The sequence below is a fragment of the Dipteris shenzhenensis genome, chromosome 15 (genome assembly GCF_047967505.1).
Source record: "Dipteris shenzhenensis isolate YYH24624 ecotype China chromosome 15, Dip_SZ_1.0, whole genome shotgun sequence".
Lineage (NCBI taxonomy): Eukaryota > Viridiplantae > Streptophyta > Polypodiopsida > Gleicheniales > Dipteridaceae > Dipteris > Dipteris shenzhenensis.
This window is the reverse complement of record NC_141610.1, coordinates 50893470-51037648: the sequence shown is the minus strand read 5'-3', so window position 1 is coordinate 51037648 and position 144179 is coordinate 50893470. Positions and strand designations below refer to the sequence as shown.

Genomic DNA, 144179 nt, shown 5'->3' with positions numbered 1-144179 from the left:
GGCCTCTTTATGGCTGTGTTGTATGGGTTCCCCCTAGATGTCAACAAAGGCCTTAGTATTTTCATAGCAGAGTACTCTCGACTTGTTGGAGGGGCCGTAATCTGAGTCCTGGCAATGTGCATGGCTGTCCATCGTATCCTCCTTTGGCTCCCTAAAAATTTTTAATGCAACAAGATAGACTGGTAGAAAACTGAGTCGTACAAATTTCCTCTTGCTCAAACGAGGCTCTCAATAATGGCTAGATGTAATCTTTTGGGCTCTCAACGATCTTTTGGCTCAGTGGATGTAATGTTTTGGTCTCTAAGGCATTTATGTAATCACTTTTTGTTCAATTTAAGGCTCTCAGTATGCACTATTGTTAACTTTTATATTTGAATGGTTATGGCCACTACCTGTAATCTTTTGGCCTTTAAGGCTCTCAGCAAATGCTAATTTTTTATAAATGTAAGATCCTCTGTTCAATTTTTGCTCAGTATAAGTTGATAATTTCTATATAACCTGTTATTGGACATAGATGTACATTGTGAACTCTTTTGCTTAATTTTTACTCAATAAATTGTACTTTTTCCCTCATTTATATTTACTGCAACAAGGACTAAAATACCAAGAAAGAAGGACTATAATTTTTTTGGCTATGGCCAAAATAGTGCTAAAATAACTCTAATGACCCCACCATTGTGGTTGCATGGAGATACATCTAAAAAAATACAACTTTTAAAAAATGCAATTGATGATATGGCCCTTGAGGGGTTCCCTCTAGGGGCAAGGACCATATCGACATGCATTATACAATATCTAGGATGCCACTAGATAGAAATGGCATGCCAATATGGTGCTACCCTTAAAGGGGACCCCTGAAGGGCCATATCATCAATTGCATTTTGCTTGGTTGCACAACGAAATACATTTTCCTTGGTACACAAATATATAACTCAAAGAACCAGTGCGATGGCTTTCATAGATCTCCTTCTGTTTGCCAGTGTGCTGGTCATCATATACCTCCTCCTATAATACGTAAAAATATGTAACGGAGCTATAACTCTAAGAACATGCAGTGGTCTCTCCAAGGCAACCTTGAATTCTCAGTGATGACAGGTCATGAGGCCAAAGATTGCACTGAGGCAATGCTCAGAATGATAGATCGTGTCTCATTATTACATCAAAAACCAGTGCAGTGGTCTCTCCAAGCCAACCTATGATTTACATGGGTTGTGGGCAAAGATGCGGCAAAAGTCTGCACGATGACAAGTGCTCAGGCGAGAGACTACACTACAGCGGTGTTCAGAATGATAGATTACGTCTAATTATTACGCGAAGACTAGCGCAGCGGTCTCTCCAAGCCAACCTTCAATTTTAATGATCTGCATGGGTGCAGTGCCCAATGACAGGTAGCAAAGTTGTGGCAAAAGACTACGCGATGATAAGTGATCAGGTGACATAGGCAAGAGACTGCGCTGCACGAAGCAATGCAAAGATGCCATGTGTCGGGCTATGTGGTGTTGAGAACAAATAGATTGCGTCTCATTATTACGCCAGTGTGCCTTCATGATGTCAAGAAAATTTTTGGCAAGAGCACGGGTCTGTGCAAAATTCAACTATTCACCTAGGAGCGCATCACGTCGTGGCCCCAAAATGGCCCCGAAAATAGTTCGACGATTGGCTACACCCAAGCAAACGTTGACCCTTTTGCAGGGAGCTCCGCTGATTATGCGAGCATTGTTTTTTTTGTCTGTTCGAGGAATCCGACAGTAACTTCAAGCTACGGTAAGGTGGCTCATTAACAGAGCAGCCAGAATTGCTATTTGCACCGATTTCCAACTTCCAAGGCAGCTTTCGATCGATTAGTATCCAAAATTTGAGACTAATTCTTATTTCCTTATCGATAAGCATCATCTAAAAGAGAGAATTGATTTGTAGCTACATAGTTTGCGATGGATGAAAGCGATGCTACTTTCATTTGAGAGGAAGGCTTTGTGATTACAGAGCAACTAGGATTGTTGTTTGCACACTTCCAAGGCAACTTTCGGTCGAATAGCAGCATAAATTCAAGACTAATTTCTTATTTCCTAATGGAGAGGCCAATCACAAGGCCAAGGGGATGGAAATTTGAGTTGGAAGCAATAGATGGATGATGGACGATGATGTTTCACTACAAAGCATAGGCCATTTTCCGATGAAAATATTGATGCTTTTTACATTAAATTTTTTTTTTTCATGGGCGCAAACGTTGCTATAAAAGTCGCTAAAAGCATCGGAAAAGAACTATTGCTATATAGCGACGATCATAAACGTCACTATATAGCAACACTATTAATCATCGCTATATAGCGACACTGCTAAATGTCGCTATATAGCGACGATTAACAAAACTTAAAAAAAAAGGATTAGTGGGACTAAACAAGGCTTGCTATGGCCTTGTTTAGCCCCACTAATCCTTTTTCTTTTTGGTAATTACAAAACAAAGTTTTTTTATAATAAAATTTCCCTTGCAAAAAGGGTGATACAAAATCACTCAAATGAAATGATCAAGCAACAAAAGCATATACCTGTCGAACATATACAACATTGTTTGTTACAAAATTACCCTTTTGAAAGAGCGATACAAAATTGCTCAAACGAGCGAATATACAAAATGACATACAGGGCGAAGAAAATGCAAACTGCTACTACCACCACTACTACTACTACTACTACTACTCATCCGAATCCGAATCATCCTCGTCTTGTTGGCCTGTTCCTTGGTCCTCGTGAGCTGCGCCTTCTCCTTGATCCTCGTCACATGTGTCTGATCCCTGGCCCCTAAGAGTGAACCATATAAATCAAAAATTAGATTGAAACTTAAAGAATAAAACAATTTAAAAAGTGAGATTACAAGTAGGAGTAGACTTATACCGTGCGAGCAACCACCTTAGCCCAATCGACCATCGCTCCCATTGCCTCTTGCTCAATAAACCACGGCTTTGTTCTTATTCGAAATGCGCGTCGTGTCTCTGCATCTGTAGGAAGGCGACCCATCGCAGCTTGCTGTGGATCCAATTTACAAGAGTTAGAGCTAGCTAAAGTGCATGTAATATGTAGTAAAACAAATAGAACAATACATTAAATGAGAAGAAGTAGACTTACCACGGTTGCCTTGAGCACTAACCGTCCGCCTGCACCAAAGTGCGAAGTACCTACGATGTCTAGCCGTCTCTTCGCAGCCCTCCTCTAACCCTCGAACAATTCGGGATTGTCCCTATTCTGCTTCTTGAAAAACTTCCAATCAGCTTTGTCTGCCCAGCTAGGGTTTAGCCAACCCCTTTGTGATGGAAGTATGCAAGGTTGATCTACAATGCTTCAAGACCAAACCCATGCACTCTCGCATATAATCCTCATTAAACTCCCAATTTGGCGGGTTAGGGTATTTTTGTTTTAATTCATCGATGACCGCCTACTTCTTTTGGTCATCTTGATACCGCTAATCAGTAGCAATGCCGCTCTTGAAGTGATGGCTCATCAATTGCCTCATGGTGGCCATCACTGCTTTGCCCTTTCTATCTTCTATTATCTCTCCGGTAGCTGTGATTTGATAGGAGAGATCCCTTGATGAGTAAGGATGACTGATGGTAGTAGAGTCAGAAGGAGTAGAACATGTGCGAGCGCTTCCGGAGCGAGGAGTAGTAGTGGGAGTAGGAGAGGGCAAGGGACGTGACTGATACTATGTCTCCGAACCAAGTGGAGACCTGTAGGAACGTGAGTGTGCTAACTCGTCTACATCTCCCGAGTCAGCACAACATAAGGTGCCCTTCCTACTCTTCCTTCCCTTACGAGAGGCATGCATAGGTGATGACCCCTTGGTTGAAGGGGCACGAGGGGACGGCTGGGTAGTTCGTCCAGCCGTCGGTGTAGGGGAGGGAATTGCTGAGGTCCTCTGAGATAGTAGAGAGAAGAATCTCGCTGCCTCCTCATCGCTCATCTACGCTACAAACTCATCGGGACTCTCGACAAAGCCATGCATGGCTAGTAAAGGAGTTCCTCGAGGGGTAGTCGCAGTGCTATGTGGAAGAGGAGTCAGACCAGGGGTAGTCGTAGTGCTAGGTCCGAGAGGAGTCGAACTAGGGATAGTCCTCGGGATAGTCACCTGAGAGGAATCAAAGTCCTCTAGAGCATATAGATCATGAGCTCTCCTCCTGCGAGGCTATCTGTACTCGTCGGATGAGCGACATGATCCCATGTCTAACATAGACACAAACACGAAAATAAAAAATAAAAAAACAAACATAAGCATAGGCATAGGCATAGGCATAGGCAAAGAGGGAGAGAAGAGGAAGAAGAGGAAGAGGAATCTGAAGAAGAGGGAGAGAAGAGGAAAAAGAGAAAGTGGAGGAGAAGAGGAAGAAGAGGGAAAGGAAAGAGGGAAAGAAGAGGGAAAAGAGAAAGTGGAGGAGAAGAGGAAGAAGAGGGAAAGGAAAGAGGGAAAGAAGAGGAAGAAGAGGGAAAAGAGGAAGTGGACGAGAAGAGGAAGAAGAGGGAAAGAAGAGGAAGAAGAGGGAGAGAAGAGGAAGAAGAGAGAAAGAAGAGAGAATAAGAGAAGGGGGAAAGAGAGAATCAAAGAAGGGGGAAAGAGAAGGGAAAGGAAAGAGGGAAAGGAAGAGGAAGAAGAGGGAGAGGAGGAAGAAGAGGAAGAGGAATCTGAAGAAGAGGGAGAGAAGAGGGAAAAGAGAAAGTGGAGAAGAAGAGGAAGAAGAAGGAAAGGAAAGAGGGAAAGAAGAGGAAGAAGAGGGAAAAGAGGAAGTGGACGAGAAGAGGAAGAAGAGGGAAAGGAAAGAGGGAAAGGAAAGAGGAAGAAGAGGGAGAGAAGAGGAAGAAGAGGGAGAGAAGAGGAAGAAGAGAGAAAGAAGAGAGAAAGAAGAGGGAAAGGAGAGGCGAAAAGAGAAGAAGAGAGAAGAAGAGGAAGAAGAGGGAGAGAAGAGAAAGAAGAGAGAAAGAAGAGAGAATAAGAGAAGGGGGAAAGAGAAGGGAAAGGAAAGAGGGAAAGGAAGAGGAAGAAGAGGGAGAGAAGGAGGAAGAAGAGGAAGAGGAATTTGAAGAAGAGGGAGAGAAGAGGGAAAAGAGAAAGTGGAGGAGAAGAGGAAGAAGAGGGAAAGGAAAGAGGGAAAGAAGAGGAAGAAGAGGGAAAGGAAAGAGGGAAAGGAAAGAGGAAGAAGAGGGAGAGAAGAGGAAGAAGAGAGAAAGAAGAGAGAAAGAAGAGGGAAAGGAGAGGGGAAAAGAGAAGAGAGAAGAAGAGGAAGAAGAGGGAGAGAAGAGAAAGAAGAGAGAAAGAAGAGGGAAAGGAGAGGGGAAAAGAGGAGAAGAGAGAAGAAGAGAAAGAAGAGGGAGAGAAGAGGAAGAAGAGAGAAAGAAGAGAGAATAAGAGAAGGGGGAAAGAGAGAATAAGAGAGAAGAAGAGGGAAAGAGAAAAGAGGAAAAAAGAGACATATGCTCATGCTTATGCATGAGCATATGTCTACTTCTCTTATGCTCATGCATAAGCATAAGCATGAGCATATGTCTCCTTCTCTTATGCTCATGGTTATGTTTATGCATGAGCATAAGAGAAGGGGGAAAGAGAGAAGAGGAAGTGCACAATCCACCTCAAAATGTTCTTTTCAAAGTTTGACTCCATTCAAGAATACCAGAGACACAACTGCACTCCCCATGCTTATGCTTAAGCATAAGCATTTCCAATCTCTCTTCTCCTCTTTTCCACCTCTAGAGGGAAAGGAAAGAGGAAAGAGGTGGAAAAGAGGAGAAGAGAGATTGGAAAAGAGGAAAGAGGGAGAGAAAGAGAGAAGAAGAGGGAAAGAGAAAAGAGGAAAAAAGAGACATATGCTCATGCTTATGCATGAGCATATGTCTACTTCTCTTATGCTCATGCATAAGCATAAGCATGAGCATATGTCTCCTTCTCTTATGCTCATGCTTATGTTTATGCATGAGCATAAGAGAAGGGGGAAAGAGAGAAGAAGAGGGAAAGGAAAGAGGGAAAAAGAGGGAAAGAAAGAGAGAAGAAGAGGAAAAGGAAAGAGGGAAAAAGAGGAGGAAAGAGATTGAAGGAGAGAAGAAGGAAAGAGATTGAGGGGAAGAGAGGGTTTCTACGCCCATCACTGCAGCTAGCTGCAGGCCAATGCAAATGACAAAAATAATAAATGGAAAAAAGAGGAAGCACTTACCTGAAATAGTACATCCCGCTCGGTGTTGTGGACTGGCCCTACAAAAGAGAGGAAACATACCATTTTTCAAATAAGATGTTAGAGGAAGGAGGAGATTACAAAAGTAACTTCTTGAAAGGAGGAGATTGAGGAGACAAGGAGAAAGAGAAGGAAGAGAAATACAAAAAAGAGGTGAGTCTTCTTTCTTTCTTGAAATCTCGTTTTTTGTTTCAATTCTTTGAAAACAAGCATGAAAACTAGTTTACAGGTTTAGCAATACAAGGAGAAGCACTCACAAAACTAAAGCTAACAAACAAATAACCTACATTGTTGAAACAAACTCACCTCTTGAAGAACTTCCTTTCAAAAAACCAAAGAGGGAAAAGGGTAGAGAGGGAGTATAAGAGCTAGGAGAAGGGTGAGGAGTGGAGAATAGAGTGGGAGGTTGTCAGAAATAGGTGGGAGGTCGTCGAAAATAGGTTGGAGGAGAGATTGCCTTGGTTACTTGAGAGATAAGAGAGATTGCTAAAGAAAGCGCCGCACGACGTGAGTCTCGGGTTTTAACCCACAGCGTCGCTATATAGCAACGCTTTTTTGTCGCTATATAGCGATGTTTTTAATTAAAAACATCGCTATATAGCGACGGAGTAGAGCAAAAAGTCGCTATATAGCGACGCTTTAAGTCACTTTTTGTTCTAACATGAAGGGAAGCTCATAGATGCTATTTTATAACTGTTAATATATTTTCTTGCAACTTATGTTGTGATTTTATAAGTGTAGATGGAAGGGACGAGTGGAAGCTCGTCCGATGATGTGCCAACGCTCAGGATCATGAAGTGGCTTATGTAGAGGTTATATTGTCATTGCACTCATTGCAAGCAAGAAGTACAACATCAACGTTGTATTATCATGCGCCACTTGCGGATGTATGGGGAGGAGCCCGAACCAGTACCCACTGTTGGTGTTGCACGTGTTGATGTTCGCAGTCTTATTGGATACCAGGAAATACAAGATCTTATATTTACACGAAATCTTAAAACAGGATGAGGAGGGTGACGAGGGTACACATATATCTTCTCACTTTCAGCAAGACTATAGTCTCCCGGATGATGACGAGGGTATGGTCGACATGATGGATTCCATTTTTAGGGGCACTACATCCCATGTACATGTGATGTCAGAGTCTGAGGTCAAAATGCGAGAGTTGCAATCAACACAATTGTGCGAGGGTGCTAGGATGTCTAAACTATGTGCTTGTCTCTCAATCTTGAATTTGCAAGTAAAGTATGGGTGGTCGGATACAAGTGTCTCAGCCTTAATGAGGTTAGCTCTTGCATTAATTTGACTCATTATTTGGATATTGTTTGTTTTGAGAATCATCATGTTTGTTTTGAGAATCATAATTTGGATAGTGTATACCGAATCATCATTGTTCGAAGCCTATGTATGTTTGAATTGTCATAGGTTGCTCCAGAAGATGTTGCCTGCACCAAATACCATGCTTGCATCAAGAGATGAAGCGAAAAAGATGCTAACAACGGTGGGTATGGATTATGATACCATCCGTGCTTGCCATAATGATTGTATTCTCTTTCGTCGTGAGCATGGAGATTTGGCTAGTTGTCCAAAGTGTGGGGAACAACGATATAGAGATGACTTGCAGGGTGAGCAGATACCGGTAAAGGTCTTGAGACACTTTCCCATCATTGCAAGAATACAACACATGTTCCGATGCAAATCCATAGCGGAGTTGATGACATGGCATGCATCTCGTCGGTCCACTGATGACGCATTGAGGATTCTCGCAGATTATGCAGCTTGAAAGCACATAGATAATCAGTGGCCGGACTTTGCGAGGGAGCCACGCAACTTACATCTTGGGCTCGCCATGGATGGCATGAATCCTTTCGGGTTACGCTCGACATCTTGGTCGACATGGCCCATAGTCGTGGTGAATTACAATATCTCACCATGGCTTACAATAAAAAACGGACACCTTATGCTTGCACTACTTGTGCCAGGAAAGTACAAGGCAAAAAATATGGACGTGTACATGGCACCTTCGATAGAGGAGGTACAGATATTATGGAGAGGAGTGCAGGTCTTTGATATTTCCAGAGCTCCTAGATATACCAATGATATTTTGGTCAGGGGTATCTTGATGTGAACCATGCATGACTACCCAGGATATGGAGAGTGCGCAGGTACGTGGTTGTGTCTTTACATGTATAATGAGGGATTATGCTTTTATGACTCTCTTTTGCATGCATGTCTTGTACTAACACATTTATGCATGCGTGCAGGACTTGTTACAAGTGGGTACCATGCTTGTCCTATTTGTGGACCGGCTTTGAAATCGCTTGCATGCTACTCCAAACATATGAGGAAAAATGTTTATTAAGATCATGCTCGATACCTTCCGCTCGACCATCTCGCACGTGGAGGTCAGCTTGATCCACCACCATCATATTTGAAGGCAAGTGACTGGATTCAAGCTCAGAGGGTGAATGGAGAGGAACCTCCTCCTGGTATGAAGAGGCTATCGATCTTTCACGAGCTTCCTTATTGGGGTCAGTTACAAATCAATCATCTCTTGGATCCCATGCATATCTTCAAGAATGTGGGGGCTACTATTTGGGCGCACTTGGTTGGTTCCAAAGACTCGAGAGGAGTGTGAGAAGACTTGCGTGCTATGAATAGGATGTCTCGTTTGTGGCCCCAAGTGCATGTTTCGGGAAAAGTTGTCCTCCGAAAAGCAACGTGGATCCTTTCTACGAGGGAGGAGGCAGCGGTCAAGGTGGACATTGCCTCTTTTCAAACACCGACAAGGTACATGCATTGCTTGAAAGGAGCATTTTCAAAGGACAATAAGCTTAGTAGGCTCAAGTCCCATGATTGGCACAAGGTCTTACAGGTATTCTAAGTAGAATTAGTGTACCGATAATCGTGATACGTTAGTGTAATTATGATTATGTTATATTGTTGACATGACTTCTTTGTTGCTTTGATAGTTCATTCTCCCAATTACAATAAAAGGGTGCTTACAAGAAGATGTTAGAAATTAGAAATGCTATATTCAAGATCTGTGGTATTGTGAGGTATGCTTACTATCAAATCACATTGATTGTATTTTCTTCAATTTAAGCGAATTAATCTATAGACTGATTATGAAAATATCTGACATGGACATGTGAAATAGGTGGATATCTCAAAAAGAGATCTCCATATCGAGCATCGAGAAGGCTAGGGTGGAATCCATCGAAGCCGTATGCTTGCTTGAGAAGCACTTTCCCTCAAGCATTATGACAACTCAAGTGCACTTGCTTGTACACATAGTTGATGAGGTGGCTATAGCAGGTACCGTTCATAGTCGATGGATGTTTTTTCTCGAGCAGTTTATGAAAACTTTAAGGGGATTTGTAAGACAAAGAGCAAGACCAAAGGGATGGCTTGTGCAAGAGTCATTAGTATATATCACAGAGTTTCTTGCATCCATGGATCCTGATATGCCACAAGCTTGGCATAACAAGGATGATGATCGCATCGTTGGCGAGGTTCCCCAAGGAAAAGGGATTGAAAGAAAGATGAGCGAAGAGCAAATGGAGAAATTCAATAAGTTTTGTATCCTCAATAGCCCTGAGATGCAGAAGTGGATTGAGAGATATGAAGTGGCCAAAGCAGAAAGAATAAATGTAAGGACGAGATTCAGAGTAATGTACAGGCGATCACAACCATATCCATGGGATCTGGCTCTTCTCCCTACTCACATGTCAGTTGATTGGCTACAACTGGCTCTATGTAAAGCCGAACGTGATGGAGAGACAATAAACGAGCACGAGCGAGAGTTATCATCTGGATGTATGGTGCATGTAAGTTTCTTACCTCTTGACGTAATTAACTAATTATTTGTGGCAATATACGCTATAAAATAGATGCATCTTCATTGTTTTAATGATGCTCTTTTACAGTACAAAAAGTACAGTGCATTATTGTCATATGGATGACATTTTCGCATGGAACGCATTGATTCAAAGAGAGTCACGTATGATTGTGGATCATGGCTAACTTCACACAAGATAGCCAAGCAAGTGCTTCGGATACCAATCTTCTCTCCTCACAGTTGGATTATTATGGAACCATATGCGACATCTATGAAGTTGATTTCAGACGATTTAGTATTTTCATTCTTGATGTAAAATGGTTTAGAACTATTTACAACGGTCCCCATGCGACAATGAGAAAAGATAGTAGTGGTTTCTTTGCAATAGACTCCACCAAACATTGGAACGATGAAAGTGATACTTTTGTTCTTGCCGAGTACTGTGAGCAGGTGCATTCTAATGATTTAATTAATCAAAGCTTTCGTTTTTAAAGATCCATTGATACATGTACTTGAGCATAATTTCATATATATAATTGACGACATTTGGCACCCATATTCAATATAGGTGGTTTTTCATTCGGATCGTTCTGATCCAAGATGGTGGTATGTGATCCAAGTTGCACCACGAAGTAAGCAAATTTTTGAAGATAGAGATGTGGATATGGAGATGCCACTACCAATGCCGGATCCAATTGATGGATCTAGCGAAGAAGATGTAGATCACCATATGAGCCAAGAGGAAGATGCGCATAATGACATCACACAGGAGGAAGATGGAGATCATGATATTGAGGAAGAAGACAACGATCATCAAGAACCACCACACTTTATTGAAGAAGATGATCAAATACTTTTAGGTGAACGTACGATACTAGAGTACATTGATGATATAGGAGATCAACTCGGTATAGAGTTGGAGATAGACTTGTTTGGCACGATGCTAGAGTACATTGATGATATAGGAGATCAACTCGGTATAGAGTTGGAGATAGACTTGTTTGGCACCTTAGACTTGGCTCAAGATGAAACAGTTGATGTAAATGCTCTTAATTGATTTTTTTCATCTCAAACTTGGACATGAATATATGAGCTTCAAAGGCTTGATGTACATGCTCTCATATTTTTATTCTCTATGAGATCAAACATGTATGAAAATTTAAAAAAAATTGTCACTGGAAAAAACTAACTTTTAAGGCCTATATGGAAAAAAAAACCTCTCTCGAAAACGTTGCTATAAAATAGTATATCAGTGTCGCTATATAGCGACACTTAAAAGTCGCTATATAGCGACCTTTATAAAAGTTGCTATATAGTGACGCTTTACGAAACCCGCTTTTCATACCAACGATTAATGCCACGTGGGTGCTAAACGTCGGTACATAAACATCACAATAGGATCTGTGTGTAGTAGTGTTTAGGCACAATAATGGAGGAAGATTGTGAGCTTTGAAGACATGATCTTGGAGGCTTATACTATAAATGTTGATAGAAAGAAGATATAGGCAGGAATGAAGGCAACCGCCAAGGTTTCCAACTGATCATTTTTGGGCCTGCTTATTTAATTCAACCAACAGAAACAAGAAACAATGTTAAATAATGAAAACAACCATTGACAGGCACATAGATTCCACACTTGATGGTCTCCCATCGCGATAATGCAGACTATAGATTTTGCTTTTAGCTCGCTAAATGTTATTGTTGCCGTTGCTACTTTTGTGGGCAAAAGAGAAATATGCTTTAGATCTAATGCCATTTTACATCCCTCCTCATTTGCCTATTTTTCTCTTGAATGAGAAAAACATTATAGCCCCTGGCAAGCCACGGGTTTTAAAAGGGATATGTAAAGTACGATCCCACATACGGTCTTTTATGTCACCACCAAGGGCTACCCTTTGGTTGCATGAGAAAATGCCATTTTCCCATTGTAAGCTTCCCTTTTGCATGTTGGAGAGTGGGTGCAGTACAACCATGTGTCTTTTGCATTTATACCTGTATTGACCACAACTATACAAGCACTTGAGTTTCTTCAAATCACTTGCCAAATGCCATTTGACTTGAAATGTTCCATGCCCATCCATTGGTAATGTCTACCCTTCCTCTTGTCTTTGAAGGATTGATGGGATGCCGATTCTATCTAGCACCCACTTCAACGTGTCATGGCATATTTTAAAGTCCCAAATGTAGCAATCCACTATGTCTCCTTTTCAAACTAGATTGAGAAATCCCATATAACTTCCTCATCTCCTTGAACAAAGCACGAGGCCTCGTTCATAGTGCAAATGCATACCCTGTCCAACTTTTGCCATTTGAGCAATCGCGCTTCATCCATCTTGATAATAGAGATGAGCTCACCATTGCACTCTAATGCATGAATAATAAACTTTTTAGGATACATTAAATCAAACTAAGAAAAGTACAATACAAAGATCTAGGAGTTTTCTTTACCCTCTTCTCTCATGCTTTAGAATATCATGACCATGGCACTTTGGACATTTTGAACATCTAGGTGAACATTATTGAATTCATTCATCTCAAATGACTCAATATCACACTGCTTTCTACTACACCAATTCATTGTGCCAATGTAATGGTATCCTCCTAGCATTTCTTTAGCAAGATTGTTTGTTTCATGTCAAGCACACTTAACTCTCAAAGGTGTTGGTAGTGGCTCTAGACTTCAAACCATTTCCTACTGCACTAGTGAACTTGAGAATCTTAAATATAGTAGTGTAAACTTCATAGCTTACACTAGCAGCCTCACAAGCTCCAAGCATGTCCTTTGAATCCACAATGCCGTTGAAGCTTACACTAGCAGCCTCACAAGCTCCAAGCATGTCCTTTGAATCCACAATGCCGTTGAAGTCCTTCATCACCTCTTCAACAACTCACATGCGCTCAACTTTGTAGCTAGGGTCCTTTGTGATTGCAACGATGTGAGAAGGCTTCAATATATGTTTCAAAGGGTATGATGTGTCGATGTCGCTGAAGTTCATTGCTCCCATCACGAGCCCATCACCTCCTTCATAAAGATCCTAAAAAAGAGAAAAAACAAGTTGTGACAAGAATTAAAGTAAGATCGCAGACAAGGCATAGGAGAAGCATAGTTAAGTGTTTTATGGGAAGACTAACTTGATAGCCTAAATTCTCCTCTTTTGAACCCCACTACATTTTGATAATGCGTCCTTAGGCTAGAGATGTCTTTTCCTATCCTTGAACTTGAGAGGCATTTCCATGAGCTTCTATAATTGGTTTGCTATCTTCTCCCACTCTTTCTCCAAGGATGCTTAAACATGGGAATGTACAGATCTTTCCAAACCATGTTTGCATGACTCTAAGTTTGAGATTGGCTCTTAAAATCCATCTCATTCCAACGCTAGCTAGTTGTTTTGTTATGGATATCCTTGTTTTTCCAAACAAAGGTGTCCTATGGACTATTGCATTGCGATAATTATACTATCCCCTAATATTTTGAGTTGTTCTGGTCGAGCTATTTGCAATTCACTTGATTGCATAGCTATTCTCTAAACATGGACCGATCAATTGCAATTATAACTAAGCATTCCCATCCCTAAAAAAGAGAACAAACTCATCCATTGAATGAAATGGAGGGGTCTGGGCCTACATTAATGATAGCCTAAAACAGGCAACTATGCTCTAAACTTGGTGGTGAAAATTAGCCATAACATCAAACGTTATTTCGATGCAAATAACTTTACTAAATGGTGAGAAAAACGTGATCTAGTTATCAAAATCAGCCTTGCTATTTGATCTAATGTGCTAAATGACCCCATTTGGATTTGCCAATGGATATAGGTTGTTAAGTTCAACTGTTTTTAGTGATCAACATAGAATTATTGAATACCATGGTCACCAGCTTTTTGTTCCAATTCTAACCTTCGCCTTTAAAAAAAACACTAGCCTACAAAATCCTTTTAGGCTTTTCTTGTACATAAAAATACATGTGCATGCACATGGGCATGGGCATGGGCATGCACACACCCCCTCCCTAATGGATTGGGTGTGCTATGTGGTGATGAGATTAATTAATGAACTCTTGCAAATAATTAAATATGGGGTCCATTAAGAAGTCCCTTCCAATCATAGGGGAGAAAGTCTATGTGATGAAGCCTAATTATTTACTTAACTTGCAGCTCAAGTCCACAAAAAAGCAAAAAACGAAATTTCCATTGCAATGTGTAAAGTAGGTGGTTAATCTAATATTCTACAAGATAGGCTGCGCTTTTAGTAAAAATAGAAATCTGTGCTTGCGATCCGATCTTGTCGAAAGCTGTAGGTTGGTCTCTCGTTGGCTTTCTCGTTGCATGAAAAGTAGAGTAACTAATAGATATGCATCAGGCTAGGAGATGGCACGTTGATTTGCTAAGATGTAGATTGAGTCTGATTAATGCAGCTTGCAGGAGGCTACTCAAAATAAAACGAAGGAACAGTCGAGTAATAACATGGTATATGCATGCACGATAGAACTTAGAGAAGAAATTACAAAACCAAGCTTTGTATAATTTGTTGTAGACATACACGATAGAAGTCAAGAGTTAACAGTATCTATAACGTAAGACTTACAATATCTTTGGGTAGATGAGAGCATAGAAGCTTTAAGAGATGATCTTTGGGCAGTTCTGGCTGGTCCGTGGTTGGTTATCAGGCATGGTAGAATGAAGACGTGTAGAAGCTACAGAAAGAAATTGAGAGTACAGATCACAAGGATTTTGCCAAGACTTGGAGGAGATGAATCATTCGAAACAGCTTATGCGATGTGAAGCGCTTTACTCCTACAATGGATGGTCCATTATTCGCTGTCAATCTTCTGCTGGGAGACATGAAGTTACGTGCACCCACCCACACATGCTCCATCAGAACCGTTTCAGAGACAATCAAACGTCCCCATGCACGTGATCGTGTAGATGCAATAATCGACAATCTAATTAAACGAGAATGAAGGGCATGCATACAGATTACTTTCCCGATTCGCCACTGATGAGGTGCGCACTAGTCTCTACTTCTTCGACCCTGCAGACTCCTCAAAGATTTGAGATAACGCAGGAAATAACGCCTTGGTAGTGTGAGAAATCAAACTTTCCAGTTATGTTTGTAGCTGTGAGAAATCAAACTTCCGGGTTATGTTTACGATCTATTCTTGCGCCTATAATCGCGATAGGCAAGTCAAAGCGGCGCTCTGCAAAAAGAGAGATTCTTCAGCCACACTCAATAGGAAACTGTAAAATGTGATACATGCATGGTTTGCCAGTCGAATAGCATCGAATTCATCAGCGGAGAGTCGGGGAATGCCCAGCTATGGATTTATTTCTCATCTATTCGTAAACAAGAAGAGACGTAGATCGTATACAAAAGCATCGTCAAACAAAAGGACATTTCTCGAAGGACCAAGAAAAGATTCCATGAGGAGAAGCTGTACAGCCAGAGCGATCGGACGTTTTAGACGGCAGGTGCCTGCAGGCACAAACAATGGCCAGGACGACGGGCTGCAGCCCGGCAACTACTACCGGAACACGATTCGGATGCCAACACTTGTATGGGAAGTATCGCTGTTCAGGGAATCAAATATATTTCAATCCCGGGTACCTATGTAAATTCACAGTTTGAAGGCGCTCACCTCGCGAGATAGTACGGTGTCGCCAGTACTGTAAGCTATGGCGCCCTGTCTGTGCCAGCACTCGTAAAGTTCCTGCAACTTGGCGGTGGAACGTAATCCTTGTCACATAGGTAATACACACGGATCAGGCGATGGATTCTGTCCCAAGTTCTCCCAGCGTCTTTCTAGGCCAACTCCAACAGATTTGATATTAATCCTGGTGCTTCTCCTAGCAGATGTTTCCGGAGTAAAACCGTACGTAATTTGCAAGCTCGCACATGTTCTACTTACACCGGCGGAAGACTAAGAGTACGAAAACTCCGTGAGTTTCTGTAAGAGATTGAAATTAGATTGAAGTTGAGCAGAGATTTTTTCTTAGCGCCGGAAGACGCCACAATTTCGACCCATTGCTAGCACAAAACGTCTGCTAGCAATTTGTAACGGCGACCGATCCCCCTTTGTCGGTTCATATGAAGTTTGCCCTTGACGATGAGCTGCTGCCATCTATCCATCGCTCCAACTCCATTTTTCTCTACTGCATGGTTGCAGCGATGGCGTTTTCGAGCTTGGGCGCTAGTGTTGGCAACATCACACCGATCTGTAGGGGCCAGTGTAAGCTCTTCAGCTGGACTAGTGCTGCTGCTCTCTGGCGAAGATTGAGCTATCTGCAATAGGAAGTCGAACGCAGTATTTCTACGTGTATCACTAGAGTCTTCAGCTTTTCTCTTCAGCTTCGGCTGCATCAACTGCGCGTTGTCCTTTTGGATTTTGTCCGCTTCGTGCAAGCACCAATTGCATACCCAAATCTCCGAGCCTAAACTCGGATAGGATCTGCTGCAATATCTGCAAACAACAACGTGATGCGCGCGTCAAAGGGTTTCCCCCGTCCCTCTCTCTCTTCCTCTCCCTCCATGATCTTGCTACCGCCCAAGACTCTCTGGGAGACTGAGCATATCAAGGTCATTCGCGCTTCCTAAGACCTTATTCCTACGAAAAGGGAAGGTAACCAAAGGAAAACTTCTAAATTACTTACATGTGCTGGTAGCGGTAGCGACATCTGGTGCATCGGAAAAGGTCCTCGTAGATACCAACGTCACCACACATACTGCATTCCCTGTCCATTGCGGATTCAGCTTCCACCGCCTGTCCGGAAATAGAGTTTTCTCCCGCTCCGCAGCTGTGGCTTGGGTAGTCTGCAGACAGTCGGGCAGCTGCTCCGTGGAGGCTGGATAGGAGGGAACCCAGGAGGAGGTTAGAGCTTGGAAAGCGGGAGAAGGCGGTATTAATGGGAGGTGCAAAGGAGGTAAGTCAGAAGATGGAATACGGTCGCTATGCTCGCTGGCTCTGTGTGGCTTTGCCGAGTCCTCTTTCTCTCTCTCTCTCTCTCACTCTCTCTCTCTCTCTCTTTGCGGGATCATCCGCTGACCGCAGACATGGTTGTCTGTGAGACGGAGCGGAACGGAGCAGATACCGAAGTAGTAGTCTTGGATTGCGCCGCTGCAATCCTGTTGGTGGTGTGTTGTGCACGAGGTAGCGGAAGGCGAAGGACAACGCCAGGCGAAGGACCACTCCTAGGCTGCCTTCCAAGTTCTGCTGTCCAAAGCTCTCCGAAGCTACAGATATCACAATTACATCACTGATAGCGAATTCCAATCACATACGCCAAGACTCAGTCGGAATTTTACCTCCGCTCAGCAGATTTCTACTTCATCGTCCATTTGCGTACCTCAGGAGTCAGGAATCATGTAACGATGGATCTGCCTTAACTGCTGCTGCACATCACCCCCTTCCGCTCCTTGGCTTTCTCCCGGATGCAGCTCCCGGATGCCTTCATCCAAGTTAACCTGCCGTGAAATATCAATCACCTCATCTCCCACTTGAAGCTGAGCCCCGATATTCTCAGGGCGTCCAGCAACGCTTTTGGATCTACCGTCGACAGTCCAGACTGTCCAGCTAAAGAAAAACACACTTTTGGATCTCCCCTCCAGCTAAAGAAGAACACGCAGCAGCCACTACTTGCAGCTCTGCAGAGCTTCTCGTAGGCTACGGCCGTACTCAAATCTAACACCATGTTAAAAAATATCCACTCTTTAGATCCGATCTTCCCATCACCACGAGAATAAAATGCTGGACCCTGCACGACTTTATAAGTTATATACAATTTGTGTGTATCCAGCACAGTACGCAGCAGTTAGAATGGCTCAAAGGAGGCCCAAATGGCCCAATGGACAATCCGGATTTGGGTCAACAAGGAGAGGCCCGTGGGCAGCTACCAATTTATATAACGCAGTAAAGGAGTGGATTGGAGGCTGGAATTCTCCGCCCCTCGGCCCCCGGTTGGAATGAGTGGACAGACTCGAGTTGGGCCCGTGCTTTGAAAACGAGACAGTTTGTTGTTAGAAGTCGAAAACTAGAGACAAAGACACATGATTTGGACGAGCGAGAGCAGTGAGAACACGTTCCGAGGCTCGAGCAGAGATGAAGATGATAACAGGCGTGTGCCATGTTGTGCCGAGATGAGTGCCAAATCCGCGCGCAAGCTGCGAGAGGGAGTGACGATGAGAGGGCGGTGTTTTAGTAGAAAGCCACGTGAATTGCAAGTCTCCAGTGCCTCCCTCCTTTCCTGTGCAGCGTTGACGCGAGCCTCTCATGAACAGCCTGCGCTGCGCAATCCATTAACCATCAACATAGCACCCAACATCTTCCTTGTTGCCAACCCATCTCTTCCTTGCCACAGATCATCCTCTCAGATGCTTGGTGATTTCGAAGCATATACAAACAAAAGGGTTTGGTTTCCCAACACCCAGCGATGGGTGGTATGTGGTTACACAATGTGTGGATTATAAAAATCCTAGTATGACCCGTGCAGCAAAGTGTGCCAATGGATTATAAAAATCCTAGTAGGACCCGTGCGTTGCTGCAGCACATCATCCTCAAGCTGCATCTAGTTTCATCAACAAACAACCAAGAATTTTTGCCGGGATGCAACGGAGAGGGAGTGATTGACCGCCATCAGGTCTGATGCAGATTCGAGGAAGCAGCGAAGAGCCAGGAAGGCATTCACCTGAGGAACCCTTAGAGCCGTCAATTCAGGGTCTGCGAGAGGCGGTAGACTCGGTGGCAGTTGCCGTTGCTACTACTGCTCCAGTTCCTCTGTCTCTTTAGCCTTCTCGGTTGCGTTCCATGGGAGCCGAGGCCCAATCCAAGCTGCAAAAAGGGAATCTAGGGGAGGGGGCTAAGAGGAGATGCAAGGTTGCAATCGGCGAGGGAGTTATCAGAAGAGGGACTTTTAGCTATCCCCAGAACGTTCACTTGGATCGTGCCGATTTTTTAAAGCCACCTCGAGTGAGAGAGAGAGAGAGAGAGCAGCTAGTTCTGGACTCGATTGAACATAGTATAGATTTTTAAAAGAGCAGAATTCTAATGAACAAAAGAAGTTGGCCACAGCATGATTTTTGGTTCGACGAGGCTACCCATGCTGATGGACACTTCCCTTTTTGTGCAACCAATGTAAGAATGCCAAGTGGCAGCCATGTGAATCACCCATACGTGGGTCCTTAGTTTGTAAAAAAGGGCCTTAGTCCCATCTACAATAACTGTCGTTTCATTAAACTAGACCTTGCTCACCAAGCCAACTTTACTTGAACCTTTCGAGATCACATAGTTTGCAATGCTCTCAAGAAAGCACATGATGGCTTTTCTCTCATTGTTTTGAGAAATAGAGAGCAACCTATCTTCCATCACCATTTGGATGACTAGACGTGTACTCTTTTATGTGGAGAACTTTAGTGCAATGGCATGACATCACACACTTTTGAAAGGATCATTTTATTTATAAAGGCTAGAAAGAAGACTTTGATAAAGTTTTGTGCAAGGTATGTGGAGTTGGTCTCTCCAAGTGTGATTTGCTTGGAAGGGACATTTATCCCACGTGTATATACCAACCAAGAGTGGATTGCTCCACTTATAGCATTTTGGCTCCACTTTGACTTGCTAGAAAGTTACATATGAAATTCACTCTTTTTTTTATAAACTTGTATTTATATTAATAAATTTCACTCATTTAAAACACTTAAGTTTAATAAAGCAAAGAAAGGTGGAACCCATTTGTGTATACTTGCATTTATTATTATATGTTGCACATATGTTTTACGTAAGATTTTCCAATTATTATATCAAACTCCATGCTAAGTGTATGATTTCAATGTGGGATTTTTTCCTTTTCGCTATGAATAAAAAATAACCTAGTACTCACATTTGCTTACAAGAAAAATAAATGCTAAGTCATAATTATAGGTTAAGGTGTCATTTTAAGCCTTATTTATGAGGAACACGTCTCTCGTTTGGCTTTCCATCTACCTATTTGGCTTTGGAGAAAACATGTGGGATTACAAGTCATTCTCTATACTAGCACTATTCAAGAATGATAACTATGCTTAAGGTATGCAGTACATACTATAATTCATAACATATAGGACAAGGATACTTTTCTAACTTCAATACTTAAAGTGCTATCTTTTGATATCTAAAGACATTCTCTCTCTCTCTCTCTCTCTCTCTCTCTCTCTCTCTCTCTCTCTCTCTCCCCCCCCATAACTTTTTTTTCATGCTTGTATTATATAAACTTGAATTAGGGAAATTTCTCACCTATTGTTATGTTATGTTAGTAAACTTAACATGACTACTTCACTCACATTAAAGTTAACCTTAACAACACAAATTTGTTTCAACTAGTACCATTACATTATGCATAAATGGGTCCTAACAAGAATTTCGGATTTTTTTCGCACAGAATGGTATATCTTTACATCACTACAAGACACCGGCCGCTTTTTGATGCTATCTACCGATGCTTCGTGAGTGCATGTGCAAAAATTATTGATACGATTGGTGGGCGGGGGAGGTATCGATATTAAGATGAAATGAGCATCGTTAGAGGCATCAGTATATACCGATGCCTACACCGATGCACATATCAATGCATGATGATGCCTACACCGACTCTAACACTGTCACCAATACCGACTCTAGGTTAAATTTTTCATACCAACGTTTTGATAAAATGTTGTTTCCAAGGGGACCCAAAACAATTTTTGACCACAAGTTTGGTCATTTGAAAGATAAAAAATATAATAGTATGTACACCAAAATTGAGATCAAAACACTCATATATTGATGTGAACTTAATATACAAATGTACAAAATGCCACTATAAAAATGAGAGGGCCAAAGATAGAAAGCCTCGTTGATGTCAAAACAATCAATTAGTAGCATTTACATCGACGGCTTCATCTTGAGCCAAGTCTTGCGCGCCAAATAAGTCTATCTCTAGGTTTACATACAATTGATCACCAATATCATCATCCTCTATTGTATGTCTACCTAAGACTTGATCTTCTAGGTCACCCTCTAATTCTCCCTCTTTTTCTCCAATGTCGTGATCTCCACCTTCCTCCATTAAAGTGTCATTAATGTCACCTTCTTCTTGGCCCATATCGTCATCTTCGTCCTCATCCCTAGATGCATCGGCATCATTAGTTTGATCTATTGGCCAAAGATAGTGAACTTAATATACTTAATATACAAATGTACAAAATGCCACTATAAAAATGAGAGGGCCAAAGCTAGGAAGCCTCGTCGATGTCAAAACAATCAATTAGTAGCATTTACATCGGCAGCTTTGTCTTGAGCCAAGTCTTGCACACCAAATAAGTCTATCTCTAGGTTTACATACAATTGATCACCTATATCCTCATCCTCTAAGTCTATCTCTAGGTTTACATACAATTGATCACCTATATCATCATCCTCTATTGTATGTCTACCTAAGACTTAATCTTCTAGGTGACCCTCTAATTCTCCACTTTTTCTCCAATGTCATGATCTCCACCTTCCTCCATTATAGTGTCATTAATGTCACCTTCTTCCTAGCCCATATCGTCATCTTCCTTCTCATCCCTACATGCATCGACATCATTAGTTTGATCTATTGGTGTCATCTTCGTATCCGCATCCCTATCTTCAAAAATATGTTTGCTTCAAGAAGCAACTTGGACCACGTACCACCATCTTGGATCCAAACAATCCAGATGAAAGACCACCTACATTGAAGATGCAAATTAAATGCCATGAATAATATTAATGTATGCTTAAGTGTGTGTGTGTGTGTGTGTGTGTGTGTGTGTGTGTGTGTGTGTGTGTGTGTATGAACATCTACCAATAATTGTTTGAAAATGAAGATATTAGCTTTTAATCATTTCATTAGTATGTACCTCTGTACAGTGCTCTAGAAAAACAAAAGTATCACTTTCATCATTCTAGATTTTGGTGGAGTCAATGGCAAAGAAACCACTATTGTCTCTCCTGACTATAGCATTGGGATCATTGTAGATAGTTCTAAACCATTTGACTTCAAGAATGAAAATACTAAATCATCTAAAATCAACTTGATAGATGTCAGGTATGGTCCCACAATAATCTAACTGCGAGGAGAGAAGATTGGTATCAAAAGCACTTGCTTGGCTATCTTGTATGAAGTTCGCCATGACTCCACAATCATAGGTGACTCTCCTTGAATCGATGTGTTCCGCACGAATATGCCGTCCATGTGACCATATTTTGTACTACAAAAGAATATGATTAAAACAATGATGATGCATTTTGTAGAATTGTGACCATGAATATCCAAATTAAGTAGAAAGGTAAGAAACTTACATGTGGCATGCATCCGACTACAAGCTCCCGCTCTCGATCGGTTACGTCCTCTCCATCATCTTCAGTTTTATGAAGTGATGCTTGTAGCCAATCACGTGACATGTGTCTGGGGAGAAAAGCAAGGTTCGGTGGTATGGTTGTGAGAAAGAGAGAGAGAGAGAGCAAGAGAGCTAAATGTTGTGCTTGCAAGAGATGAAGTGAAGAAGTACAACAAAAGGGAAAGGTTTTGTCTAAGTGACAAAACCTTATCCTTCACTAACCGTAGTTAGTGAACTAACTGTGGTTAAGGGGAAAAACCTCAAATGAGGGAAAAGTGCCCCTAACCTACTTATTACATTACATTGGTCACTGGTAGAATATAATAATAATTCTAACACCCCCCGCAGTGCCAATGTCATGTACAAGGAAATGATCAATCACCAAAAGGAGATAAGTTCTGGGCACTGTGAAATGCCTCAAACTTTTCACGTGGAAGTGCTTTGGTAAAGATGCCTGTAACATTGTCATGTGTTGACACATAGAGCATACTGATCTCTCCTGCATGCAACTTCTCTCTGACATAGTGACAGTAAACCTCAATGTGCTTCATGCGAGCATGAAACATAGGATTCTTTGCCATTGCTATAGCACTTTGACTATCAGTGAGAATCGGAGAAGGACCCTCCAAGGAAAGATGAAAATCAGCAAACAAACAATGTAGCCAAACACATTCAACTGTCGCTGTGAAAGCTGCCCTGTACTCAGCTTCACATGAGGAGGTAGCCACTGTAGATTGTTTCTTGCTCAACCAAGAAATGCAAGCATGTCCTAGAAAGAAACAATTCCCATTGCTGGACTGCCTAGTATCATAGTCTCCAGCCCAATCTGAGTCACTGTAAGCATGCACCTGCAAGTCACCCCCCCCTTGGAAACATCAAGCCAAAAGACGTTGTACCTTGCAAGTAATGGAAGATGCGTTTTATAACCTGCCAATGCATAATCTTTGGGCTGTGCATATACCTTCTCACCTCAGAAATTGAAAACTGAATATCAGGTCGTGTATTGCAAAGATAAATGAGGCATCCAATAGCCTGACTATAGAGTGTGACATCAATTGATTCACCCGCATCATGCATTGTAAACTTCAGCCCTGGCTCCATGGGAGTGGACATAGGCTTGCAATCATGCATGTTGAATCTGTCCTAGAGTTTTTGAACATACTTGGACTGAGACATAACAATGCCACATTTCTCTTGAATAAATTGGATCCCCAAAAAGAAATGTAACAAGCCCAAGTCTGACATATCAAATGTAGCTTTCAATTGGGCTTTGAAATCTGCAATTACTTCCTCATTTGATCCGGTGAGCAGCATGTCATCTACATAAAGAATGATGACCAAAATATCCCCCCCATCCTTCTTGATGTAGAGGGTGCTCTGAGTTGGACTATTGTGCAGCCCCTTGCTGGTTAGAAAGGCATCAATTTTGGCATACCATGCATGTGGGGCTTGTTTCAGCCAATACAAAGCTTTATTCAGCTTGCATACTTAATGTGCATTTCCTAAAATTTCAAAACCCGGAGGTTGTTTGACATAAACCTCTTCCAACAAGTCTCCATTACGGAAAGTTGTTTTAATGTCCAAGTGATGAACATTCCATTCAAAATTTCTAGCCATTGCTATAACTGACCTGATGGTGGTCATCCTGGATGTAGGAGCAAAAGTCTCCTCATAATCTATGCCCTTTTTCTGAGCATATCCTTTTGCAACTAGCCTTGTCTTGTACCGATCAATGGACCTGAAAACCCATCGTGTACCTATGGCATTCTTACCTAGTGGCGAATCCACAACATCCCAAGTCTGATTTTTATGAATGGACTACAACTCATCGTGCATGGCATTCATCCAATGCACATCATTTTTTGCTTCTTCAAATGTCTCAGGCTCCTCCTCATCAAGAAGAGTACCTGCATAAGCTGATTCAACTGAATGAGCTCCCTCCATGTGCCTTATTGCACTACGAGTTCTGCTAGGCAATGGAGCTTCAAGCCTACTCTCCTTGAGAGTCTGAAGCAACTAATGCGGGACTATTTTGGCTGTGTGTATCTCTCGAATTTCTTGCCTGACAACTTCATCCACACCCTGAGGTTGTACCAATTCAGCTGGGGGCTGAATCTGTACTTGTGGAGCTAGCGGAGGTTGCTATAAATCCTGATTTTCAGCGAGGGAACCAAATGCTATAGGAAGCATCCCCTCAAACACATCATCTGAAGAGGCCGGAATCTGAAATTCAGCAGAGATTCAGCATGTGTATGTGCAGAATTTTCAGAGAATATAACATCTCTACTAACAAAAATCTTGCGTGTAGTAGGATTGTAGAGACAATAGCCTTTGCTTTGTGAACTATATCCCACAAAAATGCATTTGAGTGCCTTATCTGACAACTTGTGTCTGAACTCCACAGGCACATGGGCATATGCAACACAACCAAAAACTCTGAAGTGGTCCACTGAAGGCTTTCTCCCATGCCATGCCTCATAGGGAGTGATTGTCTTCAAAGCCTTTGTAGGAGCCTGATTTAAAATATAGTTGGCACACATGAGGCCTTCCAGCCAAAACCTGTGAGGCAACTTCTTACATGTGAGCATGCATCTATCCATTTCCATGGCAGTGCAATTCTTCCGCTCAGCTTTGCCATTCTGTTGAGGTGTAAGCCTCCCTGCAAGCTGATCATGGATGATTTTTTCCTATTAGTTTCGTTAAGAAGCAAAACTTTTATATTGGTGTCGAAAGTTTGTATGCCTTGATAAAAATAAAGGTTTGAAAAATTCGCCAAGATTTGAAACCTTTATGAGAAAAATTTTACAGTTTCGTCATGATTTACAACTTTTTCTTTAAAATTCAAAAGAAAATGTCTAAAAGTGTAATATGTTATACAAATATTGTGAAACTAAAAAAACTAGCTCGATAAACTTTCGCCAAGATTGTATATTAATATATATCAGTGGATGTGAGAATAATGTCTCCCACTCCACACACTGAATAAGAAGAATTATTTGCACAAGTTACCTTCTTCTTGGTGGGTGAAGAATGCAGAGTCACAAACAGACTTTTCTTGGATGTGATGTGCTTTGAAGCACCACTATCAAAATACCAAGTATGTAGTGTCTCATCAACACTAAAAGAGCATTCATCCTTTGAAGGATCGTAACTCCAAGTTAAGAAAGCATATAGATCATCATCATTAGTGGCTGTAGTATTTGAACTACCCACTGAAAAATCTGAAGTACAAGACAAAAAGGCATAGTGCTCTTCAACCAAGTTGGCTACAACATCTCCTCCATCATGAGAATGTGGAACTGCATACTAGAATCCCTTTTCTTCTCTTTGGCTATGTGTTTCTTGCAATCTCCAATATAATGACCTGGCTTCTTGCAATAATGACAAATACCCTTCTTTTTTTGCTTATTTGTATCACCCTGTGCCTTATAAGAAGGCTATCTAGAATCAGCTTTATGCTGATGTGTGGGATTGGCATGTGGCTTATGCTGCCCTTTACCCTTGGGCTTGAATTTGGAGAGCATAGCATGCTCACCAGCCCTGGTTTCCATATTTCTGCATGTTTGTTTCTCCTGCAATAGAAGTCCCACCAACTCATGAAAGGAGAGAGGATTGCTGCCTCCCCTCAATGATAGATTCAGCGAGGTATGGAAACCGAGATAGGACTCAAGAAGAGAGTTTAGAGTGGTGGTGATCATCTCTGAATCCAGAATGACTTCATCAATATTCAACAATTGTTCCCCGAGGTCCTGAAGCTTTGTGAGGTGAGACTTCATGGAATCTCCCTCTTCCATATTTGTATGAGAAAGTTCTCGCTTCAGAAAGGAAACTCTGGCATTATTTCTTGCTACAAACATACTTTCAAGTATCTCCCAACTGCCATAGATGTCTTGCATGACTGAATATGAGGTGTAATGAATCTCTTGACAGAAAGAGAAATTACTGAAAGAGCTTGTGCATCTCTAGAGTCCCATCTTTTTTGCTCTACTGTGGAGCTCCTGGAGCGGCTGCTCGAATCACCTGTGCTGTATTTGCACCTCTTCCCCCGCCTCTAGCTGTAGGAGTGACAGGTGCAGTAGCTGTATCTGGTCTTGCTTCATCTCCATTGACATAATCCCAAAGATGTCTGCCAACCAAGATATTGCAAACCATGAAACTCCACAAGGAGTAGTTGGTGCCATCCAACTTATCCTCCTGTGTGAGAACCCCGAACACCTCATTGGAGTTGTTCTGAGCCATTTATACTAGATAATATCAAAAAATACAGCAGACTTACCAAGTGAAATCCCTTCCTAGGATATAAAATGCACAAGTAAAATCTGCAAAAGAAAAATCTGCCCACAGTGACAAATATTGTCACAGCTTGTGAAAGGCTTCGAATGCACTTGATTTGTCCTACAAATGCTCTCAAAAACTTCCAAAAAACACTGCAGAATTTGCCAATGTCTGCAATGTCACTCAAAATGAGTCCAAAATTGCTACAACAGTCCCAAAATGCTTGTACACTACCAAATTGCATCAGAATGCCAAAAGCCCCAATTTCTTTAGGGAAATTGCATCCAAAAGAGGGCAAATTGCCTGAAAGCCCCAAAAATGCAAGAAATTGCTATGTAAAGCAAAAAGCCCCAAACTTTTGCAAGAAATTGCAACTCAAAAAGGGGCAAATTGACTGAAAGCCCCAATTTGCAATTTATTTGCAAAAAGGACCAAATTCTACTGCCTATGTGTGCAAATGGACACACCCTCAATCCCAAAATGCACCTGCTTGAATCCACAGCCAAACAATGGCTCACTACACAAATGCCTGACAAAGATAAAAACTCCTGCAAGATTCACCTGCAATGAGGACTCTCCAAATGACCAAGGCACCCTTTTGCAGAAGGACTAGAATAGCCCATACAATACAGACTGTACGGCTATACTAATAGCTAACGAGAGCTGTACGGCCCAATGTAGGTACGGTTGATCAGAACAATACAGATGACTGTACTGTTGTATGGTATAATAGACGTTGATGAAGGAGCTTTTACAAGTATGTATGGAACAACTGTCAGGAGCAGTACAGACATCGCAAGAAAGTAGGTGTATAGACTAATGCATATGTACGGTCAACAATTTGGTACGGCAGTCATACAATGAAGGTACATCGTAGGTACATGCACCAAACAATGCTACTCACAAAACAACAAATGTACACAGCGCTTGTACGATAGTGTACGGACTGCTCATGGGAGTAGTGTACGAATGAACTACAAGCAGAAGGTACGGACTATACGGAAGAGTAGCAATGGTACATGCAAGTCATACAGACTGTACGTCAGGTGTTGAGCAAGGAGTAGGGAGCTGCTGAGCTAGGAGCAAGGTCTTGCTGCTTTGATACCAAATGTGAGAAAGAGAGAGTGAGAGAGCAAGAGAGTTAGACATTGTGCTTGCAATAGATGAAGTGAAGAAGTACAACAAAAGCGAAAGGTTTTGTCTAAGTGATAAAACCTTATCCTTCACTAATTGTAGTTAGTGAACTAATTGTGGTTAGGGGAAAAAACCTCAAATGAGGAAAAAGTGTCCCTAACCTACTTATTACATTACATTGGTCACTGCTAGAATATAATAATAATTCTAACAATGGTACCCTTCACCTGTGCATGACTCTAAATCTCATCCTCTCATTTATTATTTTAGGCACTGTCCCAATGCTTGATCCAGCCTCTGAGGTTGTTAACCAAGATACGGGGAGAGGATCTATGCAGGTGTCACAATCCTCTCAAAGAGGTATTCCACATGCATAGGGGGGGAAACGTAAGTCACATGGTCTAGAATGGGACTTTGTCATTAATGTGTGACTACGTTGAGTGGAAATGCAAGTATTGTGGAATACAAAAATCTAGGGGAGCTTCTTGCATAAGGGGTCACTTGCTTGGCGACTCACGAAAGACCATTTAGCTTTGTGCATCCCCATGAGCTACTGTAGCAGCTTGCACCTTGACAGAGAAGTTGCAATCTTCTGGAAAAATACAAAGAAGAACAATTTGGGAAAGTCAAGGTGTAATTGGAGTAGAATCTATAAGCATACACAGTGACGGAAGTACAAGTGTTGCAAGCTCCCATGCCAGAACTCCTTGTGTGGACATGAGCATGCAAGATAGATCTCCACCTATGGCTCGTGAAGCTAGATCGGCAATTGCAATTCCTAACTTCAGGCAACCCATGATAGTTGACAGCATCCGAATCCAAGATTTGTAGAATGCACAGTATGTACTTGGTAGATCAATCTTGCCATCAAGAGGTCCACTGAGTATGGTTGATAACAATGATATGAGAGCTGCATGGAATTTCATTGCTAACTATGGACCAGGCTTCAGGCCGCCTTCTTACCATACATTGCGTATTCACACTATTTTGGATTGATAATGATGATTTCAAATGATGTGTTTACCCAAACTTGAAATATCAAGAAAATATGCAAAAGAGAAAGAGCACATAAATCGTAGCATTTGGGTGGACAAGCATAAAGTTAACGCCATGCTTTATTGAATGTGATGGTTATATCACCACGTGGGGAGGCCTTCCACATGTCAATTGATACCTCACATGTAAAGAAGTCGAGAACATATATGGTTGGTGTATTATCAAAGGTTATAAGAGAACTCGTTGGGATGAATTTTACAATAGGCTTGCAATCACTTAGCTTATAAACTCCCAAAGATGGCAATCTCGATCGGCTAGTTGGTCTATGAAAACAAAGTCACCCAATAATGTTACATCAAGGACGGTAAAATTGTCTTAAATAAGGGAGAGTATTGTTGCAAAATTTTGCAAGTTTTTTAGCTCCACATCTGCGATTTCGTCTTTTACTGAAACTAGACACTACATTTCTAGAGGAGCGATGGGAGAGCGGAGCTGCATTTGTGGCACCTACCCTATTCTCTCTCTTAACTTTGGATCTTGCCTTGCTTATTTAGTTATCAGCGGCTACACATTTCAAAAAATGAAGGTCAAATAGCGTGATTTTTAATGTGAGTCCTTTAACTGGCGTTGGAAGTCTCACTCATTATGATCCTCTCCATGATTTTAAAGATTGACTTTTTTCTTTCTTGAGAACATAATTTCTCTGCATTGCATATTATATCAACCTAAAGGGGCTTGTGTTCACATGATGTTCACTAGCAAGACTTACATAAAACATGCATTCAAGGGCTGATAATAAACCCCCTACTTACATACTCCTAGGTCCCAGAATATTCATTTTGCCTTGCGAAATTTTAAATCCTTTATTTTATGAATTGAGAAACTCCCTTGATGGAAAGAACGCTAAGCGTTCCTGAAAAGGTTGTGTAGGTTGTCATGGGTAATGCCAAGAGTTGTAAAAAGGTGGATAGAATATTCCAAAGAGAGTATACCAATCTATATGCATCTGCGTGTTGTACACATACTTCAAATCTTGCATTGAAATATTGGTATAAACAAGTGCATGGTTGAAAGAGATTGTTTGTGAGACTTGAGACATCGTGAAGTTAATACGATCAAAGCAACGTCTCAAAGGAATCTTTGTGTCTCATGATGGTTCTACCTCCACAAGATTTGCTACGTACTTCTACACTTTGCAATCCCTAGTGAAAAATAAGAGTTTTCTTATAGAGACATTTCATTGTGATGCATTTCAACAATGGATGTCAGAGTTGACCGATAGGGCAATAAAGGAGAAAATGCATGAGCTGAAAGAAACATTGGGATCCCTTGCATTATGGAAACGGTTTGAGGATGCTGCTAATGTTATGAAACCTATTTTATATGCGCCTAGGGCTTTGGACTCAAAGGCTCCAACAATCAAAAAAGCATGGATGCACTTTTGCAGTATTGAGCAAGCTCTTATTGTGAGGAATCCCCCTACTCGCCCAACCCAAGAGAATGAGAGAAGACCATTTAATGCTACAAAATGCAAGGAATTGTGGCAATTGTTTAGGCCTCGATGGGAGCAATCTCACAATCCATTGCATAGTGTTCGGTACCTTTTAGACCCCAAGTGGTGGAATATGAAGCCCGAAGAGATCCCAATTGTTATGCATGACTTTCATAAGGTGGTGCGATAGTATTATCCCTAAAACCATGAGTTTTCAAAGTGTTGTAATGAGTTAGCCAAGTATCGATGCAAGGAGGGGTTGTTTGCATCGAGCGATGTTCAAGCATTGGAAGAAACTACATCTGCTTGAAAATGGTGGATGATGAATGGGGGCATGTGTGAGCTTCTATGCCCGGTTGCAATGAGGGTTCTTTCTCAAACATGCTCAAACTCAGGCTCAGAAAGAAACTAGAGTCATTACAAGTACATTGATAGTACTTTATGAAATAAACTTCTAGAGGATCGGGATGAGAACATCTATGCCAATCATAAAATCCTGGAAATATTAGGAGATGTGGGATATGGGGAGAAAGTTCCAAAATGGACCTATGATATCCCTCTTAATGCTATCCAACTTGAAGCAGTCCCATTGTTACAAATTCCAGAACCCCAAGAAGAGGATGAAACTGGGACTAATGGTGCAACATCTAAGGAAGGCGATGAGGAGGATAAATCGGATAAAGATGAAGGAAATAATATTTGCCTTCCACATGGGTCTGAAGACGAGGACATTGATGACGAACATGATGAGGTAGTGACTCGTGAATTGTGGCAATGATGCTGATTGTGGGTTTTAAATGTCTCATTGTACTTTGAATGTGTTCTTGTTTTTTTATTGTAGGTTGCGATTGTGATTTAGGATGGGATCCTAGTGGGATAAGAATTTTGCATTGTATGGTATTGTCTCATCGCATGATGTCAATGGGTGGCAATATGATATTGTCTCGTCGTGCATATTGTAAATATCTTGTTTTTAGGGTTTGGGCTTTGAAGACTTGATTCTTCCTTGTTGCCATGGCATAGGCCTCTGGGTGGTAATGCCAATTGCGGTGCTCTTAACTAAGCTCATTTTCTCAAGAGCACACCAACTAGCATACCACTCACCATCATATTGACTTGAGAAAGAAGCATTTGCAAAGTCACATTTCTTGTCTTTGGTAACATTGTTTTCGGATGAATTTTGAGATAAGTTTTAATTGAGAGAGAGAGAGAGAGAAGTTTTATTATATCGCATCGTGCATGCTGTCGATGGATGGCAATATGGTATCATCTCATCGTGCATTGTAAATGTCTTGTGATCAGGGTTCTGACTTTGAAGACTTGATTCTCCCATGTCGCCATCAGGTTTTCTCTTTTCTTTTATATTTTAGAATGGAACATACGTACAATTTATTTCATTTTTCATTTGGGTGAAATCAAGACTTTTTCCTCACTTATCACACACAATTAAATTAAGAAACTATCCATTACCCATTACATCTCAATTCCAATTAGGTTTCTAGTAGGTTTAGCATAATGAGAATATAGGTTTCTAGTATGAAAGCATTGCTTAGGATATATGTTAATACATGAGCTTATTGAAGGGATTTTTTATGACATACAATCCATCGTAAACTAACTAAGGAAAAATACAACTTTTATGGATAACCAAATGGAAGGATTTATTTAAAGTATTGAAACCTACTTATTGTTTTAGGATTGCTAGTTTGCAAATTTGGATGGAACGCACATATAAGTTCAACAAAATTTAATTGAAACCTACTTTATTCTATAAGTTTTAATTACTTATTACTTTATTCATTCATAATTGCAACCATATAAACTTGAAAGAACATATAACTTAAAACAAAGTCATATATTTCCATCATAGAGAATGTATACATTGTAAAGAGGTGAAAGTTATGGTCCTGGATATAGCTATCCTAAGCCCAACACCATGTACAATGCCATTGATAGTTGGGCTTTACAAAGTGGACAAATAGATCCAGTCAACAAGTAATCTACTAGACAATAAAGATGAAATTTGTGGTCTCAAGGCAGAGAATAATAGCCAATTGAGTTATGGTTGAGAAGATGGATGCCGACAAGCAACTAACTACGCCCCCACGCTCACATCTCCGATCAGTGATGCACGTGCATCATGGGCCTCTTGCCGCAACCATGTGTTGAGGTCCTCCAGGCTCTTCAATTGGGCACGCAGAGCTATAATCTTGTTCTATATCTCCTGCTCGGTTTGCAATCTTTTGGTTTCTAGACATTGGACTTGCTCAAACCGGGCTACATTCTCTTCACGGAGCTGCTCCACTTGTTGCTCCAGTGATCCACGTGCACCCTCCAATGCCCTGGACAATTGTGACTGGGTGATTGTCACTTCAATACGACCACACGTACGCTTGTCCTTATATGAAAAGTCTACATGCATCAAATTCAACATTTGTGAGGCGCCGATGTGTGAAGCAGGACATAAGATGCAAATGTCACATGCAATATGCTCGATGAAAGATGAAGATGTTACATATCCCATGTATGATGAAAATTGTTACATATGCTATGCAAAATAAGTTACTAAAAATTTACTTTAATTTAACAAAATGTACATGTTGCAATCTTAGATAAATGCTTTCAAATGTTGCAATCTTTCCATAATATAAATGGCCATACATCCATAGCATAAATGATGTCTTTTCAAATTATAAATGCTTTTAAGCTCAATAATTTTGTTTTTAAACAAGAATTTTATTATAATAAGTTTGACAGACACATGGTGTCCCAAAAATATTACAAGACAAAAAATGTGGCTTATGTTGCAAGCCTAAGGGCAAGATTCATCTCTTCCATAGGCCTCATAGCCAATTCTCCCTCACATTCTACTCTCTTTAATATATCATTAGTCTCTACAAGTGGCTTTCTCTGCTCAGCAATGCGATGCATCATTTGTTCTTCTGCATGACGCTTAATGGCATTAATGACATGAGAGGGAGGCATTTTTCGATCATTCTCAAGATAACTCCATGCATCTTTAAAAAATTGAATCATCTCAACGATGATCCATTCCAATGCATAGGTATCTGCATGGCATGTATATTTGCCTCTTAAGGCTACTTCTTGTAGCTCAGGTGGAGCAAACCACTTTTTCCACCCACGCTCTTCCTCTTTCTTGCAAACTCTCTTAGCAAAGTCGGCATCTGTCTCCAAAGACTACTTGCTCAAATGCTTGAATGCCTTTCAACTCTCCAAGAAGCCATCCCCCGGTCTATGATGCCTACTCGGCATCAATAAGATGTTGCCCGGGTGCAGGTTTTTGTGCATCCACCTTCCTGCGTGCGAACCATCCACAAGTGTGCATGGTTGATATGGAGGAGATTCTCACAAAAGACATTGATTCTCGGACTTCCCCACTTGTCGCCACCAGATCCGCTCCTTCCCTTAGAACATCGTGGAAGTAGCATGTGAACCTGCCCTGGTCCATTGGTAGAATCTGAAGGAACTGCAACAAGCTATCGCCATTAAAGTATGGCATGATGGTCCACAATGGCTCTTCCCAAGTTGCTGCGATCACACGTACAAGGACTGGGTGTAAAATCGACATGAGTTGTTCTCTCCTTGCTTCTAGTGTACGCATTAGAATATTGCTCTTATACTTCTTTTTAGCATATTTCGTGTGATATGGCAACCCTACAGCTCCTACCAATCTCACTTTAAATACAGCGCCATAAGATCCCGAGCCTATTTTCTCGCCAACTTGGATCATACATAGGCCAAGAGTGACACTCTTTCTATGTTACTAGCCACATGTTGTGCCCTCTAACGCAACGACCCTACTCTTATGCTTGGCCCATACATACATTCATTGTGTTAATTTGAAGACCTCAAACTCTTGTGCAAGAGTAGGATCTACATTGCATGCTTTGTTGAAGCAGGTCTCTACATTCCCAATAAAGCTGTCAACCCAAAGCATAGCATCTATCTCCCATTACACCCGGCTCACAAGGTCATCATGACCTTCAGGCTGCAAAATGCTCTTAGCATCATCAAGAACCCTCCTCTTCATAGTGCTAACTCCCTCTAAACTAGACAAGGTTGATTCCATCTCACTCTCCTCCATGTTGCACACCCTAACAAAAAAGACATCCCAAGTGCTTCCACTCTCTTGCGCTTGCCCTTACTTAGTTCTTCCCCTACTTTTTGCTTAGTGCCATCGTTTAAGGTGCTTGCGAGTAGATCTTGTTGTGTGTGTGTGTGTGGAAAGCTTTCATGCTTAACACTAGCAAAGAGCTGTAGTTGCCACACAATAGTGAGCAGGCAGGCTTTTGACAATAACTCCCACCCTGTGCATTCTTTATATTTTTAATTACATGAAATGCAAATGAGTTATCATGCATAATGTAAAAGTTACAAATGATTCTTTCAATGCATGCATGCAACAAATGCAAGATAATTTCTTTAAAATTTCTGAAAAAAAATCCCCCCCCTCCCTTTATGCGGAGGGCTGAGAAAACCTAGTTCCAGGTCGTGGTTCCAACTAGCCCCCAATCCTATTCAAGACGCGGGACCAAGAACCACTTCCTAGACCAAGCCCCTCAGCCAAGACTTGAAGAGAGGAGGATTTTAACCTCTTCTCAATCCACTATTGGTGAAAATGAAACCGGCGGTAGTATTACCCATAGTAATAATTGTATCACTGCCGGTCGTGTAGTAGTACTACCAGTGGTATTATGTCATTTACCACCGGTAGTAGTACTATTCTTGACAAGAACACTCCTACTATCAACAATAATAATATTACCGACAGTATGGTGAGTACTACTGCTGGTAGCATTGTGTTAAACTACCGACGGTATTATGAACACTACCGCCAATTGTATTGGTACTACTGTCGGTATGTATCCAATTTCTAGGTCAAGGCCACTTGATGGCGTAAAGGGCATGATTGTATCCGTGAATGCGTGAAATACGTCATCATGACACATAATCACAAGAAAATTCACGTGATTACATGAATATGCAATCCTTGGATGGCAAGTCTTCTTACACTCTCCTTGTGTCTTTGTCACCAACCAACTGTGCCCAAATAGAAGCCCCCACATTCTTGAAGATATGCATGGGATCCAAGAGATGATTGATTTGTAACTCACCCGAATATGGAAGCTCGTGAAAGATCAACAACCATTCCATACCAGGAGGAGGCACCTCATTATTAGCTCTCCATTGCCAAATCATGTCACTTGCCTTCCTTATGGGCCGGTGGTGGTGGACAAGTTGACCTTCACGTGCAGGATCATCAAGCGGAAGATAGAGGAAGGTATTGAACATGACCTTCATAAACCATCTTCCTCATATGTTTGTAGTGTTATGCATTCAAACCAGAACCACAAATTGGACAAGTATATTACCCCGGTATTTTAAGTCTTACATATATGCATGCACAAATAGGTCATTAGACATGCATAGATCACACCACAAAGCATAAAGGTATCAATAGGCATACACAAGCACATACCTACGTACTACCCATATCATGGATAGTCATGCATGGTCCACATCAAAATTCCCCTGATGAAAATATCTGCAGCCCACCTCGGAGCTCTAGAAACATCAAAGACACATACGCCTCTCCATAGGGTTTGGAGCTCATCAATCAAGGATGCCATGTACACATCCATATTCTTGTCCTTGTACTTTCATGATATAAGTAGGGCAAGCATGAGATGTTTCTTCTTTATTGTTAGCCCGATGGCAGAATATTGTAGTTCACCAAGACTATGGGCCATGTCGACCAAGACGTCGAGCGTAACCCAAAAGGATTCACGTCATTCATTGCAAGCCTGAGTGCAACCACATGTTATCTATGTGCTTCCAAGCTGCTCAATCTACAAGGATCCTCAAAATGTCATCAGTGGACCAATGTGCAGCATGCCACATCATCGACTGCACAATGGACCTACATCTAAACATGTGCTGTATTCTGGAAAAGATGGAAAAATGTCTCAAGACCTTCATTGAGATCTTCTCATCCAACAAGTCTTGTCTGTAATGCTATGCCCCACACTCCGTACAATTAACTAAATCTCCATACTCATGAAGAAACAAAATACAATCATCACGACGAGGCTACACACTAATCGATTTGGGATTTGGGATTAGCATGAAGCCTCTCACTGATCCAATCTGTGAGAATGGATTGGCATGCCACCTCTCACTAATCGGATTCCTTGGTCCAAGGATTAGCATGCGCAACCTCTCATTAATCTATTCCTTGGGATCAAAATAGTGTGAGACTGCATAGAGAGAGGCTAAAGCTTGTACAAAGCAATGAGTAAATGAAATGTTTTTTCCAACTCTCTAATCCTTTGATTGTGAATTATTAGTAACATATATTGTTGTGATATGAGGGATTTTCTTGCAAACATCGGTTACTTCTATGCAAAACAATTTTGCATTAATATTTAACATTTTCTAGTAGTGACATGGGAGTGACATAAAAGCTGCAATATGCAAGGTAAGGGAGAGCAAAAAAGCAAGAAAAAAACGTCCATGACATTGCTTTTTGGGTGCTTTAAAATTGACTCTCAACTCTTTATATTATAAAAGACATTCTCAAGTCTACATGCATAATCTAGCATTGTAGGATTTCATTTCAAAAACTACATGACACATGCAAAGGTTGGAGTGCATCTATCAAGGGTTTTGTTCAACATACCATTTTTGGTCGTGTGTAGAAGCTAGCAGCATGGGTTTATTGTTTTACTACACTGTCCTCTCTCTCTCCCCCACTTTTCTATTTTGAATTCTCAAATAGAAGCCATGAGACTCTCAACCAAGACTTCTACAGACAACACTCAACCACCATACACAACTGACTGCAATGCGTTTACATTAACCACAAGCAATGATTATTTACAATAGCTAACGTGCGGCTCAGCAAAGTTACGTTGACTGAAAATAGAGAGTTGGAACAAACAATGCAGGAAAAGCTCAAAACAAAAAACGATTCAATGTTAGAGCAGGACGCAAGCATTCAACCGCATATGAGATAAATGACACCGATGATAAAGCTACAGAGCCGGCTAATGACACAACAAGCAAGTCGCTAAGAGTCATGCCATGAAGCATGTTGGTGAACTATTTGTTCTCATTTTATTATTTGTAGTTCCACATTTTTAAGGGCTAAAATCACAATTTATGACGGCCAACCTCCTTGTAAGGGTGCTGCAATGATATCAACCAACCAAGCAAGTCGACACATAGGCTTCAAGCAGATTGATTCTCCAAAAGCTTTGATAGGTAGTTGCAATGTAGCTCATGTTCCATATGAACTGATTGTGCTCAAGAGGCACAAGAGGCTCGACGTGCATGCTACATCAAGTGGAACAAGGCTCGAGGTGCATGCTGCATCTCTCTCTCTCTCTCTCTCTCTCTCTCTCTCTCTCTCTACCCTCTTAGGAGCTACTCGCCACCTAGCCACCCTCATGCTCGTCCCCGACCGCTACCCTAGCCCTCTTCGCCTTGCATCTCTCAGCCACCATGCTCCTCCTCTCTTCCATGCTTCTCTCCTTCACCACCCTGCTCCTCTCGACCATGCTCCTCCCTCATCTCCCCGTCTAGCCTTGCTCCTCCCCGCCATGATCTCTACCACTCGCCTACTCTAGTCTTGCAGCCCATCGACAGCCCTCCCTGGTCTGTCGTGACGCAAGCGGTAGCTTGTGAGCTGTCCTCAATCCGTCGCCACACCCATCAACCCCTTGCCACATCCGGTTCATTGCAGGCCTGCCGAAGCTCCCAGTCTGTGCATATCATTGTGCAAATCTCCCTTGGCCGTACTGCAATTGATGCTTCCTTCCAATCGTTCTTGATACTTGCCGTTGTGCGCTTCACTCCTTGACTTACTTCCTTGGCATCCAGCAATTCATCCATCCCACTCATTCGTCCACCCCGCACTCTTGTACCATCGCGGGCTGCCCCACCTCGAACCTTTCCTTTTCTTGCACCTACGTGTCTCGCCATGGCAGCAGCGGTAACATGTCCCGCCATGGCAATAGCCCTCGCCCCCTGGTGAATGAACCTGCGCCTGCAGCTTTGAGAGGCCACCTCTAGCACCCACACACCTTTCAAGGCCTGCAAGGCTACCAACAAAGGCCTCGGGAGGCCCCTATCACCCTCAGCTCTCCACCAACCACCAAGGTCTCTGACTCACAGCTCTTGCTAGCTCCAAACCAGCAAGAACAGCAAGAAAATCAAGAACGTCAACACCATCACCAAGAAAGTGTAGAGAGGAAAGCTCCACCAACCAATGCAATAGTAGAAAGTCAAAGAAAGGGCAAAGAAGGATTACCAGCACATTTGAAGGTCCCCGGAGCAACAACTACCCTTTTTTTTTCCTCTCTGAAACAGTACATAAACAGTGTATAGATTCCTATTTTGGAAATGACGACACGAAGCTATACAAAAGCCCTTGAAAGTGCAATGACAGCTTACATGGCAGGATCACCACCCAAAAACACCTCTGAGGTTCTGACTCACCTTAGTAAATTTTGTATGCCTTGATTGAGAAAGTAGAAGCCTAGAGACCACCACCATGGCATTGATGGTAGAGAAAGCATATATTGACAAGACACTCAATGAAGTCAAGAAGCAAGGAGGGCGTAAGCAGGCTGAATGGAGAAAGGAGAGAAACAAGAAGGATGAGTGGGAGAAGGAGAAGGTAGTGTGGGAAGCTAAAAAGACCAGCTCAATGACAAAATGCAAGTCATGGGAACAGAATTACAGCAACTAAGAGACACGCAAGGAGCACCGGAAGGGGCACACAAGGTAGTGGAAGAGCTAAAATTTGAGAATGAGAAGCTCAAGAAGGAGATGGCAACCTTGCAGACAACCGTACAAGGAAAGATGCTGAATTTACTCAGCAAATCAAAAGGGAACACAGATACATTAGAATGGAAGAATGTGGTTAACAAAGGTGCAACAGCCCCCAAGAAAGAGAGCATCTCTGAGGCTCCTCTAATAAGACTTTGAGTGTCTTGTTAGAGGCGTAACAGTTGGAGATACCGGGGAGATACCCTTATGTCAAATGCCAAAACCTTGTTCACCAAGATGGGAGTCAACCTCACATGCGAGATAGCATGGAGAGTTGGCGAAGTTGAGGCACCAACAAGACCCCTTATAATGAAACTCTGAACAGCAATGGATAGGTCCACCCTCATGAGCATGAGGGCAACCTTGAAAGAGACAAGAATATATTTGGATGATGACCTCACATTGCTACAGCAGGAGCATCGCAGAAAGGAAATGATGCATGTTATGGCAGCAAAAGATACAGGCAAATGGGCTGCCTATAGAGATGGAAAAGTGACTATTAGAGAGAGAATAGAAAGAGGTGAAAGGGAAGAAAAGGAAGAGGGAGAAATGGACAGCACATGATGGTGCCAGAACCAGGAGATGAGGGCAAAGGAGGGGCTGAGAATAGCAGTGTGGAATTGCAATGGTACCCCTCTGCTCCGATCCAGGAGGTTTCTTGGAAACATACACCGATAGAGACATGATCTTCTACACTGAGACCCATGAAAGCCTTGAAAGAGGACTTTCGACAGTGACAGGATATATCTGGGAATCATCCCATAGGAAGGAGATGAGGCGAGATAGTGGGATATGGGGTTCGGGAGGCATGGCTATCCTTTTCAGAGCACACCTAAGACCACTCATACTTATGATCCGGAGAGAGGAACACGCACGACATATGTGGGTGCGAGATGAGCTACCAGATACGCGTCCTATTTTCATTGCAGTGTGTTACTTTCCCCCAAACACATCATCCTACACACATTAAGTCACTACTGATGGGCACAACCTATATGAGACTATTCATGATGACATCACAGAGCTTTCTAGATAGAGGGATACTCTCCTCCTTGTTGACTTCAATGCACGTACTCAAAACAGATGAGTTGGCTTGCTAGATGTCGATGATGATTCCCTCATAGTATCAGAGAAGGATGAAGCAAAGTTGGGGATTGTGAGGCAGTCGGCAGATGAAGATACACTAGTGCCAACTTACGAGAGGCATCTATTCGAGTTGGGGGCTATCCACAACCTGATCATATATAATGTTCTCCAAAGATGGCCATCATCTAGTGGGCTCACTTGTTTCCCACATGGCGGGGGGAGAAGAGGGGGAGAACCACAATGGACTACCTATTGAGCCCACTAGCCTTTGTCTCACGGATATGCAATTTTACTGTACCTCCCCCTCCACTTGGAGTCGGCCAATCATACCTTGCTTTCCGTATCTCGACCGCCATGCCAATCATAGGAGAGGCCCCCCGCCACCACTCGCATTCAGATCCATTTTTATCGCAATCTTGACCCAGTGTACGTGAGCCACCTGGCCTTGGAACTTCCAATCTTACTCGGAGATGATATGGACCTCGTCCATGCCTCAAATACCCTTGTCTCAGTGATACACGATGTTGCCGCCAGATCCTTTCCCATGACTCGATTTGCACATGTCCCAGATAGGAAGATAGCCCAAAACCCCTGGTTTGATGAGCCCACCTCCCACGTGAGCGAGCACTGGGACATTTGCCTTCGCCAAAGGCATAGCGGATCTCATGCCGAGTGGCACAACATAAGAAGCGGGCTTTCCTCATACATAGGATGGATGAGGTGATCAAATCCTTGCGCGGAGGAGATCCTACTACAGGCTGGGAGATCCTATGGGAGGGGAAACCGCGCATCCCCATCACAGATCCAGCAGTTTAGCACACAAATGCACCCTCCCTCTATGATGTCCCAGACCCACCACGTGTCACCTTTTTACTACACAAAATGTACGGGTTTTCCTTATTCGGCTTCATAACCGGAGATCACCATACCATGAGGGACTAATCACTTTCCTACTGCACGAAGAGATTATGTAGCCGTGGGAGCTTCTTGAGGTCTTACGAAAGCATCCACTTGTGGTGTATTCTTTGTTGCTCTTTTGCCCTTATCCTATGCTTTGTTGCTATCATTTCAAGATTACAATGGCCCATGAAGGCAGCTAGTAATGTTGTGAGCTGCCAATGAACTTAATATTGTCCGTAACCTCTGGCAATTTCATAATGATCTGAGCATCTTTAGCAATCCAAAAGGCAAAATTCTAGGTTCTAAGAATGCCAACCTATTGGTAATTGGATTACAAATCTCCTCCATCTGCTCTCTTTGTCTATTTGATCTTCAATCCCTAAGTACTTGCAATGTTTTCACATGTCATCACCTCCTCGCCCATGTTACTTTTTAAATGACCAGTTTAGGGCTGTCATAGAGATAAGAAAATGATAGACCATATTAAGTATTAATAAATTGAGTGTGTTAAGAAGAGGTTAACATGAAGCAACCACATGAATTTCTTGATGAAGGATCTAAACACTTTGTAGCTGATTGAAGAAGACACACAAAGGTCTCAAGCAGTCCCCACACGGGCCTAGTATGGCAAGGTTGACTCTTATTTTAGAAAACGAGCATTCACAAAGAGTGAACTTAATTGTGGAGTGTATGTGAAGAGAAATGCAGATGCACTCACTATCATAGCACCCTATGTGAAGAGATATATGCAGATGCTCTCACTATCATAGCACTCTATGTGGATGACCTCATGCTATTAGATAGCAACAAGAAACGAACCAAGGACATCAAGGTCGATCTTTGCATATAGTTTGAAATGCATGATTTGGGTTTCTTAGATTACATCCTACATGTTGACATTGAGCAGATGCCGGTATGCATACTTTGTAGTCAAATCAAATACATGGAATCCTTATTAGAGCAGTTCAAATTTTGGATGCCATACCTCTAAGTAAACTTATTGGGATTGAACATAATATGAAAAAAATGGAGGGTGTGCCATTTTTAATATCACACTATATTGGCAAGTCATTGGCAAGCTGATATCAAAATGCAAACTAACTAGGTAGGTGTTCCCAAGTAGACGTGCCACTTAACATCTTTGAAAATCTGGTGTAGAATTTGATGTTTCTGACATGGTGGCACGTTTGGAGCGGGCCAAAACCCCCCAAATGATTTTTGAAACGCTAAGAATCTTGGAGGCCCGCCTCAAAAAAAATAGTACAACAGAATGCAATTTGGCCAGTTAGACACTGAAATGGATACCCGAAGGCCCGAAAAAGGCCCCTAAAAAAATTGCCCAGCAAGACGAAATTTGGTTAGTTGGACAAGTCCAACTGGCCAAATCGTGTTTTGTGTCAACGTTTCAAAAGTCGTTTAAAGGGGTTTAGGCACGCGCCAGTGATCTGAAAAACATCACATTCTACACTAAAAAATCACGTACGTCAAATATGATAAATGAAAAAGATATCCGTATTGAAAGCAAGCTCAATTTTTTTCATTTTTCCTCCTTTTTGTGATTTTTCCTACGTTACGTAAGCCCTCCTCTAATTCGTGGAGGGCTATTTTTCTTCTGGGCTAAAAGGCCCCAAAATGAGCTCTGAAATTTTCTAATGCATTGATGAGATGAAGCTAGTACAAGGGGGTGGATTTCATTGTATGCAACATTATCTTTACAACCTCTAGGGTCGTTCAAGCATGTAGAGATTGGTGCTTTTGTTACTCTATCACTCTCCATCTATCAATATGCCTCACAAGACTAGGTTGCTCCATACATCCACAGGGTTCCCGTGCCCACTCCTTACAGACATTCTAGTATCTTCAAGCTCGGCCCTAGAAGTAGCTTCGTATGCGAGGCAATAATGCTTGGTTGATGAGGAAAAAATGAGATTCCATAGCTCTAACCAATAAGGCAAATATAATCTCTAAAACCAAGTGCACTCTAGCGAATAGAGAAATACCTTGATTGAGTTATTAACCTTAGTAAACCTACGATATTATGCTAGTTCTAGGCCTATTTTTAAATATATGCATGTGTAGATGGCTCATGGGAAATTTTGTATTAGATAAAATAAAATAATTTATTTGTTATTTATTTTGTCATATTTAGGTTGGAATATTAATTTAATTCAAAAGTCTACACAAATTGAAATCAAAAAGTTGTTTTCAGTTTTTCTTTGCTGTTTCATAGCTTTTTAGCAATTCTTATTTTCAACTATTTAGAACTAAATGTTAGCTTGCTTCTTTATTCATTCTTGCATGGTGTTGTTCAAATGTAGCTTGTGCGTGTTTCCACCGACCTCACATCTTTCATGTTCCCCATAGCTAGTAAAAATCCTTCTGCTCCTAGTGTTCCACATTTTGAACTAGAAGCAGATCTCGTGATTTCTAGCACCTACCCCTCTCCAAAACGTAGTTCATGAATCCTCTCACTATCATGCCCTTCTTTTCCTATTTCAATTTTACATGTTTGCTTTTTGGCTCAATGTTCACTCTTCATTTGATCCCTACCAACTCCAAAAGTTCACTGTAACAATTCCACTCCCAAAAAAATATCCTCATTTTGACCATAATCCATTGGTGCAAAACCCTTCAGAAAGAGTCGTTTGGTGGCGAAATCCATGTGCCTACTCTGCAAGTAGGTCCGAATCAGCGAAAAAGTTGTTCCGTCTATTGAGGGCCTAGCTGTTCTTATTGAGTATCCGGATGTACACAAGTGGAAAAGTACCTAACACCAATTCGGTCATGTATGTTGTTCTTAATGAGCAGGCTATGCCAATAGTACTTTCACAACAGGCTTGAGATCCTGTCAACACCACCTCCTCTCCCTCATATCCAAGCTAAAGGGAAGAAGTTTGTAGGCAAGCAAGGCCAGCTCCTTACTCGAATGACTCTTCTTATCAGTGCTTGATCCTGTTCTTTGATGTCAAATTCAGCTCGCACTTCCAGGCATGTCTTACAGGTCTTCCATAAGCATCTCCATTGAGCCAGCCCTCTAGCTTGTTTCCATGCCTTTGGGTGCATCTCCAACAGCAGCCTGCCATCTACACAAACAGCCCAAGACAACCAAAGAGAGACATTGAGCCAGCCCTCTAGCTTGTGGCCATGCCTTTGGGTGCATCTCCAACAGCAGCCTGCCATCTACACAAACAGCCCAAGACCACCAAAGCTCTGTTTGAGGGCCAAATTGCCATTTCCATTTCATGGAGTGCCCATGTGTTCTTCCATGTCCATGTCACCACTTCAGAATTTTAAACTTGAACAAGGAAGCGAGAAAACATTTGTGTATCAATCCAAATCCTTTCATTTCACCGGACCACTTGCAAAATAAGGCATCACATTTGGAGCCACCCCAGGCCCTCCGTCAGTTTAAAGGGAAAGTGATTTTCCATGCAACGTGGTAGTATGCACCCTCTTTGTCCCATTTCCATCTGCCCATAAAAGTCAAGGACAGAATAAACCATTGGGTTTGATCATATTCCAAGTACTACTAGACACAAACCATAGATGCGGTGAGATTGAGTCACAGAACAGTGGTTTTGGGGCCCAAGTGACTTGTTTTGCCGATAAGCTTTCTTTCCATTGCTAAACGTTGAAAGTGTGATCCCTCTTCTATAAGCATAAAAGCAAATTCCTTGGCAAGACTACTGAGGGAAAGAGTCCCTCTAGCACAGCAGACATGTTTTTATACCTTAATTTCACTACCGACATAGGAGGATCTTGTGCCATAGCAGAAGTTTGTCCCCCTGCAACCTGCAGAATTCTTTTCATGATGTTCCAGGTGCAAATATATTCAGATTTCTCCTTAGGCACCCAAGCAAGTGGGAATAAGCTTGATCCTAAATGCAACGCCCTGGGCAAGGGGCTTATCTATGCAGGCACTTGCACACACATACACTTTTAGTTTTTGTGAAGAGCAGTACCTCATTTATTAAAAATGTACATTCATAGCTGCCCTAGAAGCGAGCAGCTACCACTCAAAACTAAAAACATTGATTAAACACTTCCAGCTGGGCCAGAGGAAGATCTCCAAGAGAATGCACATCTTGGAGAGATTTGTGCAGGGAGGAACGGATGAAGTGGTAAAAATCCATTGGACAGTGCTCACATAGTCGAATGTTACAGGCATGATATAAGGACGACAAAGCCCAATAGTGACACCAGCAAAAGAACTGAACACAGGCCGGTGTAGAGGCATATCTACCAAATAACCAAAACTGCCTACCAAAAGAAACAAGCACGCAGATGAGTCCCCAGTCTAGGAAGAAGATTCCAAGCAACAGAACAGGTCCAAACAAGATGCAAGACAATCTCTCTGGGGCAAGGGGGCAAGCCGAAGAGGATATACGCCTGACAGTCAATCGAGAACCCACCGGTAATGCATCTACCAAACAATGCCATAAGAAAGCCCGCTGCCTGAGAGGAAGTTTATAGCTCCAAATGCGCCAAAGACAAACATTCCACCATGTAAGAGACTTGCCAAGATGCCAGAATTGATTCCCATGCTCCTAAATCCATAGCAATGGAAGTAAAAGTAGAATAAGCTTCATGCTAGAAAGAAAGAAAGAAAGAAATTTTATTAGAGTCTTCGGAAGACTGATGGGTCTATGAGACTGAAAGAAAACTTGATACAAATCCCAATAAGGGTGGAGCTACTAAAACGAGCATCATCACCCGTGCTGAATCCTAAGTCTGATCATACATAATCAAATACATCTGGGTATGACAGTGAAAAGAAAAAAGACTGGAGCGGAACGTAATCCTCCATATGTCATGTCGCCCTGGCTGGTGCATAGCCGGTGATGGGGCGCTGGCGTCCATCAAGGGGTCCCATGCGTCTCGGTCTCCTGGAGGAGGCTCGACGCAAGACCAGAGCCACCATGACTCCTGTGGGACGTATCTCGGGTCTAAACAATGACGGGAGGTCCCCCAGACCGATCTGTGTGTCCCCTTGATGTCTTGTGTGTCATGCTGCAATCGTCGGGTCGGGGTCTCTGTCACGTCTGCGGCAAGAGACTAGACGATCAATGTCACTCAATGGGAAGAACTCTGTGATCCTACTCTGAGAGGTGTCTGATGGTGTGGCCAAGCCCTGTCGCCTAAGTAAGTACTCTTTGTGTCGGACCCCCTCGTGAATGAAGGCCGTGAGGCATCTCTGATCTAGGTAGGCGAGGAATCTGGAAAGAAGCCCGAAGCCGTCTTTGAAGAGACAGTGGTAGCGGCCTCGGATCTCGTAGTACACTGGGCGCCTGAAAATTAAATGCTCCTCCGACTCAACCTCCTGACAGTTGCACAATATGCATATGTGATGCTTCCTAGGGATCCCCTCTGCTCTGTCGCTCTCTATGCGGAGGCAGTATGATGATACCCAAAACTGTCCGATGGAGATCCATAGTAAGTGAGGCATATGAAGCTCAATGTACCCTGGTGGTGTGATGAATCCCTCCTCTAAAATACGAAGACAGTGATCTCTATAGAAACTCAGCTTCACTAGAAGCTCCCTCGACTCCAACCAGGTCCTAAAGGTGTGTAGCTGCAGGAGATCCTCTCGAATGACCTGGCTGGTATGTGGCCCGATCGGGATGGTGGGTGGGAGTACCGGAGGGGCATCTAAACTGTACTAAAAAGGAGGTATCCTATTGATGTGAAACCCTAGTCTCACAAACCATTTATGAGTTCATGCATACCAACATCGCTCGTCTCCCTCTGCTACCAACCTCATGGAGGAATCGAGAGCTAACCATGGCAACCTTTGTCTCCCTGATGTGCAGTTCCCATATGATCTAACCGGGTGTAGATATGTGATGTTCTAAAAGGCTGCATCTAGCTGGAGTGGAGAAGCACCAAACTCGGCCTGAATGATGTGATGTGGAACAGATGGTTTCCACCGAATCATCCGTGAGAGCATGAGGATCTGCAAGCGCTCCACCCGTGTCCACTCTATCTCTGACATGTCAGGTCCCCAATAAGGGCTGCCATACATACCGACTAGTCGGGCCAAGGAGTCCAAGAGAAGAGCCTTGGTCCGAGGGTCCTGAAAGTGTGAGTGGAAGCATTGTCTCTCTAGCCGAGCCAGTGAGGCGTATCCTCTGCTCAATCTGGCCTGCATCGCTAGTCTCATCGTGAAGATCGGACCAGAGAAGATGACCCCCAAGTAAGTGTATGAGGATACGATCTCAACTGGTGACCCACTGAAAGTAAACTGTTTTCGTTGCATGATTGCTCGAGAGGTGTTAAAGATCATGACCTTGGTCTTGCCAAGGTTGACCTCCAAATCATGGGATAGACAAAAAGCCTGCAGTGCATCCAGGTGTCGCTGGACCCCTCGGGTGTGGACGACAAGAGTGCCACGTCATCTACATAAAGAAGAATCCTGGTAATGATCCCGGCAAGTGAGCAACCGGTCTCTCCAAATGCCCCATGAAAGTCAGCTCATCAATGTAGAGGCCAAACAAGGTTGGTGATAAGAGACAACCCTGTTTGACCCCTATGGTACTCAAGATCTCATCTGTCCAACCTACGCTTGTCCGAACTCGGCCTGAGACTCTCATTAAGTGCCATGACTGCCCAGATGATCTCCTAATCAAATCCCAATGTCTGTAGGCGTGTGATGAGACAAGCTCGAGGTACTATGTCAAAGGCTTTGCGGAAATCCACAAAGCAACAATATACCCTTTCCTTCCGTGATCTGGCCTTCTCAATAACACTCCTGAGTGTGAGTATGTGATCCATAGTCCCATGGTCTCGCCTGAAACCGGCCTGACCCTCTACTCTGAGCCCTCTCATCTCTGCGAACAGGCTGACCAACGCATCCAATACAGCTGCATAGATCTTGGACATCACATGTCCAATCATGATAGTCCTGTAGTTACTCGGGTCCATGGGATCCCCTACCTTGTGGATGGGGATGATGGTGTTGAGTGTCCAAGTGCGGGGGAAGCCAAGGCAAACAGCGTCATTGAATAGCTTTGCTAGGATCGGGGCTAAAGTGTTGATCCCATATGCGATAAACTCACTGCATAGCCCCTCGTGATCCTTAGCTCGACCATTGTGCAGTTTCGATGTCGCGTTCTTGACCCCCCCTCTAGTGAACAACGTGCAAGTGGTGGGGCGAGATGCGTGTGAGATATGGAGTGGGCTGGTGTGGGACATCATAAAGATGGTGTGCATACATGTGTCACACTCTCGTGTTGGTGAGGGGTGATGGAGACCTACGCTCAAGGAATCTCCACCAAAAATCCTTAGAGTTGTTGCTGTACAAGATGTTCAGCAGCTCCTCCTCATTTCGACGAAGAAATGCCTGCTTCTTCCGATGTACAAGACGTCGGTACTTGCGTACCGTGTCTGGTGTGTTCGGGAGGTGACATCTGGTTTCAAGTCGGAGCTGTCGGCGATAAGCCTTGCACTCCTCATCGTACCAGTTGTTGCAGGGTACAGAACCAAGAGGTGGTGGTCTAGTGGATTGTGTGGTGTGGGGAAAAATTTGGAGGGCAGCCTTGTGGAGTGTGCGACTAATCACGGCAGCACGGTCCTCTATGAGTGGTGTGTGATCGATGTAGATTAGTCTGGGGAGAGGCTATGATCAAAGTGTATGTCGTGGTAGGTGTCGTGCTTCCTATGTGGTGTGTGTGGTGTGGCTAAGCCTGGGGTGGCGATAGTGAAGAATAGATATGTGTGATCAGCTCCTAGAGGGAGTGGTGCTACAGTGAAGTCGGTGATACATGAAGTGAAGGTAGGGGATCCCACGATGTAATCTACTACACTAGTGCCCCCCCCGTGTGGGAAGCAAGTAAAACCACCAGAGGAGGGCCATAGGTCAAGCCCGTTGTAGATGATGAGATCATGCATCCTGCCCAGATCAAGGAGCGCGTGTCCATATGGTGTAACAGGCCCGTGTCGGTCCGATGAGGTCCTGGTCATACCTGCTCTGTCTAGGTCCATGTCTGGTAGCATCATAGAGTCGTCTCAGAAGTCCAGGAGTGGTGCCTGGCACGTGCTCGTCCTGGCGTTGAAGTCCCCAACAAGGAGAACTTTCCCGTGGGCTAAAAGGTATGTGATATCCTGATGTAAGGGTGCATATGGCGATGTGTCACCCTCCTCTCATGCCACTCTAGTGAAGTGGGATGTGTATGGCGGAAAGAAGCATATTGCTATGAAAAGGTCACGGGTGTCTGTGCGTCGGATCTGGATCCACATGAATCGAGAGTGTGTGTCCTCCCTCTCAATGGAGATGGCTCTAGCGAGGGAAGACCTGTATAATATTGCGACCCTGCCTGATCCTCGGACTCCTCCTGTATCCCTCGTCTAATCCCTAAAGGCTGACTCCCATGTGTAGCCACTGACTATCGGTAGTGGACGCTCTGGGCTCTGGTGTATCTCCGTGTAAAAGACTATGTCTCGTCCTGTATAAGACTCCGGGAAGTTCCCTGGGTCCAACCATAAGGTACCATTACAGTTCCAAATGGTGCAAGCTAGGGTCTCGAAAACCTGAGTCTCATAGGCCCCGTCTCCCTAGGGCGTACACGAGGGAGCCCGACGGGTGCCGGTCAACAACCTACCATCTCGGACCACGGCCCATTTTCTCTCCTTATGGACAACATCCCGCTGCTGCAGAAGAACTCGTTGCTCCTCAATCTGTAGTGGTGTCAAATCCTCGTCCATGGACAGGGTGGGATGCTCTCGTAAGACCGGTCGACGTCAGAGTGTCGCTAGTCGAGCATGTGAATCTCTGAAGCGAATGACTAGGGGCTACCCTCGGTTGGGGTCTCTCCCAACACGCCATGCTCCCTCTATGCCATGGTCGGGAACCCCCATGGTGGTGATTACATAGGTGATCGCCTCCTCCATGGGCGTCGTAGTGGTGCTAGTGCTGTCTCGCGTGATCCCTCGTATCCGGATGTTGAGGGCCTTCGAAGCCCTCTGCTGTTGCTCCTGTATGGCGACTGAAACAGTTGCCTTTGCGGACTCCCGTTTCGCCACGTCCACCCATCTAGTCGTCTCCGACTGTATCGTGGCTATCTGTGCCTCCATCTCTGTGACTGGGGTCCCTCCAGGCGCTGCTCTGAGGGTCCCGAGCTCCTCTCGAAGCTGTGTGATGTCGTGTCTGAGCCCCTGGATAAGGGTCCCCTACTCGTGTATAATGCGGGCCTGCTCCTGGGTGTATCGGGCCTGCTCCTGGGTGTATCGGGCCTACTCCTGGGTGTAATGTGTCAGCTCTGCTTGACGGGCCCGGATGCTGTGTATCTCAGCCAATAGGGAGTCCCAAGCATCTGGTGGGGACCTAAGATATCCTGGTCCAGGTGGGAACTGGATCTGGAGAGGGGTTGGAATGAAGGTGGGCTGCTGAGGTTGTACTGAGGGTGGGGACGTTGTGATCTAGGCAGGGGAGTGGTATGTAGGAGTACTGAGGCCGGACGAGGTGATGAAGGGTGGCTGACTGAGAGGTAGAGGTGATACAAGGGGAAAGAACTGTGGAACCGTGGCCGGTGGGGCTAGTGGTGAGGCTACTGGAGAGGAGACCTGTGATGATGATGCAGGAGAGGGGGAGGAGAGAGGTGGTGTAGATGATGAGGCGGATGATGGTGGTGAAATAGTGGTGGTAACCATAGCGGTCGAGGATGTAGTGAACGGCATGGGCTTTGGGTGGGCCCCTTTCTTCTGGGCCGCAGTGCTGTCCACTGTCAAACCGCTCCGGTTGCTGCATTTGTTGAAGTCCTCCAGATTGAGTTGCTTTTGTGTTTTTCCCTTGTCACCATTCCCCTTCCCCATCTCCTCGCGTATGTAAATTTGGACCGAAGGGTCTCTCGCCTAGTCTCCTGTCTTCATCCCCCTGTTCCCTTCATTATGGGGAAGGCAGAAGCGGGCAAAGAAAGGATTGCAGGAGGTCGGAGCTGCAAGCGGGGAGAGAGAGAGAGAGAGAGAGAGAGAGAGAGAGAGAGAGAGAGAATTTATAATAAATAATAAAAATTAAAAAAAAGTCAGGGCTAGAAAGAATGAAAAAAAAAGTCGGGGCTAGAAAAAAAAAGTCAGGACTAGAGAGAGAAGAAAAAAAAAAAGTCGGGGCTAGAGAGAGAGAGAGAGAGAGAGAATCAGGGCTGCAAGTGGAGCGGTTAAGCGGGGAGTGAGCGAGTGGTGAGCGGGGGGGCTGAGTAGAGGGGTGAGCCAGGGGCTGAGCGGGGGGGTTGAGCAAGGGGCTGCGGGGGCTGAGCGGAGGGGTGCGAGGGGGTGAGCGGGGGGACTGAGCGAGGGGGAGAGCGGGAGGGTTGAGGGAGGGGGTGAGCAGGGGGGCTGCGGGAGCTGAGCGGAGGGGTGAGAGGAGGGGTGCAAGGGGGTGAGCAGGAGGGCTGCGGAGGGCTGAGAGAGAGAGGAGGGGTCCAAGGGGTGAGCGGGGGGCCAGCGGAGGGGTGCGAGGGGGTGAGCGAGGGGGTGAGCGGGGGGGCCTGAGCGAGGGGGCTGAGCAGAGGGGTGTGAGGGGGCTGAGCGAGGGGTGAGAGGAGAGGGGTGTAGAGGCGGGGGCAAGGGTAGAGGCGGGGGAAGGGTAGGGGGAGGGTAGAAGTGGGGGCAGGGGGAAGAGGACCCGAATTCTTGCTTAGACTTCAAGCGATTCAGCTTTAGCCGTATGTGAGGGGAGCGGGGTAGAGGGAGCGGGGGAGCAGGGAAGGAGGAGCAGGCTGAGAGGGGAGGAGGCGGGCTGAGAGGGAGAGGAGGGGGAGGAAGGGAGAGGCTGAGGGAGGGGGAGGGGGAGAGGCTGAGAGATCTCCAAATTACAAATAAGTCTCTGATCAAACCTCCAATCCTTTAGAGGAAGAGTAGTAAACAGGTGAGGGATAGGCTAAAGAGGTTGCAGCATAGTCGTGAGAATGCACCAAATAGACCTGTGATGCAAACCCTATCTCCTGGCCTGAGGAAAAGCAAGTATGGAGCCTTGGTCGTCCATGACATTATCACTGTAGAAATGTCAAAACGATGCAAGAAATATGCCTTTCCAAGCTAAAGATGTGCTGCTGTCCCTAAACCCTGGTATTCCAAGCTGTCTTTGCTGTCTATATTTAAATCTTGGTCTTTCAAACTCTCTTTGCAGCCTGGTTTTTGCTTTTTGCTGGGCCATTTTCTTGGCTGAAATGGATACAGTTCAATACAAAAGGGATGACCTCAAACATCGCAGGTATTGGTTGCAGAAGATCCAGAACAATGCCTCGATCGTGAACTGCAGCCTTTTGCTGGTACATTGCAGGAAGGGTTTTCTGAAATTAATCAAGCATGGGGTGAAGAACCTGTGCCAGAGTTTCATGTTTCTGTTCCGGGTCAAGTTCTTTATGCCCCCGTCATGAGCCTGGCCCAAAAAGCAGTTGTTTTGTTCTTTCCAGGAAGGATGCCTGTGCAACATAGCAATGGCTAAAATCTCTCTTGAAAGGATGCTATATTGCAGACTGTTACAAGGCTACTAGGGGATTTTATGAGGTTATTTTAATAGATACCCAATATAAGCAAATAGTTGTTGGAGAATCCCCTTTATTTTTTGGAAATAAATTGGTCGTGGATGTATATCCTCGGATTCCTACCAAGGATTACCACCCTGGAAGTGGTTAATTCACCTCTATTTTGCAGGCCAGATTTGCCATATTGGATAGAGACTTTGGGCAAAGGCCCACTCACTCCTAGCAATGGTAACCGTTCTTGTGTGTTATCGGATACTGATAGGCACACTCTCCCACGCGTTAGATATGCCAGGTATACCTTCACATCAAGTTTTCTTTAAATCGAAATGGGACAATTTTGCAGTGTTTTGAGTGTGGCAAGTTTGGGCATATGCAATCAGAGTGCCCCTAGCTATTGTTGAAGCCTCTTCCTGTAGATGCAGCCTCTAATGATATTTCTTTGCCAAGGCCTGCTGGCATGCAATGAACTCATGCCTTGGGGGCTGCATGCCCACCTAAGGGTTAATGATAAGGGTAAGGCTAAAGTGCCTTCTACAACTTCCAAGACAATGGATAAAATGGCAGTTGGGGAGAAAGCATCTTCTGATTGGCAGTAACCTAAGAAACCGCTCAAGCCGAGACCTAGGGCTAGTAAAAACTGGACAAAGACTTCATCCTCTTCTAAGGAGTGTGTTCCTTTTGTCAGCCAGGGTGATGTAGATGATTCTTTCTTTTTCCTCAAGAACTCGGAATCTTATGTTTGGTATCGTATGCAGGCAATTGACTTATTTGGTCTTGCAGTTGGGCTCAAAGTGAATTTGACTAAATCCATACTCCTGCCCTTGCATCAGTGTGACTGGCATCACCTTTTATGGCCTGGCCTCTTGCTGCCCTCTGATCAGATAGTGTGTCATTTAGGCTACCCAATTGGGTGGCATATCTCTTTGATATAAGAGCGACTTTGGGTTCTCCAAAAGCTCTTTCATAAGATAGATTATTGGGAAATGTCCACTTGGCCACTACCATTGCATGTTTGTCTCCGGATACTGCAGTCCATTCTCATAGCATACGTGCAGTGTTATTTGCCGCTTATTCCTCGGTCTTTTTCGGACATTGAGAAATTTATATCCAAGGTTATGGAATGCCTTTGGTGCACTAAAACTGGCGCTTGATCTTCTCTAATGCAATTATGTCTGTTTGCCCAAGATGCATGGGGGTTTGAACATCTTAAACATTCATACTCATGTGTTAGCCTGTAAGACCATGCGTTTGCTTACCTTTTTGGAGCAATGTCAGCCACAGGCAATTATGCTTTCTTGTTTGATTGGCACTCTCATCGTATTCCTGGGTGTCCATTTTCTACTCGCTTGATTTGGGATTGGCAGCAGCTCTTGGCTCATCTTCATGGACAGACTGTCCCGCAGACCTTGGGAATAGCCTTTGATTGCAGAGTATCCACTGGGCATTTCCATGCTCGTATTCTTGGTATCCATTTTCTACTCATTTCATTTGGGATTGGCAGCAGCTCTTGGCTCATCTTCATGGACAGACCGTCCCCGAGACCTTGGGAACACCCAGCAGAGTATTGACTGGAGCTGTATCTTTGTTCCTCTTTAAGAGAGCTCGCAAACCACAGTTTAGGTAAGGCAACAGGAGTTTGAAAAACAGACTTTATAAACAGCAAAACAGCAGAGGCTAACTGAGCTTATAAACAGCAGGCCATACAGAGGGAGGTATGAGAGTAGTTAGAACAAGTAAAAACCAGAGGCTATAAACAGGCGAAGCACAAGTGACAACAGAAGAATTACGCACATTCCAGAGAAGGAAAATCCCAGAGAGCCCTTATACACACCCCACGGGCAATAGCAAAAACAGGCAGATAATGGCTACAAAAAGAGAGCATAGTCCAGGAGTTGTCACAGATGAGAATCCAGAGCATGACGACCTGCATGCAGGGCAAACACAGAATGGGCCATACAGGATGCGACAGCAAGGACAGATGTCCAGGGGGGCTGCACAAACAGGAGGAGGTCGTGACACCTTCTCTCTCTCTCTCTCTCTCTCTCTCTCTCTCTCTCTCATTATGACACCTACTCTGGAGGGGTCATAAACTGTTCCATACTACTCGATCTTTTTCTCCCCTCTGCCTCTCAGTCAGCCCACGCTCCCACACCCTGCTGTGATCGCCTCCTCCAGGCCACTATCATATATATATATATATACCTTTGTAAGACTAGAATAAGTCCAATCACACAAATTTCTAATTTTTGCTGTGATCGCCTCCTCTAGGCCACTATCATCTCCATACCGCACCCATCTCACCCAGTCATCACCCAGAGCCTCCAGTCTCATTCTCACACTTTCAGGCCACGGTCCTTTCAGTTTCCGTTAGAACACGCACGAGCTGACCCATCAAAGGCTTGGGAGTACTTGCTGATGGAGGTCCACAGCATCCGAGAGCACGAGAGGGAGATGTCACGCTTCGCACAGGAGCAGACACGCTTCACCCAAGAGCAGGCACGTCTCATACAAGAGCAGTCTCAGGCTATCCGAGTCCAGGCTGATCTTATTCAGGGGCTCAGACAAGAGATCTCACAGCTCCGACATGAGGTCACTAATATACGTACAGTCCCAAGGAGCACCCCAGTTGTGGAGGCACAGATTGCGAGCATGCAATCTGCCATCGAAAAGACGTCCAGATGGGTCGACGTAGCCAAACGGGAACCTGCAAGGATAATTGTTTTGGCTACCCTCCTGGAGCAGCAACAGAGAGCCAGCAAGGCTCTCAACATCAGAGTACGTGGGATTCCCTGCACTAAGGCTACATCGATGGTAGATGCACAGGCCTTCGTGACCACTACCCTAGGGGCGACTGAGCATAGGATTGAGAGAGCATGGCGGGTTGGGAGGGACCCCAACTGAGAGCAGCCCCTTATCATACGGTTCCATGACACCCAGGTATGACTTTCGGCTTTACGTCGCAGGTCAGCCTTACGAGACCAGCCAGTGATCTCCATGGATGAGAACCTCACTCCACTACAGGTTGAGGGGAGGCGTTTTCTGTTGTAGCAGCGAGATCAGGCCCGCAAGGAGGGAAAGTGAGCAGTAGTACGAGATGGATGACTCCTTACACGCCCCCGTCGGGCACCCACCTCTCCTCCCGCATAGGGAGGCGGGATCTATGAGACCCAGACATCCTCTGGTACCATCTGGAACTGTAATGGTACCTTATGGTCAGAACCAAATCACTTCTCGGAATCCTATACAGGTCACGACCTAGTCTTTCACACAAAGACACATCACAGTCCAGAGCGCCCACTACCAGTAGTCAACGGGTATACATGGGAGTCTGCCTACAGAGATGAGACGAGGGATACAAGAGGGGTTCGAGGGTCAAAAGGAGTCGCAGTCCTTTACCGATCCACACTTTTGAGGGCCATCTCAGTGGAGTAGAGAGATCAACACTCCAGGTTTCTCTAGATCCGGATTCGACACATGGATAGCCGAGATCTGTTTATTGCAATTTGCTACTTCCCCCCCGAGACCTCCCGCTTTGCTAGAGATATTCGAGGAGAGGATGAGACATCCCCATTTGCTGCTCTTTATCAATCCATTGTTGACTTTTCTAGCCGCGGGGAAGTCCTCCTAGTTGGAGACTTCAACACAAGGACACGCACTCGTCAGGCACCACTCCTTGACTTCAAGGATGATTCCACTCTACTGCCAGACATTGATCTTGAGGAGGTAGGTATGCTGCGAGTTTCAGCTGACAGACGAGAACCGCTCACATCTTATGGGCAGGCCCTACTAGACCTCGGCAAGATGCATGATCTCATTATCTATAATGGTCTTGACAGATGGCCCACATCAAGTGGCTTCACTTGCTTTCCACATGGGGGAGGCTGCAGTGTTGTGGACTACATCATGGAATCCCCTGCCTTCACATCTCGCATCACTGATTTTACCGTAGCACCTCTCCCTCCAAGGGCTGATCATACCTATCTTTTCTTTAGCATTTCTACCCCCCGCTGCACAGTACTTTCTACCCCGTTGAGTTCTTACTCCACCTACCATGATATACGTTTTGATCGCGATCACTCACCTACTTACTCTGGCCATCTGTACATACTTCTCGCATACATTGATTTTATACCCCGATTAGAGGACCGCGCTGCCCTAGTCACTCACTCACTACACGAGGCTGCTCTTCATACCTTCCCCCACACCACCCACTCCACCCGCCCACCACCACCTGGGACTGTACCCTGTAATAGCCGGTACGATGATGAGTATAAGGCTTTACGCTGTCAGCTCAGATTAGAAACCAAAAACAATCTTCCGAGCGACCCAAAGACGCTACGCGAGTACTGTCGTCTGGTACGCAAGAAGAAACGTGACTTCGTGCGCCGGAATGGAGGAGCTACTGAACATTCTATTCAGTAACAACTCTAAGGACTTCTGGCGGAGATTTCTAGTGGGACGGTCCCCCCCACCACTCACTGACACTCTGGTGTGGTCTGATTATGCACGCACGCTCTATGATATCCCAAATCAGCCAGCCCCTAACCTATCACATATGCCACGCCCCACATCCTGCACCCTCTTCACTGGTGGGGGGGGGGGGGGGGGGGGGGAGGGTTAAGGATGCCGTAATGAAACTTCATAATGGCCGAGCGAAGGATATGAGGGACTATGCACTGAGTTCATTGCATATGGGATTAACCTCCTAGCCCCAATCTTAGCCAAGCTATTTAATGAAGATGTTTGCTTGGGGTTTCCACACACTTAGACCATCAACACTATCTCACCCATCCACAAGGCAAGGGATCCCATGAACCCGAAGAACTACAGGTTATGATTGGACATGTCATGTCCAAGATTTATGCATGAGTGCTTGACTCTAAGGTCAGCAGATTTGCGAAGTGTCGATTACTCAAAGCAGCGGGACAGGCCGGTTTTAGGCGGGATCATGGGACCATGGACCATATTCTCGCACTCAGATGTATCATCGAGGAGGCGAGGGCACAGAAGCAAAGGGTTTACTGTTGCACTGTGGATTTTCGCAAGGCATTTGACACCGTCCCAAGAGCCCGCCTCATACGATGCCTACAAGATTTGGGTTACGACCAGGAGATCATTTGGGCTATCATGGCACTTTATAAGCGAGTTTCAGGCAAAGTCCGGATAGGATCTCGATGGATAGAGGAGATCATGAGCACGATCAAGGTCAAACAAGGGTGCCCATTATCACCTACCTTGTTTGGCCTCTACATCGACGAGCTCGAGACGGTGATGCAGGCACAGGGTGGGGTAGGTTGCTCTCTCGCGGGCACGCTGATCCGGATATTACTTTACGCAGATGACGTGGCTCTCTTGTCTTCCTCAGCAGAGGGGCTACAAAGACACCTTGAAGCACCACAGTCTTTTTGTGAGTCTCATGATTTGAAGGTCAACTTGGGTAAAACCAAGGTTATGATCTTCAATACATCTCGAGCCGTCATGCGCGATGAGCATTTCACATTTGATGGGTCCCCTGTTGAGCTAGTTTCATCATACACTTATCTTCGAGTGGTCTTTTTCGGACCCATCTTCACTATGAGACCCGCGATGCATGCACGCTTGAGCAGAGGATATGCTTCATTGGCTAGACTAGAGAGGTAGTGCTTCCGCTCTCACTTTCAGGATCCACGGACCAAAGGGTTGCTTTTTGACTCCTTGGTCCGCCCAGCAGGGATGTATGGAAGTCCATGCTGGGGACCAGACTTGTCCAATACAGAGTGGGCTAGGGTGGAGCAGCTACAGGTTCTCACGTTATCACTGATGATCCGTGGTAAGCCATCCGTCCCTCACCAGATCATTCGGGCGGAGTTTGGGTCACCCCCATTACAACTAGATGCTGCATTTCATGTCATTACATATCTGTACCGAAACAGGGAGTATGGGGATTACACATCCGGGCGTAGCAGGATACCATGGCTAGCAATGTTCTCTTCTTATATGCTGATGATATAGTCCTTATATCCTCTTCAGCAGAGGGACTACAGAGAGATCTGGAGACCTTAAAGGTGTTTTGCAGAGAGAGAGATCTGACGGTCAACCTTGGAAAAACTAAGGTTATGATCTTCAACACCTCACGAGCAATGACTAACCGACTCACTTTCACCTATTGTGGTGAACTAGTGGAGATAGTGCAGTCATACACATATTTGGGAGCATTCTTCACAGGACCCATCTTCACTCACATGAGGGCGTAGTGCTTTGGCTAGACTAGAGCAACAGTGTTTCCGGGCACACTTCCAGGATCCACCAACGAAGGGCTGGCTTTTCGACACACTAGTGCGACCGACTGTCATGTATGCAACACCTTTCTAGGGGTGCGATCTTCTAAGGATAGATTGGAGGAGCTTCGAGCGGCTACAGGTGACGATGGGATCCACGATAATCCAATGTAAGCCCTCGGTTCCACATGAGATAGTATAGGCAGAGTTCACCATGACACCTCTCCAAGTTGATGCCATCTTTCAGATAGTGACTTTCATCCACAGAGTGTGGAAATTACTCCATTGGAGACTTCCAAGATTGGCCCTAGAGTCATCCGGATGACTCGTAGAGAGCGGGGTAGACACATGGTATGCACACATATATACATGGCTTGCCAGGCACGGTATCCAGATGGATAGGCTTCCCCCCTTTCAGTACAGCATGGATGCACCTCTTGAGTTGATCCCGCGAGATGCAATCAACCGTATTATACGGTTAGACCTCCTCCAACTTCACACATCCCGGACTTGGGGGGAGGACCAAGAACTCCCCACCAAGACCTAGTTCTATCGCGACCACTTCCTGAGAGTATCACAAGAGGGATTTGTTATCAGACCCCAGTATCTCGAGGATAGAGGAGTATCTCGTGCACTAAGGATTGCCATTGATCAGATGTGGGTTTCATCCCATCAACTGAGGATTGAGGCAAGGAGAGCAACGGGTACACCTAGAGAGCAGCGGATCTACACGCTATGTACGCTGGGGGCGATTGAGACAGAGGAGCATTTCCTTTGTGTTTGCCTAGCCTACTACGAGATTCGAGGACGCTACCATTGTTTCTACCTAGAGGGGAATGGCTTCGGTCCTTTGTCACGACTGATCCATTTCCATGACCAGGTCTATATCGGACTCTATCTGATGGAGTTGTGGCGACACAGGGAGGCGCTTCTACAACAGATCAGAGAGCAGCAAGGGTTGGCCAGACCACTACAGGACATAGAGGGTGACCGGGCACAACGGCACGTCACAGACTTCTATACATTTGAGTCAGCCCCCAAACACAATGGAGTGGAGGTAGAGGAGCCAGCCAATATCAGAGCAGTTTGGATAAGCACCCGACACGGTACCGCCAAGAGGGGGCCACAGAGGCCACATGTGCAACAGAGAGCCCCCAAAGTACACTCTATTGAGGTCCGACCTATCACAGCTTTCCTCAGAGGAGACCGACAGGGACGAGGGATCACTCTAGACATAGCCCAGAGAGTCCAGAGACAGAGATCCCCCAAAGTACACTCTATTGAGGTCCAACCTATCACAGCTTTCCTTAAAGGACACCGACAGGGACGAGAGATCACTCTAGACAAAGCCCAGAGAGTCCAAAGAGCGAGGAGACTGCGCCTCCTACCACAGCACGAGACAGCTCGACAAACGCACATACGAGATATTTTCGCAACCCACCAGAGAGCCATCACTGTAACAGGCTTCGTCTTCGTCCCAACGCCTGGATAGATTGATTGACATGATATGATTATGATTCTGTTAGCATAGATTAGTACTTAGCAAGGGTCCTAGCGTACCCTTTGCTTTAGCCCACTAAGGCTTGTATGAGTTCGTTGTTCTGTGCACTTTGTCCCATAGGCCCGCAAGGTCTCCCATGGACATTAATATTTCTTTCTTTCTTTCTTCTATGGCACTTGCAGCAGGGGGGGACCAAAGGTGCTTGTATGCATGCACGCACAGAGAGATGGTTTGCAGGACTAGGGCTCCACATGAATAGACTACCTCCTTTCCAGTATAGCATGGATGCTCCTTTCTCTCCCCTCCTATCACATGAGGTCAACCAGGTTATCCGTGAGGATCTACTACAGCTACATACATTCCGGACTTGGTTGGGCCTGAGTGATCTTCCAGTGAAGCTAGGCTTCTACAGAGATCACTTCTTACATATCACAGTGAAGGGTTTCATTGATCCACCAGGATACACGTAGATTCACCTACCCCACTCGCTAAGGATCTCTCTTGGGCAGTTCCAGGTCTTTTCACACAGACTTCGTATTGAGAGCGGCAAAGCAGAGCGGTTACCCATGGAGAGGCGCATATGCACACTCTATGACATGCAGGAGGTTGAGATAGAGGAGCATTTCATCTTCAGAAATCCTATTTACTATGAGATTTGAGGACGTTTCTACTACCTCTTCAGAGATAGTTATGGGGTTTTGGCCCATCTCCTCTCCTACCCAGACCAGCGATGTTTGGCTGGTTTCATTCATGAGGTGCTCAGACACTGCGATAGAATACTCCAAGCATGGAGACAAAACAGACCTCTTCCTCGACTGATACCTCTCAGAGCTCTATCACGGAGTTCTTTCAGCCAGATCACATGGACCCCCACGAGGTGAGACCTCGACATGACTGTGACTCGGAGCCTGTGACCCAACAACTCAGACAAAGGGTTGACTCACATATCACACTTGGGAACATCCCCTCCTTGTTTAGGGTCGGAGCCCGACCGACAAGGGTCAGAGTGACCCTGGTTAGACGCAAAGCTACGACCAGGAGACGTACCAAGACTACACCCTTGGGAGGGCGACAGCGCTCTATTGCTGACCTCATGCCTCCACTTCTACAGCGTCATCCATCCCGATGTCCTGCTGCTGATGATGATGATGGTTATGATGATGTCGACGATGATGCTGAGACTGATATATATAGTCGAGATATGGCTATGTTGTACTTAGGATTTAGTACTGCCATTTTGCATTTTTTTGCATTCTGCATTGGTGTGGATGCTCGTTTAGTAGCTCCACTACCACAACTCATTATATCAGGTTTTTCGCAGTCTCATAGACCCATCGGTCTTCCGAATACTTTAATACACTTTCTTTCTTTCTCTCTCTCTCTCTCTCTCACACACATCAAACAGTAGTGCTACTTCCAAGTTGACTTCAAGGATTGCATGGAGCAGTGCCTGAGGTATGCACACCCTTCGAATGGGTGCCAAAACGGCCCCGAGCTCTACGGGTTCTCTCCCTCATTTCAAGTGAGGATGCTGCTTTGTTCATATTGTGTACACTGCTTTGATGCTGAGTATGAGGCTTCATTATTACGCTCTTCGCGTGCGTGCATGCGTGCGAGTGTGGTAGTGTGTGTGTGTGTGTGTCTCCGTTTGATGCCCATCTTGTGTCCGTACGCTCTGTCAGAAAATTCGACCCCCAAACAAAACCCCCAAAAAAAAAAAAAGATTGTGTCCATACAGTCAGGAAAAATCCGTACAGCTTTGTATGTACAGTCCGTACAGTCGAGGAAATCCATACAGTTTTGCTGTCAGGGAAAAAAAAATTCCTCGTACTGTCAAAAATCCATACGATTTTGTCCGTACAGCTAGGGTAGCATTGCTGCTTCCAAGCCTTTTCCTTAACTCGAATGGCGAATTATTCCTATGAGAAAACCTTTCACAAAGACAAGTCGGTTTCCAACAAGAAACAAATACAGGTCATGGATTCAGATGATTCCCTTCATGACTCTGTTGAGGCTCAGCTTGTTTATGAGGTTATGCATGAAGGGTTTGAAGACACACGCAAAGGTTGGAAAGATCCACTTCCCACCACTAGCATTATGGTGGAAGCGGATGATGTTGGGAATTGGTTGACTCGAACCCTGGGTGGTTCTTATGTCAAAAAAGTCCATTATGCAGCGAGGGCTTTTTTGAGATCATCATGGCTGATGAGGAGCACCGTCAAGTTTTGTTGGAGCACTCTCATCTCTTCTATGACCAACAGATGATCCATGTCTTGCCCTGGTCTCCCACCCGGGATTATCAGGCATTGATTCGGCATCGTTGCCCTGTTTGGATAGAAGTTGTGGATTTTCCTCAATGCTTGTCTTCTCTTCTACCTAAAATTGCAACTTCCCTCAGTAAGGTGGTATATCCACCGCGACCCAAAGGAAATTCGAATTGCTTCTGCATTTTGTGGGATACGGATCATCCCACTCCAGCTTCATATTCGGTTACTGTGAATAATGTTTCCATGGGGAGTGCCTTTTACAAGCTCAAGTGGGGGCTGTTTGCAGGTGCTTGCTTTGAATGCAAGCAATTTGGGCACATGCTTCACAATGCCCCTCCTGAGCTCCACGGATGCCAATGCAAGCTGAAACGGTTCAGCCTTTGAATAAGAATGCAAATGCCTCTTCTGTGGTCAAAAACAAAGGGGTCAAACAGTTTTTCTCTGTTCAAGACAAAGGCAAAGCCCCGGCTGTCTCAAATGGTAATGCTTCTTTTCCTGTGCCTTTGTCCTCTCCACCTCAAGGGAAGGGGGAAATTTTTTTGATTGATGGATGGCAAACTCCTCGCAAAGTGATCTGCCCCAGGCGACCTTTGCCTTCTCGGACTTGGAGTGGTGCATCCTCTCATGGGAAAACACCTGCTGAAAACTCTGGTGTTGGCTTGACCTGGGCTGCTATGACTGCAAATCGGACCTTGTTTCCTGAAGAAGAAGTTGCTGCACTTTTGTCCTCTCCTCAGGCTGATGCTTCATCCCAAGACAAAGGCCCAGACATTCAGGTGGAAATGCAGACGTAGACAGCCCGTTAGTTGCTGTACATACCTGTCCCATAACTGTAAATATGACTGATCCTCTGAAGTGTGTTACTCTCAATGTACAGGGAATGTGTGATGGTCACAAATGGAAACTGGTCTGGATGTATATCAGGCAATTGCAGCCTGATATAGTTGCTTTACAAGAGCATAATCAGCATATGTATGCTGGTCAAATAGGCCATTTTGCTGGTTATGATATCTTCTATGCTGGAAAGCAGTCCTTTTCTGGTGTGGCTTTTTTGGTAAAGCACGACCTTCAGCGAGAGCTAAGTTCTGCAATGAGAGATTCAAAATCTAAAATTTCTCCCACCAAGTAAGAGCCAATGGCCTGTTGTCTCTTTCCTTGGCAATTGCACGGAAGAAATGACCCATGCCATTGCAGAACTCCACTATGTCCTCTTGAATGCTATTGCTATTTGCAATGCAGAAGAAGACAATATAAATAATTACATAAATCATAAATCATAAATGATAATACAAAGCACTTAGTAGTGAGCAGGCTACAAACTTGTACGTCATGCAACCTCACCTATTCTGGACCGATGAGTCACATACTTTCTCCGAGTATTGGGTCCATCCATTCACAAGCACCCGATCATTCCATTTAGCAGGCTCCTTCCACAAGGGATGGAGCATATGTGCAACAGTGTGGATTGGCCTATGAAACCAATCCCATCTCTTCCTCCAAATTTCTAATATGTCATCCTTTCTGAAAATTTACCAAAAGGAATCAAGTTAGAGGCTAGAGCTAGGAGAACTGAGTATTAAACTTACTAGTTTTAACTTATATGTACCTGCTCTGATTGAGGATCTCAATAGGACAATCCTCCGTTGCTTTTCGAAGCTTCAGCATGAACTCGTATAGCAAGCCCATAGTACAACCCTTATGGTCAAAGAGTCGAAGCACGAAGTACAAGGGCTCTATGGACATCTGAATGCAAAGGGCTTCTTGCCAAAACTAATTGTCGAAGACAATCCCCTCGACATTCTGTCCAGCATGCAATCTCGAGTCACTCCAATCCAACCAATCAAAACTGGTCATCATGCGACAAAGGCTCTCTTTGGTCTTAACCAACCTACGAATGATAAAACAATGAATAATTTAAGAAATTGATTCTTGAATGATGAAAATCGAATCATGATTCATGAATCATACCTACTAAGAACCAGGAAGATGTAGCCAAAGCGTGTCTTTGAGGGTCTCACAAGCTCCCACTTACACTCCCTTCTAATAGGGCCAGTGCATGTGGCTTACGAGTGATATAAGTCACTAGCTGCATTGCTTTTTTGACCACACTAGACACCCAAGGCAGCTTTCCAATATCCTCCATCATCAAATCAAGAGAGTGTGAGGCACAAGGTGTCCATACTATCTTGGGATACCTCTCCTCAAGAAGACTTCCCATTCTCTTGCAATTGGAGCCATTATCGGTGATGACTTGCACCACATTGTCCTCACCAACCTCCTTGATGGCTGCCTCAATATGACCCCATATCCACTCTCCGGTGATGTGAAGGCCGGCATGTGAGGCATCAACCACCCTCAAGAATATGCTTCCCACACAACTAGTGACCAAGATATTAATCATATGTCTCCTCTTCATGTCACTCCATCCATCAAAGACTATGGTGCATCCATACCAACTCCAAGCTTCCTTGAGTCCCTCCATGTCTTTCTTAATTAATCCCACCTGCTTCTTCAAACGTGTGGTGCGGAGAGTCACAAAACTAGCAGGTGTAAGGGATGATGCTCCTGCTCTACCAGCAGCTACAAGTGCATGATAAAACTTCTTGTAGGCAGGAGTCCTTGCAACATTGAAGGGAATATTGCAAGCGTAGAAAAACTGCTCCTCTGCAATTGCAGCCTCTTGCTTCAGGCGTGGTGCCCAAGCAGCCTATATAGGAGTAACTCTCGGAGTGATAGCTGTTGGACCACACGGCCTCTTGCCGGCCATGGAGGAGCTGATGGCATAGCGGACAGCCCAACTAATACGGATGCCGATGGAGTGGTGCCATGTAGAGGCTGAGTAGAGGCACTCCCATGCACTTGTGATGTCGATGTAGATGGAGTATACTCATGCCCCTCCTGCTGTGAGTGAGAACACTCCACATTCCCGGTATCTGACTGGGATGATGTGAGAGTCACGGTTGCCTCTATGCCCAACTTATGCTACTCAACCAACACATTAGCTTGAAGAACTTGATCTATAATCACGGGATGGAGGAGGGATCGAATCTCAGCAAATTTGGATGGGGTACCTCCATATGCCAAGAAGATCCCCTCTGGAATGGCATGGCAAGCACTCTTACCTTGGCCTCGATCCATAAAAAATGTGCTCAAACTCAAGGGGCAGATCCCGTCAAAGTGTCACCACAAAACTTGCATACTGACCTCCTCGTGCCAAATGTGTCATATCTCTTTATAAAAACGATATCCTACCATACATCCCGCCTTGTGCTTCCACTCGGTCCACTGACTTGTCTTGAGGCCATGGTATGGGAGTAGAGAGTAGAGTAGAGTAGATTGTAGAGGGTAGACCGTAGAGGATAGACTCTAGACTCTAGAGTAGAGGGTAGAGGGTATAGGGTAGTGGAGAGTAGAGGGTAGAGACTAGAGTAGAGGGTAGAGTAGAGTAGAGGGGAGAGGATAGAGTAGAGAGTAGAGGAGAGCAAAGGGTAGAGTAGAAGGTAGAGTAGATGGTAGGCACTAGGAGCAAGGCAAGCAATGGAGCGGTGCGGGAGAGGAGCCAAAAAAGAAAAACGGCGGCGAAATTCGGCCCTAAACCCATCGCGGCAAAATTTTTGACAGCCAGGCGTTTCGCCCTAAATGGCTGTTTCGGGCGTTTCTAAGAAATATTTCTGCTAGAAATGTTTCTTCACGTTTCGGTGCCCCGAAACGCATTTTTTGGTGACACTGATTCCACCCACTCAGTTTGTTCGTCATCTTGGTTACCCTTTGGGGTGGGAACTCACTCGCTGACAACAAACTGATTGGGTTTTGGCTAAGCTTCGAAAAAAGCTTGAGCATTGGAAACTCGCAACCTGGCCTTTGCACGTTCGTCTTCAAATAGTGCAATCCATCCTTGTGGCATATATTCAATTTTACTTGCCATTGATCATGTTCACTAAGGCAGATCTTACATCTTTCATGTCTGTCTTTATGGAAATCTTCTGGCAATCCAAACATGGCAGAAAAAGTCTCAGGTTGCTTTCAATGCATCACATTTGTTCTCCCAAGAAGATGGGAGTTTCATCTTTTCTTCGTTTGGGTTCGCTACTGGGCACTATGGACTTTATGGACATACAGGAATTGTAAAGTCTTTGGTGATCCTACTTTCTCTCTGTTTGGCTTTTTTAGGCGTTCTCTGCAGCAATCTTTCTTAGATTGCTTGCAGACCCGCTGCATAGATCATGAGGTCTTTTTGGCATATACTAAAATTTTCAGTTGATGTAATTGTAGCACCTTATTTTGAGGTTGCTACTCATATAATATAATCAATCAAATATTTCACCCAAAAAAAAAAAGTGTGTGTGTTTCATGATCCACTCAAATGGTGGCGACAACACTTGAGGCGAATTTGGCATTCCAAGCGTCCTCTTCGACAATAGATCTTTTTCTGGTTTCCTTCTGGCCTTTTGCTCTCATGCCGGCGTATTGCTCTAGCTATTTGTCATCGTTGCCTGGCACCCAGAGAGTCTGTTTCTCATATTTTTTGGCGTTACCCTGACACATGTGACTTCATCGGCATACTTCAGCAGAGATTGCGGTTACGCTTTCCTCATACTACTTTCGGCAGGTTCTTCTGGCTTTTTGGGATTTATCCTCGCCAACCAGAGTTTGCCTTGTTCTTTTCCTGGGTTGGCTATTGGGCACTTTGGACTCTCTGGAAAGATAGGAACCATAGAGTCTATGGTGACCCTAGTTTTTCCAAATTTGTTTTCTTTCGCTGTTCTTTGCAGCAATCTCTTTTTGATTGCCTGCAAACTCACTATATAGAGTATGATGTATATTTGTCCTACACTAACATTTTCTCTTGATGTATTTTCCAGCTATGTATCTTTTAGCTTCCCAGTTTTGGGCTAGCTACCTTGTAATATAAAGCATTCAAAGTTTTCACCCCCAAAAAAAAAGTGTGTGTTTCACGCATTGTGTGTGCATTCTTAAACACTTCATTGGAGCGTTTGAGTGCCAAAACAACAAAAGAGGGCAATGATGAAGTCTGAAAAAGTATTCTTCCTTACAAGAATAAAAGCTATCCAAAACTTGCACAAAAGCAAACAAGTGTGCAAAGACATAATGGGAAATGTATGCACTATTCTCATCCATTACAATCAACTATTCCCAAACAAGCAGGGTGAAAAAATGGCTGAATCAAACTTACAGAATATTTGTCAATGTCAGATATAAGAAGACCGATTCAACTAATACTCTTCACAGGAGGCCTGGTGGCAGGCAACACAGAAAAATAATTTCTGGTCCAGTAATTTAAAGACCTGAAAATGTTTATAGGGACCTGGCCCAAAACATTGAAGGAAGCTACGGATTGCAATTGACACCTACAAAGGGAAAACCTTGGAAGCGGAGAGATGTTGATTTGGAATTTAGCTTTTATTCAATCTTACCTCTATGTTTACCTCTTACACTTTGGACGCATTCATTGCATAAAAGGACATCATGGCTAGAGCTGCTCCAAGAGAAATGTTGAGAACATTCACTAGATCATTATTGAGCTGCAGAATGAAGCATTCAATGCAAAGAGTCATAATTAGAACCCTTTTCTCAAATCAAAGGCAAATGATTCGCTGAATCAACATAATAAGCGGGAGGCTGAATCAACATAATAAGCGGGAGACAGCTAATAAACGGATGTACGAATTTACAAAAAGTCCAGGGACTAAAAAACATAGCTGCACAACAGAAAAAAAAAAAGAGAAAGGCTTAAGAAAATTATAAGAGAAATAATACACAACATTTTGCAAGGTCTTTACTCCCATAGATGGATATATACTATCTACAGACAATGACCAGTTCAAGTTCTGGTAACCATATAATCCGAAAACTCTTTTGACACACAGTCTTGCCAACTCAGGGTTTTCATATTATTCCTAGTTGGAATAAAATGGGCCATCTTGGTCGACAATCAACTATTAACCACAGAGTCATGACTGCTATGTGTTCTTGGTAAATCAATAATAAAATCCATAGAGGAACTTTCCCATTTGCCACATTTTCCCTCTGACAATCAAATTCTTGCTTGCTAGAACATTGTGTCAGATCTATGAGTACGATAAATACTTTTCCTATTTCTGTCCTTGTTCAGCACCAATTGTAGGTGCTCCACCATCAAGTACATTTACTTCATCTTGGAAAGTGTACTATTGTCACCAACTTGTTTGTCAACATTGTTGAAACTATAGGATGGTCATCATCAACCAATGAGACCTCCATTGGGCCCATTTCAATAACCCCTTCCCAGATTCAAAGTGAAGGGAATCATCTTCACATTTACTCTTTAAGGGCTCTAAGAATTCATTATGAAACTTAGTAAACCAGCTCAGTTACCATAAGCATCTGACTCAATGCACTGGCTACCACATTATACATCTCCAAATCAATGATACCCAAGCCTCCCAATGCATGCGGCATGATCATCGTCTGCCAAGCAACCTGGGCTCTAGTATTCCTCATGCTGTCCAATCTTACCCAAAGGAAGTTCCGAACCAACCGTCGGAGCTGCCCAATGCACCCTCTACGAAAGCACCAACAGGAGGCGATATACCAGGCCGTGGCAAGGACCTCGTTTGCCACTAGGGCAGGGCTTGCTAGGGAGAGTTCGGCTGAGCTCCAATACAGAAGCTTGTGCCGAACGCTCTCGAGGACCGGGGCGATCTATTGCCCTACTATAATATCAATACCCACCTAGCATCCGAGGTATCTCGCTTGAAGAAACCTATGGATTTTTTCCAGTCGATCTGCGCACCTGAGGCCTCACAATAGATAGCCAAGGCTCCCCTGACTCTCCCCAAACTCGCTATGGTGCCCTCTACATACAAGGCCGTGTCATCTGCAAACTCAAAGTCTAGCAGCTCCTCCTCCTGTCTGATTGGAGCCTCAACGCTGTGAGGCCCGCCACCTGTGATCTCAAGTAGTAGCCCAAAGCCTCCCCCATAAACAAGAAGACGGAGGGAGCGAGAGGGCAGCCCTGGCGGACTGAGCGAGAGAGAGGAAAGACCTCACCCGTGTGTCCACCAATAAGCATCTCACTAGAGCTCCCCGCATAAAGCGCAAAAACTCCTCTGATCCATCTATCTGCGAAACCCAATCTCCGCATAATACCCTCCAGGAAAGACTACTCCACCCTGTCGTAAGCCTTCTCAAAATCCAAGAGGAGAACGGCCAGTGGCTGTGACTCCTCCCTGGACCAATCCACTGCTCCTGAACGAACCCGATCTGTGTGTCGTGGATGATGTCAGTAAGATGGGGCCGTAACCGCAAACTCTAGACCTTGACGAGGATCTTGTATGCAGTATCAAGCAAAGTGATCGGTCTCCACTGCCAAATGTTTGACCTATCTCCCCCTTTCAGGATCAAACAAATCCACCCCCTGCTCAAGGACTGAGGAAGGGAGCCCGTGTCAAAGATCTCTTGGCAAGCTAGGAGGAAAGGGGTGGAGATGATCTCCCAGAAGTTTCGAAAGAAGGCCGGAGTCAAGCCATCCTCGCCAGGACACTTCTGGGTCGGGAGAGCCTTAAGGGCTTCCCAAAGCTCCTCATCCATGAAAGGCTCCTCTAGACTCTTGCAGAAATCCTGCGAAACTACCGTCGGAACGTGATCCCAAACTACCTCATGGGCCACAAGACAAGCTGGAGTCATCCTCTCCACCGTCTGAAAGAGCTAGTTGTAAAAACTTGTGGTCAGGTCTAAAATCTCTTGCGAATCAGTGTGCATGATGCCCTGCGGATCTCGTAGATGCTGCAATTGTGTGCCTGCCGATCGGGACCCAGTGGCCTAAAAAAACTGCTTTGACATCATGTACCCCTACTGTACTTACCGGGCTTAGGAGGAGTGATAGGAGAACTCAGCCCGCCGAATCTCCGTGTCCTGAAGCTCAAGGAGCGCGCTCTCAAACCTATCACTAAGCCGCTGGGAACCTGGGTCCTGCTCCTTGAGTCTCTCTATGGAGGCGAGGTCTCTCCGCAATGCCCGCTCGTGCTCCTGAAGAGCTCTCCTCCACCTAAGGGCATGAGGCTGCAGCTCCTCACTGTTCCTCTAGATCACGTCGGCCACCCACGAAGCTCAACCCTCGCAAGGTGCCGTCTCTGACTGCTGCCAAATCTCTGCCATGACGTGTTGAATCTCGTCTTGCAAAGGGTCCTCTCGAATGCGGACCCCCTTTTGGGGAAGACCTCGATGGGGCTCCTCTAAGTGGAGTACCGCTCGAGAGTGGTCTGACATCGTGGTGCTTGCCAGAATCCCGAAAGAGCCGCCTCCGTGTAGTGCTCAATCCCCAACATAGAAGCCGTCTAGCCTCTCAAGCAGTCCATCGTGTCTCCTTTGAGAAGAGGAGACTGCCAGGTATCCTGCTGAACTCTGGCTCTCGCCATGAGTCTTTGCCACTGATCATGAAAATGAATTGTGCTCCCAGGTGCTCCGCTCTGCTGCTAGCATCTCGAAGGAGGCACCGCCCTGCTTGTCCTCCCCAAACTCCAGGTTGTTGAAGTCCCCTCCAACAATCCAAGAGTCTACATCCAGAAGACACTCTGTCAGCCTTCTCCAAAAGTCCAGACAGTGCTGTCTGCACGCCAGGGCATACATGTTCAGGATCCCAATCCTAGACTATCCCATCCTAACTCCAATCCATACCAAGATAAGCTCGCCTTGATCATAAACCTTTGGAGCCACTCTCTGTGAGACCGAGATGCAGGTCCCTCCACTCCGTCCTACTGAAAGGGACCAACTTCCAAGCCTCTCCCCGGGAGGAGGTGGTGTCACTGCCTAATGTCTGATGCAAAGAACATATGCTCTGAATCAAAAGGATGTCCATTGTCCGCCTTATCACTGCCCTCTGTAAATCCTGTCGAAGGATTAGGTACTACGGTTAACTACAAGCACAGTCATGGAGCCCGTGCATGTTCTAACTCACAAAGGTCTAGCTCATGAGGACACACTTCTGGAGTGGCCAATAGTGTGCCTGATCAACCTTTGCCTCAAGAGGCAATCCGATAACTTCTACCTGAAGCTCAGCTGAAAGTTCACCTCAGCGCCATGGGCGTGCCAAAGGTCCAACCCCTGTGGCCCCATCCACTCGTCCATCACATATAAGATCTGATCTCCCAGCATAGCATCAAACACCACTAGGGACCACTTCTCCGAAGGTGAACTGGAATCCCCAAACTTGGTGTGTCTGGGAGTCCACTACGCTAATCGAACCCCCTTTCCGAGGCTACAAGATCACATGTGTTACCTCCAGGGGTAGAGGGTAAGAGTCCGAAATCTCTAGATAATTCCAGGATCCCAATCTCCAAAAGTCCCGCGGTAAGGGACACCCAAGCTGGAAATTGGGAGCTGCTGATCGGGAGGATGAGCCCCTTCCCTCTAGCTACCCCCCCCGGAATGGAGAGAGACGACAGGATGCTGCAATGAGGAAGCGGAAGGGGGCATTGTCTTACCCTTGCCCACTGGCAAGGGGGTCGAGGGGAGGGGAGGGAGGGAGGGGAGGCGAGGGAGGGGCGGGGGGAACCCAAGAGGGAGGGGGGAAGTGGAGAGGGAGAGGGATCTGGGGGAGAGGGGGGCGGGGGGGGGGGGAGGGGTGACCACAGGCCCCCCTCCTGTTCAAGCTCGCCAAGGCTCTGAATCTGCTCCTCCTCAACCACTGTTGGACTAAAGTCCGCAGCTTCCACCATCGCAGCATCAAGAGCTCCTAGAGCTCACTGCTGATATAAAGGTGAATGCAGACGCTGGACCTCCATCACGCAAGAATCACCTGGCTGAGCAGTGGCCCCTGCCGCTGGGGGGGGTGGGTCTCCAGGTATGGGCTCCTGTTGCTACTGCTCCTCCTCATGTGCCTCTCAAAAAATTATGTCTCTCTCTTTGCGTCTAGCCCTCTGCCCGCAACGCTTTTGGGCCTGTTTGCTTGGTTTCTTTTTCTTTTTAACCTGGGTCCAATCCCCTTCTAAAGGGGTCACCCAAGGGGTCTGAGACTCTTGCTGCTCCTATAAGGGTGCTGGGCTCTGGCCTGCTGACTCTTCCTATTCTACGAGGGTGGGGGTGGAGGAGCTTGGCCTTGGCCGCGGGGGCTATCTCTGCCTGGGTGACCCATCTGTCTGCAACGAAGACACTAGCCTGGTAACCCAGAAATCTCCACTCGCTGGCGAAGTGTCCCCCTTCAAGGGTCTCTAGGAGGATCAACTCTACGAGGGATTCTGAGCTCTCAACCACCAGTCTGATCCTGGGGACCCCGACATCTGCTACCATTGATGCGGCCGAATCTGGAGGAGTTTTAAATGCTTGTAAAGCCATGGTACCAAGGGAAGAGGTACACCATATGCCGGCCAAGGAGGATGGGGCTCTTCTCCACAAGTGTCGAGGCAGTATCAGGGGAGCTTAGCTGAATGAGAAAGACGCCTCTTCCATAGATGGTGACCTCCTGAATGTGGTCACCCTCTAGTGCCAAGCTCGCCTGGATCCACTCTCGCACCTGTCATCTTGTGGGTGTGAGGCCCACAATTTTGCCCACGATTGCCTTGTCCTGGAGGGATTGGACTGCTTGTTGTACCTATTGCTTGTCGGTTGGATAAAGGACCTTAACGGCTGTGGGATAAGAGGGTGCTGCCATAGAGCACAGTTACCAGGGAACGCCATTCCACCTTCCTAGAACATGGGAACACTGTTTTGAGAAGGCATACTTCACAGGAACGTCCGGGAACGTTTCCAAATGAGGAAAGTCCATGGGAACATTTTCAAATCGCGTTCCAGCATTCCCAAATGGTGTTCCGGTGTTCCCAAATCGCATTATGACTTCAGACAGGTCACAGGAGTGGTAAAAGTCGCTTAATTGCTGTTTTTGGCCATGATTTTGGAGTTTGTTGCTCCTACTTGCTCCAACCACTCAGCCCTTCCTCTCACCCACTCAGCCCCCTTGCAAGCCCCCATTTTATTTGAATATTTTGGTATGTTTCCTATCATATGACGTGGCATCCCTGTTCCCGTTCCCCCGTTCGCTCTTCCCGATACGTTCCCGTTCCGACCTCCCACGTTCCCATTCCATGGTAGCTATGCCATAGAGCCCCTCTGGCCAAACCAAAGGTCACCACCAAGATCTGCCTCCTCTTAACAACACAAATGCTCTTGCCGCAAATGAAGAAGAGGGAGAACCGGAAGGAAGGAGGCGAAGAGGCGGCGCACAATGAGGCGGAGAGGAGGAGATGAGGCGGGGGGGAGGGGGGGTTTGGAGAAGGCGGGGAGGAGGAGGCAGAAAAGGGAGGCGGGAAAAAAGCGGGAAGAGGCGGGGGGCAGCAGGGGAAAGCGGGCCAGAGATAGCAACAGGGGGGCGGAATGGGCAATGGGGGGACACGAGGAGTAGCGAAGGCGGAGGGGGCAGCAGAGGCGGAGGCGGAGGGAAAGGAGGCGGGAGGAGGCGCGGGCGGCGGAGGGGGGCAGCAGAGGCGGAGGCAGGGGCGGCGAGGGTGGCAGAGGAGGCGGGGTAGGAGGCGTGGGCAGAGGGAAGCAATGACAGGGGAGGAAGTGGGGGAGGAGGGGCAGCGAAGGCGTCAGGGAGGAGAGGCGGAGGAGCGAGGAGGAGAGAAGGCTGAGGGCGGGCAGCGGGAGCAGCCAGGCGGGCAGCTTTCCTGAACCTTTCCTCCTCTTTGTATCTGACCATCCATCAGACATGATAGTGCATCCATATCTCCTCCATGCTGCCTTAATAGACTGAAGCTCCTTTTCTACCTCAAACCGCTCTGCATGCAGGTCTGAAGTGCGCAGTGTCTCTGAAGATAGAGGCTTAAATGATGGCCCTGCATCTCCCCCTGCTTGCACAAACTCCATAAATGCAGGAGTCCAAGCAATATTAAATGGCAGATCGCACTCGTAGAAGAACCTGCGATATGCCCTACGAGCATTTCTTGATAAAACTGCAGCCCACCCAGCCCGTAAAGTTCCTGCCCTTGCTGCTCTGCTTTTCCCCCTTGCTAAATTGGATGGGGCTGCATGCACATCTGTAGATACAACCTCTGTAGGTAATGACCTAATGTAATTGCTGATGACGGAAGCACACGTGGCATTCTAGATGTAGCATTCAATGGAAGACTTGACATGGGACTCCCAGGATGAGATCCATGCACTAAAATAGCATGGGGAGCCTCAAGTCTCTGTCTCTTTGATATGCCTAGAATGCCTCCCAAAACAAGAAGCACATCATCTGGGACATCTCCTACACAATCATTTACTCGCCTTCCAGAGATGCCAAGCAAGCTCTCACATGAGGCGCACTTCCACAATAGGTGGGGGAGTGCTTGCAACTCCACTTCCTTGTCCCAGAAGCACCATAAGATTCCTCCACATCTACCTCCTTCCAAACGGGATCTTTTGAACGGCCCATTTTCTTCCCTTGTGAATCAGAAACCTCAGATAGCCTAGGCCTTAGAAGGCTGAATCTGTGAGGCTGTGACTTGTGCATAGTACATACAGCTCCAATCACTAAGAGTGACAACATTGAACAGATAAGAGGAAAGAGTTGCTATCATAATGCACCAAAAAAGATGAAAGGTGACATGTCTCTCAAGTAGCACTGCGCATACCTGATAAATAGTTTGTCAGATATAGGCAGGTTCTAAGCTTTGCAGGAGAGAACTCAATTGACAATAGAGATATAGGTATGTCTAAGCTCTGCCTACAACAACCCATTCACGGTGAGGCTGTAGCTTGTGCATGCATGCATCATTGAAAGGACTCAGAAATTACGTGAAAGAAGAGTCGTACATCACCATATAGACAAACCGTACACTTTACGGCAGAATAGTACGGACTTGTCAGGGCTCCATGATCGTCGCACTATGCTGGGAGTTCACGATTTTGATGGGCGTACAGAAGAGTAGCGGGATGATCAGGTCGACGCAAATGTCTAGAAACCTTTGAAAAAAGCCCCAAATCACAAGCCTTTGGATAAGCCCCAAATCTTCATTTGCCCGAATCACGTGCACAAAATTCTGAGAGACGTTTCGAAACGTTTCTTTTCCAATGAAACGTGTTTTGTTGTGACTATGAAACAAATTTAGATTACAAATAGGTAAATAAAATTCAAACAATCAGAATTTTATATGCAAGCCTTTTTCTAATTTTGTGCACCTTCCATCCTCCATCAAAAATGCTATCTCTATGCTCCATTCCTTGATGTTCTCATGAATACTCTAACACTTGGCTCTGCAAACTTTATGTTGGTGAGACATGGTGTCGCCACTAAGAACAGTAGTTCTCTTAACCCATTGGTTGATGCCGACTCAGGCTAGTCCTCCCTCTTCGCTTAGTCTGCCTTCTTCTTTCTACAATCGTTAGCAAAGTAACCCATTGGTTGATACCGACTCGGGCTAGTCCTCCCTCTTCACTTAGTCTGCCTTCTTCTTTCTACAATCGTTAGCAAAGTATCCACGCATGTCACCATAGAAGCTCTCTCTCTCTCTCTCTCTCTCTCTCTCTCTCTCTCTCTCTCTCTCTCTGAAGAATGCTATTCTCACCACAGCCAAGTCAGTTCTGGGGTACAAAAAGAACAGTAAAGAGCGTAAAGAAAGGGCTACCCTGTAATGACTGGTTTGATGCTGAGTGCAAGGCAGCTAGGAATGTACTGAAGGGGATTCCAATGGGAGATGAGAGAAGAGCAGCTGAGAAACAGTTACATGCTCTCATACGCCAAAAGAGGCGTTCGTATATTGAGAAAAAGGAATGGACAGACGCAATTGACTTTGTCAAGCAACCTAGAAGAGCATGGAGAGGAGTTAAACAAAAGCCAAATGACATCATAGGAGATTTTACAGAAAAAGAGATGTTTGAGTATGCTCAACAGCTCTACACCCATCCTAAGGCTCGGCCCATGGTAAGCATGTCTCTCTTTGGCAACACTCAAGGCTTTTTCTCATTGGAGGATGTACAAGATGGCCTAAAGAAAATGGCAAACGGGAAGGCTGCAGACACTCTACATCTCACGGCAAAACTTATTAAGTGGACCAACGAGCACACGCAAAGGCACATACTAATGGCATTAAACCAAGCATTGGTATATGGCTTCCCGATAGAATGGCAAGAGAACTGGATCAAACCAATTTACAAGGGGGGTGACTGCGATCAATTATCAAACTATAGAACCATTATGGTATGTTCCACTCTAGCCAAGCTACATAGTACAATAGTAGAGGCAAAGTTGAGTATTTGGGTAGAAAAGGAAAAGAAGAGGGCAGTGGGACAAGCGGGTTTCAGGCCCAAACACTCTACGGTGGATCACCTAGTCACCCTCCGAGTTTTGATGGAGGAAAGCTGCCTCAAGGGGAAGCCACTCTTTTGTTGTTTTATTGACTTTAAAAAGGCATTTGATACAGTGCCCAGAGACGTGCTATGAAAGAGAATGCAATCCATAGAAGTGCCCGAGGAGATAAGGTTCGCTGTCTTTAGACTTTATGAGAAAGTAAAATGCCAGCTGAAATGTAAGGATGGGATGTCACAAGAATTCTACACTAATATGGGGGTCAAACAAGGATGCCCGCTCTCACCCACCTTGTTTGGTTTGTGCATTGATAGACTTGAGGAATTGGTGCACAAAGAAGCATGTAAAAGAGAATTGTCCAGTCTTAACCTAGCAGGTTTTGGGATTTGGTTGTTTCTTTATGCAGATGATGTGGCTGTTTTCACTGATAGTGAGAGCAAGATGCAACAAATGATGGATATACTCGGCATATTCTGTTCGGAAAGTGGGCTGGCTGTTAATGTTACCGAAACTAAACTCATGACAGTCAAAACTATACAGCCAAGCAACCCCCCCTCAATCTCATACATGGATCAACCAATTGATACAGTGCACTCATTCAAATACCTAGGCATTGAAATTCCGGCCAATAATAAATGGAGCAGCTGTGTGCAACGGATACTTGATGCAAGATGGGGAAAGTATTACCAATTTGAAAATGACTGCAATAATAGCAATACAAGAAGATGGCATGTACGAAACATGATTTTTGGGGCATATGTGATACAGACAGTGCTCTATGGAGTAGAGGTGTGGGGTGGGAGTATACCATCCTCGAAATGGAATGATTTGGAAAAAATGCAAAATTCTTTTATTAGAAGACACCTTGGCATCAAGGCTACTACACCCTACTCTCTGCTACTTCTAGAGACAGGATGCTTACCCATAGAGTTACATGCTTTAAAGAAGGTACTCAGATACATTACAAAGGTCAAAGGCATGGATGCTGAAAGGCTGCCAAAGAGGGCATGGGGAGAAAGTCAAAAGCCCCAAAAGACAAACAAGAGCAAGATTTTGGCATCTCGATGGGCACTAGATCTGAGAAATTGGTTCAGGAAGTGGGAGGTAGAGGAGTACTTGAACTACTCACCAGAGGAGGTAGATGAAGATGCTTTTCATCGTGACCTGCTGAATGCACTACACAGGAAATGGCAAACAACTAAAAATAGAGATAAGTTCGAGTACTACTGCAGATTTATCAACCCCCATGATTGGCCCACTTATACGGCAGAGGAGTCAGCCACGCAGAAGTACATTTGCACACCTATGGCAATGCATAAGCGGAGGGCTTTGGCTTCACTTCGCACCCGATCACACCAGCTGCAAATTGAAATAGGAGGATGGAAAGACATGCCAAGAGAGAGCAGAATATGCCAATTATGTGACCAGGGTATGCCAGAAACAGAAGAACACATGGTAATGATATGCCCTTACTATGCACACATTAGGAAAAAGTTCAGCTCTCTTCTTGAAGGACATAACAGACTGGCTGATTTGCTACATAAGGCGTCACCCTCAGCTTTAGGAACATTTGTATCTAAGCTTTTCAAGCACAGAAACTCACCTACACATAAAGGTAGTTTCTCTTATTACCCTCCCCTTTGAGGGAGGAGTCTTTATGTATGTAAGGTTTTGTATTGTTTCAGGTCCCATAGGCCGATTTTTGGTCTTCAGAGGACGATAATCTATTTTTCTTCTTCTTCTTCTTCTCTCTCTCTCCAACTGTACCCTGTAATAGTTGGTACAATGATGAGTGTAAGGCTTTACGCAGTCAACTCAGATTCGAAACCAAAAACAGTCTTCCGAGCGCACCAGATACACTACGTGAATACCGTAGACTGGTACAGAGGAAGAAACTAGACTTCGTTCGTCGGAACGAGGAGAAGCTACTGAAGATTTTGATTAGTAATAACTCTAAGACTTCTGGCGGAGATTTCTAGAAGGACGGTCCCCTCCGCCACTCACTGACACTCAGATATGGTTTGATTATGCACGCACACTTTATGACATCCCAAATCAACCAGTCCCTAATCTCTCACACATGCCTCGCCCCACATCCTACACCCGCTTCACTAGAGAAGGGGTAAAGGATGCCGTAATGAAACTTCATCATGGCCGAGCAAAGGATCATGAGGGGTTATGCACTAAGTTCATTGCATATGGGATTAACCTCCTAGCCCTGATCTTAGCAAAGCTTTTTAATGAAGTTATTTGTTTGGGGTTTCCACACACTTGGACCATTAACACTATCTCACCCATCCACAAGGCAGGGGATCCCATGAGCCCGGAGAACTATAGGACCATTATGATTGGACATGTCATGTCCAAGATTTATGCATCAATACTTGACTCCGAGGTTAGCAAACTTGCAGAGTGTCGAGGACTTAGAGCAACACGACAGGCCAGATTCCGATGTGATCATGGAGCCATGGACCACATTCTCACGCTCAGATGTATCATCCAGGAGGTGAGGTCACGGAAGCAGAGGGTTTATTGTTGCTTTGTGGATTTTCGCAAGGCATTTGACATGGTTCCGAGAGCTCGCCTCATACGGCGCCTACAGGACTTGGGTTATGACCAGGAGATCATTTGGGCTGTCATGGCACTTTATGAGAGAGTTTCAAGCAAAGTTCGGACAGGATCCGGGTGGACAGACGAGATCATGAGCACCATCGGGATCAAACAAGGGTGTCCTTTGTCGCCTACCTTCTTTGGCCTCTACATTGATGAGCTTGAGACAATGATGCAGACACAGGGGGGTATAGGTTGCTCTCTTGTGGGCACGCTGATCCAGATATTGCTCTATGCAGATGACATGGCTCTCTTGTCTTCCTCAGCAGAGGGGCTTCCGAGACACCTAGACGCACTATAGTCCTTTTGTGAGTCTCGTGATTTAAAGGTCAACCTGGGTAAAACCAAGGTCATGATCTTCAATACATCTCGAGCCATCATGCATCAGGAGCAGTTCACATTTGAGGGATCACCTGTTGAGATAGTTTCATCATACACTTATCTTGGGGTTATCTTCTCCAGACCCAGCTTCACTATGAGACCCGCGATGCAGGCATGCTTGAGCAGAGGGTATGCTTCATTGGCCAGACTAGAGAGGTAGTGCTTCCGCTTGCACTTTCAGGATCCACGCACCAAGGGGTTGCTTTGTGACTCCTTGGTTCACCTAGCGGGGATGTACGACAACCCTTGTTGGGGGCCAAACTTGTCGGATACAAAGTGGGCCCGTGTGGAGCGACTACAAGTTCTCATGTTATCACGGATGATTCGTGGTAAGCCATCCGTTCCTCACCAGATCATTCAGGCTGAGTTTGGGTCACCCCCTTTACAGCTAGATACTACATTTTAGGTCATCACATATCTGTACCGAGTTAGGGAATATGGGGATTACACCTTGGGGCGTAGCAGGCTACCATGGATAGCTCTATCCTCTTCTATGGCACTTGCAGACCAGAGGTGCTGGTATGCATGTACAAAGAGATGGTTTGAGCGACTGGGGCTCCACATGGATAGACTACCTCCCTTCCAATACAACATGAATGCTCCGTTTTCTCCCTCCCTATCACACGAGGTCAACCAGGTTATCCGTGAGGATCTACTACAGCTACACACATTTTGGACCGCAAAATTGAGCTGGCAAAGACTCCACTTGCTACTTCATCTCCTAAGCCAAGAGCAATGATGCCATAGGCTTTCTCCTCTCTAGCAGGATCTCTTGCCGGGCAGGGCTGGAATCGCATGGCAGCAAGCTGCAATGGTAGGCAGTAGGGCCAAGAACTGAATAAATGGAGTGGGGGCGCTGAGGCCCCTTTTATAGGGCCTGGCCAACCGACTAAGTCAACCGACTAGTCAAACTAGTCAACTGACTAGACGACCAGGTCAACTCACCAAGCCAATCAGCCGACCAGCCTAGTCAAGCCTGGTGTGGCTCGACCTGGTCCAGCCTAGTGTGGTCAGCATAGGCTAGCTTCATGGCCTGCCTACTAACCTCACCCTAGACCTAACTTAGACTGAACCTAAGGGCTGGGAATGACCTCTGTAGCTCGTGCCTAATTTGTCCCTAGACTAGGGATCACAATGGGGCAACAGCATACAAGAAAATCACGTAACTATGGATCTATTGTTGTACATGAAGCACTTGATGATGAGCTTCGTGAGTCACATGCACCCCTGCACTGGGGTGCACCCTAGTGCAGGGGTGCATGTGACATTCTTTGTCGCATAGAGATCCTGAAAGGCCTTCCATGCCTCCTGTGCTATATCCGCCAGTTGGATGTGAGGTATCACTGAATATACATATCTAGATGAATCCAGGAACATGCCCAAACTCATCCTCTAAAAACACAACATAGTGTGATTTCAATCTCATGATAATCACTCGTAAGGCTCAAACCATAAACTCCATCATGCATAGCAAGGACTAGTTACTATGACATCCCCACTGACGTCATCAATGCCCAACAATGGTTGTAGACTATAGTATAAACATATGCTCTCACACATACAAATCCACACACCCACACATACTTGAGCATCCATTTATACAAAGGTCTTCGTACAGAGTTTCTGACGGCACTGCCGAGGTGAAGGGCAAACTCAGCCATGACAAAGGCTAGCCCTAAAGGAGAAGGCTAATCAAAAAGTAGTCCACATTCTCTTCATTCAAGCTACAACTTCTTGAGAAGACTATACAATTTCATTTGTCTCACTGAATTCACAATCGTCCGATGATCATGTAAAGAGCAACTGCATTTCTCGCGTTCCACTCCTTCACTTTATTTGGATCTACTGAAACTATGATCTTCCCCAAAGGCATCCAGCACATCAATAGGTTTGGCTCCAAGCCTTCAGTCATCTCCCAGATTTCCCTAGCCACTAAATGACTAAGAACCTTCACTTTCCAAAATGGATAGTTGGTTCCATCCAGCTTCTCATGATTGGTTGGATCCCATGACTCGGTGTAGATGACATGAAGTCCGCTGAACTATTCTTGCACTAATTGCAAGCCACAAGCACCCTTGAATGTGAGAGCTCCTTTCTCAGCAAGAACTCCACCCTTTGGTTTGAAGAAGGTTCCCACTCTTTGATATCATAGGCTTCAAGTCGCGAGCAGGGCTATCCTTTGATAATAACCTTTGGTTCTGATGATAACCTCCGGTTCTGATACCATATTGGAAAAGTACAAGAGGTTGCTCGAGACCAATACTCCTTCATAGCGGAATATTCACCCTGAGATTACAAGATACTTAACAGAACACAACTTAAATACATGTGTGCGCTTAGTGTAAAGAGGACCACTCGAATCTGAAAGAGAACTCAGATGTATAGCCAAGACAGAATAGATATAGGTGCATCTCAAATACAAAAACTTGCCAACGTATGTACCAACACCTCTAGAAAAAATCTCTGAGGTAAGTACCAAAACAAGGCTCTGTTTTGCTGCACCCTCTAAAGGAAACTCCTCTTTGCCACCCACCTCAATGATAGGCTTCAATGGCTGCTCAAGGCTGAGCACTCTTGCAAAGATATGCTCTGTTGGTGTACTGCAGACAAAGCTTCCTTCGCTGCACCCTTATCTCTCCTACATTGAGTAGGTATGCACCTAGGTGTGCTAACAGACATCTTGACTTCTTCCCTGCAAGAGGATTCCATGTATGTTGTACTAATAATGTAGATCCCTAGGTTCACCGCTGCATTCCTGCCTCCACGATGCTCTCCAGCAGGGTGCTTCTCTGCATGCTGAAGTGTCCAAAGGATGCTTAGTTCTACCACCTGTGAATTACCGAAATGCCTCCAAGGGAGGCCCATATATAGGCCTGGAACTAGCCAACACAGGGCCAGACTGGCCGACCAGTCTGTCAGCCACCCAACTGGCCACAGTACTGCCGACCTGGATCTGGCTCTCTACTGACCTGCCACATGGCATGCTGACAGCCCTGCTGCCAGTTTACTGCCCTGACCTGCTGCTATCAGTCTGCTTCTTATTTCTGCCCCACCTGCACCTGCAGTTTTCCAGTGGCCGTCCTCTGTAGCCCAATTAAAGCTTACTATGCAGTGATCCCTGGCCGACGAAGCACCTTGCTGACAAAGCACCTGTCGGTACCAAGGCCTGTTTCGGCCTTTGCACATCCTTCTCTCCAGGGTTTCTACTAGCCTTTGATGTTGGCCAGGGTGGCCCTTGAGACTGCCCCAAAATCACACCGAGAAGGACTATGATATGCTGCCCATGTTGGCAGCCATGTTGCTGCCCACATGGCAGCCTCACCCCTGGTCCATCTACCTACATGCCTGTGTAGGTGTCAAACCCCTAAGCTCTCCTCATTTGGGGCTCACAAGTGGCGCATTCAACCAAATATCTCCAACAAAGTGACCGCTTTCTAACTCTTGTCTTCTTAAACTAAGGCGTCCCCCCTCCTCATAGGAGTTATATTACACCATATTATCATTGACTTAACAAGCAAGCACTCCGACTTGCCATCGAAGAAGAGGTTTGCAACTAGATGGGCATCGAACCCACACCATATTGACATGCTTTTGTATAGGAGGAGGTTCAACTTCTTCTTGTTCAACATATATCTAGATGAATCCAGGAACATACCCAAACTCATCTTCTTTTTTTAAAACAAGTTTAGTTTTAATCTCGTGACAGCCATTCAGGTCATTGAATATCATAAAATAACTCATGCATAGCAAGGACTAGCTACAATGACATCCCCACTATAAACTAATTCACCCCATAGCAAGGACTAGCTAATATGACATTCCCACCAAAGTCATCAGTGCCCAACAATAAGTGTAGAACATGGTATAAAGATATGCTCTCAATCATACACATCCACACACACATTCACACTTAGGCATCCATTTATATGAAAGCCTTTGAACTACGTTTGTGATACGTATCACCACTCCCGAGGTAAAGGGCAGACTGAGCCAGGACAACGGATAGCACCAAAGGAGAAGGCTAATCCAAAAGTAGTCCGCGTTCTCTTGATTGAAGCAACAACTGCTTGTAAAGACTATAGTATTTCATGCTAGTAGCAAGTGTTTCTAGAAAAGATAGTTGATAGGACAACGCACCACTTAAAATAGAATCTCTAACTTTGGGTAAGGTGAGAGTCTCTTGACAGCACAAAGATTTGGAAGCTGACAGATGGATGCTATGTAAAGCATTAGGGGACAGGCGCCACAGCTACACCTCCAAATCGACAGCATTGGAAGCGATGCATGGAATTTCTCAAGGATTCTTATTAATCTCAATCAAGATCTTGAATATCCAAAATTACCATTACACCCAGAAGAGGAATTTTTTAACAAAATCAAGCTCTTAAGAACATTTAACAACCACCTCAATACCAAGTCTTTGGCCAAGCTTGTTCTTAGCAACCGATTCCACATTTAGCAAGGATTTGTCATAGCATTGACCACGGATACAAGGACCTTGTGTCCCCGGCACTTGAGGAAGAGTTATGGAAGAAGATGTATGTCAACCCTAATACAGACAAGGCATTCAATGTCCAATCAAAACAAAAGCACAAACGAAAGCCAACATCCTGATTCGGAAAAGAAGGTGGTCACATGCTTCTACTAAAACAAGATGGGACACTAAGCAGACGGCATAGACACTCTCGGCTATCTACTAACATAGCATACCATCGGTCGGTCGCTGACGTGCACAATCAGCTGCCACATGGTAGGTCCGTTGGCACTCGAAAGCCACGTGGCATGTAAGTCAGCTGACCTGCAATCGGGCCCCCTTCTTCTAGTCAGGTTATTTAGTCCACTGTGGGGCCAATAATAGTTTAGAATTGCATGCTCCTCTCCATCATTCAAAACATCAAATCTTACCTTCATGTCTCCGACTCCATCCAACACCTAGAGGAACACATTGGGAGAGCATGGCTACTTGGAGGGTTGTTCTAGTTTCTTTAGCCTGTTTTAGGAAGGATATATGTGAGATCTGCTTGGTTCCCTTTCATCCTTCTTCATCGTCTCCAGATTGTTGCCTGTGCATATGTATGCACTGGCCAATCTCTCCGTCATTGACTTCTAACCTAGTGGCATTTTCAGTAAGTGAAATGATAGATCTGGTACTGTCAAGAAATGGTAGCCAGTGCCTGCTCACGGATAGCAGATGGTATTGGGTCCTTCATTCAGCAGTTCTCCAAAACCTCTGTGAAATTAGTTCATTTCCACCCCATCCATCAAACTGATGTACACCTCAAACAAGTGGCAAACAGCCACCAGTTGCTGTCTGGCCTACGAGGATCCCTCACAACCTTGAGGCTCTTGTAACAGGCTGGAAAACATCCAACTTCTCTTGGTGTGACTGCACTGAACGATAGCAAATCTCCAAACTATAGCTACAAAAGGTCCAACACCCTTAATATTCCACATCAAACCCTGCTGGAATTGGTAAAGAAACCGGCACCAACATGTCCCCCAGGGAGAAGGGGGCTTTCAGCTTGATAGTCGGGCAGACTTGAAGGATAACTTCAAACAAGCCCCAGGAATAGGACTGATGGGTAGGAGAGATATAGAAAGCCCCATTAATAAGGAGGCACAGCAAATACCTTCCAAAAATGATGGAAGTCCTTGGACTTGCTGTGTATCATACCCGTAACTCATTAAAAACAGTTTTTCACCCATCCAGCTGGTAACTCAACACTAATATCTATTTATTTGAAGACACAATTGAAATCAATAGTCTCAGGCTAGTTCAGCCCTGCTAATAAGATGGTCTATCCATGAACATTCAAGCACATGCAAACAGGACCATAGGAGCACCGGTATCTTGAAAACACTACTAAAGTTCTTCTAGACTAAACTACGCCTTGAACACATTAGCTTATTCTTCTGAATATATGGAGCAAGGAGAATCTAAAAAATATAAGTATTCGAACTGCAAACTTGAATTTATTGAATCCTAAATAGCATCACTCTATATGTACCAATAAGACAAGTTACAGAAAGTGGGGCCACTTACCCACTCAAAGCCTTCTCTGTCCTGTATAGTTGCCCCAACATAGCTTTCAAAAAGGTTTGCAATTTGAGAGGCAATGATACAAATCATGGCACCTTCAGCAGTGATCTGAAAATTAAGTGAATTAAAAGTGAATGCAACAGCTAGTATTGCTGCAACATGGAATAATACCCCTGACAAATAAAAAGTTTGACTTGTATTTTAATAATAGGTTCCAGAGTGAATTCTGATCTAGCTAGTAATATATATTGCTGATTGGGCAGGTTGTATGTGGAACCTGATGTGCAACATAAGCGAAGGCAGTAAATAGAATAGATGCACTCAGACCAGCCAGAGTTCCTTCCAAACTTATTGCTCCCTCTGTACCTCTTGGTACCAAGGTAAATGTCGTCACCAAATACCTAAAAGAAGACATAATATGAGTCCAGTGTATCCCTGTGCTCTGCTAACGTTAACATCAAGAGAGAGATGTGCAGCGGGAAAAAGAAGCATATGGGGTTATCCCCTTTGAAGCGTAAACAAAGCTTAGTCTATCCAACACTTCTTCGACCCTGGCTTTTAAAACTGTGAAATACTCATCCTTAGGAGGCAATAAGAGTAATTTAACTCACGTGGTCTTCCCAAACGCTTTCCCAATTTCACTTGAAACAGTGTCACTGAGTTTTGTTGCAAAACTTGCTGCAAAGCCAAGCTGCCAAATGTCAAAAGCTGCTGCACCTCCCAAACCCGAGATGGCAGCCATTGCACAGACAGCTCCAGCAGTACCAGAACCCCAAACACTTGCAGGGCCTCTCTTGCCACTTCTCTTCTCCGCAATTCCCTCTCTCTCCTTCTGCTTTAATTTAATCTTTGTAACTGCAGTTCCCTATAAAACACAAATCCGCCATTGCAAAGATCAAAATGAGCTTTAAAATCATTTTCTTAACAAATGAAATATGTTTGAAACAGTGGCAGAGTTGTGATGAAAAGCTTCTTTTCAATAGCCTCATTAAACCCAAACCCTATTATAAGTTTTTGACAGACCCTTTCTGATTTACTGTCCTCTAGGGCGCACGCGCACACACACACACACATACACATATATATATGTGTGTGTGTGTGTGAGAGAATACATATACATTGTATACATACATGCATACACACACACGTATGTGTGTGTGCGCGTGTACTCTATGTGTGTGTGTGTGTGTGTGTGTGTGTGTGTGTAAAATTTGCCAGATCCCCAAAAAAAGGTTGTGTGAGACAATGGCTGATTGGCGGCCCATATCTCTTATGCCAGTCATTTACAAACTCATTGCCAAAATGATTGTCCTCAGGGTTCGACTTATCTTGCAAGCAGGACTTCATCCTAGGCAGTATGGGTTTGTTCCCAGAAGACAGATTACTAACAATATCTCCAATGCTTTGTTTGCAATTGAGTATGCCAAATATTCTAAACAAGATGTTCTCATTCTGTAAGTAGACATTGCCAAAGCATTTGATACTGTCCACTGGGATTTTATTTCTCAAACTATGCATAAATTGGAATTTGGCCCTCGGCTGGTCCATATTATTTACTGGCTCTATTCTCATGCCACTGCGCAGTGTTTGCTTGGTGGTGGGTTGTCAAGAGCATGGACTATGACCCGCTCACTGAGACAGGGTTGCCCTCTTAGTTCGCTACTATATGCCATTGCTACTCATCCGTTATTGTTACATATGGACCATCTTGCAGCTACAGGGCAGCTTCATGGCTTGCAAATTCCAGGGGCACAGCCGTTTCTTACACACGCATATGCTGATGATTCATATTTCATGCCCAGGAATTCTCAAAGTGACCTCTCTCACTTGATGCATGCTCTTATTGATTTTGGCATAGCTGCTGGACTGCATATTAACTTTCAGAAATCGAATCTTCTAGCATTGAAAGAAGCTGATTGGCATGCACTTCTCTGGCCACGCCACATCCTCCCTTCCCATACTCTTGTGAGGCATCTAGGATATCCCATTGGCTGGAATATTACCCCTCAACAACAGCTCAAATGGGTGCTTCGAAAGATCAACAAGAAGCTGGAATACTGGCATTTGTCCACTTGGCCTCTACATGTTCGACTTCGGATAGTACAGTCTATCATTATGGCATACGTGCAATTTTATTTGCCTCTTCTTCCCTGGTCTTTTAAGCATTTGGCTTCCTATATGTCCCAGGCTATGGAGATATTTTGGAAAAGCAAATCTCACAAAAAGGCATTGCGACTTCTTCCCATGCAGGCTGTTTGTTCTCCTAAGACTCATGGGGGACTGAAAATTCTCAATCTTCACTTTCATATGCCGGCAAGAAAGAGCACTATGATTGCTGATTTTTTTCAGCAAAAACAGCCATGGGCTATTATGTTAGCAGCTATGTGTGGAAACATGACGTCCCATGCATATGGGCATTGGATTACAGATCACTGGGAAGCAATCATGACCACATTTCAGGGGAAAATTCCTAGTTGTCCTGTCTCTACTGCTTTTATTCATGATTGGAAAAGAATTCTCTCTTATGCTAAATGGACAGGTGCTTCTTCCCATCATGGTAATTCTTTTCGCTTGGAAAGCATCCATTGGAGCAAGGTGTTTGAATCACCTCTCGCTTTACAAGCACCTATTAAAGCATATAATCTTATGAAACTGGGCATAAGATTTGTCGGAGATGTTGTGGATCAACATGGTTATGTGCTTTCATTCCCACAAGCTTGCAGGACATTCCCCTTGGGTCTGCATCATCGGCCCATTTGGAGAATACTTACAACTATGTTGCAGCAATTTGTTCCTGTTCCTCCACTGTTTGTACAGGACAGATTGCTGGACTGGAATCTGACTTCCTTATCCCCTGCTACCTGTTCGCTTTCAATGCATAATCTGGCCTCCTCGATGGTTTACAGATTTCTCCTTCCACCGCCATGGATTGATAAGCATGCCAACACTCTTTGGAATTTGGATAGGCCTGTATCTTGGTGGCAATCAAAACTCAGGAAAATTTGGAAAGCTAAATTGCCATTGAAACAGAGGCTCTTCCTTTGGAGATGTATAGTGGGAGCTTTTTCCATTGGGGTGAAATTGGAAGCACGCCGTATTGCTTCCTCTTCCTGCCCTTGTTGCTCTCATCATCACCATGAGACAGTTCCCCATTTGTTATGGTCTTGCCCGCACTCTCGAATACTGATCACTCATGTCTCTCATTTGCTACAGCTCCGGTTTCCCTCTATCAGATTCAGTAAACTCTTCTGGATGTTTGGATGCTTCTCATCCCAGATGTCTCCATTCCTCCTTTTCTTTCACTGGACTGGTTTTTGGGTACTCTGGACTATTTGGACACAGAGACTGCATTCTAGGATGGGACAACAGTTTCCTCAGGCATATGCTTTCTTCAGAATGTCCCTCAAGCAATCTTTATATGATAGTTATGCTGCGAGGGACTTGGATGCTACCAGCCTTGAAGTGTTTTCTGACTGGTTTTGAGTTCTTCCATTAGGCTCTCTTTTGGAGTCTAATGTCATGTACACTGATCTCATGTTAATAATATAGTTACTGGTTTCACAAAAAAAAAGTATGTAAAATTCAGTGTGTAGCGTGTGTGTGTGTGAGAGAGGTGTGTGTGTGAGAGTGGGTGAGAGAGGTGAGAGAGAGACGGTGTGCGACCTCTGCTGTTTAGCCTTGCCAGGGACTCCGTACAGCCTCGCCAAGGACTCCGTCCGTACCCCTGTACGGTTGCCGTACAGTGTTTGTACGTCCATACGAACAAACTCGTTAGGTCTGACTTACCTCCGCGCGGCTCTGAACACAGCTCCGTACCCGTCTGCATCGCCGTACCTCTTTTCAGGAAGGCCACGCCCGTACGTCCATACAGCCCCATTTGACTTTCCATACAGCCCCATCTGACTTTCCGTACAGCCCCATCTGACTTTCCGTACAGCCCCGTCTGACTTTCCGTATAGTCCCGTACAGATTTTAGGAAGACCTTCTGCATCTCCGTGCAGAACTCAAGAAGACTATCCGCAAATCCGTACAGTCCTTCTGTGTACTTGTCTGTACAATCCTGTGGTTTACTCCTAAACTTTCGCGTACAGCCCTATGTCTAGCTTGTTGCTTCTACACTTCTTCGTATAATCCTTCTTACCTTGTAGTATTTCAATCATGGCTTCAGGTTTGGATGTTTGTACATATGCTCGAAAAGAGAGACCCGCAGATGCTAAGCACCGCCCTTCACAGCCTACATCACAAGATGATGAACTTACTATGGAAGCTCAGTACGTGTTTGATACCCTCAAGGATGACTTTCAGCAATCACGACAAGAATGGGGCAAACCAGTTCCAGAGGTCATGTACAAATTGAAATTGCCATCCCTCGTGAATCCTCTCAGGAAGTTATCTCGAACCGCGGTTATAATTTTCTTTCTAGGAAGAATCCCAGCAGCCAGTGATATTGCACAGTGGATTAAGTCCATCCTTGGAGGATGCTTTGTAGAGGGAGTGTATTTTGCATCCAAAGGCTTTTATGAGGTGCATTTATCAGATGCTTTGTGCAAGCAGAAGCTACTTGAGTTTTCTCCCCTCTTTTACGAGAAGTAGATGGTACATGCTATGCCCTGGTCCCCAAACAAGGATTATCAAAGTCTTATACGACATCATTGTCCTGTATGGGTTGAGGTTGTTAACTTCCCAGACTATATGCATGAAGACTTGCCTGGCCTGGCTGCTTCTTTGGGACAGGTCATTTGTCCTCCACGCCCTATGGGAAACCCTAACAGATACTGCATTCTCTGGGACACGAACCCACCTACCCCTCCTATTGCAGTGGAAGTTGAGGGAGTGCAATTGGGAAAAAAGTATTTTGACTTGAAATAAGGCGTGTTTGTAGGAGCTTGTTTTGCCTGCCACAAGTTTGGGCATCTAGCCTCTGAATGCCCAATGGTTCTGCATCAGCCCCCTCCCAATGCCTTGCCGCCCCGGACACAAAAAAAAAATGAGAATTTGCAAGCTAAGACAGCAAATAAAAATGGAGCAAAGAATGCCAAACCAATCAATCAGGTGCAGTCACTTGCTGGAAAAGGAAAATATAAAGAAAAAGAGAAGATGAAGGAATCTGCGAGAACTGATCGGGATGGTTTTCAACAGCCTAAGAAGGTGGTTGTACTGAAGCAATGCCCCTTTCAATCTCGTCAATGGGATGCTTCTTCTCCCTCACCAGGACAGGCTTCTACTTCAGCTCCTGTCCTTCAAAATTGGGTGGGGGTTTTGAAGAAGGGCATCCCCATACGTGATTCTGAAGAAGGGGAGAATGCTATGTCTTTCATGGATCATGAAGGAGCGCAGCCCATGCAGGCAGAGGCTTTGCCTTTCTGATGTCTTGTTTTATTCCTATACCTTACTGTATATACCTCTTTCATGCTTCAAACACTTATATGCTTTACATACAATGTACAAGGCCTCTGCAAAGTCTCAAAGTGGAGGCTTTTCTGGAATTCTGTACATAAAATGCAGCCAGATACTGTTCGTTTGCAAGAGCATAATCAACACTCCAAGGTTGGTCATCATGATTATTTTGGTGGTTATGATATATACTATGCTGGTACCACTACCTACTCAGGTGTATGCATACTGGTTAGACATGAGCTAGAGCCTCAGTTAGCCTTCAATGACAACAGTGGCAGATGGATGGTCATACAATGTAATGTCAATGGTGATATTCTTGAATTTGCATCAGTCTATGCCTCCCACACCTCTGCCATAAGGGCTTCTTTATGGGATTCTTTATGCAAATATCCATGGAGATCTAATGCATTCATCAGTGGAGATTTTAATAATTCCCCTCTGCCAAGAGATAACACCACTTCAAGATCTCATATGCTATCATTGGAAAGGCAGAAATTGGATAGTATGCTTCGTTCTGTGCAGGCTGAAGATTTATAGCTGCTTCTCCAAGGGTCAATGCCTGGATATACTTTTCATCATAATGCACTTACTACATACTGGGCAAGGCTTGACAGATGGTATTTGTTTTACCCACAACAATATGCAGATTTTAGCCCTCATCTCCTTATAGATTTCTCATTGGGCTTGTCAGATCATGCCCCATTGTGGATGAATTTGCACCTTGGTATGCCACTAGATGATTTGCCACCCCTTTCCATTAGATTATTGCATGTTAATCAGGCTTATTTCCGACATCACTATTTCCAGCAAATGATCAGATTTGCAATTCATCCCTTGCCTTTGCATGCTCAGGAGGACATGGATTATGCTTGGGACAGTTTTGTCTCTCGTATACAGAATGTCATTAGGGAGTATGGAAAGTGGCATATGACTCAATGGAGGAATGAGGTTAAATGGGCAAAAAGGACAGCACAACAATTGACTGAACTTTCTCAATTAAGGCCTCTCTCTGATTCAAAAAATGATTCCCTTTCACATGCTCAGATTAAATTGACTGTTAATGATCAGAGGAAAGTGCATAAATGGTAGATTAGGGCAAGAATGAAGCCCCTCATGGATAAGGGCTGCTCATCAAAAGCCTTTTTCCAGGGCCTGCATGCTACTCGAAAGAAAAACTCATGTTTAAGAGTAAGGAAGCTAGATGGCTATTGGACACACTCTTTCTCTGATCTCCAAGATGAATGCCAAAATTATTTTCAGAAATTGTTCTCTGCTCCTGGTTCCCCATCAACTCAAATGGCTGATGCGAGGACTGAATTTCTCCAATATGTTATTGAAATAGTGGAAATGGATGATGCTCTTACCTTGGAGAGACCTTTTACTAACTCAGAACTTGATGATGCATTGTTCCACCTCAGCAAATACAAGTCCCCTGGCTGGGATGGCCTTACGGTGGAATTTTATATTGCTTTTGGGATGAATTGAAAGATGTCCTCTTGCAAATGATCAATGTTGCCTGGCAAGCAAATCAATTGCCGCACTCTTGGAAGCATGGCATAGTCAAACTTGTGCCCAAAAAACATCTGTGTGACCATATGTCAGATTGGAGGCCTATTACTTTGATGCCTAAAGTTTACAAACTCATTATCAAAATGATTGTGCATAGGCTTCACATGATACTGGATGCGGGACTTCATCCTCATCAGTATGGATTTGTGCCGCGAAGACAAATCCATGATAACATTTCCAATGCCTTGACTGCAATTGAATATGCTAAGTATTCGCATCAAGATGTCCTCATATTGCAGGTGGATATTGCTAAGGCATTTGATACTGTTCAATGGGATTTTATCTCTCAAATCACGCCAAAGTTAGGCTTTGGTCCCAAGATAGCAAATGCAGTTTACTGGCTTTATTCTGACTCTACTTCTCAGTGCATTCTTGGGGGTCATCTATCTCGGTCATGGACATTAGGTCGATCAATTAGACAAGGCTGCCCTCTTAGTGCTCTCTTCTATGCCATTGCGACTCATCCTCTTTTGATGTATCTTGATCATCTTACAAACACAGGACAGATGACTGGTCTTAAAATCCTTAGGGCTGCATCTTTTTTGGCACAAGCATATGCTGATGATTCCTTCTTTATGCCACAGAACTCTTCCCGGGAATTTCACATGCTTATGACTACTCTTTCATTGTATGGTTTGGCAGCGGGATTGCATGTCAATTTTGACAAATCTAAATTACTTCCCCTGAAACAATGTGATTGGCATTCTATTCTTTGGCCTGGTCAGGTGGTGCATTCCAAAGATGTAGTCAAGCATTTGGGATATCCCATCAGATGGCATATCACCAGGAAGCAGCAGCTAAAATGGATCTTCCAAAGACTTCAACATAAACTGGAATACTGGAAGATCTCTACTTGGCCTCTTCATGTCAGGCTCAGAATAGTACAGTCAATTGTAATGTCCTATGTTCAGTTCTATTTGCCTTTGATACATTGGTCCTCCAAGGATATTTCAGCCTCTCTGTCTCAAGCTATGGAGATGTTATGGAGGACAAAAACTGCTGTCAAAGCATTGAGACTGATGAAGATGGAAATGGTGTGCTCTCCTAGGATGCATGGTGGACTTAATGTCCTCAATATAAGATATCATGTGCTTGCAAGGAAGGCGACTATGCTGCATACTTTTTTCCGCCAACAGCAGCCATGGACTTGTATGCTAGCATCCATGTGTGTCAACATGAGGACTTGTGCTTATGGTCATTGGATTACTGATCATTGGGAGGTTGTCATTGGCAGATTTGTAGGGAAGATACCTGGCTGTCCTTTCTCTACTGCTCTGAAACTTGACTAGAAACAAGTCCTTTCTAAGGTCAAATGGAATCCTAATAATTGCTCGGGGACAAACTCAATGAGGAAAGAAAGTATTCGTTAGAGTGCCATTTTCGACATTCCGCTCGCTTTGCAGGAACCTGTTCGGGCATACAATCTCATGAAATTGGGAATTAGATACATACATGATGTGATAGATGATCAGGGATATGTCCTATCCTTTCCTCAGGCCACTGCCTCCTATGCATTGGGAATGCATCATAGGTCTATATGGAAGAAAATTGCTTCCTTTTCTACCTGTTCCTCCTGTGGCTGACACAGACAGGCTTACGGATTGGCAATTGCAACCCTCTGCTACATGCACTCATCCTGTTCCTCTTCCTGCCTTAACCTCCATCAAAGCCTATAGGCTTCTTCAGCCTGCTCCATGGATTCAACAATATGCTAATTCTTTAAGGCATATAAGGAAGCCCCTCTCATGGTGGTGGAAGAATCTCAAGATGTTATGGAAGAGTAAAATGCCATTGAAACAAAGACTTTTTCTTTGGAGATGTATGACTGGTATATTGTCAGTGGGGGTCACACTTGCGAAACGTCGCATTGCACCATCCACATGTCTAAGATGTCAGGCTCCTTCAGAGACTGTTATTCATTTGTTTTGGCACTGCCCGTGTACTAAGATCCTCCTCATCAGAATTTCATATTATCTTCGGATCCAGTTCCCAAGTCACATATTTGGGAAACATTTCTGGCTCTTTGGCAGATTTATGAAGTCTTTGTCTCAATACTCACTATTTTTCTCTTGGATGTGATATTGGGCTCTTTGGACAATCTGGAGTGAGCATAATTTGGCATACCTGGGTCGGCAGATTCACAAGTCATATGAATCTTTCCGAGCATCATTGCGACAATCCTTGTATGATGCCTGCCATGAGGGTGATATGGATGCTTCTTGCATAGAGCTTTTCTTTTTATGTTTCTGATCTTTGGGATACTCTCCATTTTGGAGACCTCCCATCATGTAAATTTATGATCATATAAATACATGCACCGGATATTACCCAAAAAAAAAAATTGTGTGTGTGTGTGTGTGTGTGTGTGGAAGGGGGAGTGTGTGTGTGTGGTGTGTGTGGGTGTGGGTGTGTGTGTGTGTGTGTGTGTGTGTGTATGAGAGAGAGGTGGTGGTGTGTGGTGTGAGGAGCGAAGGAGGTCGATCGTGAGGGTCTGAGTGCTCGTCCGAGATCGTGTGGCGCCCGTATTTCTGTCCGTACTTCCGTACGCCCGTCATACGGTTCCCGTACGGCAGTACGCAGATTTTGCGTCAGGTTGACTTACCTTCGTGACTCCGTTCCACCCTGCACAACCTTTCTTACCAGCAGTCTTCCTTCCTCAAGTCCGTACAGTCCGTCCGTGCTGTCTCCGTTAATCCTTCCGTACAATCGCCAAATTTTTCGTACGCCTGTCATTTGTCCCGTACAACCTGTCAGTTGTCCCATACAGCCTGTCAGTCCTTTCTTGCAACCTGTCAATCCGTTCGTACAGTTCTGTCAGTTCCTCCGTACGTCTGTACAGCCCTTCACTCCAGCGTCCGTACAACCTGTCAGCCCTTCTTTGTGCCCTGTCTGATTCTCTCCGTTTGATATCTGTTGCATCTCTTGGCCTCCATGGCACAAGCAAACAAGTATTATGTCAAGAGAGCACTCTCTCCTGAACCCAAAAGACAATCAAGGGAAACTTCTTCCCCCATAGCTCCTTCATCTGAAGATGCTTCCTATGTGTTTGATATGTTGAATGATGATTTTCAACAAAGTAGAAGGGAATGGATTCAACCTGCTCCGGAACTCACTTACAAAATGAAGTTGCCATCTCGTGCATCCTTTGAAGAAGCTCTCTCAAACTGCAGTTATCATCTTTTTTCTAGGCCAAATTCCCTCTGCTAATGATGTGGGACAATGGGTGAATTCTCTCCTAGGTGGATGCTATGTAGAAGGAGTCTATTTTGCCTCCCGAGGATTTTATGAAGTTCGTCTTTTGGATGCTTTGACAATACAAAAGATGCTGGAAATGTCTCCTTTATTTTTTGGTCGACAAATGGTGCATATCATGCCCTGGTCCCCTAATAAGGACTATCAGAACCTCATCAAGCATCATTGCCCTGTATGGGTTGAAGTGGTTGATTTTCCAGATTACATGAGAACAGAGCTTCCAGGTTTAGCTATGACATTGGGACAAGTGATCTGTCCCCCTCGTCCCACAGGTAATAAAAATCGTTTTTGCATATTATGGGATACTGATAGACCGACCCCCTCCTCTATTGCAGTTGAGATTCAGGGTGTTAATTTGGGAAAGAAATATTTCACTTTAAAATGGGGCATTTTTACTGGAGCTTATTTTTCTTGTCACAAGTTTGGGCATCTTGCTTCGGAGTGTCCCTCTATCCTTCATCCTCCTCCTCCAGCAGCTATTCCTCTGCCATCTAATAAAGGAGGCCACAAGACATGTGTGGAAAAGATTGAAGCTAAAGGAGCAAAGCCTTCAGTTCATACAGGGAGCCAGGCCAATTCAGCTCAAAATAAGGATAAAGGAAAAAGCAAGTTAAGGGAAAATAACTCATCTTCTCATGAGGGATGGCAGACTGCAAAGAAGACGGTGCCTCTCAAACAAAGACCTCTCCAATCTCGTAATTGGGATGCCTCTGCTCCTTCTCCAGGACAATCTTCTACCTCTCCAAGCAACCCCATCTCAAAGGCATGGGTTAATGCAATCAAGAAGGGTCTTCCCCTTTGTGAAGAAGATGATATTATCAGGGAATTGGATGCTCAGGGTCAGCAAGACCCTGTGGCAATGGCAGAGGCTTGAGGCCTTCCATTCTTTTGGAGGACCGATCATCTCTTGTATATATTTTCATGCATGCTTCTCTTAAATGTTTTTCCTATAATATACAGGGCCTCTGCAATCAGAATAAATGGAGGCTTCTATGGCATTATATAAATACAACTCATCCGGATGTTGTGTGTCTGCAAGAGCATAATCAGCATTTTTTTGCTGGCTAGCATGGGTTTTTTTCTGGATATGATATATTTTATTCAGGATCTAAACAATTCTCTGGGCTGTGCATTTTAGCCAGACATGATCTACAACCCTGGATAGCATATAATGATCTTGGTGGATGATGGATGATTATCCAATGTATGATTAATGGAGAGATTTTTGAAATAGGATCTTTGTATGCCTCTCAAAATTCAGCTTCCAGAGCTCAAATGTGGAACTCCATCAAGCAATATCCTTGGTCTTCAAATGCTCTACTTTGTGGTGATTTCAACAATTCTCCTCACTGGAAGGACAATACCACACATAAATCCCATATGCTGCCCTCTGAAATCCAGCAATGGGAACATATGACATCATCACTTCAATTTGCAGATTTACCCATCAGTTATGGGATTTACATATCATCATAATGCTTTTACAGAATATTGGGCCAGGCTTGATAGATATTATCTCATTCATGCTCAGCAATATGATGAATATACATGTCAAATGTGGACTGATTATTCACAACAATTATCTGATCATACTCCACTTTGGCTCACCCTTTCTTTTGGTATGCCTCTGGATGACTTGCAGCTCTCTTCAGTCAGGAATTTACAGGTCAATCAATTATATCTCTCTCATGAAAAATTCCAGCATATGATCAGACCAGCTTGCAGGCCATTGCTATCCCATGCTCACGAGGATCTGGACTTTGCTTGGACCTCTTTCATACATCGTATTCAAAATGTCATTAAGGAATATGGAAGATGGTACATGGCAGAAACCAGACAGCATATCCAGTGGGCAAAATCATACAAGCAGTATTTGGTACAGATTAGTCATCAAAGATCTCTATTTGCTTCTGAGCAGCATTTATTGTCTTGTGCTTCCTCCATAATTGATGCCAATGATAAACGCAAGCTGTCCAAATGGCAGATCAGGGCCAGAGCTAAACCTACGCTAGATAAGGGCTGTTCCTCGAAATCTTTTTTTCGGAACTTACATGCACATAGACAAAGCCAATCTATCATGAGGGTCAGGAAACCAGATGGCCTTTGGACCCAGACTCTATCTCAACTAGAAAAAGCTTCTTTTTTCTCAGCCATCTTCTTCTACACCTCAGGCTGTCTCAGCTCGTAACAGATTTACTAAGCTTGTTTCTCCTATTGTCTCCTTGCAAAAAGCCTCAATGCTGGAAATGTCTTTTTCAGATGTTGAATTGGATGAAGCTCTTAGGCATTTGGGTAAACATAAATCCCCTGGCTGGGATGGTCTGACGGTTGAATTTTTTGAAGCCTTTTGGCCTGAATTCAAGGGTCCAATTCTCCCGTTTATAAATGTAGCCTGGCAGCATCAACATCTTCCCTCAGCTTGGAAGCATGGTCTGGTTAAGCTTGTGCCCAAAAAATCTCTATGTGAGACTATGGATGACTGGAGGCCAATCACTTTGATGCCGGTTATATACAAACTGATTGCCAAAATGTTGGTACATCGGATAAAGGATATCCTTCATGATGGACTTCATCCCAGGCAATATGGTTTTGTTCCAAGACGGCACATACATGACAATATCTCTAACACTCTCATTGCAATGGAATATGCAAAATATTCAGATCAAGATGTGTTGGTCATGCAGGTGGATGTGGCAAAGGCATTTGATACATTACAGTGGGATTATGTCTCTCAAATCATGTTAAAACTTGGTTTTGGGCCAAAGCTAGTTAATGTCAAATATTGGCTTTACTCAGATTCCACTGCACAATGCTTTATAGGGAATCATTTGTCTGAGTCTTGGACTCTCGAACGTTCAGTTCGACAGGGATGCCCTCTCAGTGCTTTGCTTTATGCCATCGCTTCACATCCTTTGCTTCTTTATATGGATCACATGGTTGATACTGGACAGCTAGAGGGGCTTCAGATTTCTGGTTCACGACCCTTCATTGCACAAGCCTACGCAGATGATTCATTCTTCATGCCAAAGAATAGTCCTTTGGAGATTCGCCTCTTGATGGATACCCTTTCAGATTTTGGGTTGGCAGCTGGTCTTAAAATCAATTTTCAGAAATCAAAACTCTTGCCGCTCAAGCATTGTGACTGGCATGCTATCCTGTGGCCAGGCCAGATTATTTATCCGGAAAACATAGTAAGACATTTGGGCTATCCCATTGGCTGGAAAATCAGCAATAAGCAACAAATGTCGTGGGTGTCAAACAAAATTCAGGACAAATTAGAATATTGGAAGATCTCCACTTGGCCTCTGCATGTACGGCTTCGAATTGTCCAGTCTATTGTTCTAGCTTATGTCCAATTCTACTTTCCTCTATTACATTGGTCATCTCGAGATCTCACTTCCTTTATGTCTCAAGCCATGGAGATTTTTTGGAAAACTAAGCTTCATAAAAAAGCTTTACGGCTGCTCAAAATGGACTTGCTTTGCTCACCAAGAATGCATGGTGGTTTGAATATAATAAACATCCAATTTCATGTGTTGGCAAGAAAGATCACTATGCTCAAGACTTTTTTTCAACAAGAGCAGCCTTGGTCTATTATGTTGGCAATTTTGTGTGGACAGATGAGCACAAATGCTTATGGACATTGGCTAGTTGATCCATCGGAAGTAGTACTTGGCAAATTTCAAGGTAAAATCCCTAGTTGTCCATTTTCTAATTCCTTGATTCAGGACTGGAAGCAAGTACTCTCTCACATCAAATGGTCTCCCCATCCTGCTTCTATAGCTTCCTCACTCAGAATGGAAAGTATTCATTGAAGTGCTGTGTTTTCCTCTCCCCTTTGCTGTTCAACAACCCATCAGAGCTTACAATCTTATGAAAATGGGTATCCGGTTCATTGATGACGTGGTAGATATGCAAGGAAATATTCTCACATTTCCAGTAGCATGTCGACAATACAATCTAAGGATGCATCAGAGACCTATTTGGAAAGCTATTGCTGATCTCTTACTCCCTCTGGTTCCGATTCCGACATTGAATGTCAGAGACACGCTTCAAGATTGGCACCTTCAGTCTTCAAATACAAGCATATCCTCTAGGCCTTTGCATTTATTGACTTCTATACAGGCTTATCGATTGATATTACCTCCTCCCTGGATCGCCCATCATGCTTATTCTCTATGGCATTTGAACAAGTCATTAGCTTGGTGAAAAGGAAAATTGCAATTGATATGGAAGTTGAAAATGCCATTGAAGCAACGACTCTTTTTATGGAGATGTATTGTTGGTATTCTTCCAGTAGGGGTGAAATTGGCTCAAAGACGGATAGCTTCACCTCTTTGTCCAAGATGTCACCTTACATCTGAGAGTATTCCGCATTTACTGTGGTTTTGTTCATATTCCAGAGACCTTCTAGACAAAATCTCCTATTTCTTATCTCTCAGATTTCCAGCACACAGGTTCTACAGGTTTTTCTGGATGTATGGCAAACTATCAGCTTCTTTGTCACAGTATTCTCTTTTCTTCCACTGGATCAGATACTCGGCCTCATGGACCCTCTGGCTGCAGCGCAACCAAGCATATCTGAATTCTCCCCTTCAGCATCCATATGAGTTCTTCCGAGCCTCATTGCGACAGTCTTTATATGATGCCTTACTTGAGGAAGATTTGGATGTTTCTTGTATTCAGCTTTTCTTTTACTGCTTCTGATGGATAGGGCTTCGGCTCTCTTTTGAGCATTGCCCGATGTAAATGACTGTTTCATAATATAAGTATCTTGGTTTCACAAAAAAAAAAGTGTGTGGTGTGTGTGATGGGGTGTGTCTCGTGAATTTTTTTATCTACTTCGACAGCGCCTGCAAGCGAGATTCCCATCTGTTCCGTTTGGGAAGTTCTTCTGGCTATTCGGGTTTCATCCATCCAGACCAGAGTTTCATCTTTTCTTCACTTGGGTTTGCTACTGGACACTATGGACTTTATGGACATATAGGAATTGTAAAGTCTTTGGTGATCCTACTTTCTCTCTGTTTGGCGTTCTCTGTAGCAATCTTTCTTTGATTGCTTGCAGACCCGCTGCGTAGATCATGATGTCTTTTTGACATATACTGAAATTTTCAGTTGATGTAGTTGTAGCACCTTGTTTTGAGGTTGCTACTCATATAATATAATCAATCAAAGATTTCACCCCCAAACAAAAAGTGTGTGATGGGGGGTGCGTGTGTGAGTGTGTGTGTGTGTGTGTGTGTGTGTGTGTGTGTGTACTAATACACAAGATGGGAAGTCTCCAAAATGGAGAGTATCCCAGAGATCAGAAACATAAAAAGAAAAGCTCTATGCAAGCAGCATGTATATCACCCTCATGGCAGGCATCATCTTGTAAATTTATGAGAATATAAATATACTGCACTGGATTTACCCAAAAAAAAAAAAAAAAGTGTGCGTGTACTAATACAAGTCCATGGAATTACCCCCAAAAAAAAATCTCTGTGTGTGTGTGTGTGGTGGTGTGTGTGTGGCACTCCCTCAAGCAATATCCATGGCTGTCTAATGCTTTTTTGTGTGGAGACTTTAATAACTCGCCTACCATGCAAGACAACACCACTCATCGTTCTCACATGATCCCCACTGAGCTTCGACATTGGGAGGATATGCTTTCTTTTTTGCATGCAGAAGATTTATGGCTCTCAACAAGGGATAGAGATATGGGTTATACATGCCGTCACAATGCCTTTACTCATTACTGGGCTCGACTTGACAGATGGTATTTGTTGCAGGCTCAGCAGTACACTAGTTTCACGTGTGCATTATGGGTTGATCATTCCCTCTTGTTATCTGATCACTTTCCACTATGCCTGACATTATCTATAGCCCATTTGACAGATGATATGCCTTTTTTTGGTTGTCGCCTACTCCATGTTAATAGTGCTTATTTGCTTCATCAACAATTTCAGAACATGGTGAGAGTGGCTGTCCGCCCCCTCCTCTTACATGCTCAGGAGGACATGGATTTTGCCTGGATCAGTCTTGCCTATCGCTTGCAGGCTGTTATTCAAGATTATTGACGGAGTCACATGGAAAACCTCAGACTTAAGCTGAAATGGGCTCAATCTCACAAGCAACAAATGGATGCAATCAGCTCTTATAGGCAGCTCACCTCTTATGAACAGGATTCTTGCGCTTATGCAGTTCATATCATCCATCAAAATGATATTCGTAAATTAAAGAAGTGGCAAATCCGAGCTCGCATGAAACCCCTTTTGGATAAGGGCTGCTCCTCCAAGGCCTTCTTTAAAAGCCTGCATGCGGATAGGCGAAAGGAGGATATTTGCAGGATCAGGCAGGATGATCGCACCTGGACCACCTCCAAATCACAACTGGAATAGCAATGTTCTAGTCATTTCTAGCATCTGTCTTCTCCTCAGCATGATTATTCGATGCAAGTGAATGCAGCTAGGTCTCAATTCCTTATGCATGTTCAATCTATATTGTCTCAGGAACAGGCTCATGCATTGGAGCAGCCATTTATGCTCAAGGAACTAGATGATGCTTTGAGTCATTTACGTAAAGGCAGCTCTCCTGGCTGGGATGGATTGACTGTTGAATTCTTCCATGCATTTTGGGGTGATCTCAAGCACACTCTTCTTCTTATGATCAATCATGCTTGGGCACAACAATCTCTTCCCCCTTCTTGGAAACATGGGCTTGTCAAATTGATCCCCAAAAAAAGACTGTGTGAGACAATGGCTGATTGGCGGCCCATATCTCTTATGCCAAATCTTTCAAACTAGAACTTAATTGTCTAGTCGCTAGCAATGCAAGGTCTAATTCTCGTTATTCGAGAACGGTGGCAAAGCTAAAATACGAGCTCATCTACAAACTCATTACCAAGATGATTGTCCTTAGGGTTCGATTTATCTTGCAAGCCGGACTTCATCCCAGGCAGTATGGGTTTGTTCCCAGAAGCCAGACTACTGACAATATCTCCAATCTTTTGCTTGCAATTGAGTATGCCAAATATTCTAAACAAGATGTTCTCATTCTGCAAGTGGACATTGCGAAAGCATTTCATACTGTCCATTGGGATTTTATTTCTCCAACAATGCATAAATTGGGATTTGGCCCTCGGCTCGTTCATGTTATTTACTGGTTGTATTCTCATGCCACTGCACAGTGTCTGCTTGGTAGTGGGTTGTCAAGGACATGGACTATGACCCGTTCAATGAGACAGGGATGCCCTCCTAGCTCCCTACTATATGCCATTGCTACTCATCCGTTATTGTTGCATATGGATCATCTTGCAGATACAGGACAACTTCATGGCTTGCAAATTCCAAGGGCACAGCCGTTTCTTGCACAAGCATATGCTGATGATTCATAAAGTGACCTCTCTCATTTGATGCATACTTTGAATGATTTTGGCATAGCTGCTGGACTGCATATCAACTTTCAGAAATCGAATCTTCTAGCATTGAAAGAAGCTGATTGGCATGCACTTCTCTGGCCAGGTCACATTATTTCTCCCCATACCATTGTGAGGCATTTAGGGTATCCCATTGGCTGGAATATTACCCCTCAACAACAGCTTAAATGGGTGCTTCAAAAGATTAACAAGAAGCCCGAATACTGGCACTTGTCAACTTGGCCTCTACATGTTCGACTTCGGATAGTTCAGTCTATCATTATGGCATATGTGCAATTTTACTTGCCTCTTCTTCACTGGTCTTTTAAGCATTTGGCTTCCTATATAAGTCCCAGGCTATGGAGATATTTTGGAAAAGCAAATCTCACAAAAAGGCTTTGCGACTACTTCCCATGCAGTCTGTTTGTTCTCCTAAGACTCATGGCGGACTGAATATTCTCAATCTTCAGTTTCATATGTTGGCAAGAAAGAGCACTATGATTGCTGATTTCTTTCAGCAAAAACAGCCATGGGCTATTATGCTAGCAGCTATGTGTGGAAACATGAAGTCTCATGCATATGGCCATTGGATTACAGATCACTGGGAAGCAGTCATGACCACATTTCAGGGGAAAATTCCTGGCTGTCCTATTTCTACTGCTTTTATTCATGACTGGAAGAGAATCCTCTCTTATGCTAAATGGTCAGGTGCTTCCTCCCATCATGGTAACTCTCTTCGTTTGGAAAGCATCCATTGGAGCAAGGTGTTTGAATCGCCTCTTGACATCGATGGTCTACACATTTCTTCTTCCACCGCCATGGATTGATAAGCATGCCAACACTCTTTGGAATTTGGATAGGCCTTTATCTTGGTGGCAATCAAAACTCAGGAAAATTTGGAAAGCTAAATTGCCATTGAAACAAAGGCTCTTCCTTTGGAGATGTATAGTGGGAGCTTTTTCCATTGGGGTGAAATTGGAAGCACGCCGTATTGCTTCCTCTTCCTGCCCTCGTTGCTCTCATCATCACCATGAGACAGTTCCCCATTTGTTATGGTCTTGCCCGCACTCTCGAATACTGATCACTCATGTCTCTCATTTACTACAGCTCCGGTTTCCCTCTATCAGATTCGGGAAACTCTTCTGGATGTTTGGATGCTTCTCACCTCAGATGTCTCCATTCCTCCTTTTCCTTCACTGGGCTTGCTTTTGGGTTACTATGAACCATTTGGACATAGAGATTGCATTTTAGGATGGGACAACAATTTCCTCAGGCATATGCTTTCTTCAGAATGTCCCTCAAGCAATCTTTATATGATAGTTATGCTGTGAAGGACTTGGATGCTACTAGCCTTGAAGTGTTTTCTCACTGTTTTTGAGTTCTTTCATTAGGCTCTCCTTTGGAGTCTAATATCATGTACATTGATTTCATGCTAATTTTATAGTTACTAGTTTCACCAAAAAAAGTGTGTGCTGTCGCGACGCAGAACCTTTCGACCCATCATCGAAAGATTTATGACAGCGAGCTGCGCCACGTCCCGGCTGCCCACAGTATTCCTGCAAGTAATTTCGTCGCAACAAGTTCCCGTGCCCTTCAATCCAAGTCCCGTGCCCTTCTGTCCAGGTCCCATGCCCAGCTCTCCTCGCTGCTCTATTGAACCTATTCTGGCCCAGCCGCTCCAGCGTCGCCGCCCCTAGTTTGGTTTTAGCCCAACCTGTCTAGTTCGCATCCCGATTGTTTACTCCCTCTCACTTCGTTTGTGCCCCAATTCTCTATTCCATTTCTACTCGCTATCTGCCCTAACTGAATTTTATGTCCTGTCTGTTTATTTCATCTTGGCCCTCATCCCCCTCTATTTCATAGCTTGTTACCTGACTGCAATTTCAGCGCTGAATCTTTCTATTGAATCGACTAGCTTCAAAATGACATAAACAAATAAGTATTATGCAAAGAGGGCGCTCTCTCCAGAACCCAAAAGACAATCAAGGGAGACTCTGCCCCCCATAGCCCCTTCATGTGAAGATGCTTCCTATGTGTTTGACATGTTGAATGAGGAATTTCAACAAAGTAGAAGAGAATGGATGCTGCCTGCTCCGAAACTCACTTACAAAATGAAGTTGCCTTCTCTTGTGCATCCTCTGAAGAAGCTCTCTCAGACTGCAGTCATCATATTTTTCCCTAGGAAACTACCTTCGGCTAATGATGTGGGACAATGGGTAAATTCCCTCTTAGGTGGCTGCTATGTGGAAGGAGTTTATTTTTCCTCTCGAGGATTTTATGAAGTTCATCCCTTGGATGCCTTGACAAAACAAAAGATGCTTGAAATGCCCCCTTTATTTTTTGGACATCAGATGGTACATATCATGCCTTGGTGTCCTAATAAGGACTATCAGAATCTCATCAAGCACCATTGCCCTGTATGGGTTGAAGTGGTTGATTTCCCAGATTACATGAGAACAGAGCTTCCTGGCTTAGCAATGACATTGGGACAAGTGATCTATCCCCCTCGTCCCACAGATAATAAAAATCGCTTTTGCATCTTATGGGATACTAATAGACCAAGCCCTCCTATTGCTGTTGAGATTGAGGGTGTTAAGTTGGGAAAGAAATATTTCACTTTGAAATGGGGAATTTTTTCTGGAGCTTGTTTCTCTTGTCACAAGTTTGGACACCTAGCTTCTGAGTGTCCCTCTATCCTTCATCCTCCTCCTCCAGCTGCCATTCCCCAGCCATATCTAATAAAGGAGGTCAGAAGACTTATGTGGAAAAGACAGAAGCCAAAGGGGCAAAGCCTTCAGTTCATATAGGGAGTCAAGTCATTTCAGCTCAAAACAAGGATAAAGGAAAGGGCAAGCAAGTGGAAAATAATTCATCTTCTCATGAGGGTTGGCAAACTGCAAAGAAGACAATGCCTCTCAAACAAAGACCTCTCCAATCCCGTAATTGGGATGCTTCTGCTCCTTCTCCTGGTCAACCATCTACCTCTTCTAATAGCCCGATCTCAAAGCATGGGTCAATGCAGTCAAGAAGGGTATTCCGCTTTGTGAAGAAGATGATCTTGTCAGGGAATTGGATTCTGAGGGTCAGCAAGACCCTGAGGCAATGGCAGAGGCCTGATGCCTCCTTTTCTTTCTGAGAATTACTCATTTCTTGTACATATTTTCATGCGTGCTTCTCTTAAATGTGTTTCTTACAATATACAGGGCCTCTGCAACCGGAATAAATGGAGGCTCCTTTGGCACTATATAAATACAACTCATCCAGATGTTGTGTGTCTGCAAGAGCATAATCAGCATTCTTTGGCTGGCCAGCAAGAGTTCTTTTCAGGATATGATATATTTTATGCAGGCTCTGATCAATTCTCTGGGGTGTGCATTCTAGCCAGACATGATTTGCAGCCCTATGTAGCATATAATGATCTTTGTGGCCGATGGATGATTATCCAATGCATGATCAATGGAGAGATTTTTGAAATTGGTTCGTTGTATGCCTCTCAACTTCAGCTTGTAGAGCTCGAATGTGGGATTTCATAAAGCTATATCCTTGGTCCACTAATGCTATACTTTGTGGTGATTTCAATAATTCTCCTCACTGGAAGGACAATACCACTCGTAAAACCCATATGCTGCCCTCTGAAATTCAGCAATGGGAACATATGATTTCATCACTTCATACCGCAAATTTATGGACAGCATTCTCAACAACTGTCTGATCACACTCCTCTTTGGCTGAACTTTTCATTTGGTATGCCTCCGGATGATATGCAGTTCTCTCCAGTCTAACACTTACAGTATATCTTTCTCATGAAAAATTCCAGCAAATGATTCGATTGGCTTGCAGGCTATTGTTATCGCATGCTTGGGAGGACATTGACTTTGCTTGGAACTCTTTTGTGCATCGCATTCAAAATGTCATTAAGGAATATGGAAGATGGTACATGGCAGAAACCAAGCATCATATCCAATGGGCAAAATCACAAAAGCAGTCCTTGGTACAGATTAGCCATCAAAGGTCCCTTTCTGCTTTTGAACAGGGTTCATTGTCTTGTGCTTCTTCCATAATTGATGCCAATGATAAACGCAAGCTTTTTTCGGAATTTACATGCATATAGACAAAGTCAATCTATCATGAGACTCAGAAAATCAGATGGTATTTGGACCCACACTTTATCTCAGCTAGAAAAACAATGTCTGGATCATTTTCAGCTTCTTTTTTCTCAGCCATCTTCTTCTACTCCTCAGGTTGAATTGGCTCGGAGCAAATTTATTGATCTTGTCTCTCCTATTGTTTCTTTGCCAAAAACTTCATTGCTGGAAGTGCCTTTTTCAGATATTGAATTGAATGATGCTCTCAAGCATTTGGGTAAACATAAATCCCCTGGCTAGGATGGTTTGACGGTTGAATTTTTTGTAGCCTTCTAGGCTGAATTGAGGGGTCCAATCTTGAAGCTCATTAATGTAGCCTGGCAACATCAACATCTTCCTTCAGCTTGGAAGCATGATCTGGTCAAGCTTGTGTCCAAAAAACTCCTATGTGACACTATGGCTGACTGGAGGCCCATCACATTGATGCCTATTATATATAAACTTATTGCCAAAATGTTGGTTCACCGGATAAAGGATATTCTTCATGATGGTCTTCATCCCAGGCAATATGGTTTTGTTCCAAGAAGGAATATACATGATAATATCTCCAATACTCTCATTGCAATGAAATATGCTAAATATTCAGCACAAGATGTTTTGGTCATGCAGGTGGATGTGGCAAAGGCATTTGATACCGTACAGTGGGATTATGTCTCTCAAACCATGTCTAGACTTGGTTTTGGGCCAAAGCTAGTTAATGTCATTTATTGGCTTTACTCAGATTCCACTGCTCAATGCTTTATAGGGAATCATTTGTCTGAGTCTTGGACTCTGGGACGGTCAGTTCGACAAGGATGCCCTCTCAGTGCTTTGCTCTATGCTATTGCTTCTCATCCTTTGCTTCTTTATATGGATCATCTGGTTGATACTAGACAACTTGTGGGGCTTCATATTTCTGGCTCACGGCCTTTCATTGCACAGGCTTATGCAAATGATTCTTTCTTCATGCCAAAGAAGTGTCCTCTGGAGCTTCACTTATTGATGGATACCCTTTCTGATTTTAGGTTGGCAGCTGGTCTAAATATTAATTTTCAGAAATCAAAACTCTTGCCTCTCAAGCATTGTGACTGGCATGCTTTTCTTTGGCCAAGTCAGATTATTCATCCTGAGAACATAGTAAGACATTTGGGTTATCCAATTGGCTGGAAAATCAGAAATAAGCAACAAATGTCTTGGATATTCAACAAAATTCAAGACAAATTAGAATATTGGAAGATCTCCACTTGGCCTTTGCATGTTCAGCTTCGAATTGTCCAGTCCCTTGTTTTAGCTTATGTCCAATTTTACCTGCCTTTACTACATTGGTCATCTCGAGATCTCTCTTCTTTTATGTCTCAAGCCATGGAGATTTTTTGGAAAACTAAGCTTCATAACAAAGCTTTGAGGTTGCTCAAAATAGACCTGCTTTGCTCTCCAAGGATGCATGGAGGTTTGAATATTCTAAACATCAAATTTCATGTGTTGGCAAGAAAGGTCATTATGCTCAAGATTTTTTTTCAGCAAGAGCAGCCATGGTCTATTATGTTGGCGTTTTTGTGTGGCCAGATGTGCACAAATGCTTATGGGCATTGGCTCGTTGATCCATGGGAAGTAGTACTTCGCAAGTTTCAAGGTAAAATACCTGGTTGTCCATTTCTACTACCTTGATTCAAGATTGGAAGCAAGTGTCTCTCGCATCAAATGGTCTCCCCATCCTGCTTCCATAGCTTATCTCTTCGACTGGAAAGCCTTCACTGGAGTGCTGTTTTTTACTCTCCTCTTGCTATACAACAACCAATCGGGGCTTACAATCTCATGAAGTTAGGCATCTGGTTCATTGATGATGTGGTAGATACTCAGGGGCATATTCTCTCTTTTCCGGCAGCTTGTCAACAATACAATCTTGGGATGCATCATAGACCCATATGGAAAGTTATTGCAGATCTCTTACTCCCTTTTGTTCCGATTCCATCGTTGGAAGTAAGAGACAAGCTTCAAGATTGGCATCTTCAGTCTTCAAGTCCAGGCTTATCCTCTCAACCTTTGCATTTATTGACTTCCATACAGGCTTATAGATTGATTTTGTTTCCTCCATGGATTGCTCATCATGCAAATTCTCTTTGGCATCTGAATAAGTCTTTATCTTGGTGGAAAGGAAAATTGAAATTGATATGGAAGTTGAAAATGCCATTAACGCAGAGACTCTTTTTCTGGAGATGCATTGTTGGGATTTTTCCAGTGGGAGTGAAATTGGCTCAAAGAAAGATTGCCTCTCCTCTTTGTCCAAGATGTCATCATGCTCCTGAGAGTATTCAGCACTTATTGTGGTTTTGTTCGTATTCCAAACACCTTCTAGGCAAGATCTCCTATTTTTTCTCTCTCAGATTTCCAGCACACGGGTTCTCGAGGTTTTTCTGAATGTTTGGCAAATTATCAACTTCTTTGTCCCAGTATTCTCTTTTCTTCCATTGGATCAGATACTAGACCTTATGGACCCTCTGGCTTCAGCGAAATCATGCATTTCTGAATTCATCTCTTCAGTACCCTTATGAGTTCTTCCGGGCCTCATTGCAGCAGTCCTTATATGATGCCTTGCATGAGGAGGATTTGGATGTCTCTTGCATTGAGCTTTCTTTTACTGTTTCTGATGGATAGGGCATTGGCTCTTTTCTCGAGCACTGCCCTGTTGTAAAATGGATGTTTCATAATATAATGTTCTTAGTTTCACCAAAAAAAACAAGTGTGTGTGTATGAGTTTTTCTCTGAGGCTTTACTTGTAAATTTTTTCTTTGTACCTATTGGTGGTTTTTTACCTCTTTTTGGGGTTTCCCACACAGAAATAAAAGATTTCACTAAAAAAAAAGTGTGAGAGAGAGGAGAGGAGGGAGGAGACGGATTTGCCCTGCAGGCCCCGTGAGGTTTCATGCCAGCCCTTAGCCTCCGTACAGCTTTGTTCGCCCGTACAGCCCCCATACGTACAGGTTTCTCTGTCCGTACAGAACCGGTATTCCCTGTCCATGCAGGTCCTTGCTGTTTGTACGCTTTTGCCTCGCCATCCATACAGCCCCATTTGCCTTGCCATACGTACAACTGTCCGTACAGGTTTGACACGCCGTACAATCTGTACGGCTCTATTTTGCTGTCCGTACAGGTTCCCTCACCATCCGTACAGCTCCTCCTGCAATCCCTTCCGGTTCTTCAAGCTGTCCGTACAAGTTCCCCTGTCGTCCGTAGAGTTTCCCCTTGCTGTCCGTACAGGCTTCTACTGGCCCTTCTCCTCCCCTTACTGCTGTCTTTTTCTCCTTTGCAGTTCTTTTGCTATCAGCCTTCTTCCTTCCGTACAGACCTTTCTCCTTTTCCTGTTTTCTCTGCCCTCGCATTTTTCCTCTCAGTTTCATTGCCTTTCCTTTTCCCTAGATCAAATGGCGGACTGTCCTTATGAGAAGACTTTTCAAAAAGCCAGGTCGGTTTCCAACACAAAATAGAAGCAAGGGATGGGTCAGGATGACCCCTTTTATGCCTCTGTTGAGGCTCAGCTTGTTTACAAAGTGATGCATGAGAGTTTTGAGGATACCCGCAAGGGTTGGAAAGATCCACTTCCCACTACAAGTATAATGGTTGAGGTAGATGACATCTTTGATCCTGTCAAGGAATACGCCAAGCATGCCATTATTATTTTCTTTCCTGGACGTATGCCTACTGCTGCGGATGTGGGCAATTGGTTGACTAGAACCCTGGGTGGGTGTTATGTCAAAAAAGTCCACTATGCAGCGAGAGGTTTTTTTGAGATCATCATGGCTGATGAAGAGCACAAACAGGTCTTGCTAGAGCACTCTCCACTCTTCTATGGCCAGCAGATGGTCCATGTCTTGCCCTGGTGTCCTACCAGGGATTATCAGCCATTGATTTGACACCACTGCCTTGGATGGGTAGAGGTTGTGGATTTTCCTCAGTGCATGGCGTCTCTATTGCCAGAAATTGCAGCTTCTCTTGGCAAGGTGGTTTGTCCACCGAGACCAAATGGCAATTCGAATCGCTTTTGCATTTTGTGGGACAAGGATAATCCCACCCCAACGTCTTATTCGGTTACTGTCAATAATGTTCCATGGGGAGTGCTTTTTACAAGCTGAAATGGGGGCTGTTTACAGGAGCTTGCTTTGAATGCAAGCAGTTTGGGCTTATGGCTTCACAGTGCCCTTCTCGAGCTCCCAAACTACCAGTGCAAGCGGAAACAGTCCCGCCTCCAAGTAAGAATTTAAGTGCCTCTTCTGTGATTAAAAACAAACAGATCAAACAGTTTTTTGCTATCCAGGATAAAGGCAAAGCCCCGGCTGCCTCGAATGCTCCTGCTCCTCTTTCTATGCCTTCGGCATCTCAGCCTCAAGTGAAGGGTAAAATTTGGCTGAAGCATGCCAAACACCTCGAAAAGTTCTTTCTCCTAGGACACCTTTGCTATCCAGGACATGGAATAGTGCATCCTCACAGGGCAAAACCCCCGCTGAAAATTCTGGAATTAATTTGACTTGGGGGCAGCAGTCACTGCAAATCGTACCCTCTTTCCAGAAAAGGAAGTTGCTGCTCTCTTGTCTTCTCCTCAAGATGATTCTTCTTCTCAAGGCAGAAGCCCTAACCTTGAGGTGGAGATGCAGACATAGTCAGCTTGTTTGTTTGCTCTACATACTTGTCCTATATTTGTAAATATGCTTGACCACATCAAATGCGTTACACTCAATGTACAGGGTTTGTGTGATCGTAGAAAGTGGAAACTTGTGTGGATGTATATCAGACAATTGCAGCCAGACATAGTGGCTTTGCAAGAACATAATCAGCACATGTATGTTGGTCACACAGGATATTTTGCTGGTTATGATATTTTCTATGCTGGAGAGCACTCTTTCTCTGGAGTGGCTTTTTTGGTAAGGCATGATCTTCAGCCCGTTGTGGCTCTCAATGATCGCCATGGTAGATGGATTATTATGCAATGCCTGTTTCAAGGAAAAATATTTGAATTTGCATCACTTTATGCCCCTCAATCTTCCAACGGTCGAGCATTGATTTGGGATGCCATGCATAATTATCCGTGGGGACACTATGCATTCATCTGTGGTGATTTCAACAATGCTCCACAACCGGGAGATAATACTTCGGGCCACACTCATATGTTGGCTTCTGAACAGCAAGCATGGTCTGACTTTTTGGTTCAGCTGCATTTGGTGGATCTCTGGAAGGAATTATAACCTACACTCCCAGGCTATATCTTTCAACACAATGCTCAATCTTCCTATCAGGCACGTCTGGACAGATGGTATCAGATTGATCCGCAGCATTGTGATGCCTTTACTTGTCAACTTTGGATTAATCATGCCTTCATGTATTTTGATCATGCACCTCTTTGGTTGAGGCTCTCCATGCATGACTTTCCTCATGACAGATTGCCTTGTAGAAAGCTTTTGTTGGTGAATAACAGTTATCTAGAACATGCTGATTTTAAAGCTACAGTTTCTAATGCCATACAGCCTCTCTCTTCTCAGATGCCTTTTGATCTGGAGTATGCATGGCAAGCTTTTGTTGCTCGAATGCAAGTTGTGATTCGGGATTATGGTAAATCATTTATGCGAGCCACACAGGAGACTGTTATGCATGCTAAACTCACTTGCTAAAGTTTGACTAATCTTAGTCACCTTCGACCTTTGTCTTCTAATGTAAGCATGCACATTATGTCAGGCCCAATTCTACCTCCAATCAAATGATCGAAGAAAGCTTGCTAAATGGAAAACCCAATCTCGACAAAGGATTTTTTTGGATAAAGGCTGCTCCTCGAAGCAATTTTTCAAAAGTTTGCACTACAAATGACAGGGTGCAAATATTTGTCATGTCCAGATGCCTCATGGTTCTTGGTCTTCATCTCGCCTGAACTCGTTGATTTTTGTGTACAACACTTCTCCTCCCATTTTGGGCATGTGGACTTTCCTTCACTTGAGATTTTGTTTGCATGTCAGCTTCTTTTATAGCATGTCCATCCAATTCTTTCTCAAGCTCAGGCTTTGGAACTTGAACTTCCTTTCACTAAAAGGGAATTGACAGATACAATTAAATCCTGTGGAAGATGGAAATCTCCAGTATCGGATGGCCTCACTGTTGAATTCTTTCTTGCTTTCTGGGATAGCCTCAAATCCCCTCTGTTGCAAATGGCTAATGCAGCTTGGGAAAATCAGCAAATGCCCCTGTCATGGAAAAAGGGACTGGTAAAGCTCCTTCCTATGAAGCAGATTTTTTACTTTATCATTGATTGGATACCAATCACGCTTTGTCAGTCATTTACAAGATCATAGCTAAAATGCTTGTTGACCGTATCGAAGGCTATCTGCATGATGGGCTGCATCCTTCTCAATATGGCTTCGTTCCTCGTAGACATATCATGGACAATATTGCCAATGCTTATGTTGGGATTGAATATGCCAAGTACACGCAACAAGATGTTTTGCACTTACAGATTGACATTGCCAAAGCTTTTGACACAATTCAATGGGAGTTCATCTCGCAATATTGTCCATGATATGCCTACGAGAAACGAAGCCATATTGAGAAGGATGCAGCCCATCATGCAGATAGCCTTTGATACGGTCAACAAGCATTTTAGCTATGATCTTGTAAATGACTGACAAAGCGTGATTGGTATCCAATCAATGATAAAATAAAAAATCTGCTTCATAGGAAGGAGCTTTACTAGTCCCTTTTTCCATGACAGGGGCATTTGCTGATTTTCCCAAGCTGCATTAGCCATTTGCAACAGAGGGGATTTGAGGCTATCCCAGAAAGCAAGAAAGAATTCAACAGTGAGGCCATCCGATACTGGAGATTTCCATCTTCCACAGGATTTAATTGCATCTGTCAATTCCCTTTTAGTGAAAGGAAGTTCGAGTTCCAAAGCCTGAGCTTGAGAAAGAATTGGATGGACATGCTATAAAAGAAGCTGACATGCAAACAAAATCTCAAGTGAAGGAAAGTCCACATGCCCAAAATGGGAGGAGAAGTGCTGCACACAAAAATCAACGAGTTTAGGCGAGATGAAGACCAAGAACCATGAGACATTCGGACCCGACAAATATTTGCAGCCTATCGTTTGCAATGCAAACTTTTGAAAAATTGCTTCGAGGAGCAACCTTTACCAAAAAAAGCCCTTTGTCAAGATCGGGTTTCCCATTTAGCAAGCTTTCTTCGATCATTTGATTGGAGACAAAATTTGGCCTAACATAAGTGCATGCTTTCATCAAAAGACAAAGCTTGAAGGTAACTAAGGTTAGTCAGACTTTGGCAAGTGAGTTTAGCATGCACAGCAATCTCCCGTGTGGCTCGCATTAATGATTTACCATAATCCCGAATCACAGCTTGCATTCGAGCAACAAAAGCCCACCATGCATAATCTAGAAAAAAAAGCACCTGAGAAGAGAGAGGCTGAATGGCATAAAAAACCATAGCTTTAAAATCAGCATGTTCTAGATAACCGTTATTCACTAACAAAAGTCTTCTGCAAGGCAATTTGTCATCAGGAAAGTCATGCATGGAGAGCCTTAACCAAAGAGGTGCATGATCAGAATACGTGAAGGCATGATCAACCTAAAGTTGACAAGTAAAGGCATCACAATGCTGTGGATCAACCTGATACCATCTGTCTAGGCGTGCCTGATAGGAAGATTGAGCATTGTGTTCAAAGGTATAGCCCGGAAGTGTGGGCTGTAATTCTCTCCAGAGATCCACCCAACACAGTTGAACCAAAGAGTCAGACCATGCCTGCTGTTCAGAAGCCAACATATGAGTGTGGCCCGAAGTATTATCTCCAGTTGCGGAGCATTGTTGAAATCACCACAGATGAATGCATAGTGTCTCCACGGATAATTATGCATGGCATCCCAAATCAATGCTCGACCATTGAAAGATTGAGGGGCATAAACTGATGCAAATTCAAATATTTTTCCTTCAAACAAGCATTGCATAATAATCCATCTACCATGGCGATCATTGAGAGCCACAATGGGCTGAAGATCATGCCTTACCAAAAAAGCCACTCCAGAGAAAGAGTGCTCTCCAGCATAGAAAATATCATAACCAGCAAAATGTCCTGTGTGACGAGCATACATGTGCTGATTATGTTCCTACAAAGCCACTATGTCTGGCTGCAATTGTTTGATATACATCCACACAAGTTTCCACTTTCTACGATCACACGTACCCTATACATTGAGTGTAACGCATTTGATGTGATCAAGCATATTTAGAGCTATCGGACAGTTATGTACAGCAATAAACAAATTGACTATGTCTGCATCTCCAGCTCAATATCTGGACCTGTGCCCTGAGAAGAGGAATCAGCCCTGAGAAGAGAAATCAGCCTGAGGGGAAGACAATAGAGCAGCAATGTCCTCTTCAGGGAAGTGGGTACGATTGGCAGTGACTGCAGCCCAAGTCAAACCAATGTTAGAGTTTTCAGCTGGTGTCTTGGCTTGTGAAGGTGCACCATTCCAAGTCCTGGATGACAGAGGTCTCCTAGGAGAGAGAACTTTGCGAGGAGTTTGCCATCCTTCATCGAAATTTTTACCCTTCATCTAAGATTGAGAGGCCGAGGGCATAGGAAGAGGAGCAGTAGCATTTGAGACAGTCAGGGCTTTACCTTTCTCTTAAACAGCCAAAAACAGTTTTACCCCTTTGTTTTTTACTATAGAAGAGGCATTGGCATTCTTACTCTAAGGTGGAACCATTTCAACTTGTACTGGCATGGAGCTCGGGAAGGGCATTGTGAAGCCATATACCCAAATTGCTTGCATTCAAAGCAAGCACCTGCAAACAGCCCCCATTTCAGCTTGTGGAAAGCACTTCCCATGAAAACATTATTGACAGTAATTGAATAAGAAGTCGGTGTGGGATTATCTATGTCCCACAAAATGCAAAAGCGATTCGAATTGCCATTTGGTCTGGGTGGACAAACCACCTTACCAAGAGAGGCTGCAATTTTTGGCAATAGAGAAGCCATGCATTGAGGAAAATCCACCACTTCTACCCATACAGGGAAGCGATGCCGAATCAATGCCTGATAATCCCTGGTAGGAGACCAAGGCAATACATGGACCATCTGCTGGCCATAGAAGAGCAGGGAGTGCTCCAGCAAAATCTGTCTATGCTCTTCATCAGCCATTAGTACTTCAAAAAAACCCCTCGCTGCATAATGCACTTTCTTGACATAGCAACCACCAAGGGTTCTAGTCAACCAATTGCCAACATCTGCAACAGCAGGCATCCATCCCGAAAAGAAAATAATGATGGCATGTTTGGCATAATCCTTCACGGGGTTGAAGACATCATCTATCTCAATCATGATACCTGTGGTAGGAACCGGATCATTCCAACTTTTACTCGTATCCTCAAAGCCCTCTTGCATTACTTCATATACCAGCTGAGCCTATGCAGAGGCATGTAGGGGTTCATCCTGACCCATTACCTGCTTTTTCTTTTTGCTCTAAAGCGATCTTTCTTTGTGAAAATTCTTCTCATATGGACAATCTGCCATTGTAGTAGAGGGAGAGAAGGAACAAAAAAAAGGATAGCAGGACAAGAGAAGAAAGGACAGGAGGAAAGAAAAAAACAGCAGCAGTCCAAAGGAGTACAGAGAGTACATGGAAAAGAACAAATTAAAAAACAAAGTATGGACAAAGTACAGTACGAATAGAACATACGGACAAAGTACAGTACGACCAAAGTAAGTACTGCCAAAGTACAATACGTACGGAGATAGCCAGAGAAATGTACGGGCAGTATGGAGAGTACTGAGAAAAACGTACGGTGAGAAAAGAGAAAAAAACATACGGACAGTAGCAGTATGGACAAAGAAAAACAATACGGAGCAAAACCTGACAAAGTACGAACGAACGTACGAGAACTAGCCAAGCATACGGAAACCCGCGCGCGTACGGAAACCCATAGACGTACGGAAACCAACAGGTTGGACAAAGGCCATATGGAGCTGAATGGAGGCTTGTACGGATAAAACACGAAGGTTGTAGGGCAGGCTAGGCTGGGGCTGAGCAGGAGCTCTCCTTTCTCGTCCACCTCTGCTTATAGGGATTGAATATGCCAAGTACACGTACCCGGATGTTTTGCACTTATAGATTGACATTGCCAAAACTTTTGACACAGTTCAATGGGAGTTCATCTCGCAAACAATGCGATCCTTGGGCTTTGGAATAAAAATGCAGCAGGTTATTTATTGACTCTACAGGGATAGCAATGCTGCTTGTATTCTTTCTAGAGATATCTCTAAAGAATGGACTCTTCGTAGTTCGGTTCGTCAGGGCTGTCCCCTTAGTGCCTTACTATATGCTATTGCTACTCATCCTATGCTGCAATACATTGATCATTTAGTGGCTATAGATTCTCTCCATGGTTTGGAATTGGATGAAAATCGCAGCATGGTTGCTCAAGCCTATGCTACACACTATTTAGGCCTGGCCTATCTCATCTTTTCTCAGAGGAGACCGCCAAGGACAAGGAGTCACTCTGGACATAGCTCAGCGGGTTTAGAGATCCAAAAGACCCCTTCTTCGGGGGGCCATACCTTGGCCGTTTGAAGGCCAAATCACAGTGGTCTGAACCGAAATTTCACACACGGAAAGACCTATATCAAACAAAAATTTTCAAGTCTTTTTAATATCATTTTGAGTCTCAGTAGTTGCCACTACGTAGGCACTGATTTCGACTCGTCGATTGCAATGTCCACCGCCACAACGTGAGATAGCTCGACAGATGCAAATTCGAGATCTTTTCACAGCTCACTGGATAGCCACCATGGTGCCGGGCTTTGGCTTGTAGGTCCGAGCTCTCAGTTTGCTTCAACTTGTATTTGATTTGTTTTTGTTTGAGCTCTTGAGCTCTTTAGCTTAGCATAGCTTAGTACTCAGCATGGCCCTAGTGCACCCTTTGCTCCAGCCCGTTGACGCTTGTATGGGTTTTCTTCTTGGTGTACTTTGTCCCATAGGCCCGTGAGGCCTCCCGAGGACGTTAATAATTCTTTCTTGCTCCCTTCCACTCATTCGAGCCACTTTCTCTAATCTGCCCCTATCTCCTTTTCTACAAACTTTGAGGAATAGCCTCCATAGAACCCTGATTGTTGCCCACAAGCTATTGATTTTCAATTGAGTTATCAGCCTGCTCTACTAAGCCCAATCCAACATTGCAATGACTGTGGTACAAAATCGGAGCAATTCAAATCCGATTGAAATAATACTTGGCACAACCCTTCCAGATGCCTAACAAAAAGGGCTTTTGACTAAAAAATAGATTAGTCGAAATCCAATCACTGTGATACTTGGCGCAGCCCTTGGGAGTGCTGAAGCGATACAGTATATCAGATTTGATTGTATCTTTAACAGATTAGTCCTACAAATCGTAGAGGTTGTTGAAGGAGATTCCATGCGCCAAACATAGCCCCCAAAACAGTTCCAATTCAAGGATTTTTGCAACAATCAATAAGGGCTTTGATTCAGGAGATCAACCCGATCAAATTGATCTAAGAAAAATTCAAATCTGATAACTTTGAATTTTTGACCCTCTAACAGGCTGACACATAGCAACCCATGATTGGGACAACTTTCTGCGACCAAATTTTGCACAGAGTTGTGTCACAGGCTCAAGGACACATGCTCCAAATTTCAAATAAAATGGGCATAGTTTTCCCGCACTTTCCCATGATTTTTTTTTTGCAAAAAGAGACTTCTATTAAGTATTAAAGAAAAACCGTTCGAGCAAGCTCCGTACGGGATACATCATGCAATGCACGAAAAGCTCAAGAGCCAAAAAGAAAGGATTGAGGCTGATAGTGCCATCTCAATCCAGTAGAAACCTCCGAGAAAAAGGGAGAACCCCTCCAAACTCGAAGAAATATAGTCCTTCTAGAAGAGGCTGCCCGTGAAGGGCCTTGCATGCTAGCCCATATGGCTATCAAAGTGTGAACCGTGTCAGTCCAAATACCCATGAACACCTGTGATGGGCGTATCTGGGTGCCATCCAAGGCCTCAGTACATCTGGCTCTCCAAATGTGCCAAGAGGAAATGCTAGCCAAAATCTCCCAAGAGGTGTCCACTGAAGCATGAGAAGCTCTATGGGAGTAAGTGGTACATCCTGAAGAGAGCAGGGCTCTATCATCTGCCAGCAGACCGAGAGTGCCCAAGAAGAAGGCTCACCCTCATAAAACACCTAGGGCCCGGTAAGGGATAACCATGCGACCGAGCCCCAAGTCATGAAGAAAGGGGAAGTATGAAAGATGCTGAGTATCCGAGCAACCCCTTTCCAAACAGTCCTCGCCTGACTGCAATCCCAAAGGCAATGTTGCACTGACTCCTCAGTAGAATGACATCGGGGACAAGTGGGATCAGCCCCAAATCGTGATCTCCACAGCTTCACTGCAATCCCTCCATGAATAGAAAGCCAAAAGAAAAGAGTGATCTTTCTATTTCTGAGGGATTTCCAGAGCCTCCTCCAAAAATTTCTACGCAAATCTGCGGTGATGAAGAAGCTTTCCCAATGGGGGGCTCTGGAGGGAATCCAACCCGTACTGTTCAACTGAAATCTCTTGGCATTACCAACCGTGAAACGAAAGAAGGGAATCCCCCTCTCTCGGTGCCCATGATCTATCCACTCCCACTCTCCTGGGTCCCACTGCAAGCACCTGATAGGTGCACCTCCATATAACCGCAACCTCCACGATCCCAAGGCCAAGAGTAGAGGGTCGAGGTCTAAGTACCACTGCAAGCCCGCTCCATGGTCCACAAAACCAGCAATCCTGACAGGTTGAAAGGCAACCTCAAGAAGAATGCCATCCTTGGATGTAGAGAGTAAACCTCCACAAAGACCAGTGCGTCTTCCCTGAGACCTCGGAGAGTGATCACTTGTAAAGGAACTGATGTCCTCGAAAAAGCCCCCATCCAAGTGGTGGAAGTAATAGGCAACTCAACTGTCCATTCCACCGGGATGGCTGTCACCTATCTGCTGAATCCTGCGTGCTACCCCTCTAAGGTGACTCACGGCCTGTAGTCTTTGCCAAACTTCATCTCTAGCCACCTCTCTAGCCTGTGAGTACGGATCTACGGAAAGTAGGGAGGCATAGAAAGCTGTCGCTGAGTGCATGACGGTCTCCGGATGGGACTGCAAAATGCCGTCAGAGTCAATAAGCTGCCTGACACTCTCTCTACTATGTCTGAGACCAAGTGTAGAGAAAAAGTGTTTATTGACTCTCCCTCCCATTTGTATCCAAAAGGACTCCCGTGCATGGAAGGCATACTCTGCTCTCTGATCAAGCAAAGGTCTGCAAGTGAGCCCTTGCCGCATCAAGGCGCTCCTGTATCCAAGCATCTGATGGTCGTTTCTGCTCCTCCCTCTGTAAGGCTGCCAACTGCCGGCGGATACCGATCTCTCGCTTGAGTACCTCACCTCGCCGAGCACTAGCAACGGAGTAATAAAAGTCGCTCATACTGGCAAGTGCTGTGGCCACATGAGGTGAGGAGAAACGGGCAGCGTAGGAAGAGTCGCCATCGCCATCGTCTGCCAAGATTCCGTGGCTATACATCTACGTCCTGCCCCTTCGCATTCGTCACGTCAGCTGTGACCCTAGGTCTTCGCCCGTTCCGCCTCCTATTTTCTCCACGCAATAACCCGTCAATGCTGGCCGTGTGAACTACCAGTTAACACTGAGCACAGTTGGCTGTGGATGCTGCTACAAACATTGTGCCCGTAAATCCCATGCACGTGCCTAGGTCTGGGTACTACGTTCAGGTGGAGGGAAAAACGAACCAGAGATAAATACGACAAGGGGGATCAATCGACATTTCGAGGAGAAATCAGGGAGCACCTTCTTTCGATACAGTTTTTATATATGGTTCTGTTATTCCTGCACCGTAAAAGGAACGTTCAGAATATTATATAATTGGGAGTTTAGTGCGCAGGAGAAAGAAAAACAGGAAAGCAAAATAGAAAAGAGGTGTATATATATTTTATTTGGGTTCTAGAAAAGACTGAAAAAAAAAAACCCATTTTCCATTGTGAGACTATGGAGGCAAAAGGACAGAATTCTAGGGTGAATCCTAGTGAGTCTAGAGCACAGTCTACACAACAAATGCCACATCACATAGCACCTACTTTGATAGGTAGGATTTCGATATTAGAAGATGCTTTACAACAGATTATGAACCAGCAGCTTCAAGTGAATGCTGGTCAGAATGAGATCAGGGAGATGGTGCAAGCCTTGTCGGCTAGACCATCTAGAATTGATAAGGGCAAAGCTCCAGCAGAGCCAAAGCCCAGTATACATTCATTAGAGCGCGCAAGGGTCAAAGTGCCTAATATCACTAATTATAGACCGGAGAAGTACGCTGGTCGGATGACCGAGCGCAGCTCTGATGTGATCGAGGTTTGGTTACACAAGTGGGAAGAAGCCTTCGCCATTTGTGAAATTAGATATGATCTAAAGAAAATCCGTGAGGCCACACACCTGTTTATTGAGGCAGCGGATAGATGGTGGATAAAGCAACAGAAGGATCAAGTTGCTCCTACCACCTGGGAAGGGTTTAAAGCTGAATTCAAGAAACACTTTCTCCCACCTGATGAAGACTCTCGGGCTTGGGATGCTTATAGAAATCTTCGTCAGAGGAGTCTGTCAGTGGCAAAGTACACTGACAAATTCAGGGAATGTGTCATGAAAATAACAGACCCTCTCCCTATGTCGGTTCAGTTAAAAGACTATATCTATGGACTGAACGACAAGATCAAAATGGAAGTTCGGGCTAAGTATGTGACTACATTAGATGAATCTATTGCAGTAGCCCTGAACTATGAGGATGCCAGAGGCAGATCTGGTGGATTTGTGCAGGCAGGGACTCAGTATGAGTACCCGAAAAAAGGGGGATTTCAGAGGAAATGGATTTCAAAGACAAGTGTCTCGCAGCCAAGTGGCCAAACCAAGTAGGTGAAGCCGGTTGAGGGACCAGTAAAAACAAGTACCACCATTGGGGTGAAAAGGAAAATAACTCCAATGGCAGCCCGGGCTTGGTCAAAGTCCTCGTTGACCCCTGAACAAAAAGAGAAAGCTAGAAAAGAAGAATTGTGCTTCGCCTGCCTTCAGCGACATCAGTGGAAGGATTGTCCAATGAATAAAGACCGTCGCACGGCTAATATGATAATATCTGAATGCGACGTGGAAATGCAGGAGAGTCCCAGTGTAGAACATATGCAGATGCAATTGGTGGGACCTTCTCAGAGGTTAGTACCTTGTTTGTTATGTGTGTCTGTTGCTAAGTTAGTGACGAGTGCACCTAATAACATCCTATCTAAGCCCGCAGCAATGGGGTATACGGCCTTTAATGATGCGGAGTTAATTAAAATGAAAGGACAAGTGGCCAATCATGATGTCATTGTGTTATCTGACTCGGCGTCAACTCACAATGTGATTAACCCCAGGCTCGTGAAGAGGCTGAAATTAAAAACAAGCCCATCTGACTATGCGTATACAGTCAGAATGGCAGATGGAAGTTCAACTGAAGTATGGGACCAAAGGGTTACCCAGTTGGAGCTTCAGATTCAGGACTATGCTGAGAAGCTTGATCTTGAAATGACTAAGCTTGCTCATGCAGATATAGCCCTGGGTATGGCGTGGCATTCTAGGAAGAATCCAGCCATTGATTGGAAAAAGCACGTATATCAATTCAAGATGAATGATGTGCTTTATGTCTTGCGAGGTGAAAAAGATATACCTCAGGGACCGTTGGTTTCCGTGATGGAAATCAGGAAAGCTCAAGTAGAGTTTTTATTCCTTTGCACAGCATCAATAGAGCCGGTTGATGATTCTTCGGCTAGCACTGATACTACGCAAAGTGATGAGATGGCCAAGCTGGCTAATCTTATAACAGAGGAGTTCTCTGAATGTTTTAGGGATGAACTACCTTATGGTTACCTCCAGAGCGGAAAGTTCAACATAAGATTGAACTGATCCCGGGGGCAGAACCTGTAAATAGACCTCCCTATAGAATGAGTTTTGCTGAAGAGGGGAAGGTGCGAAGACAACTGGAAGAATACCTCAAGTTGGGGCAGATTCAACCAAGTTTCTCACCTTTTGCTTCGCCAGTGATATTAAAGAAGAAAAAGGATGATACGTTTCGCCTCTGTATAGACTACAGAGCATTGAATAATATCACTGTTAAGCATAGATATCCGATGGCTCGGATTGATGATTTGCTAGATGCATTACATGGAGCCGTGATTTTCAGTAAGATAGATCTTAAGTGTGGCTACCATCAGATCCGGATTAGAGCCGAGGATGTGCATAAAACCGCTTTCAGAAGCAGGTTTGGTCATTACGAGTTTTTGGTAATGCCCTTCGGACTTACCAATGCTCCAGCGACCTTCGTCATGCTTATGAACGATTTACTACGTCCGTATATCGGAAAGTTCGTAGTACATTTTATTGACGATATCCTGATATTCAGTAAAAGTATTACTGAGCATCGTGAACACTTAAGAGTAGTGTTCAGTACTTTGAGAAAAGCCAGTCTTTATGTAAATAAGAAGAAAACTATACTGTGTATGGTTAGGCTTGAATATTTAGGGTTCATAATTACTCCACAGGGGGTAGAAATGGATCCGAAGAAAGTGGCTACGATACTAACTTGGCCAATCCCTCAGAGTCTGACCGCGTTGTTGCGATCATTCTTGGGATTTGTCCAGTTTTATAGAAGGCATATCAAAGGATATTCCAGAATAGTATCGCCATTGACTAATCTGACCTCAGATAAAGTACCTTTTATTTGGGGACAAAATCAACAAGAAAGCTTTAATACCATAAAACAAGCTGTGGTCATAGGACCGGTGTTAAAAATAGTTGATCCCCAGAAACCGTTGTTCCTAGAAACTGATGCAAGTGGCATTGCAATAGGAGCAATTCTCCTTCAAGAGGGAAGGCCAGTAGCCTTTGAGAGCAAGAAGCTTTCTCCCTCTCAAAGGAATTGGCCAACTCATGAATTAGAGTTGTATGCTGTCATCCATGATTTGAAAACATGGAGACATTACTTATATGGTTTAGAGTTTTATGTGGATGTGGATCATGATACTCTGAAACATTTTTGTAAACAGCCTGACTTGAGGGGCCGCCAAGCTAGGCGGGCAGAGCTCATGCAGGAGTTTAATCTAACGATTCGGTACCGAAGAGGAAAAGACAATAAGGTTGCTGATGCGTTGTCTCGCATTATGCACAACCTGAGTTTCACGGTATTAGAGAGTGCTCTAATGACCGAGATAAGAGAAACTCAAAAAGTGGACGAGTTTGTCCAGAGCTTGTGGCCTAAAGCTCATGTGTTAAAACCCAGGGAAAGTGAAAAGGATGACCTGGCATCGTGAAAAGGCCAAACTTATGCAAGATATACCATAAGGGATGGTATGCTAGTTAGAAATGGCAAGGTTGTAGTACCTAGTCAGAATGATCTCAGGCAGAGAGTCATTCGACAGTGCCATGATAGCCCGTGTGCGGGACATCCAGGAGTCGAGAAGACATATGATCTCGTGAGGCGAGATTTCTTTTGGCCAAAGATGAAAAGCATATTCATGAATATGTGACACGGTGTTTCTCATGTCAAGTAAGCAAGGCCAAGCGGGTGAAGCTACCCGGACTTTTACAACCCTTGGAAATACCACTAAGTGAGAGAGCATTTCCATGGACTTTATAGTAGGGCTGATACGACGCAAGGAGGTTATGATTCTATCCTTGTGGTGGTTGATCGTCTAACCAAGATGGCTCACTTCATTCCGACTAGAGAGTCTGTTAGTGCCCCGCAAGTGGCGGATTTGTTCATTAGACATATATTTCGTCTGCATGGATTACCTAGATCCATAGTGTCAGACAGAGATGTCAGATTTACCGGTCATTTTTGAACAGCGGTATTTGAGACACTAAGGACTGAGTTGGGAACGAGTAGTGGCGATCATCCTGAGACGGATGGTCAGACGGAGAGAGTCAATCAGACTTTAGAGAATATGCTGAGGGCATATGTGTCATTGAGGCAACATACGTGGGACAAGTGGTTGCCATTGTTGGAGTTTGCCTACAATGATAGAAAACATTCCTCTACCGGGTTCAGTCCGTTTGAGCTGAACTATGGTTATAGACCAGCCAATCTGACTATAGTTGGAATACCTCAGAAAGTGCCTAGTGCCGCGAACTTTGTAGTTCAGATGCGGGAGATGCTAGCACTTGCGAGAGCTAATATCCGCCAGGCTATGGATAGAGCCAAGGTGTATGCGGATGAGAACCGGTCTATAAGAGTATTTAAGGAAGAAGAAAAAGTTTTTCTCAGAGTTCCTTTGCACTCGAAGTCGTTGACTTCAAGAGAGTGTGCTAAGTTATCACCTCGATACTGTGGGCCGTGGTTAATTCTAAAGAGAATAGGCAGTGTAGCCTATAAATTAGAATTGCCACAGGGGTGTAAGGTGCACCCGGTTTTTCATGTTTCGCGCTTAAAGAAATTTTTACATACTGGTGACTCACTAATCGAAGGTGTGGTTTTGTTTCAAGAGATAGAGGATATTGCAAGGCGCAAACCAACAAGGATCCTGGACCGAGGAACAATGCAAATACGAAATCGGAAGATACCCACGGTGTTGGTTGCATGGCATGGTCAGCCTCTATTCGAAGCTACCTGGGAATCCGTTTATCAGTTGCGGAGAATGTTCCCAAACTTTATCATCGAGGACACTGATGTCTGAAGAGGGAAGGATTGTTACGCTCTAGCCGAGGTAGCATGACCTTGGAAGAATCAGTCGACATTTCCCTTAAAGGATCTATCTTTGTAATATATGTGTTTGCGCTTCATGTAAATGATCGGGAGGGATTTAATGTCAAGGTCCTAGGTGAGGGCTGATAGCACCAGACTAGGTAGATCTAAGGCCAAGGGCCTAATGCAAAGGTTGTGCCTAGGGGCAAAGAATTTAATGCATCCCAAGAGAGGGGTGAAATATGGCATTAGGAAGGCCCTCTATGGATGACATGTGGCATCTAGATCTATCTAGGGAATTGGGGCTTGCTGAGACTAGTGAGAGAAGAGAAGGTAATGATTCACGTATGATTTAAAATGAAGATCTCTGTCTGCTCGTTAGCCTTAACAAGATATGGCTGGGAGGTGATTCATGGTGCTACTTCTGTGATCGAAGTAGAGAACTAGTAGAGAAATTGTGTGACAAAAAAATCCTACTATAGCCTAGAAGTAGAAACCCGGCCTGTAGCAGGTCTCTCGTGACATCCGGGAAATCTAGGCACACTTGAAAGAAACCCCGTCCCAACAAACGGACATCCTTGAGGTGGGGGGCGAGGTTCTGAGGAAGCGCCACCAGCATCCAATCTCTAGCTTGTGACCTGGAGGGGTGTGAGCCATGAATGCGTGCGAAGAGAGTCGTGGAACACTCATGCTCCAAATCCTTTTGCAACTGCTGCAGCTCGTCTTTTGAAAAACTGACAGTTCTCGCGGCCGGTGTGAGCGTAGACGAATTGACTGAATGGGAACCCATTCGTCAATCGAGGTGTGTTCGTCGATTCAAACACAAAAAATAAAAAACTACGTCCGCTTTCCTGAAACCCAGGAGACCCCTATAAGAGAATAGGGATACTCCAGAAAGGAGGGGGCAGCGAGGAGGGAAGGAAGGGGGCAGCGAGGAGGGAGCAGGAGGAGCAGCAGGAGGAGCGGGGAGAGGAGCAGCAGCAGGGAGGAGGAGCAGCAGGAGGGAAGGGAGGGGGGCAGCAAGGAGGGGAGCAGGAGGAGCAGCAGGAGGAGCGGGGAGAGGAGGAGCAGCAGGAGGAGCAGGGAGAGGAGGGGAGCAGGAGGAGCGGGGAGCAGCAGCGAGCGTTGCTCTGATTAGTCCAAGAACTAGAATGGATGCATCAGCTAACCTCTAATGGATTAAAGTGTGTTGGATACTGTTTTTTTCGTATACAGCTTTTTTCAAATGCTTAGCTTCACGATTGAAGGATTATATGTAATTGCTTGAAGTGAAGGGGTAATGCTCTGGTACCCCTGAAAGAGACATAGCCCTAACTCTAGCTAGCTCTAACTAATTCTTGTCAACGGGGTTTAGCATTCAGTGTTTGCACTCGGAATGAGTGGGTTGCATTGCAGGGGTTCAATGTTACGTAGTGCTCTTCTTACTCTACTCCAAATATGCATCAACAGATTATCAAACTCTCTCTCTCTCTCTCTCTCTCTCTCTCTCTCTCTCTCATTCCTGATTGCAAAATGAACCCCAGATATGGACAATAAGAGCAGAGAATATAGACAGCCAATCCACATGCTTTCATATTCCCAAAAACGATACAGATTCCATACATCCGTGTGTCATGCACCATGTGCGGATATCCTGTAAGCCAATAGTTGTTCAGGGCAGTTACAACATTTCATATATATCCTTTCGGATCCTAAAAACTATCTTATGCTAAACATATTCCTAAATGCTAATCCGGGGTAATAATATGGCCGGTTAACATCTGGCACATGCCAGTGGCTAGCTGCTTAATGGAACCTTTGTCCTTCATTCTCCTCCTCACCTTTCCTGCCTCAGTCCACTGGCCAGCTGCAAATTTTAGAACAAAATTGCTTACCTGAACCCATGACAGCCTAATCAGCAAATTTCATCTCATACTTTGGAATATAGGTGACCTTCTCCTGTTGCAACATCTCACCAGTCAAGGACTATGCGTTTAACTGTCAATAGAGCTTGGTGCAATACCAAGATACTGGAAGTTCCCATACATAGCTGTCTCCCACACCCCGAAGTAGAAATTTTTACAAAAATTATGCCAAGCTTACAAAATCAGATAATAAAAACCAAGTAAATACATTTAAGTGTGTTAAGAGGTTTGTTTAAAGCTGGTGTGGTGTCATCTTTTCAGAGCCATCATTACATTTGGAGGCTTCCTCAGTTTGAACATCAGAATATGAATAGTCCACCAGTTTTACAATTGGTTTCTGCTCTAATTCCATGGTTCCGTCATCAATAAGCAGAGGGACTTGGACTTTTTCACCCATTCTATCAATATGCATCCAGTGACTGCATTGTCTCATCCTGAATTTCCATCTCATCATGAATTTTCTTAACTTCATCTATCACAATGGCATTGGATGCCATAAGTAAAGCTTCCGCAGCATCTTTGTCTGCAGTGTGATGTTTCCTGTGTGTCTATTTTTCCTATTATCTCTGTAACCTTGGATGCACATGCCAAAACATGTGACTGGTCGTCAAGTGAAAATATTGGACTGGTTTTAAAAGGGGAGACAAGCCTTGCTGAGATGTTTCCTGTCCCTCATGTCTAGGCTGCTGTAAATCCTCCTCGTGGAATGAATCTGTCATCCCTGAGCTTTCTATAGTCGGAGCTTTTTAGCTCAGCAAATAGACCTTCTGCAACACCTGAACCTGCTTCTGCAACAGAAAATTGGAGATACCCTCCTTCTTATGTTCCAATTCCTGCAAGGGTTCCCTTTCAAGATGAAGTAATCTATTTTAAATTTGTGACCAGAGCCCTGTCATGTACTCTATCACTTTTTTCTTCCAAGTCCACATCCGACATAAATGTACATGCCATCTCGGATTCCTCATCAACCATGGACTTGATTCCTCATCAACCATGGACTTGAATCTTTCTTGCTACTGGTTGGAGACCTGCCAACCGCTCCTTCAGCATAATGTTTTCCACCTCCAGTATCTTGTTCTGCGTAGAGAGCTGCTCAAATTCAACGGGAATATTCGAACCAGGCTTTCCATCTGGTCTTTCTCTGCAATCTCTCTTGAACTGACTTCTCAAGAACATTTTTCTGCTCTGTGAAGTCCTCCTCCATGATCTTCTACTCCTCCGCTTTAAAGTCCAGGTCTTCCTTCAAGCAATCAATTTGGTGTTGCAAAATATCATTTGTTCGGGTTGCTGAACTGGTAATGCTAGTACTGTGTTTTCTTTCAGGGTTGGTGTCTCCTGCATCGCCTTTTCCTCCTATGGAACTTCATTCTGTTCCGGGTTCTGGACTGTGTCCTCTTTGGGCTTCTTACTGTTCGGTGGTGCTGTTCTTCTCAAGGTTGTTTTCACTCTCACTATTTTCCGGATTTCTTCATGACACTCTTCCCCTGATCTCCCTTGTATGTATCCAGTAAATTCAATGGCTCATTTAAGCCTTTCCTCTGGTCTGCCATGGCAGTTGCAATTCCTCTGCTGTGTATCCGCCGGCTACTTTAAACACCTGCTCTACCTCTTGTCAAGGCCTCCGTGGAGTGCCTTCGCTTCTGCTAAATGATTTTGGAATGCACTGTCAAGGTGTTAGAAATCGAACAACAGACGGTACGCACAGCGGAAGACTGATAGAATAGCCCAAGAGCTCACACAGTGTGGTGTAGGGTGTGGAATCACAAACTTCTTAACTTAATGTGCATTAGATAGACGTGTAGACTCATCAATAGACAATGAACCAGCCAGATATGCAAGACACCAAAATAATATATTTCAGTCCAAAGCTATGGACACAATACAAAAGAGATAGATCCAGAGTCCCACCAATGGTGTGGTCCTCTGATCTTACCAAGGTACTTCTATCTATCTACCGGCTATCTCTAGACTCGAGCCCGCATGTTCCACCTCCAGCTTCTGTAGACTTTCTGTCCAGATCCAAACACCTTGGTGCCCTAGAAGACAGCCAAGGTCCAGCCCTAGATGAACTGTCTGCAGCAACTCCTAGTCTCCTCTGCCTCCTGGATGTAGGCCTGATGGTGTGAGTATAGCTGCTCCTGCTGCTCCTCTCATGGCTGACCTGTTGAATGAATTATGCCCCTCCAAGGGGCCCATTTTATAAGGCAGATGGCTCCTCAAAGTCCACCGACTAGCAGGGTGCTGGCTGACTTAACTGCCCCTCCAACCAACCCCACCAGCCCTTGTTTATAGCGCTGTAGGCACACCTCTTAGGGCTGTGTGCTGGCCGACCAGCCAGCTTAGCCCTATGTAAGGGCATGCCACTGCCCACTAGCAGCCCTTCTTTGCTGCTCCACCTGGCCTCCATGCAAGTGCCTCCAAAACCTGCTGGTTCCGCCTTCTGCTAGGCCATGTCCACGCATCCAAGGATCTGCACCAGTCCCGTACAGCCACGTGTACTCACCCGTACTAGAGACGCTGCTGTTCCGTACTGTTCCTTCAAGGATCCTATACCTAAATGCTTTGATCTTTGTACTGCCAAATAGTAAGAATTACATGACAGCCTGTTTGCTGTCCATGTGGCAGCCCCTTTTCTTCTCTCTTGGCTGTGAGGTGCTGCCCATGTGGCAGCCCCCTCCCTCTCTCTTCTCTGGGCATCTTCTGCCCTAGGTCTCCCTCCCCCATGCTCTCCTCATATGGGGGCTTACAGATGGGGAGGTGACCTTTCCAACACAAGGCCTAGGAGCATTGGGAATGTGCACAAATAGCGCAAACAGAATTGATCGGAGCTTGTTGTAGACCAAGCTTCTGTGTTTATCCTTATTGGTCACCTGTCCCATAATTCTGTCAAAAAACAGCTGCGTTCAATTCACTAGATTCCCAGTTTCTGCATAATGCATTAAGGCATAATTATCCTGAGAAATGTAGTCGTACTTTGACAAAAGCAGAACTCTTATTAGGAACCAATAGCATTGTTCCTTCCTCTGATCCGCTAGAGCTTTCTTCACCAAAAAAAAATCTCTTTGAATGAGCACAAATCTCATCTAGGTATCTACATGGAACTTTGACTGGAGCATCCGAATCCAAACACAACTAAAATTTCCTGGAAACCAGTTCCACAGTGACCGGCATCTGAGGCGTCAACTGACCTCCTGTCTCCTTCAAAATATGAAACTGGGCTTCCGCCTCCATATTCATAGCCCAAGTCCACCAGGGTAGCTTGTAAAAAATACATGCAGCCGCATGGTCGTAGCCAAAAGCGCATTCTTTGTAACTGTGTCATCTAAATTATGCTTGAAATCTCGAAAACAAGTAGTTGGCTCCACTGTGAGCTTCTTGCTCACGTTCTGCCGAGATTCCACTATTCATTTTCTGATGTCGGACTGCGCATTGACCACTGCATCGCTTCATTTCTTCATCTCAGAATTGAATCCTTTCACTACCACTTGTAAAATAGAAGAACTACTTCAAGCCTGTCTACCCTCCACCAATTCTGTAGCCACTGGTCGGAGTGCTTGTCGCACTTTGATTTCTTGATCAAAGCCATTGACGAAAGCTCGCAGAGATTTTACAAAGACAAGGACGCTGATCTTCCCTTTGAAACGATTAGTAATAGTGAATTGGAAGTACCAGTTTAGGAATCATGAGTTCCACGAGTGTGGACAATCTCAGCCGCACTTTGATCACTCATGACCTTTTTTATAATCCCAAGGTATCGGACTTCCACGTTCGACTCATCGGATTAGTTATGATAAATTTGAGTCACCGGCTTGGGCAAAGTATTTCCATGCAAATCAAGTAGTCGGAATGTTCCTTGGCCCAAAACCTCAATAATTTTAAATGGACCATCATATCTTAGCTTCAACTTTCCCGAAAATTTCTTCAACTTGGAATTGAACATCAACACCCAATCTCCTTCCTTGAACATCTTGAACTTAATATTTCTGTTTACCCATGCCTATCTACGTTCCTGAATGATCTGTGTTGTATATCGGCTCTGTAACCTATCCTCTTCCAACTATGCCAGATGATTTAGTCGGAATTCAACTGACTCTTCCGGACTTAGTTTCTCCATAGTAATCAAAGGCTTCCGGCAATGAATTCCATAGGTGCCACTGCGAGTCGTGTCATTCCGATGCTGAGTTTACATGCAGTCTGGAATGCCCATAAGCGAAATCTAATTTGGTGTCCCAATCTATCTTATTTTCCGACACCACAATTTCAAAACTCCTTTTACTGATCTATTTGTACTTTCTCCCAAAAGCTGTGTCCTCTCCCGCTTGCTCGAACTCTCTGTCTAGGTTTCCTTTGTCTTCCCCGAATCTTCTTTTCTAGGTTTTCTACATCGTTGGATTGTTTGTTCTTAAGATCTTTCGTCCAAATTCCTTTGCTCCTTGTTTTAGGATTCTTGGTCCGGATTTTCCTCTTTTTATGCAACGTTCACAACTGGATTCTCTGCTTCCTCCAAATCCTCCGTAACAAGCGTTTTCTAGATCTTTGAGTGCTAGGAGATCATGTGGTGTGTCTTCGTATTCTTCCTTGGTTATTCGAGAAAGGTTAAATGGTAATTGACGATTGAACCTTCTTGAATCCAATTCATCCGTCCCAAGAATAGCGGCAATCTCCAGATGTCCTCTTACTTGATCTTTTGGACTTTCTGACTCTAATTCTTCTTGGGATGCCATTTGAACCACACCTTCCACATCTTAGGGTTCAATCCCAACACTTATTGCTCCTTCTCCATTGTTTTTCTATTGCAGTCACTCTCTTTGGAGTCAAACTTGCAAAAGCATTCTTTGAGATATAGAGTCTTCTCCATCACGATTCTTAAGACATTCATTCTCCTGCATTTGCATTTCCATGCCACGTTTATTTTTACTTATCAGGTTTCAGAGAAAACTCCAAAACCATATTTGTTCAGCCAATATTTGAAAACGTCAGAACTAGCCTCTTTCCGGATCTCCGGATTTGGCGATCTAAATCTATAAACTAGAATCAAGACCAATTTCTTTTGGTTACTTGGACTTCGTGACAATCATCCTCGTCGCGTAATATTCTTCATGTTGCGATTCCTCTAGCGCAACCTCTCGCTCTATTTCGGCTTCACAGTCATGCCAAGTATATATGGCCCATTAACAATTCTAGCCGACTGTATAGTCCTAGTCTAGACTATTTGAATTCTTAGGGTGGAAATGAATAATTCAGACATAGAGTTCATTGCCTAGGCTAGACAATCCCATTCATTAGCTTAGAATCGCAACTCCGAGGGGCTGCACAAGGACACCCAAGGTTAATTCCTTATTGAATTTCAGCTTGAGCCAAGAACTCTGCTGTACAAATCCAATTTGGAATTATAACAGTGTTAGATCAAAACCTGAGTACAATTAAGGCAGGCTGTTTAACTTTGTACATGGGATAATACTCCAAAACTGCCATGTGGCATCTCCTAAACAGCCTAGAGTACATAGTACTTACTACGAAGCCATTTAAACAGCTAACTAAACTAACCCCTTTCTTACAAAACCTCTACCTCCGCAGCAGTTCTACCTGCCTCTCTTCTCCTGGATCTTGCTGCCATCTCCTATAGCTAATATCCATCTCTTCAGGCATGGTTTGCTGCCCATGTGGCATCCTTCTCTCTGCCCACATGTCAGCCTCAATTTCAGCACCATGCTGTCCTACAAACAGCCATGTCAACACATGTTTATGATGTCCACGTGTCAGCCCACATAAGAACATATGGCAGCCCCAATGATGTCCGAGATCTACCCATGTGGCATCTTCCTCTCTCTCCCCGTCAAAAGAGTCTTCGGCCTCAAAAGCATCCTCATCTTTCTTCTTGGGCTTGACTTTCTCTTCCTTGTCATTACCTTTAGCTTTTGTGGTGACATTTAATGCCTCCTCATTGCCTACATCCTCATACATCAACAAGGGACCAAGCTCCTTGAAAGACAATGTCGTCAATCTCTCTCCAACTGTAAAGGCATTGCAGCTCCTAGGCAACTTGCTAAGCATGAGACTGGCTAACTGATTCCTCCTAGATCAACAAGGGACCAAGCTCCTCAAAAGTCAATTGCTTCAACCTCTCTCCAGCTGTCATAGGTTGTCACTACCCATTGAAGCGCTAAGCAGCTTACTGAGCATGAGTGGCCAACTGATTGTTATCTACCTTCTGACATACAGCGGCCAGTTGCTCTTTTACAAGTCTGACTTTGACCGAATGCTCACCTCCACATCACCTTCCTCCATCTTCAGCGTGAACAACTTACTTTGAAGTATCACAATGGGACCTGTATCAGCCGTCTCGTACAAGTCTCGCAGAATCGTCCAAGCCTCAAACACAGGCACCACCAACTGAAGGTGCAGAAGAACTAATCTTCAGTAGTACCAATGAGCATGGAGAGTGCAGCAACATCCCCAAGCACCCACTCTCTGATATCGACTAGATCTGCTGCTTTGAGTACTGATCCTAGTGCACCCTCTTGGCTTCACCTCGACTCCTTCGGTTACCTCCCATGACATACGTGCAACCCATTGACTCTAGATCTTGATCTTCTAGATCGGATAGTTGTCAGCATCCAACATTACCATTGGGCCAAATTTTGGAATCAGCATGCAAGAAATCATGTCCCACTTGTGAGATTTATTGTAAAGAGGATTCCTACTTACAAACACATTGACCTTCCTGTCACACCTTCACTGAGCAGAAGTTCCCTTCCTCTTTCAGTTTTCCAAGTCGATCTCTGGCTGGATGCTTGAACCCTGGCTCTCAAATCTTTCTTCCATGTACACCACTGTATCGTTGATGCCATAGCTATTCAAATAGGCAACCGGGCTCTGATATCATGAGAAACCTAGTCTAGTATCCTTCATCATAGATGCCTAGATAGGAACTCCACACAATGAAATATATTGTGTATTGTGTATGGAACAAAAGAATCTCAAGAACCTAAGGTAACACTGGGATCCAACTTCAAACAATATGTGTGCAAAGAAACAACGCACAAGCACTTAGATCTGAAGCGACAGACAGCAGTAGAACAACCAAATATCTTGAGATGTACTGTCCAAAACTGAGTGGAGAGCTCAAGTTTTGCTCCCAACACTGCCCTGGCACTCTCACATCGTGTGCTCCTCAATGAGCTTCAATGACCTTCTGCAACTGCCTACAAGGCCCCAAAATCGGCCCTATCAATAGGCATGGGGATCCATTCTGACCTCTCAATCTATTGACCAACCAGCCCTGTATCAGGGCCGCTTGACCCTAGTCTGTAGCTGACTGGACAGGGCCGACTAGCTCTAATTAGGACCCACCACGTCCATCCTACCGACATGTTTTGCTCTGCCAAAGTCACCACCCCAAACAGTTCCACCATCTAAGCTGGCCCTAAAGCAGTTCTACAGCCTCTCTTCTCCTAAATCTCGCTGCCATCTCCTACAGTTGATCTCCATCTCTTCAAGCATGCTTATATCTAGATCAATCCCAAAAAACACAACGCAGTGTGCAGTGTCAATCTCATGATATTCACTCATAAGATTGAAAACCATAAACTCCACGCATAGCAGGGACTAGCTACTAATGACATCCACACTGACGTCATCAGCCCCCAACAATGGGTGTAGTCCATAGTATAAACATAAGCTCTCGCACATACAAATCCCCACACCCACACATACTTGAGCACCCATTTATACAAAGGTCTTCATATTGAGTCTCTGTCGGCACTCCAGAGGTGAAGGGCAGACTCAGTCGTGACAAAGGCTAACACCGAAGGAGAAGGCTAATCAAGAAGTAGTCCACATTCTCTTCATTCAAGCTATGACTGCTTGTGAAGACTATACGATTTCATTTTAATCTCTCCCAAAACGAGCATGTAAGCATCTTAGTCTCTTCAAGCATCTTTGCTGATGTAATTTCCCTCTGCCCACATGTCAGCCTCAGTTCCAGCACCATGCTGTCCTACAAACAGCCATATCAACACATGTTTATGATGTCCCATGTCAGCCTATATATTGACCATATCAGTCTCAAGAGTCAGTGGAAGTTCCTTTCCACCCAGATCTGCCATGTGGCATCGTCTTGGCAATGCCCACATGACAGCTACTACCTAGGCAGGCAATACACAGGATCCCATTGCTTGAATTCAGGAGACCGCAAGACTCCCAATCTTATTCTTGCACATCCTCTCTCTCTCTCCCGTCTTGAGATTGGCCATGTAGCCCTACTTGTGAGGTTCTTAAGGTGGTAGTACGCTCATGCGCAGATGGAGGAGATATTTAGAAGAGCAAAGCTCCTCTGTCTTTTCAAACAGGGGCTGGAATCTCGGAACTTGATTCCCCAACCCATGGAACATATAACAGGCCCTATTGATTCTGACAGCTCAAAAATGAACGTCACGTACTACTGCCTAGAGAATTGGTTGTCACTCCCCCTGAGGTCAATCAAGGTGAGACACCAGCAAAAACTGACTCCTGCGCGATAGGCTGGCGAGTCAGCCCCAGATCGATTAACAACGCAAACTCCCCTTCGTTTACTATAAGCATTGCACGAGAAGGACAAACGAAAATTTCCCCACCGTGCGGTAAACGAACGTACCAATAAGAAGTAGAACACAACGAGCTGAAAGGCAGAGGCGCCAAAAGCGCGCCACGTGAGAGTTCCCAGTACGAAAGCGGCGGCGATGCCGGGAAGGGAGAGGCCAGTCTGCAGGAGCGGGAAACCAAGAGCAAAAATGGCGGCGTTGGAAAGCAAAGAGGAATTCCATGAAGGAGGAAACTGGAGCAAAGCTTGCTGGATGCCATGCAGCAAGATGAGAGCGTGGTGCGGAGCTGCAGCCGTGATGAGGATGGGGCGTTTTGGAGGTGATGGGAGACGGATGCGAGTGGGGAGTGCGAGAGAGTGAAGAAGAAATGGCGAGAGATGATGAATGTTGTGGTTTTTCACTTTGAGCTTGCAATTGCCAAGAATTGAGCTCTCAGCCATTGTTTTTTTTTCCACAGTCACAGCTTTGGTAGCGTATACACTCTTTTCTCTCTAACTTGCTTCTTAAGGATTCCCACACCATTGGTTGGTTTCTTTCTCTCTCTCGGTAGCTTCTTCTTTAAATCTCGTTTATGGTGTCGGTAGCTCTTCTTTACACTAGCACCCACCCGTTTATGGAGTTTTAGCGTTGAGTGAGGGCCCGTGGATCTGAGGCACATCCTGGTTCGGTCAGCATCCCGCGCATCTTAGCATGGTGAGCTAAGGGCCTGCGCATCTCTCATCCTAGTATCTTAAGGAGCAAGGAGTCCACACTTCAGATGAGCTCTCAAATGGGTGTTAGTGCCTCACACATTAGAAAAACCGACACTCAAAACTATTCTCTCTTTTCTTGAGGATTAGCACTCCCTCTCAACGTGTTCACCTCAAGGGTATCGACTTTAGAGAAAAATCCATTACTTCATAAGTTTTATTAAAGGAGAATTTCTAATTGAAGGGTTTTTTTAAAACCTCTTGAATGCATGTGATACATACAATTTCTTAGTCCCTCCTTAGAAGTAGTACTATACTAGAAAATTGACACTCCTTTTGTCAAATTCCACTTGTAATTTTTTTAAAAATTAAGTTGTGTGTACCATTCATGGAGATCATCTTGTAAAAATTGCCTTTTAATAGCCCAACGCGCTTTTAAAAATTGTTTGCTTTCTCTCTTCCTCCACCCCAAGGTTAGTTGAAGGTCACTTGAAGTAGTGTACATAATGGTTACATCCTTAGGGGGGGTGAAAAAGACTACCTCAAATTAAACCATACAATATGCATCACTCCTCAATATCTACATTGAATAATTATATGTTTTTGGATATGCATGTATGCATGTGCGTGTGTATGTATGCATTTCTGTAAATGTATCTAGTGCATACGCACAGGTGCTTGTGCACGAGCGCACGCGCGTGCACACACGCACACATATACATGCATAATTATGTATCCATGTATATCCATGTCGGATACGGATGTGGGTATGGGTGATGAAATTATATATACATATTTCACAATCTGTGTGCGCGCACACCCCATGGCGTCTTGGGGGGGTGTGCACACGCGTGCGTCTCTCTCTCTTTGTGTGCATGCATGCTCGCACATAAGAGAGCGTGCATGTGTGTGTGCACGCACGCACATGGGCTAAAGAAGTATCCAATGGATGTGAATTAATTGTATGGCACTAGCCTGACCAAAGGCTAGTTGGGAAATCAAAATATATGTTTAGATTAGAAATTCCTATCAATAATTGATCTAAACAATTAATTCCATCAATTGTATAAAAAGTAAAAAAAGAGAAACATATACGAAAAAAAAGGGTTAAGACGTCTAAGTTGAAAAATGCAATAGCTAGAGCTTGCAAAAAATTCGACCAAAATTAAGAATTTTTAATATTGAGTTTGACAAAAACAATATTGAAAAAAATGTCAAATCCTCAGGCAGTCCAGGTTCCGAGCTCAGGGTCCACTTACCTCTGCCACCATCCAAACAAAATAAGTGTTAGAACATCATAGTTACATTTGAGTAGACAGGTAATGCATGTTTTCCCCGACTTGTTATCACTTTACTTAGGAATATAGACAACCATATGGATTCTAAATAATTAAAAAAAGTTTAAGTCACATGTGGATTAAGGAGCAAATGAGTTCATGGGTTGAGAAGGGATTAGAAGAGGTATGGAAGGATTAGTGGGCTTGGTGTGTGGGGTGGTTAAAGAGAGAGTGTAAAGGGGAGATTTCACGAGGGGTACATAAAAGAATAATTCATTATGTGTGTGTGTGTGTGTGTGTGTGTGTGTAAAGAAATAAGTATATGTGTGCATGAGATACATTTACTAATCAAAACTATTGTGTGTGCAAGTGTGCGCACATGCAACCACACGAGCGAGCGTGCATGTGTGTATGTGTGCGTGCACAGGAGAGAGAGAGAGAGAGAGAGAGAGAGTGCATACACACACACATATGTATATATGTGCATGCTCTCTCTCCCGTGCACGTGCACACATACATACATACGTACACACTTTTTTTTTTAGTAATATCCAGTGCTGTATTTATATGCTCATAAATTTACAAGATGGGAAGTCTCCAAAATGGAGAGTATCCTAAAGATCAGAAACATAAAAAGAAAAGCTCTATGCAAGAAGCATCTATATCACCCTCATGGCAGGCATCATATAAGGATTGCTGTAATGAGGCTCCGAAAGATTCATATGACTTGTGAATCTGCCGACCCAGGTATGCCAAATTATGCTCACTCCAGATTGTCCAAAGAGCCCAATATCTCACCCAAGAGAGAAATAGTGAGTATTGAGACAAAGACCTCATAAATCTGCCAAATAGCCAAAAATGTTTCCCAAATCTGTGACTCGGGAAACGGAGCCGAAGATGATCTAAAATTCTCCCTAGGAGGTTCTTAGAACAAGGGCAGTGCCAAAGCAAATGAGGGACAGTCTCTGAAGGAGTCTGACATCTTAAACATGTGGATAGTGCAATGCGACGTTTGGCAAGTGTGACTCCCACTGACAATGTGCTTGTCATGCATCTCCAAAGAAAAAGTCTTTGTTTCAAAGGCATTTTACACTTCCATAATATCCAGAGATTCTTCCGCCACCATGAGAGGGGCTTCCTAATATGCCACTGAGTATTAGCATATTGCTGAATCCATGGAGTAGGCTGAAGAAGCCTGTAGGCTTTGATGGAGGTCAAGGCAGGCAGAGGAACAGGATGAGAACATGTAGCAAAGGGTTGCAATTGCCAATCCATAAGCATGTCTAAGTCAGCCATAGGGGGAACAAATAGAAAAGGATGTAACAAATCAGCAATTTTCTTCCATATCGACCTATGGTGCATTCCCAATGCATAGGAAGTAGTGACCTGAGGAAAAGATAAGACATAGCCCTGATTATCTACCACATTATGTATATATCTAATTCCCAATTTCATGAGATTGTATGCCCAAACAGGTTCCTGTAAAGCGAGTGGAATGTCAAAGATGGCACTCCAATGAATACTTTCTTTCCTCATTGAGTTTGTCCCTGAGCAATTGTTAGGAGCCCATTTGACCTTAGAAAGTACTTGTTTCTAGTCAAGTATCAGAGCAGTAGAGAAAGGACAGCCAGGTATCTTCCCTACAAGTCTCCCAATGACAACCTCCCAATGATCTGTAGTCAATGACCATAAGCAGAAGTCCTCATGTTGACACACATGGATGCTATCATACAAGTCCATGGCTGTTGTTGGCGGAAAAAAGTATGGAGCATAGTCGCCTTCCTTGCAAGTACATGATATCTTATATTGAGGATATTAAGTCCACCATGCATCCTAGGAGAGCACACCATTTCCATCTTCATCACTTTCAATGCTTTCACAATAGTTTTTGTCCTCCATAACAGCTCCATAGCTTGAGATATAATGGCTGAAATATCTCTGGAAGACCAATGTCGCAAAGGCAAAAAGAACTGGACATAGGACATTACAATGGACTGTACTATTCTGAGCCTGACATGAAGTGGCCACGTAGAAATTTTCCAGTATTCCAGTTGATGTTGAAGTCTTTGGAAGATCCATTTTAACTGCTGCTTCCTGGTGATATGCCATCCTATAGGATATCCCAAATGTCTGACTACATCTTTGGACTTCACCACCTGACCTGGCCAAAGAATAGAATGCCAGTCACATTGTTTCAGGGGAAGTAATTTAGATTTGTCAAAATTGACATGCAATCCCGCTGCCAATCCATACAATGATAGAGTGGTCATAAGCATGTGAACTTCTCGGGGAGAATTCTGTGGCATGAAGAAGGAATCATCAGCATATGCTTGTGCCAAAAAAGATGCAGCCCCAGGGATTTTAAGACTAGTCATCTGTCCTATGTTTGTAAGATGATCAAGATACATTAAGAGGGGATGGGTCGCAATGGAATAGAAGAGAGCACTAAGAGGGCGTTTCTGTCTAACTGATCTAACCAATGTCCATGACCGAGATAGATGACCCCCAAGAATGCACTGAGAAGTAGAGCCAGAATAAAGCCAGTAAATTGCATTTGCTATCTTTGGACCAAAGCCCAACTTTGTCATGATTTGAAAGAAAATCCCATTGAACAGTGTCAAATGCCCTAGCAATATCTACCTGCAATATGAGCACATCTTGATGTGAGTACTTAGCATATTCAATTGCAGTCAATGCATTGGAGATATTGTCATGGATTTGTCTTCGCGGCACAAACCCATACTGATGAGGATGAAGGCCCGCATTCAATATTCCGTGAAGCCTATACACAATCATTTTGGCTATGAGTTTGTAAACTATAGGCATCAAAGTAATAGGCCTCCAATCTAACATATGGTCACACAGATGTTTTTTGGGCACAAGTTTGACAATGCCATGCTTCCAAGAGTGCGGTAACTGATTTTCTTGCCAGGCAACATTGATCATTTGCAAGAGGACATCTTTTAAATCATCCCAAAAAGCAATATACAATTCCACCGTAAGGCCATCTCAGCTAGGGGACTTGTATTTGCTAAGGTGGAACAATGCATTATCAAGTTCTATATCAGAAACATATTGGAGGAATTCAGTCCTCGCATCAGTCATTTGACTTGATGGGGAACCAGGAGCAGAGAACAATTTTTGGAAATAATTTTGGCATTCATCTTGGAGATCAGAGAAAGAGGGCATCTAGCTTCCTTACCCTTAGACATGAGTATTTCTTTCGAGTAGCATGCAGGCCCTGGAAAAAGGCTTTTGATGAGCAGCCCTTATCCATGAGGGGCTTCATTCTTGCTCTAATCTACCATTAGTGCAATTTCCTCTAATCAATAGCAGTCAGTTTAATCTGAGCATGTGAAAGGGAATCATTTTTTGATTCAAAGAGAGGCCTTAAATCTGATAATTTACTCAATTGTTGTGCTGTCCTTTTTGCCCATTTAAACTCATTCCTCCATTTAGTCATATGCCCCTAATGACAATCTGTATATGAGAGACAAAGCTATCCTAAGCATAATCCATGTCCTCCTAGGCATGCAAAGGCAAGGGATGAATTGCAAGTTTGATCATTTGCTAGAAATAGTGATGTCGGAAATAAGCCTGATTAACATGCAATAATCTACTAGAAAGGGGTGGCAAATCATCCAGTGGCATACCAATGTGCAGATTCATCCATAATGGGGCATGATCTGACAAGACCAATGAGAAATCTACGAGGAGATGAGGGCTAAAATCTGCATATTGTTGTGGGTAAAACAAATACCATCTGTCAAGCCTTGCCCAGTATGTAGTAAGTGCATTATGATGAAAAGTATATCCAGGCACTAACCCTTGGAGAAGTAGCCATAAATCTTCAGCCTGCACAGAAAGAAGCATGCTATCCCATTTCTGCCTTTCCAATGATAGCATATGAGATCTTGAAGTGGTGTTATCTCTTGGCAGAGGGGAATTATTAAAATCTCCATTGATGAATGCATTAGATCTCCATGGATATTTGCTTAAAGAAGCCCTCATGGCAGAGGTCTGGGAGGCATAGACTAATGCAAACTCAAGAATATCACCATTGACATTACATTGTATGACCATCCATCTGCCACTGTTGTCATTGAAGGCTAACTGAGGCTTCAGCTCATGTCTAACCATTAGGCATACACTTGAGTAGGTAGCGGTACCAACATAGTATATGTCATAACCGCCAAAATAATCATGATGACCAACCTTAGAGTGTTGATTATGCTCTTGCAAACAAACAATATTTGGCTGCATTTTATGTACATAATTCCATAACAGCCTTTACTTTGAGACATTGCAGAGGCTCTGTACATTGTATGTAAAGCACTTAAGTGTTTGATGCATGGAAGAGGTATATACAGTAAAGTATAAGTATAGAACAAGATGTCAGACAGGCAAAGCCTCTACCTGCATGGGCTGCATTCCCTCATGATCCATGAAAGAAGTAGCATTCTCCCCTTCTTCAGAATCACATATGGGGATGCCCTTCTTTAAAAACCCCACCCAATTTTGAAGGATAGGAGTTGAAGTAGAAGCATGTCTTGGTGAGGGAGAAGAAGCATCCCATTGACGAGATTGAAAGGGGCGTTGCTTCAATACAACCACCTTCTTAGGTTGTTGAAAACCATCCTGATCAGTTCCTGAAGATTCCTTCATCTTCTCTTTTTCTTTATCTTTTCCTTTTCCAGCAAGTGATTACACTTGATTAATTGGTTTGGCATTCTTTGCTCCATTTCTATTTGCTGTCTTAGCTTGCAAATTCTCATTCTTTTCCCATGTCTGAGGCGGCAAGGCATTGGGAGGGGGTTGATGCAGAACCATTGGGCATTCAGAGGCTAGATGCCCAAACTTGTGGCAGGCAAAACAAGCTCCTGCAAACACACCCCATTTCAATTCAAAATACTTTTTTCCCAATTGCACTCCCTCAACTTCCACTGCAATAGAAGGAGGGGTAGGTGTATCAGTGTCCTAGAGAATGCAGAACCTGTTACGGTTTCCCATAGGGTGTGGAGGACAAATGACCTGTCCCAAAGAAGCAGCCAGGCCAGGCAATTCTTCATGCATAGAATTCGGGAAGTTAACAACCTCAACCCATACAGGACAATGATGTCGTATAAGACTTTGATAATCCTTGTTTGGGGACCAAGGCATAGCATGTACCATCTGCTTCCCATAAAAGAGGGGAGAAAGCTCAAGTAGCCTCTGCTTGCA

At 44.3% G+C, this 144179-nt stretch overlaps 2 protein-coding genes across 2 annotated transcripts; both read right to left on the bottom strand.

The window, feature by feature from the left end:
• Positions 1-15423: 15423 nt before the first annotated feature.
• On the bottom strand, positions 15424-17805 carry LOC147893942 (uncharacterized). Its single transcript, XM_087386456.1, has 2 exons — positions 16698-17805; positions 15424-16507 (listed from the first exon to the last, which is right to left on the bottom strand). The coding sequence occupies exons 1-2, from the start codon at positions 16784-16786 to the stop codon at positions 16075-16077; spliced, it is 522 nt and encodes a 173-aa protein (XP_087242582.1). The 5' UTR covers positions 16787-17805; the 3' UTR covers positions 15424-16074.
• A 49985-nt stretch (positions 17806-67790) lies between these two features.
• LOC147893941 (integral membrane protein (Protein of unknown function DUF92, transmembrane)) lies at positions 67791-137527 on the bottom strand. The gene is made up of 5 exons (XM_087386118.1): positions 137047-137527; positions 86581-86834; positions 86247-86370; positions 85973-86077; positions 67791-68197 (listed from the first exon to the last, which is right to left on the bottom strand). The coding sequence occupies exons 1-5, from the start codon at positions 137431-137433 to the stop codon at positions 68105-68107; spliced, it is 963 nt and encodes a 320-aa protein (XP_087242244.1). The 5' UTR covers positions 137434-137527; the 3' UTR covers positions 67791-68104.
• Positions 137528-144179: the final 6652 nt, after the last annotated feature.

Excerpts from the sequence above, each read along its gene's own strand:
- LOC147893941 (XM_087386118.1), bottom strand. The coding sequence starts at position 137,433 with ATGGCTGAGAGCTCAATTCTTGGCAATTGCAAGCTCAAAGTGAAAAAC. Across the intron at positions 86,835-137,046 it reads TTGTGTTCTACTTCTTATTG|GGAACTGCAGTTACAAAGAT; the intron begins GTACGTTCGTTT and ends TGTGTTTTATAG. Across the intron at positions 86,371-86,580 it reads AAAGCGTTTGGGAAGACCAC|GTATTTGGTGACGACATTTA; the intron begins GTGAGTTAAATT and ends GTCTTCTTTTAG.
- LOC147893942 (XM_087386456.1), bottom strand. The coding sequence starts at position 16,786 with ATGGACAGGGAATGCAGTATGTGTGGTGACGTTGGTATCTACGAGGAC. Across the intron at positions 16,508-16,697 it reads CGCTACCGCTACCAGCACAT|ATATTGCAGCAGATCCTATC; the intron begins GTAAGTAATTTA and ends TGTTGTTTGCAG.